This window comes from Apiospora kogelbergensis (genome assembly GCF_038363985.1).
Source record: "Apiospora kogelbergensis strain CBS 113332 chromosome Unknown utg000015l_segment0_segment0, whole genome shotgun sequence".
Lineage (NCBI taxonomy): Eukaryota > Fungi > Ascomycota > Sordariomycetes > Amphisphaeriales > Apiosporaceae > Apiospora > Apiospora kogelbergensis.
This window is the reverse complement of record NW_027117432.1, coordinates 122,919-261,958: the sequence shown is the minus strand read 5'-3', so window position 1 is coordinate 261,958 and position 139,040 is coordinate 122,919. Positions and strand designations below refer to the sequence as shown.

The window sequence follows — 139,040 nt, the reverse complement described above, 5'->3', positions numbered from 1 at the left end:
ATATATAAAATATAAATAAAATATTGTATTATTTTAAATGAAGAGAAAAGAATTATATTTAAATTAAATTTATATTTATTAAATTAAAGCTACTTATTACCTATTTCTATATTATCTCTTATATATAGGTATTATTCTTTAATATAATAGCTTTTATTAAATAAAAAATGAATTAGTTATTCTATTTATTCTATTAAAAATAAAAGAAATATATTTTATTTAATTTTATATTTATTAAAAAAGAAAAGTATAAAAAAGGTAATTTTTACTTTTCCTCTTATATATAGGTATTTATAATTTAATATAATACCTTTAAATATTAGAAAAGTAAATTAGCTATTTTATATATTAAAGTAAAATGAAAAGAAATATATTTAATTTAACTTTATATTTAATAAATTAAAGGTATTTAATAACTATTTTTATTTCCTCTCCTATATAGAGGTATTTATTCTTTAATATGAAAGCTTTTAATAATTAAAAAGTAAATTAGCTATTCTATTTATTCTATTTAAAATAAACTAAAAATAATTTATTTAATTTTATATCTATTAAATTAAAGGTATAATATAACTATTTTTACTTTTCCTCTCTTTTAAAGGTATTTATTCTTTAATATAATACCTTAAAATAATAAAAAACTAAATTAGCTATATTACTGTTTAAAGTGAAAGGTAAAGAAATATATTTAATTAATTTTTATAATTAATATATTAAAGGTATAATATAACTATTTTTACTTTTCCTCTCTTTTAAAGGTATTTATTCTTTATTATAATAGCTTTTAAAAATTAAAAAGTGAATTAACTATTCTATTTATTGTATTTAAAATAAAAGAAATATATTTTATTTAATTTTACATTTATTTAATTAAAAGTATTAAAGAACTATTTTTATATTTCCTATTATATTAAAGTATTTATTATATAATATAATAATATATTATATTAAAGTTATAAACTAGCTATGTTATTAATAATTTTTTAAATAAAAGAATTATATTCTATTTAATTTTATATTTATTAAATTAAAGGTATTTAATAACTATTTTTCTTTTTTCTTTTATATATAAGTATTTATTCTTTAATAAAATAACTTTTAATAAGTAAAAAGGTAAATTATCTATTTTATATATTAAATTAAAAATAAAGAGAATATATTTAATTGAATTTTATATTTATTAGATTAAAGGTATTTTATAACTATTTTTATAATCTTTTATATAATAAAGTATTTATCTTCTAATATAATACCTTTTAAGATTTTAAAAATAAATAAGCTATTCTATTTATTAATATAAAAGGAATAGAAATATATTTTATATACTTTTAAATTAAATATATTAAAGGTAATATATAACTATTTTTACTTTTCCTCCTATATATAGGTATTTATTCCTTAATATAATATTATAAATATTTAAAAAGTAAACTAGCTATTTTATATTTTAAATTAAAAAGGAAAGGAATATATTTATCTTAATTTTATATTTATTAAATTAAAGGTAGTAAATAACTATTTCTACTTTTCCTCTAATATATAGGTATTTATTCCTTAATATAATATTATAAATAATAGAAAAGTAACTTAGCTATTTTATTAATTATAATTTAAATAAAAGATATATATTTAATTTATTTTTAATATTAAAGATTTAAAGATATTAAATAACTATTTTCACTTTTCTACTATTATATAAGTATTTATTCTTTAATATAATAATATAAATATTAAAAAAGTATTATAGGGGACGGCTTGCCCGCCTCCGGAAATGGCGGCCCTCGACTGCCGTTTTGGGGACCTTCCACGTCGGGAAATCCTTGGCGCCGGGACCTCTTGCTGCTTTTCGCCCGCCCATAAATGGGCCCATCCCCCATGTACCTTTCAAGCCGCTCTTTGTACCTCTCGTTCCCTTTGTTCCTTCGTTTTCATACGACAACAGGCTGCATCCCTTTGGTCACGTCTCACTCGAGACGTCCGCCTGCCCACAACTCGCCCATCGGTGCGCATCAGTTTGCTTCCAGTATTTCGCCGGTTCCAGCACCTGCGCTGCGATTCGTCTCTTGGTCTCTCCCAATGGTCTTCGCCGCCGAGGTTGCGCAACCCAAAATTTACAGTGACCAGCTATTGCCCTGAGGCAGGCCCGCCCCATAGCGCACACCGTGTCTGGTAATTTGAGGCCTCAAGTCATGCATGTTATTGCATGGCCTTGATTCGGGCGCCACCTCATTACGGCTGTCGACAACCAACGCGTAGCGTTCCCCCCGGTCTACCAACTCCTTGCAGCACATAAGGCCAGGATCAATTTTCCTCCTCTGGTAATAATGGTTCCCATCATGGTAGATCCAACCGGGCAACGCCCGAGAGGCGCCTCGGCTCCCTTGAAATTGTCGTGGGACGACGCAGCGGCAAGGGAGTGGAGTGGAAGGCAACCGCCATCGAGCCGGGGAGTCTATCCGTGGGCGGATTTTTCATCCTATTCTTAGTATCGACATGACTTCCCTGCACGCTGAGTGATGCGACACATCACCTAATAATCACAACGACGTCAATGCCAAGCGAACGCCCTCTTTAGGGAACTCTGCGACGATCCTCGCGCCTCGCCTAGGGGAAGGACCGTGACCCTAAGGAGGGATCTGCATATGTGAGGTGGTGGCGTCTGATGATGCCTTCATGTCGCAAGGGTCTGCTATGGTATTTCTTGGAAGGTTCTACTGGGGACAGCTGGCCCCCTTTCGCACAATACTCTTCGACCTCGGCGAGGCGGTGTCACATCCAGTGGTACCCGAGCCAGCCGGTTCGTGGAGGCACTGGCTCATGACCCATATTGGCATGCGTCTCGTATACGTCCCTCTATCCTGTGCAGGGGTCGGGGTAACCGGTGGAAGGGATGGGTGTTCTGCCTGCCATTGGCGCACAGCTACCCCCTGGTACAGCCTCGAGCCTACAGCCATTACTACAATAGGAAGGTAGAAAACGCTCTAATATGTGAAATTCCCGCACTGGGGAATTTCCCATGGCTGAGCGGACCTCTAGGGCTCGCCTAGATGGTCACTAGGATAGGTGTAGCTATCTAGAGTATGGCTCCCACCGACTCCCGCCTTGTAAGGAAAGGTGTCGTGGTGTATTGCCTAGTAGCGACAGCAACCTTTCCAAAATTCCCTCTTTGGAAAATCCTCCTTTCGGCCTTGCCGTCAACCGCTTCTGCCGGCGGTGAGTTCGTCCGTCAGGGTGATGCATGACTGGGTAGAGCGCGCCAGACCACGCCACGCGAGCTGCAAGCCCGAACGCCGTGGATAGAGTGCCTTGAGCTATGCCATTCGCCTTGATGTGAGCACCTCGTCATACGTCTTGCGCCTATTACTCCTTAGACGAGACAAGTCTCATTGGCATGGCAGGCCACCCCTTTTCGACTTTACTCAAGGCAGCGAACAGACTGCCGCAGGAACCCCTGACGGGGCTTCCGATTGGTCCTGGCATTCTTCTCCTCCCCCTCTTCACTGTCGAATACAGTGGTGAGACGGCGAGCCGATTAGTGCTTCTGCCTACGCTTGCCACCCTGACATGGTTCGCCGCTACAGCACAGCCCCAATACCTACTGCAACGGGGCAGGTAGGATTCGGTCTTCGTTTTGAGGAAACTTCCTAATTCGGATAATATTCGAGTCTGAACTCGGTCATGAATTGGATTCCATGTGGCGAAAGTTAGGGATACAAACATCGATGCACGTCTCAGCGGTTTGTCGGTCTCGCCGAAGGCCACCTGAGTACGACATCGTTTTGGGATTCGCTGCTCGCCAGCTACGGTGATCATTTCGCCCAAATTTCCCTCGTTGAGAAGTTCATCTCAGTCTTGCTGACATCCGCTCCTGCCTGCGATGAGCTACGCCGCAGCCCAGGCTAGTACATGCTCGACGCGAGGCATTAGGCTATTATGCAAGTGCCCAGTTTGGAACTACTACATTTCTCGTGGCTAGGCCTCGCCGTTGTGATGACAGAGGCAGATGGAGTAGCGCATGACCCCTATCCGCGCCACTAGAGGCGGTCGTGTTAGCGTAATGAGCCCTAATGCTGCTACTATTTGACCTAAGCAGCAACCTTAAATGGGAGGCGGATCCCAGAGTCGATTTTCTTCGGCTCGACTCCTACTATTATACAAGGTTTCGTCATCGTATTGCCCAGGTGATACCAGCCCGTAGCCAGTCACCGAGCAGATAATAGTGGGAGTGTAACAATTCGGTGCAAGTGGTGATATTCTTGGCTGTCAGCAATGCGACGCATTTGGTTGGTAGACGTGGCATAAGGGGGTTGGACAGGGGCCGTTGCGTGACAGTATTGGGGATTCGGTACCTGAGGCTATGCTCGAGACTAGACTTGAGCTGCCGATGCTACGCTAGTTGGGTTGATGAACTGGCTGAGTTGTAAACCTGACTATATGAGGCCCGCGGTTCGCCATCAGCGTTCGCCATTCGTATGGTGCCAATGCTATCATTACTATTTCCTTCAGCTGACATTCCAAAATGCCTCCAGCAAAATTTCAGAAGATGGACAGTATCGATTCTATCAAGAGGCGATACGAGCAAATAGAAGAAAGGCGGGTGCAAAGAAAACTTGAACGCCAACAACGCGAGCAGCATCCACCCCTACCCCAGATAGCTGGAACTTCAGCAGCACCACAGCCTGGCTCGAGCCTCCCACGTATGTTGCCCCGCCCGCCACGTATGAGATATAGACTGAACAAGATAGATGCTTTTCCAGCGTCATGGAGCAATGACGGTGTCGACGACCCATGTGCTGGCTCTGAAGATCTTCCCGAAATAGTTGCACAGCAAAGCCAAGGCTATGAGCCTATAGCCTACGGCTTGGAGACACTTATATCGAATGCTGAGGTTGGAAACAATCCAAATTCAATGGGTCAGGCGCTCTACCCCCAACTCGAGACGAAAGACACGGAATTTGGCCCTTGTCACAACAGCCAGGTCGATTTGGATCCTCCATTTACACACATCACCCCCAGAGCGGATGTATCTCAAGAGTCTCAGCCGCCGGCCCCCCAGTTGACTGCGGCTTCCAGATTAAGTCGAATGGATGATGGTAACATAAGCTGCATCTCCACAGGTAAGCAAGAGAGGTGCAAACTAGGAAGAACACCTCACTAATGTGTAGAGTAAGGGACAGATCTTGAGGACGAGCAGGGTACTGGGGATTACGCTGATAGCAACACAGACATACCAGTCAGCAACCAAGAAAACACCGGTAAAGATGACGTAGACAGTCAAGTGCAGTCCATTCTCACCAAAACCGACAGCATGGCCTCGACAGCGCCTACTACTACATTTGTAGAGGAGCCAACCGCCCTCAGTAGCGCAGATACCAGCCAAGCAGGCAACCTTGATCGTTCTTCCTCGGCTTCAAGCCAGAAAGGCATACCGGCGTCAACTAGTCAAACGACGGCTGGTCGTGAAAAGCGCTGTCACGACGAAGTTGAGGGTGTCAACGGGATCGATGGACCTCGGCCTGCGAAACGGTCCTGGCAAGAAGACGCAGCAGCAAAGACTTTGCGTCCGTTACCATGTCGTGGCCCATCGGTACATCGCATTGGCCATTCCCTGGGTTCACCCCCAATGGAACCCATTCAGGCTTCTAAATATCACCGGGTTGCACCAAGAAGCTCCACATCCTTCAGATCCTTCAGATCACAGTCGGGCCACCAGTCGCATGAAGGACATCGCCTAGGACGGAACTCGGTTCAGCGTCTCAAACAGCCTTCTAGTTCCCAAAGTCGGTCTTCGATTCCGCTAGAGGGAACGGCCGTCCCAAACTCTATCTACGGCGGATTGAATTTCCCAAATGCTGAAAACTTTAGCGCAGGCTCCAATCGCCAGCCCCTACTACGGATGTCTACCTACTCGGCAGAGAAATCAGCACCGATTTGCCATGTTTGCGGGTTTTCTCCAGAACGCCTCCTTCAGCTAACGGACAGCGTGGAAATGTTGCTCGCAAGCCGTACCAGCTTGTCGGACGGCGAAACAAGCAGGGTAATGCTTCAGCTACTTATCGGTTCTGTTCGAGATTTTGTCGATCTCTCCCATCAAGAAAGGACCATCATCCAGAGCAGTGACTCCCTCAAGTTAGAACACGCCTACACGATGGATGCCACTGTCCAGCTAGGGGAGGAGATGGAAGTCTCATCAGATGATGAAAGTACCGAGGTTACGGATGATAGCAACAGTCAGAGTGATGGTGCCGCGTCGGACGGCACGAGTTCCTCTATTCTTGATAAAGACCAACGGTACAAACGCCGCCGCTGGTCGGAGTTGGAAGAGCGCCGGCTACGTGCATGGGTAAGGGAGGGCAAGGACTGGAATTGGATTGCCGATAAGCTACAACGAAGTGAGGCGGCGGTGTCACAACATTGGATAATCATGGCGCAGAAGCATGGCGGTGGTAAGAAGACGACATAGTTGAATCATCTACTATTGATCGCAATGGAGCCACTATCCTCTTGGTCGAGCCGAATGACCGGTTCTTTGGTGAGTCGCCATGTGGGCGATGCCCTTGGAGGCGTAGGCCAACCCGCCACTTGATTATGACTAAGGATTTGACCCACTAAGTACGTACCTTTTTCTGCCGGTTTTATTTTCTACGTGCACCCCGCCGCATCATTGCGGTGGCGGACCAATTTACAACAGCCTTGACTCCAATCCCCGACATGGCGCCCCCTTCTATTCTAGATGAAGACCAACAAGGCAAGCGGCGCCGATGATGAAAGTTGGATGAATTGCGCTTGGTTGCGTGGATAGAGGAGACAAAGGATGGCCTTGGATTGCTAAGAAGCTATCCCGGAGTGAGGCGGTAGAGTCATAGTTTTGGCTAGTTATGATGCAGAAAGAAGATAGTCAGAAAGCAGCATTAGAACATTGGTATCTTAGTACATATATATAGCTATTATGCCTAATGGGCGATGTGCCATCACTACAACGCTTCTCAGTCCTTTCCAATCCTGTGCTTTCTGGTCTCTTTTGTACCGGCCACCCACCCGTATCTTAACAATCACTTAAGACTGTGCAACGAGCTCTATCAGGGTCCAATAGAAACATTGGTAGAACGTACTGGGGTTTGTGTTGACAATGCGAGAGAGCGCCTAGTGCAACAGAAAGGCCTCTATTGATACAACGAACAATAGCAGTAACTCGTAATGAAAACTTGAAGTGCAATGATTGGGATGAAACTGATTCACAATAGGTTGTTAAGGCATGTGCCTCACCAATGGGTTAAATTGTTGCTCAAATTGACCACTGAAGTAGAGAGTGTCTATATGAAATACAAAGAAAACGTTCATCGTTATATATCCAATCTCTCCTTCAGTGACCATCCTGGATCTCGTGAAACTCGCGAGATCTCGCCGGTCTTTTTCCACGTCTTATTTCAAGTGATGATTGCATCAATATTAGCTCCCGAAGGTTATGACCTGGCTGGCTATTGATTCTCAAGATATGTGTAGCTTGGGGGCTGTAACTAAGAAAACCGAGCTTTGTGGCAAATGAAGATATTTCAGCACTCAGTCGGTGGCTCAGGAAGCTAATGCAACTCCGTCAGTGACTCAGGCAGCTCATTCAGAGGCTCAGTCAGCTCAGTTGATGGCTCAGTCAGCCCAGTCACTGGCTCAGGCAGCTTAGGCATGGGCTCAGTCATCCTATCCGGACCCAAAATATGATCCCGATCTCGCATTAGCTAATTAGTCCAGGAAATATCGTTCATTACCATCTCCTGAGACTAGAAATTGGATGTGATTCTACAGAACCCATTTTTGGGCAGCCACATAATCGGCATTTTCTCTCCTTTTGCTGGAATCACTGAGGGAAGCGCTAAAATTAGCTACCATCGGAACACATTGTGCTGCTGCGCCAACACCGCCTGAAATGAACCTCGCACTAGCCACATAGTGCCCTTGAATTGTTCCTATAAGCTTCATGGTTAGGTTCAGGCCCCTTGCGTATGGATTCCTTCAAGCTCTCGAACTCGCTCAGCCTGCTTCTATTCATGCGCTATACACATGGGGCCAGAAACAGACCTCCAGGGCCACCTCGTACTATTGGTATCGACCTCTCTGGACTGCACAATAATTTAAGTTCATCAAGAGGCTGATTGGAAGCTAGCCAGAAATCATTCTCCAGAATGGGTTCTGGAACCAGACCAGCAGCTGCCCAGCCGAAGGCATCTGCACCCGACGGTCACTTGGACTCACGCCCATGGTCTTGCGTAGCGTCAGAAACGATGCAGCCCCTACCATACAGATCACACATATGTATGATTCGAGCACCACTACACGCGTTGAGGCAAAAGGGACCGGCCGCATGCCGCTGCCAGAGGCCGCTCGAGCTCGTTCGCCCGTGCATATCGGCATCGGATGAATTGCGGCTGGTTCTGTAGCTTTGGAGCAGGCCGAAAAGCCGTTTAGACGTACACCAGAACTTGTCTACGAGGATGCAAAATCGGTTCCGATTCTAAGTCACGATGTCGCCGATCAAATTATGCAGCACCGTTCCAAATTGGCTAGCTAGAAGCAGCACCGAGTGGTCAAGAGCAGTTCGGGTGCGGCCAATCCATAACTTGATCCATACCCCGTTCGACCTTGTTTCTGCTGATCTGGCTCTCAAACGGACGGGACCTGACCAGGCGCAACGCTACACCTGCTAAATAATGGATCAGCGCCCCGAGTCAGAACTCACGCGGGGTTGGTGCATCCCACACAGTTGTCGGAAGTCCGGAACTGGCGGCGGGTGTAGATGAACCGTTTTCTCACGAGGGTCCAGACAAATTAAATTATACGCATTTATAGAAGCGCACATGAATAAATTAGCCCCACTACACCCGTTGAGACAAAAGATGTGGAGTATGACGTTTCCAGAGACCACTTGAGCTCATCGCCGGCACAGTATTTATTGCATTCAACTTGGCGTCAGATCGACTGCCTCTGATTCTGTAGTTTTGGAGCAGGTCGAAAAGCCGCTTGGATGTACAGCAGAACTTGTCCATGAGAATGCGAGATCGTTTCCGGCTCTAAGTCACAATGTCGCTGATCAAATTATGCAAAGCACCTGCACTGGCCCAGAAACATAGAGTCAGTAGGGCGTCGGAACAGCTTTAAGTTAGCTGGTTAAAAACAACGCCGAATGATCAAGGGCTTCGCGCTGCAGCGGAAGCGGCGCTGGGACAGTTCGAGTGCGAGGGAGCAGTTGTACCGACTCAAAACTTGATCCTTGCCTCATTCGATCTCTTTTCTGCGATATGACTTGTAAAAACGGACGAAAATTGACCCCAAGAGACAATACACCTGTTGGACAAAGGATCAGCGAACCGAATTTAGAATCCACGCCGCGGTGGTCCATTTCAACGTTGTAGAAAGCCCGGAACTGGCAGTAGCCGTAGATGAGCTGCTTGCCTATGAGGCCAGGCAAACCAAACTATGTACATCTAAAGAAGCGCTTATGAATTAGCTACTGCGGTAATAAGGCCAGATGTAGGTCGGTCCATAAGAGCAGATACGTCTCCTGTGTAGGCCGGGCTTTGCTGCTTCCGACGCTATCATAGGAGGTATAGGGGCAACCTTCAGCGTGCTGGACTCTATGGGCTAGAAATTGGCCTCGAATAAGGCAACTTCAAGAGTAGGAACGGACGTATAGACGCACAATGGGCCTCGGCCTGGGACAGTTCAGATGACTGGATCGAAATACTGTCAGCAGCGAACCAGCGTCCTCTCTCCACTCTTTGATAGTTTCCGTTTTAGGCCCTTTTTGCAGGGTAGCTGTTGACACCATGTACCCATATCAAAGAGTGGAAACAGGATGTAAGCAACGCCAACACCAGCTCATATTGAATTCTCCGGAGCTAAAAAAACTAGCCATGGACGAGGGTGCGCAAGCAGCCTTTGTCCAAGAGAGCAGAATAGCTGCCGGAGCATTCCGTTATGTCCAGTTCTTACTATGCTGTGCTAATATACCAATGGTTCCTGGAAGGTACGAATGGATCTCATGGCCCCGCTCTCCTTCTGGCTCTGTTGTAACTCCTTTAAAGTCTCTGGGTTGTGCCGACAATGGCACCAGGGCCGCTTCGGGAGCTTATGAGACGATCGAGGATCCGCTGTCCAAATCGGACTAAGGAGTATCGTGGACTATGACTGCACAGTGCATTTTTACCTTATTCTGAATGTCCAGAACTCTTCTTACGAGTCTGCAGCTCAATTGAAGCCCCTTTCATGAAATCGACAGCTCCTCTGGATGCAGCTTCTAGTTCTATTCCGGATATGTCCCAAACCCGAGCCGGTTTGAGAACTACACTTATTTCCGGTGCCCGCAGGGGTTTGGGCGCATAAATGCGTTTTTGGGTGAAGTGGGCCGCCATAGCATCCGAACCTGTCCTATACTTTTTGGCGCAGAATGCGAACGCCGATATGCAGCGCTCTTCAGCGACGACTAGCCTAGAACTTGCATGTATTTTTTGTGAATCAAGTTTATTGTCCGTATGCAGCTATCTAGCTATGCCAGACATGAAGTCGAACCTAGCCCTGATGAGGGCTTACTCCTCAACGCAGAGGAGAGTATAGAACCCTTAGTATATATGCCACCGCTCCGACGATAATGATCCTAAGTCATTATCAAGTAAATATTTTACGAGTAAATTTGTAGCCTTAGTACGGCTTAAGTCTCTTCGTTATGTGACGACAATCGCCGTCGAGTCGTTGCGTTGTTTTTGTGGAGAGTTATAGCGTCCACGAGCCACGTTATGGCTGTTATCGACTGCCATGAGCCGGGTCGGACCGCAGCAGGATTCGAACCTACTTGCATTCGTCGCCCACCAAGCTGTTCGAAAGCCGGTGTTTGACTGATGCACTGCCAGACGCTTGACCACTGCGCCATGCGGGCCTTGCATGTATTGTGGCGCCGAAGAACTCCCTATTCCGTAGCCAGAATGGATGGTTAGACCAATGACAAGAAAGCTGCTCTTTGCCATCGCGCAAAGCGCCGACTCTGATGGCATCTTAACACGAGGATGAACATTCATGCCAATCGTCCGTTTACAAACATTTGTTTGGGATGCGCTACTTTTAGCATCAAGACGATCTTGCGTTCAATGCGATTACAGTAGCCTTAACATATGGCTTTGATAGCAGCTAGCATCAAACTTACCTTTAAGTATGTACAGTAGTGAAAGTTTAGACAAGCTCCTCCAACGAATTCATTCCTCTATAAGCAACTAGATATCTTGATCGTATGTATTAAAAGTAGGTCAGCATTTTCCGTCCACAGAAAGCTGGGTTTACGCGCCCTCAAAATCTGATGTTAGAAGTATATAGACCATGGCTATAAACATAGGCAAGTTCCCAATGCCACAGGGAGTATTCGAATGACCTTGTTAGCCAGGAGAGGTTTTGTGCTGAAGCCGGCCCAGATTATTTGAACATTGTCCACAGCGCGATCTGGGACCAAAAATATAACGGCAAGTTGTCCCGAGAGATAGCCCATTACAGAAAGCGCATGGATGTACTTTTCCAACAGCGGGACAGTCTCCGCTCGTCTTGGTCAGAAATAATCACGGGTCACCTAGGCGGAAATGCGGACAGTTTAACTAAGCTACCAAATAAATTCTATGAGCAGCTATCGGTCCGCCTTTCTCTGCCAAGCTGCCAGATTCTAGATGTACCTGGTGGTTTTATAACTATGCTTCCTACATCTGACTTAATCTATCAAGGCACTGTCTGTTGTCAGCCTTCAGAAGTAGAAAGCGAAGGCGCTTTGACAGTGTACTCCTCAACAGGCCCCCTCCTTTTTTTCCGCGAGTAAAAAACATTGTGATCTCCTATCTTGGTAGCATTCGTAACTCAGAAAGTATGTGTATGTCGATGGAGGCTATGCGTATTGCGACTGCGAAGTCGTCGCGGTTTCCATGTCGAATTGTGATTGTCGATTCTCAAATCCTGATCCACCCACGTCGGAGTCTCTTGAAGGAGAGAGCCGCATTGGCTTGTTGTCGCGCCACAGCAAAGTGTGCCGTTATGGACCCCGACAGCAGTGTCTGGGGAAGTGATTAGCTACCGTGGCCGATCTGTTGGAGGAGTAAATTACTTAGGTCAATGAGGGCATCTATAGTCCTATTTTGAAGTAGGTTCGTGCGACAACCACACCCATAAAGCCGTTCGCCAGTGCACGAAGCCTTTGTGTAGCACCTCTCGCAGGACCTCACGTAGCTTCCACTGTAAATCGTCAGCAATCTATTCTGAGGCAGAGTGCGACGGTCACCCACTTATCACTCGGGGCCAGTGTCCCATTCAAATTAACAATACACAGCTGCAGATCTAGGACAGACCACTTCCAACGGCCTTGCCCATCGCTGCAGTTACCCGCAATGCGCTGACGGTCATCGAGGACTGTAGACCAGGCGCTACAGGCCGCTTCAAAATTCCTTGGCGGGGAACAGCTACGAGGCCTGTGCCGTGATCCATGTTCAATTGCTCTGATGGGTATAGTGGTTTGGGCGTCTGTGAAGAAAGCAAAGACAAACAGGTATATTGTCGCGACGAGCATGGTAGTACAATTCGGTCTCAACATGTAAGCGTATGGTAAAACCGTTTTATGGTGCTTGATTTGTAGCAGGTAGACGTATTACCATAAATATTCGTCATTACAGCGTTGATGTGTTGCAGTAGACCTAATCTGCTTTATATATATTATAGTAGTGTCCTGGAGCAGGAGTCAATTATGCACTTGCCACGAACTAGAATGAGCTGTCCGCCTAGAGGTAAACGGCGACTTTTGTCCGTTGCAGAACGGGCTATTCAAGCAAGCCCAGGGGGGACATTTACGTACTGCGAAAATCAGGTTCAGCGTCCGTATTCAAATCTGAGATTCCTCGTAACAAAGTGGTGCGGTACCTGTAGAACGCGTAGCGAACGTTTTTGGAGGGGCAGAACTTGGCCTTTATCCGCTGTACAGATACTCCGCTCTACTGCATTGACAAAAATCTTAGGGTTGGAATCTGGACGCCAGACCTGGATTTTACAGTACGTAAACTACTCCGAGAGAATAAATCCAAAGGTCGACCTTGATCAAAAACTGGCCATCAGCTCTTCCGGGTGCATGCCCAAGGGTCTCTTACTGCTACGCTCGGATGATTTTACTCCATTAGTCTTTGGGGAGTCTTACAGTAAGTACACACACACACACAGTTTATTAACGCCCGGGCGGCGGAGCCGAAAGGGCAACTGACGCTAATCTACCGTACATTCATGAATCGCTTCCTTATCACCCGAAGCCCTTGTATGTCCCATTTCCAGTTGGTCACTCCACTTCCGTCAGCACGTTCCTGTTCGGAATCCCGTGTGTTAGTAGTGTTTCCTGGCAGGCCAGCTTGAAGGCCTTTCTTCAAGTGTCCAGCATCCTATCCTCGGCAGCTGAAGCGGCGCCTGCAGTCTGAGGCACGGGTTGTTAGTAGTGGTCGCGTTAGTGAGAAGACTGGTTCCTATCCAGCCGACCTGTCGCCATGGCAAATCGTATCGTCGCTCGTACGGCCTCCATGTCTGGGGCCCAGAATTCATTGTCCGAGGGTGACTTGCCACCCAAGTAAAAGGACAAGTTGCTCCTGTGGGTGTCTGTGCACTGTAGCATCTCTGCTCGGTATACTGTCCATCTGTTGCATCGGAAGAGGAAGTGCTCTACCGTCTCTCTCGCTTGTCCGCAGTCGCACTGGTCGGTCGGTGCCGCTTTGATCTGATATAGGTATTCGTTCAACCTCGCTTTCCCTGTCCGGAGCTGGGCCAGAACGCTGGCTTCTTTCCACGAAAGTCGGTCGTACAGCTGCCTCGTATGTTTTCCTGGAAGAGCTGTGTCGACGCGCTTGGAGTGTTTCCCGACACCTTCCGGCAGCTTGGTTAAAGCACTCCGTTTGGCCCACGCGAGGCTCAGTGTTGTTGACTTCGCCCCCGGCATTTTGGTCCCTGGTTCGGTACCTAGCCTTGTCGTGGTCTTCGCTTCCTTTTTCGCCCGGCCCATAAGCCTGTCTTCCTCAAATGTCGGCAGCCAGGCGATCGTTACGTTATTTCCTTCCCTCCGCAGGCTCGAAATGGCCTGATAGGCTTGACGGATGTGTCGTTGCCCAGACTGTTGGCGTGGTTTCTTTAGCGTGAGGGCCGCTGCCCCGGAAAACCCACTCCTTTCGGGAAGCCACCCGGTCAGCCATGGCGATGCCATGACCCCGTAAGCCTTATGCTCCATTCGGAGACCTTCCCACAGGAGTGCAGCAGCCCCGGCCAAAAGGCTGCAACGGTGCCGCCCCGTATCTGGTACGAGCCATGCGGTCATGCTTTCCGAGTTTGCACCTTAAGCCGGCCGCAACGGGCAGTAAGCCCCCCCGTCTCGTAAGCCGACCGACATGCGCATCCGTCCTCTCCGGCTACTGCGATATCTCCGCAGGTCTCAGTGTTGTCTTGGAGCAGCGGCGACACCACGGCGCCCGCAAGCGCCGGCCCTAGTGCGAGTAGGGACCACTCCTCAAACTGCCCTCTAGTCATATCACAGCACCACGGCCCACCGGCAACCCTGGGCACGACCCCAGGTCCGGCTTCCCGTTACCATGTACCGTCTCCGGTACACGGCCGACCATGTCTTGCAGAATAGAGACGCAGAGTGACCACCACGCCGGCATGATCACCCGCACTCTATCTACTAACCAAACCAGCTTCTGCCATATGATGTTTAGATGCGGTGCGCTGTGTCCTCCGGGACGTATCGCCGGTAGCGGGCTTTGCTCCTCGCGCGCGCGTCCAACGTATACGCGGGTGGTTCGGTCTCTCTGTGGCAACTCGCTTAACAGATCCGGCAACCACCTGCTCCCTTCGGTCTTAACAACTTCCATTACATCGGAACAGAGCACGTAGGCTTCTCCTGAGCCCTCGAGGCGCCAGCGCTTCAACCCCTTTGGGCCACCTCACGCCGCGCCTTCCCAGAGCCAGACTGGTTCGAGGGTGTCCTGTCTCAGTCGCCAAAACGGCTCCGAGTCGGATGGTTTTCTTACGCCAGTATCCCTCTTGCAGCTTGTTGGCTTCGCTCACGATGTGTTTGAGCGCGTTGGTGGGGTACCCTGCAGTTGCTGAAAACTCTGCGCAACAGCCAAACCACCACCGCGCGACGTGCACCCATCGCAGCTACTGACGCCGGACACCACGAGAAGGTCTGCTGCTTCGTCCTATTGCCCTTTCGAGCAGCATCCAGTGTGCTCACCGGAGGCACAGTAAGTACAGTCACTAGCGGAACCTACGTTCTTTGACAGTTTCCGTTCTGGACCAATTTTGGAGGTGGCTGCTGACACCGTGTACCCCGCTATGCCCACAGGTACAGGGCCGAATTTTGGCTTTGTTCTCTTCTTATGCATCACAACTCGATCATAAGACTATTGAATTACTTCATGCTCGACGAGAGAAGCTGCTGACAGGTGATATACTGTATGCTCTACCTGGCGCTGCAATCATTCTTGTAAGCGTCTACAGACAGATCTTTTGACAGAGTTTGGTCTGCGTTACTGTAATAACTCAACGCCGAAAACGACGTTGACCGGATTTGTGGTCAAAACATCTGTTTACAAATCTGGCTGGAACAATTGCAGTGCTAAGGGGATTCAATATGATTATCTGACGTGTCTAGCTCTGGCTCTTTTCGAGTATAAATCCATTCAAGAATACATATTGCAATTGATTTATGAATGAAGAAGGGAAAGAGAAGCAAGGCAGAAATTGCTTCTGTACCTGCGAGCATAGCGGCGTACATGGTGTCGACGGAGACGCAGGTTTCGCTAGCGACAGTATTTGCGAAGCAGAGGTAGACTCTGTCGCGGAGGAAAGAGTTCATAGTGGCCACAGTCTGTCCTGACTGGTTGACCGTTGCGTCTTCTCACAATTCTGTGGTTCAAGTAAATGCAGTTCTTCCTTTTTGGAGAAATCCATGCACTACATACATGCAACGTGCTTGCTGGTTGGCAGGTAAGATGGTACTGAACAGTTGCTGAAACCATGTCTGCCGATGCATGTCAACTTCTTGAGCAAAAGAACGAACCGCAAGAAGACGTACAGTACAATATGCACGGTTGTATCAAGGATCGGCACTGTTTTTCAATATATCCTCAATATGTATATTCGTATCGCAGGAGTAATCTGTTCTGATATATAAGACATATCACCGGAGCCGGGGCTCAGAGATTACATCCCCAATACAGGCACTGAGTTGTGTGCACCACTGTGATTCGGATTATAATTCCAACCCAACTATTGCGATGTTCCTCACTGATATGTTTCTTCGATTCATTACCTCTTCAGTCATGCTCTTCTTCCCACTCTTGGCATCCCGCCAGGCACTCCATACAGCAGATCCAGCGCAACTGTCTCGATGGCTTCAATACTGGTGTATGCTCTCATGCATACTTCTAATTGAGTCATGCCTCATTCCAGTCTTAGCTTGCATACCGTTCTACTCAGCCACACGATTCCTCTTCTTGTTGTATCTGGTCAGCACACAGTCTCGAGCTGGTCGACAAGTACACGAGACCATTATACGTCTTTTCACGGCGAACCAAGGACAAGTCGATAACCTGGCGGACGGTTTCAAGAGCGTACTGGAAGGCATAGGAATGAGCCTTCTTAGGAAGGTGATCAGCTGGCTGATCACTCTGCGTGGTGTGCGCCGCCCGAATGGGTTACGTTAGTGCCAGGACGGTGTTCGAGGTACTTTTGCGACAGACGTAAACGGGACCATTACAACATGAGAAAGGGCTTATATCAGGTAGCCCCAGTTTTGCGACAGTGTATTTTGGAGTTGCCGCGGGACATTTCCAAATAGATTACCACTTTGGGCAATCATGAAAATAGACGTACATTATTAGCTCAAGGCAAAGTGCTGACCACGCCTTGATCACAAACTCATGCAATCATAACGAGTTTCCCTGCGGCCACATCAAACTGATAAGTGATGGAATTAAGAGCCCAAACCACATAGAATGTTGTCACTGCAAAGAATCATGCAAACTGGTGGAAAAGATCGACCTCGAAATACTGTAACTAAAGCACGAGTCTGAAAACCCTGAGGGCCAAATGGCTCAACCGGATCTGTTAGCGGCAATCACCTTTTTTGCTGTTAATGGCAGATTGGATAGCCATAAGCCTACGTAATTAGTAGGATTAGAATTGGTTTCTCAAGTGCAGAGGTCTCCAAGGTAGCTAAATCTGGTAATTGGGATGCCAGGGTTGCGCACTCTACAAAACGTAGAAGAAACTCCAGTGTGTCTAGCTGTACAGTACTGTACTAGCGCCGCCAATAGGGCATTGTATTACGTCCGCAAACGGAAACTTGCACATAAAGTACCGTAAGAGGTATGAGAGATCAATAATAGGTGGGTCAGTGCCCAAAACAGAGCCTGCACATGGATGTTCCCTATCAGGAAGTTGTATTTAAAGTACTAGCTGGGATCGGGACAGTGCTAGCGGGCCTATACCGGAGTTCTTTTATCATCCGTCGTTTTTGGAGCCTCTCATGGCCAGAATAGGCAGAGAATCGGGCTGCGATCTTTGTTTCCGCTAAATCTGCATCTTGATGTATGGCACACAGTGTATTCTCCATTCTAGGAACGGAAGTGCATATGTACAGTATTATACATAAGTCCAAAGGGACATCTGAGCTTTGTCGTGGTCAAAAGTAGATGCGCCAACCTATACAGCTCTCCATAATTCCCTCGAGAACGGATAACGGAGCTGGATTTAGAACAGAAATTGGGAAGGTGCGGTATGATATATGGAGCACGGCTCCGCGCATAATACTCGATTGTGCGTAATTTGGCAAGCTGCAAATAAAATCGTTCGACACTATGGTGTTTGTTTCGTACAGAAGGTTGGTGGACCTATGGAAAAGTACAGTAAACCCACCCGCCTGTCCAACAATGGTTACCCTTACAGGAAATGCATCGTCCGCTTATGATGAGCATGTTCGAGCCACTTCGTGTGAACACGGTAGGGTAAGCCGGAACCAACGTGCGAAGGCAGAATGGCTGATCCCACCGAGTAGAAACAGGCGGAAAACGACGGCTCGATAATATCACGCAACACCACGCTGCGACACCTGCTCGGCGCCAGGCATCACATATATCCATACAACCTCTGTCTTGCGAGGCTCGTCGTGTCCTACGGCGTACAAGGGAGACAGTTAGTAAAAACCGCATGATACCAAGGAGACGTAGTGAGAGTAACAACACAAGTGGAGTGGTGTACACCAAGTCTGGAAGACGAGTACGTCCGACTTGGAAAGTGTTAGAAGGAAACGCCGGAAGGCCATCCAGGAGTTTGAGGCGCAACAGATAGGATGGATCTTCAGCCAAAGGTTGCGTGATAGAAATGCAACAGCAAATAGTAACGCGACTAGAGGTAGTGAGGTCTTTGCGCCATCTAGAAACCCATAATACTGTCCCAAAACCATCCAGAACGTTATGGAAAGACTTCATTGGTCTATGTTGGGATTTATCACTGAACTTTCTGCAAGCCTATCGGGGTTAAGATGTATTTATAGCTATAATTTCACTTCTGGATTACTCTATAATGCCCTCGACTGTTTTTTTGAGTAGGGCGACGTCCCTTAGGTAGTATACCCCTTCACCCTTCCGGTATTTAAGAGATATATATAGGTCGGGCGTCGTGTTAAGACAAGATACTACATTTGTCGCTCTGTAAGCTCTTCAAGCATTCTGAAGACTTTGAGTGCCAGAGAGCTCCTCTCTTCCTTGAAGTGCTTAGGCCGTTTAGTAACTCTGAGAGCTGGGTAGACATATCGCTCTGCGCCACCCCAAAATGAATCTCCCGATACTGCTGTATCGTCACCGTCCAACAGTTGTGTGGCAAATGGATTGTTGTGAGAATCCGCCGCATCAGTCGAACAAGTCGGGATAGCAGTATCTGCCGAGCCCGGACTATAACGTGGCTCTGGCCGTCCCAGTAAAGCAGCTGTAGTTGCTTCGATTTCGGAATTGGTAATGGACTCTGCTATTTCTTTTGGAATTATCAATAATGTCTGTCCTTTCTGATATCTTTGTCTCTGACTGCATGACATACCAACATGATTGTCCAGCAATTCCTGGCTCTCCTGATCGCCCAGTTGGGCAGGGCTTGCTCTCATTTGATCTCTATCAGGGAGATTCCTATCAGCGCGTCGATGACGACGTGATTTATTTATGCGTGTTGAAAGGGTTCGTGCACTCGGGGCGTGCGCTGTGGTATCTTCCAAATCGCGGAACTAGGCCAGTCAATACAAAACGACAGACGGTACAGGAGAGATATTTACAAGCTGATTGAGGTCCGGTATTAGCTGGCCGTCTGGCAAATACATAACGGCCTCGAAAGCTTTGTGTGTCGGGTTCCAATAAATAACCGCGCTCAAGATATCGCAATATTTGCCTAGTTCTATTACTTTGCTTCTGAGAGACGCGCCCCGCTTTCGGGCTTTGTCCTTTTGCTTCTTGTTGTGTGTTGCGTTCATTGTCGGCTTCTATGCATATGAGGATGTTTTCCGGTCGTAACGAGTTGGAGGAGCGACGGTTTCTGGAGGCAAGCACCGGTTAATGAAGGTTTCTCCTTGTGCCTATTTGCGAGAAGAACTTATCGTACTGGCTCCATTGTTGGATTGAACACATTTCATGGACAGATTTGACGTAGCATGCCATAGATGCCGAAAATAGCCCCAAAAGTCCAGTACCTCCCCATGGGAGCGTTGAAAGCGGCAATTTCAGCCTCTACACTCCTTGCAGACCTTAACTGTCATATCCCATACTGCTATGTATCCGGCACTCTACATACCGTACAATATGTCCAACCCTCTTCAGCTCGAGCAAAGCGTCTCGTTTTATTACTGCAGTTCCAACAGACGGGTTTCTAGCTTTGTTATTACAACACCGAGAATATGGTAGAACCTGTGTTAGTCTTTGCCATATTGTGGTGTAGTTCGCTTTCTATCTTACTCGTCTTCAGGACACTTGTTCGGTTCAAGCGGGCATTAAGACGTGGTCACCTGTGCATCACGAAGTGGTTAGCTTATAGCTATCTCTGGAAAAGCCATCAGTATATCGATTCCGCCACAGTAGCACGCGTGGCGTTGACCTTGGCGTACATCGGCCTCAACATCTTCTGCTTGACCTTCCGGGTTGCCTCACTGCCAGCTGCGGCATTACGGGCTGGTGATTTGGCTCTGTTGAACCAATTTCCCCTCATACTCCATTTCACGCCAATCCTTTTTGCTGATTACCGAATTCTGGTCTTACGCATTCACAGCGCTGCTGGATTCATGTGTTTGAGCCACATATTATTACACATTATATCATTTATCGCGGGGCGAGGTGATTTCAACTTCAACGAACACCTATATGCATATTCTGTAAGACCCACCTCTATTTTCTTTCGGTAAATACTGAATCTAGCATAGGCTGCTGTCTCAGCATGTTTCGTAGTCCTGCTTTCTTTACCTTCGCTGCGTAGGGTAGCTTACGAGCTTTTCCTCTGGATCCATCGGCTTTTGGCGACTGTCTTTATTGTCGGGGTTTGTTTCCATCTGCTCAACTCGGGAAAGTTGCGATTCAGATATTTCGTTGCCTATCTAGGGCTACTGACTGCTTCGGTGCTGGTTCGCCTTTCCATGGCTGTGTACCGGAACGTGAAATGGGGCGAGCCATGCACCCGCGCTATCATTAGTGATGCTCACGGATTCGTTCATATAACCCTCAGTCTGCCACGGCCGTGCGAGATTGATGCTGGTCAATACGTGCTTCTTTGTGTTCCCCGCGTGAGCCTTCTATCCTTCGCTCAGTCGCATCCATTTGTCGTAGCCTCGTGGGCTGAGGTCGGCCAAAACTCGATAGAACTCATCATCCAGCCACGACGTGGTTTCACTGGAAAGCTTCTGCGCCACTGCAGGCGCCAAGGCGGCCAGAGCGTACAAAGGCGAGCATTTATCACCGGTCCTCATGGCACCAACGTTGCAGTCAATGACTATAGAACTGTTCTCCTGGTTGCAAGTGGCCCTGGCGTCATTGCCATGCTACCGTACCTGAGAAAAGTCATCCACGGCTACTACTACAGGAAAGGATGTACTCGACGAGTTCACCTCATATGGATGATCCAACAAATAGGTACGCTCAGTTCGCTTGTGCGAAATCGCAGCACTGACTTTCCCAAGAGCTGGTAGCAGCAGCACAACCTTTCCTGAACGAGTTTCTGGACGACGACACCCTCGGGGAAAGTTACGTGAGTTTTGCCAGAACGCCTGGCTAAGGTCCAAAGACTAATTGGTAGATCCTATCCATATCGATATACCACGAGAATGGGATGATGGAGGTGCCTTGGGGTCACCGCGCTACTCTTTTCCGAGGGTCGCCAGATTTCGAACATCTCCTCAGGCAAGAGTTTGAGGGGCATTTTACCCAAGTCAGGGAAGGAAACAATCTTACACGATCCGAGAGGGTCCTGTCAGAATTCAAACAAGAAACGGGAAATGTGCTTATTTTAGGTAAGGATAACAATACGCTCATGCGTCTGATAGCTGATTTTGGGATAGTTTCGGGCATCCGAAAGCTCAGAGATGATTTAAGACATGCCACCAGGCCGTATGTCGAACATGGTATCAGGATACAAGAGTTAGAATATCAACCAGAGTGAACCATCATGGGGAGCTATGACGCCGTGGGATGTGGGCAACTGTCGGGTCTACTTTAAGGACAACTAGATATAAAGCAGTAGAAGGCACGTTGGTCTTCTGCTAAATTGAGCATTCTAAACTGGACAACTTGCTATCTGGTAATTGTATGGCACACTGACTTGCGCTAGACGAATGAGATCTTTCAATGTTTCCTTCGGGCGTTGTCTGGCGAGGAATTGTTGCTACATCAGTTAGTTTTTGTAGATAGAATTTCGATGAACGCTATTACCTGCAGTAACTCCGTACTGGATTTCGCATCTTTCAAAGCTAAATAAAAGCCACTCGCCTCACAGTTCACTGACCAACGTGCATTGCTGGCATGGTGAGATTGGCTGGTTGTGGTCTTATACATCAGTCTGCTCGTGATAGTTCTGACCAATTGCGCATTTCGCAAGGTTCCTTCAGATACCGATATTCCCTGGGTAGGTTTATGAAGTCCTACGCGAAGTTAGGTACACGTCAACAACTTAGAAGATCTTAGCTTACCGATCTTCAAGTCTCCGGCATTGCTCAACAGAACCAAACTGCAATCAAGATTTATGAAAAAATGCTGCCGTTCCAGGAATGAAAGCCCGCCCAGGACCTGCCATCAGTCAGTTAAGCCCACTTAGACACACCAAACAAGGATCTGTACCATGCTTAGAATCACACTCAGTTGGTCAACATCAGGATACGCCGGACATCGAATTATACCTTCCAGAGTAACTGCCGTTTCTTCCAGTACAATGTAAAGGATCTCACCCACAGAGAAAGCTTCTTGGGCCTCGGCTAGGCTTTTGTGGCGAAGGTTCCGATACCAGTGAAGCACTTCAACTATTCGAGAAGCTGGAAACTCCTGGATATGGGCGCTAGTAAATGGCGGCTGCTTTCTAACCCCATATGTGATGAGACCACCGAGCTCCATTTTGAATGACATCTTGTAGTGGTGCAGTGGGGATTCGTATTTCAAGATCAGAGATTCGTCTTGCTTTTTAGGTGTAGCGATTTTTACAGCTCGTAAGCGACGGCTCGGGCGAACCTTTCGCTTAATAACCCTTGCATTTTTGCCAGTGCCTTGCGGCGCTTTCGAAAGACCAAGTTCTTGTGGTGTCAAATCCGTAATTTGAGTATGGCGCTTGCACGAATCATCCAGGGGTTCCATGGCAGCAGTGAACAAGCCGTAATATTGGTGTGCGTGATTTAGTCCTCTCACACAGTATTTATGACATCAACAATTCTGGCACTCGTCCTGATGCACGACGCAGAAGGGTTAGAGGCCACAGAAAACGGACGTTTCTTCGTGCCCCAGCCCAAAGATCTGTATTTAAGCAGAACAATAGCAACTAGGTAGCGCCGGGTATCTGTACAGCGCGTAACGGTCGTTTTTGGAGTACAACCGATGTTGCGACAGAATTTGGCCATTGTTTGCTGTGCCGATACTCCGCATTCCCTCATTGGCAAGAACCCTTAATTAAAATCCGGACACTGGACCTGGATTTGACAGTAATACAGACACACACAGACAAATTATTAACGCCCGGGCGGCGAAGCCAAAGGGCAACTGACGCTAACCTACGGTACATTTTTGAGTTGCTTCCTTGTCAATTAAAGCCCTGCGTGCCCCGTTTTAGCTGGTCACCATTACCATCAGCACGTTCCTGTTCGGGATCCCGTGTTGGTACTGTAGTGTTTCCGGACAGGCCAGCTTGAAGGCCCTTCTTCAAGTGTCCAGCATCCTATCCTCGGCAGCTGAAGCGGCGCATGCAGTCTGAGGCACGGCCAATAGCACAGTACTGTACAGTAACTCAATACAGTAGTAGCAGCTTCAGGTCGTTCGATATGGGTATTGGAGAAAGAAAGTCAGCCATGACGAGCTCGAGCTGGGCGAGCGTCGTCAGGGGAGCTGCTGATCTGGTTCCAGAACCCTTGTTGGCAAGATGGATCTCTGGCCCAGATTCTCCTCGGTGTGTCTTGAGGAGAAGTCCTTGCGCAGTTCAGGAGGAGTGTGCAGTTGGTCCTAAAATGACGCGAGCTTGCGAACCGGCTCTACGCTAATAACGGTGGGTTCTAGACCTGGCCCGCTGGTTGTCATTGCTACTCTTCCGACTCTGCACTCCAGTAGGCCAACAAGTCTGCAGGCTGTGAGCGCACGAGGATCTTCGAGCTCTCGGCGGATTCAGTGAAAGGAAAATACCCTGCTGGATGATTGGCTCTGAGGCCACCAGCGATCTAGTCAGAACGGTACAAGCGGAGCGGGGGCAACCTCAGGCTTTGGTCCTGTGCACCAGAACAGGTATGGGCTGCATCACAAGCTGTCCATTCCGTCTCTCAATGCCACTTTTCACAGTAAGGGTCAACATTATTCAGGCTGGGAACAGCCTGTGAGACTCTTCGAGCTTAAGCAGCAAAAAGGCAGTACCATATAATATTACTGGATAATTCTGGTTTCATTGCGAATAGATCAAAAATAGTATAATTGGAGATTACGAACAAGGCCTCTTTTGTCATGGTTCTGAATCATCGCAACTCCTAGTGCTCTCGTTTGCCGCGCCTTAGCCAGTTGCATGCCAATCCTGAACTGGGCTGCTAGCTTGAAATGATTCCATTGAAAGATACCATCATATCGTTTCAAGTCCTGTCCTAGGCGTGGTCTGCTTCTATTGAAGTCTACCTTACGACAGCAAGCATGAAAAACAAGTATTACCTAACTTGACTCAATTGCGCACAGAGTAACAAGCCACCTTACCACGGCCAACAACAGCAAAGGAATCGAGACGAGGGCATCATTCGGTTGGATATCCGCACGCCACAATAGGGTTCGTAACAACTGGACCGAGCCCTCGCATCATTAATACATCATTCCTTAGGCTAGGCCGGCCACAGACGAGAGGTAGCAGGTCATGGCACCCAACGCTCCGACAGAGGCTCGGCATTTTGATGTTTCGGCAGCACGCGGTGCCACCGAGATAGTATGTATGCTTTCCAGGCATCGGGTTACTTCAAAGCTAACGGCTATTCTGCCAGATTGGTCCAGACAATGGTCATAGAGAAGAGCACGGTGATGTACCTGATTTAGGTCCACTCATCCCTCCCACCGATTCAACCTCCGCGGCGCTGAGTTAGATCATGATGAAGACGAAAATGAAGGGTATACGCAGCATGTATCAAGTGTTGGCTTTAGACACCACTCAGTCTACTGGTCTCTAGGCAGGCAAGGCCCCCGCGTTCCAGAACATGCTAGGCCAGACAGCAGCGGGTATGCCATAAGAAGGTCACCGGAACTATTGGGCGCCATCAACGGGGTAGGTGTGATCCGTCGGAACGGTCCCCAGCCCATCCTTGGAGGGACCGGAGAGGGTGTAGCAGATCCGCAAGTCTGCACAGCCAGATTTCAGTCGGGACACTCTGGGGCGAGAAGCTTCACCATAATCAGTGGCAGCTGTCGGACATACCGACCTGGTGCCAATGCTGGCCTGCCAGATCATCCTTCTCAATCGTACGATACCTCTTCACGCTGCAATCCTGGATCTTAGGGTTACTTTGGTGTCTCACATCAACCTGTGCTGATAGAATCCACAGGGCCTTTGGAGATATATTCAGGCACGCGCCGTCTGTTCCCCCGGTCCCCAACCTTCCAATCACATGCTTGGGTACCCAAGAAGGACTTGACGAGCTGGGCTTCCCGGGTGGTATTAGCAGTCCAGGCAATGTTGGAATGGAGCTCTCTGCTATTCTACACCATCTGCTTTTGACAGTGCACAACCCGAATGCTGTCCATGGTGATGCAGTCCACTCCCTGGAGGCCTTGGATCGTATTATCACAAGTCTTATGGAGGATTATCCCCAGTCGAACGCTGCGCCTCCTGCGTCCCACGAGACGATATCCAGGATACCCAGGAAAAAACGGGAGGAGGGGATGATGGGACCTGAAGCCAAAGGGGAGTGAGGGGGAACAGGCAGGCCAGTCTCAGAGAAACGAGGCAGCATCGGGTTCGGAGGCAGGGCGATCTTGGACACCGCGTTCAAGTGCGAGACGACATAGGCCGAACTTGCGTCAAAGCCAGTGGGACCTACTGAAGTCCCTAGGCGACTTGCTTCGGATTGCCCGGGGCAGTTCTGATGAACGAGGTGGTTCGCAATGGCATAGCTTTATCTTTTCGTCTATGGACCTGCCTTTGCCACGGCCCTCAAGAGCCAGAGACCCTTCGCTTCCAAGTCGCTCGGCTTCCGGACCCCTAAGGGCTCCATTCGCTAACAGAGATAGTGGTGGTCCTCTGTACTGGATCAGAAACACGTTTGGTAGGAGCAATCGTTCCTGAATGTGAGACCGGCCGGCGGCGGACCGGACATACACGTTCATTGTACAAGTTTATACCGGATACATAAAGGCTAGCCGTTTTAGCCGCCGAAAAAGGAAGAAGGATAGGAAACGCATCAGCCGTGGGGGTCGTGAAGATACTCGTGACAATTACCATGCATTTAGTTAACTTAGATTTTACTAGTCATTGAAGCGTACATGAACGGGCGCTAACAACAAGCAAGTCCCAAGCCACATTGATTAGTGGACGCAGCAGTAGCGGCAAAGGATGCTTCGAAATTGATGCCAAACACGCTGATCCTGGTCGTCCGCGAAGGGGTCATCAACCTCTTTGGCACCTCTTTGCTGCTCTGCGAGAGCCACCGTACGCCCCCGCCGAAGTATTCTCACGGTATCGTAAAATGCCGCCTCGACGTTCATACCGTACTTTGCCGAAGTCTCGACAAATCCGCAGCCCAGCTCGCGCGCAAGAGCATGGCCCTCTTGAGTCGATACCACTCGCTCCGATTCGACATCACATTTGTTCCCAATAAGCAGTATGGGCCCGAGGTGATTTGGATTTAGTGATTCCTTCGTCTGTCGAATATTCGCGTAGAGATCTCGTACGTTTGAGAAAGACGATCTGGAAGTAATGCTATATACCAGAAAGAAGCTTTGACCGTGTTGTATCCATTGGTCACGCAGTACGGAATAGTCTTTTTGGCCAGCAGTGTCTAGGATTTGGACTGCACATGCCCGTCCATCGACAACGACTTGTTTTTGGTATGAATCTTCGATAGTGGGGTCATACTGTAGGACAGCAAAGTATTGATTAGTATGAGATGCAGGGGGAATTTAGGAGCAACTTACCGATGGGACAAAGTGGTGTATGTAGAACTGGATTACAAGTGCGGTTTTCCCGACACCTTCTTCTCCTAATAACACCAACCTATGGAGTGGTACTGCGGAAGACATCGCGAAACCGTAGCTTAGCTAACGACGAGAGTTGGCACCGACGAAATTGCTGCGAATCACGGTATAGATAGGAAAACATACGCGCATCGGTCCTGACGTGTGCCATTGTTGGTCATCGTCCACTTGCAGATTGATATGCATCCGTCCACCGAGTCTAAAATCCCAACGGTTCCCCTTGTACCATTTCCGACGTAGAGAGCCGATTCATACGGAGCCAGAATCATCCAGCATGACTTTATTTCTGCAGCATCTATCCAGAGCTCAAAGATTCGCACGTGCCTTGTCGGTCCCGGCTTCCGCCGCTTCTCGACGAGGAAGTGCTTCTTCTAGCCGGTAAATCATCAAGTTTAACTTCTGCATCCTGGGCGAGGGGAGCAATTTGTTGAAAAAGTTCTGGTTCGCGCGACCATAAAGCCTGGAATCCCCTGCCATCCGTTTGTACTGTTTCCGACCTAGAATCTCTTTCCGCTGCATCCCTCCAGAGCTCGAATATTTTCACGCTCTGTTTCTGGTCCTGGCCCCGTCGACCTCCACTGTACGGATGCAGAGCTAGAAGAGTAGCTATGGCGACTAGCGCGACCGGTAGCCTCCAGAACGCCCCAACAAGCGCGCAGAGCCGATTTGCGACCCCGCGCCATTAGGGCCAGCTCCCCAACTCTCTCTGTACCGCACAAGACTTCGTCTCAGAAGGCTCTGAAGAGAAGCTGGCCAAGAATCTTTCTTGCCAAAATGGATTCCATCACCAGATCAGCAACTGACCTGACAAGGACCTCTTCACTCGACTCGAGCTCATACCATTCATGTTTCATCTCGCCATCGAAGCTATTGTAGCTTAATCAACACCCTCAGGGAGACGCTCCGAAAAGTGTCAAGCAAATTACGCGAGTCGTTTAAATGGCTAAACCTCCGTCATGGCCCATAGCAAGAGGCAAGAGACAAGGCTCGCAAGGGCGGCTGATTGCTGCCGATCAACACAGAGGGCGCGGCGAGTTCTGCGATGTCTTCAGCGCGCTTGCGTGCTGAAACCCGACGCACGAGCGAATGGAAACGGCGATGCACATCCCGCGCGGGCAACAGGTGCCGGACCCTGAACAGAATTGTTATGCCCAGTCTGAGTTACATACGTTCCGTCGAGTTTCCCAACTCCATTGCCGACAGTCACTGTTCCGTCAATCAGTCGCCTGCCACGCGAGACCGAGCCACGGCCAAGCAACACGATCGCGTCACCAAGCCAAAGTCGTCCATTTCGAACCCAGCCGAACGCCAACGATGCCAATGCCGTTGAGGACGTAGATGGCGACACGGAGAACGAGTACGATACCGGTCTAGAGTATATTGCAGCAGCTCTCACTAGATCCAAGGCAGCTGCCTCCACCACAAACGCCGCAAGGTGAGTACAGCTTCTCGACTAGTGACCACGTTGCGCTAATCATAAAGCAGGCGCCCGAGCTCCCCGACAGAGAGTGGAGCGGCAGCCCGCCCGCACCGAGCCCAGCTCTACGACGAACGCTACGCCGACCGCTGTGACGAATGCAGGTGCTTCGTCAGCACCCACAAGATACCCGACTACAGCGCGATGGATGCATCGCTGCAGAGCGCTGTCTGTCAGAACAGCCGGGTGGCAGCTTAAAGGCCCTTTGCGACGAGGCGGATTGCTGGAAGACCTTTGGGCACGTCTCAGCGGTATCCATTTCGGTTGAAGACGGAGGCACATGTTGATACGTGAAAAACCACAAGCGCTAGCTCTACTGGTATGTAGATCGCTTCTGGTGGACCATGTTTAAGGAACTGCATTAGACTCTGGCATATCAGAGGCGCATCAGCCAGGCAAGGCTGCAGCATCGAATATGTGTGGCGTCCAAGCTACTACTCTGAGAGCTCTTCTTTAGCACAACCTTTGTTGCGTCGCGTGCGTGCTGATATGCGAAGTGCTCAATGGTAGGTTAAAGGCATCCTTAAATGACATTAGATATTGAGAGCCTCCTGGAGAGTTGGGCTGGCAGACGCATTGGCCTGAGAATGTATTTCTGCAACGTATGCCACAATTCGTTTAGTGAATCAGCAACTGAGCAGATTTGGTTCGCATTCTTTTATTCGGCTGGAGTTCCCGTCTAATTCTCGTCACTACATAACAGCTCCGAGACCGCCCTCCTCAGCTCATCGTCAATCCTTACATTATGAATATCCATTAACAGTACGACGTTCCTGCCACTCGACCTGGCCGCATTGTAGCACTCAGTCGCCAATATCGGTACTAGTAAGATTGAATATGGGAGCGCGCCAGACTCTATACAAGTCTTTGCTGTTTTTCCAACCTCGGATTGAGCGTTCGGCCCTAAAGGGACTTGAGATGCGACCCTCCACTGTGACTCGTAGTATGTTAGAAAGAGGACATGACGCCTGGCAAGGCCCAAGATCTCTCCTTTTGAAATGCGTTCCTCTCTGTATGAGATCTCTTGTTGCACCTCAGGAACCGGTACTTCTTGTGCTGATGGTGGATCGCCTGTCATATCTGGTAATCCGGGCGTTAAAGTTGCCGACCTCGTGGGACTTATGGGCCGGATCAAGTCCATTGCTCCCTCAGACAAAGCCATGCTGTCCCAATCAGACCCCTCCTCGACGCTGGGATATAGTTCACCTCTGTCCGTGACCCAAAACGCGCGGAAAACGCATCTGCGTACGAAAAATGAAGTAATTTCACCATTATGACTCATGTACTGAGCCGGGGCCTCTCCATACATGTTTTCGAGGTAAAGTAGTTTCCGATCAATCATGTGATGTTCCAGCTTTGGATATCCACATCGACGCTTAAAAGTCGTGGTCGTTGGGCATGGCAATCTTGAGGCAGACTGCCGCCTCTGGTGTGACATAGTTGTAGCCTCTAGGATTTCGTCCGACTCCTTCAAGACGGAATTGATAAAATCCCAGCATCTATTACGATCCGGCTTTAGCACCTCAACCATAACAGCTCGCAGTCTCTGTGCGCCATTCGACTTTAGAATTAGTGCTTCAATCTTCTTGTTCCTAACACCTAGACGGTGTGCCAATTCCGCGAACCTCAATAAGGTACCTTCTTTGGCTTTCTCACGGCCGGCTTTTGCCAGGAGGCCCTGCTTCTTCTGCAATGGCAGAGGCAGTCGTGAGTAGTCTCTCATGCAACAGAGCCAAAGCTGTTTTTCCACGAAACCAAACTGTTGCTCAGGCGGATATTCTTTCAAAGCGAAAATGCCTTGTCCTGTCTCGATCTCACACTGCCAAGGTCTTCCACTAGGCTGCGGAAAATTAGCGCTTAGGGAAGCTTTGATGGGAAGACACTGTTTGGGCTCTTCGATGATGGAGCGCATGCTCTCTGCGCAGGACTCCAAGTATTTCAGGTCTTCGAACAGAGTGAAAAAAGATGGAATCAGATAATCGATCTCAAGTAGGTCGCCCCAGATGCTTCCCCGTTCGCGAACGTCAAATTTGGAAAAGGCTTCCCCAGACTCCATCTCATATCGCAACAAGTCTGCATCAGCCTTTGAGTATTTTGGGCACCTGAGCTGCAGCTTGCGAACGGTCGCTGTGTCGACTTTTTGCAGCTTGGTGGCATCGTGATGCAGAATCCGTGACCATGTATGGTAGATGTGATCGAGATAATTATTAATCTCCTAGACAGCTGTTAGAAATGATTCGTAATTCTTGGCGACACTTACCTCCGGGCATTTCGAAAACAACGTTAGCAATTTATGTAGAGTGCTCAATCTCATGTCTATCCAAAGCCCGGTTATGATGAGGAGTCGGTCGAACTTTTCCCTCAAAGATTCGAAACGCTCGACCTGGCAAAATTTTGTCAAATACTTGCGCTTATGCGGTGATAATTTTGACATCCAGAGAATTTCAAGGTCGGCATTTGCGTCCATCTGAAATCGTCTGATATTCCGATAAAAGTCCCCATCGTTCATTGTGTTCCAAGGTGTGCTGTCCATGATCACTAACGTCAATGTAGAACGAGACAAAATGTATGGGTCTACTTTGAATTATATACGCATTCGTTGATTAGGGCTGTATTGCTTCTGTTAGTTGCTCCTAGGATATGTTAGTTGCTCCTAGGACTGTATGTTAGTTGCTCCTAGGGTGGTAGTTGCTCCTAGGACTTTAGTTGTTCCTAGGATATGTTAGTTGCTCCTAGGGTGGTAGTTGCTCCTAGGACTGTATGTTAGTTGCTCCTAGGACTGTAGTTGCTCCTAGGATATGTTAGTTGCTCCTAGGGTGGTAGTTGCTCCTAGGACTGTAGTTGCTCCTAGGATATGTTAGTTGCTCCTAGGGTGGTAGTTGCTCCTAGGACTGTAGTTGCTCCTAGGGTATGGTAGTTTTGCTCCTAGGACTGTATATGTTAGTTGCTCCTAGGATATGTTAGTTGCTCCTAGGACTGTTATTGCTCCTAGGATACTGTAGTCTATGATGCGGTAGTCCTAGCACGGACAGTAGTAGCGCTAGTGCTCCGGTTTCTATACGAGAAATAGTGCGTGAGGATCTTCAAGCTTTCGATAGATGCAGCAAAAAGAGAATATGCTGCTGGATGATTCAAGCTCTTGGATAGGTAGCCTTCTACGTCGGAATGGTACAAGTGGAGCGGTGGGAACATCAGGCTCCTGCGCACCAGAACAGGTATGGGACATCACAAGCTGTCCGTCAGGCGTTCATTCCCGTCTCAGTGCCACTTGAGCGACGATTCCGGTTCTGCACCACAGTAAGGGCCAACAGAATTAAGGTCCGCAAACAGCCCGTGAGCCTCTTCGAGCTGATGCAGCAAAAAGAGAGTACATTATGCCACTGAATCGTCGTACGCTGATAAGAGTACAATTGGATACTACGGTCGGACCAGAATGGTTGTTTCGGCTTTGCGGCGCCCGCTCGCTAGCTTTGCTCATTGGGAGCCAATACAGCCTAGAGAGCAAAATGCAGGAGCAAAGCTCCTCGTATAATGCATCCCTAGGACGAACAGGTCAAGGCAGAAATCCCCGCGAGACGTTTCGATTGTGAACGCGCAAGGTACTGTAACCTCCTATGTCCACTTTACACGCTATAGCTACCGCCATACTGCACATATGACCCATGCGACTGGTATATAACATTTGCCGTCTTCTTCCGCCGTAGGTTATGACCGGCGCAATTCCTGATCTTGTGTCTGCATTCCTCCGACGACACGCAATACGCCGCCTCCAATATGTATGTCATCCGTATGTATCCACCTGCCAATTAGAGACTCTCGATTAGGAAGTACTGATCCATCACTTACATTTCTAGCAGAGGCGAAGTTCTGGACGAAACAGAACTGGCAACATGCGTGTGAGGGCCAAATTGACAGCATCTAACTCAGCAGACGTGGCTTTGGCCTACGCGTGAGCAAGCGGCTCATCTGCGGCTGCCGTCAATTCTGGACTCTACGTGTGGGAAGTACCACGTGTTCTGGCATGGATTCTGACTAAGAGGCATTCTCAATCCTACGGTCCCCCGTTCGAGAGGCAGACCAGCAGAACGAGCGCGTGAGAATGTTCAAGACATTGAAGGAGGGCATCCGAGTATCTCAATGCGTCATCCAAGGTTTTATTCCCTCTCGAAAGGTAGGGTTGTCCAAGCCCGAATCGTGACTTTACAATTATTATGGAAAGGGGACCATTACAATATCATTGCGGCCGGATGGGCAATATCTCCGCATTTCTCTGCGAGCTTATAGTATTGTACAGTACGTACAGACTTCAGACCCATGTATCTACATTCCACCATAGCCACGATGTCCGCTTCTGAGCTTCTGACTCGGTCTATAAAAGTCCACCCGTTTTCAAGTTCCAGGTCACCAAGTTTCAGCAGTGGAATGCCAAGGTGCTTAGGCAACAAACCTCCTCTACACCACTCCTATGACCGAGTTCTGTCCCCAAGATTCCAATGCAGCTACCACAGGGGCCATAACTAGTCATGCCGCGTACAGTAACAAGTGCCGATATCGCAAAGTAGATATAGTGCGCCATTTCAGCATGATCTTCCGTAGAGCAATAACGTGGGTACATGGTAACGAATGAATCCATTCCGCGTTCCTATCAAGTTGCCAAGTTGGCATAGTCAATTGTAGCGCACTGTGGCTAGTGAGCATAGCCACCCCCTTGGCCCGCCGCTACCCGTCCAATACGCATACCTTTCCTTACATACTCCAGGGTGTAAGTATATTTCTAGATATACTGTAGATATGAATCACATATTCTAGCGCTAGAAGATGGAGCCGTCACTCATTTTTCCTGCTTGAGATAGCCTATAAATGACGTCCGCTTGCATTGGTGCATCACTACAGACCAACTCTTCAACAAATGTTGGTGACCGAGCCAAAGCGCACACGACGTTGACGCGGAAGTGCTGGGCGGGATGCTATCTCGGCATTGTGTCTTGCGACTGCTAGGTTTCGAAGCAGTTGTTCCTCGATTTCTTCCCGAGTGGTGTCCGCCTTCTTTGTCCCACCATACAATTGTATATTTTGGTGGCAGCCATCATGACGTGAGCGGGAATGAACAGCTCGAGATTCATTTCTTCCCTTCCTGGCTAGATAGTCGTATTTACCTCCAATATCTACGAGGACATACCGAATCGAGCTATGTCGATGGTGCGGGTACATCCTGCGGGTGCGGTGTTCCCGCGAGTGTTCTCGTCTGGGCCGGCGCGAGTTCGGATTTCTTGGCATGGACTTGTAATAGCTTCTTTTTGCGTATCTCTTGTCTGCGGTAATGCGCGGTCTAAGCACGAGGCAGCTTGAGAAGTTCCCCATCGATTCTGTGCTGGTTGGTCCTGTGCCTAAAAGTCTCACGAAACCTGTGAGCCGACGGCCTTTACATAGATTTATCGACGATCAACGAAAGACCACAGGAAGTGGCTACTCCAGCTCCTCCATGAACGGCTCCGGAGGCCAATATGAGCGGGAGTGGGCCTGCAGGTAAGAGAGGGCTATCTCTGGATGCTTGGCGAATCCTGTATACGATGTCCTCGAGCCACTGCTAACTTTAGCAGGCTAGGTCACAAGGGTCGGAATGAGTTCCGCTAGCCAAGCTGAGAGAATTGCCTATACTGGCAGCCGATGCGGCAGAAAGCGAGTATGTTGCTGGACGGCTGGCTTAAGATCATGGTATAGCCTGTGATAATGGTGCTTTTTGGAGCATCCCAGTAGTTATGGAACAAGTGTACACAGGGCGACACTACAAGCCTAATTAGCAAGACTTTGAGTTTTGTTTCCACTTGGATCCAACTACGGTAAAGTACTGTATAGCATAAACGGCCGGAAAACGCTTTCGTTCTGGTCATATTAATACACACACCCACACACAAACACAGGCCCTGCTCATGCACAAGACAACATTCAAGATAAAAAAGAATCATGGCATCCAGTCAGATCACTCGAGAAATGGCACACCTGGTGCCGTTTGGTGTGTTTAGTGCAGCTATGCACCAGTTCTCAGTCCACCTCTACAATGGCCAAGTTCAGGTCCAAAAGCTAGGCGCGGAGAATGTCCAGCTGCAAATGAAGGTAGCGGCGCTTTTGGAGCAAATCAGTGAGATGCAGGCATCTCGCGATCTCCAGGAGCAGGTGTTGACAACCCAGGCGGATCTCATTAGTGTTCTCGAGAGTGAACAGCCCGGCTATAGTCCGCTTCTCCGGTCACCTACAGTCTACCTACCCCAACCTCTATCGCCAATACTTGAGTCGAACGGGTCGACACCGGCATGCGGGGCCGAGCCTACCTTGTGTGATGTGGCTGAGGGGGATGTGTCGGTCTTGGCCCAATATGGCGGGGAGCCAACCCGTCCCGAGACGGCGAAGCGGCCAGCAAATGACGACGCCACTGGGGCGGCGAAGCGAAGAGTCCCGGTGGAAAACTGGCCCTTACCTGGGTAGCTTCCGTGTCGGGAGAGGCATGTGGACGAGGCACGACTGACCGAATCCCAAACCGGAAGTGCACGCCGCCCCTTCTAGATGGCTTGGATGATGGGAATCCAATGGCTGCCCTTTTCATGATGGCTCTACCTAGTCGTCCAACAATTGGAATGAAGTACATGTCACGGCATGGGCGGCGACGGTATTTCCAGCCTAGGCCTTGTGTATGGATTTATCAGGTTACAGAGTCATCCTGTTTGTCGTATACAGTAATATAGATACACCTACTTCACGGAATAGTGACGCGGTATACCCACGCCGCAGCCGTTTGAGATTGTGTATACCACGTAATCGGAAGCTTCTCAATCACCATCCACCTGTCCACCTGTCTCCTGATCTGCGCATTCGCTTTCCTTTATTTGCCACAGCAACATACCGGGCCTCGCAGAGACTCATGCTATAGTTTGCGGCGAGGTCTGGAAAAACACAGTTGGCTGCCACGAATCTGTTCGTTACAAAGCAAGACACCTTAACCAACAGTGCTGTACGAAGCCTATAGAGGCTGAGTTCAGAGGATGTCTCCCAGTAATGCGTTAGGATATGTTTCGAGGCCTCCCTTGGCAACAGAGCTTCAGGGGGATTGTTCGAGGAGTTCGCCAAAATGGTCCAAAAAACTCAGTGACCTGCTTAGCTGCGACTGCGAACTGCTATTTGTGGGGACATCCTCCGCGGACTTGGACCCAGATGCCTTGAAATTCGACTGCCTTCCGTACTCCCAGGCGTGTCGGCAAGTCCATATTGGACGGCGAGGCGGCCTACCCTGCCTACTCAGAACCCCTAATGTCTTCTGCTAACACACTCCTTTCCAACGCTCACGTTCCCGCAAGCCATCTCCACGTCGCCGGGTTTGGTTCCTTTGGCAATGGCTCGTGTGTGACAAGGGCAGTAAGGGCTTGGTTCTGATTCAACTAATAATTGACTGTGGCACTTCTAGGGGCTCTAATCTTCTGTCTTTCCTCTCCATCCGGGAGGGTGATTCGTCAAGCTTATATACACCTAGTCTGACATCCTTCGGACGTCTTTTATCTCCTTAGCCGCCATATCCTTCAGGAATGTTGTTATCCGTTGGGTCGATATGCATGCCTTCGTTGGCATGCGTGTGACATCGTGATACTCTTTACAACATTTACAACAGCACGTATTAGGCAGGTTACTTCCCACTGAAGACCATTCGTGATTGCGGGATTTTGATTCTGATTTTGCTTGTACATCTGTGTTTATCCCCGTTCCCCCATTCAAATCCGACTCCACCCACAGAGTAGATAACAGTAAATCGCAAAACGGCAAGCTTCCCGCGGGCACAAGCCTCCGACTTGGTCACTCGCTTGGACAAGTCACGCCGCTCCTAGCTGAGCTCTTTCTTTCTCGCTGTCAGATTACACCTTCCACCAGCTGCTGCTTTTTCAATGGAAGTTTCCGGGGCTTGATTTTGCTCCTCTCTTCCTTGTACTTCAAGACCGCCCCAAAATAATAGTTCGTCCGCGCCGCGGGGCGGTTAGGCTCCGTGTGGAGCCTCAGGTGCTGCATCCAATTGTCTTTCCGGTTAAATGTCTTACCACAGAAGTCGCACTCCGCCTCTGACCCAAGGCCGTGTTTCCTACAGTAGGCTGTCAGCAGCGGGCATTACGGGAGAGGGCAGACGAAGTCGTACGTGTTCTGATGTCTCTGAAGGTGCTCGCGCCTCTTGTAAGCCGTCCTATTCTTACATCCCGGAAAGCTACACACGTGAACTGATTTCGGGATTTTGGCTACGGAGATTTGGGTGTCATCCATGTAGCCTGCCTCCTTCACGTTGCTTCGTAGGTCAAAAGCCGGCGAATCCGCCTTCACATCTCTGTGGACACGTATGGACCATGGATCGGCTATACCGTGAACGTCCATGGCGTGGCCGTCGGCCATTCCTGGCCGTAGTGAAAGTCGCTCATAGCCTTGGGCGGCCACCCTGGGTGATAGCGTTCGAATAAGAAACAGCTGTGCCACGGGATCAGGTAACGGGTATTGTTGCCAATCATAGGGGCCTCTAGGCTCGAGAAGGGCGGCGGGCTGGTGTACAGGCCCGCCGAATACATGGGTGAAATCGAAATCTTTGTCGCAAACCATTGGAGAAGAATATTCAGATTTCACATCAACAGGAAAGTATCCATTGAGGTTTTCTGAACAAAACACATCATAGCTCATGGGTGCGGAACCCGTGACGGTGTCCAACTCTTCCATGGTGATCAACTTGAATGGGGAGTCGATCCACTGAATGGCGGTTTTTACAGGCCGCGGTAGAGCGTTTTCGAGGAACTCCTCGCGGAAGAAGCACAAGAGCGCCGTCGATTTTCATCAGTATGCCGTTCAGCAAGCCAACAACAACGATTCGGTGGTTGCTAAGTTGACTGCGTTGGGCCAGGGTTGCTTAGCTCTGTACCTCCAATCTTGCTCCTCTGGATCGTACCTATCCGTAACCCTACGCAATGAAGCATACTTTTTGCGTCTATTTCTGACCGTGCTAGCTGAAGCTACTCTGGCTCTATTGACTTTGTTAATCCTACTACGTCCACTTTGCGAGTGTCATTTGCTGGCTAACAGAAATGGCAGATGCACAGGCTACGATATGGTAGATGTGGATCTCAGGAGGCAGAGTTGCTGATTCGCCGCTCCAAATAACGAAAGCCAGCGAACAACGGCGGATGTGAAGCCAGATGGGGACTCCTCCACCAGGCGCCGGTACTGTTTTACTTTAGTCGCCCGCCTCCTTCGACTCCCACCGAGAGCGACAAAAGTAGACCGCCGAACATATGGCTTCTGCGGCACAGTCCATGCCTGCTTATCCTGGTACACGCAAACACACCCACAACAGCACAACCGAAGCAAAAGGACGACATCGACCGCTTCCGGGCTTATGGGGCCGCGTCACAACTGGCTGTCGGTAGTGCGGTCGCCGCAGAATGCGACCGTGTGATAGCCGTACAACTGGTGCGTGGCGGACACGTGACGCAGGTGAGTCATCTATTAAAGATATTTCCATCCAAACCCACCATCATCCCTTTCCAGTTCGCAGTAGCCGTTCACAGACTCTTACTTCCTGATCTCCGTTTTACCTTCAAAGCCGCGAAACAGTATATGCCACAATGATGGATAACCACACCCTCTCCCTTCTCTCTACAGCCCCTTTCGGTGTCTCCATAACTTCGGCACACGATGCAAAGACACGACGTCAGGTCTGCGCATGCGCCATGGATTTGAGCGAAGAGATCCGTATACTTCATGCCATTGTCGCAGAGCTCTCGGCGCGCCTTACGAACATGCAGACGACGTATGCACTGCAATCCCATGCAATACATACGCAACAAGAGCTCATCAACGCCCTCGGAAAGAAGACGACTGTTGCAGGCCGGGTTGCGCCACTGCCGCCAACATATGAATTGCCACCCTACGACGGTACCATTTCAGCCCACAGATGCTCGTTGGTGCACGCATGGCAGTCGACTCCCGTTGTTCCCCGGATCAGTCCGTTGATGGTGTTGGCAGAGTCGGCCGTGATGGACAGTCGCGAAGGAAGTCATGGCAAGCGAGAGGCAAGCCAGGCCTTGTATGGTGAGGACAAACGGCAGAGATATGCATGACCACTGCAGCACTTGGATCTCGACAAGCTACCAGTGCTAGCCTAGCACGGACGTTCTACATTGGTATGGGGAGAAACCGTAGGACCTGCCGTAGAGTTGTTGGTAGAATATCGAAAATAAAAGTATACTACCTGCATTGACGGTTGATCTTCACGAGTGTGACCAGAAGCTATTTGGCTCAGGTGCCAAAAGGGCATGAATGTTAGACGGTGGAAGAAGCGAGTTAAGGGGGTGGCTCCTACGTCAGCCGCGGAGAAAGTGGCTGTGCTACGTGGGTGCGTGGGGCCGGGCTTCTGGTTCAATTGCATGCAGAGCGGCACATGCTTTGGCTAGAAAATGACGCGTGTAGCATACGCTTGGTGATTGACAACATGACCGCCATCCGACACAGCATGGCAGCAAGCACAAATAGTGCGGGGACAAGCTCATGACAACTATTACCAAGAATACCCGTGGAGGTGACCGTCGCTTATGTGTTGCAAGAGAGACGACAGCATAGCGACACGGTTAGCGACACGGTGGTTATTCACTGTTTCGAATGCTCAAAGAACCCCGAAGCACGCCGGCACACAATGACTCCTTAGGCCAGCGAGACCCAGTCCCCACGGGACCAGCGTGATAGACATGGCCAGACCGACCTGCATGCATCGTGCGATAGACGCACCCCACCGACGATCCTCCAACCGACAGCCGAGCAGGATTGCATGATCCATAGCGAAAAGAGTCAACGAGGCTACAAAAGGCCAGCGCATTGGCAGAGGCAGAGGAATGGAGCACCGGCGGTCGGCAGGTACGGGGCCAGTGAGGCAACACGATTCCGCGCCATCGGCCGTCGTGTCTGCGAATGGCCTAACCCACTCCGACATACAATATCCTCTTGCGAAGCCTTACACCTGATCGAAAAAGGTGTCGTCCAAGGGATCGGCGTCGGCCACGGGGACGAATCGCTCCAACAGGGCTTTCGCCTGCGACAACCATCCCGTGAGCCTTTGGATTTGCTGCAGGAGCCTGTATTCGATGTCAGTTGACGATCTGCGCCAGACTGAACACACGGTGACGTACAGCTGTTCGACCTTCTGTGTGCTGTCCGGGCACTGTGGTCAGATAAGCGCATCGTTGCGACGGCGGTGGAGACCTACAAAGTCGTAAATCTGGCGAGACGTGGGCGTGCGTGAGTAGGAGAGCTCGGCCGTACGAGGGCGGGGATAGGCTTACTTTTCGTTGTGGAAGGCCAGCTCGGACTGGACGGCGTTGGCCTTTTCCAGCAGCTCATTCACCTTGTGCAGCAGTTCTTGGGTATCGCCCGACCTTCTTCGTTTTCAGTACAACGCGCGGACTGGATGTGGAGGGACCTACGGTGGCGGGGAGCTGAAGGGGCCCGAGTCGTAGCCTTCTTGGTCGTCGAAGAAGTTGGGGACGTCTGGAAAGAACAGTCGAGGTTGGTTCTGAGGCTGGAGCTGCGTGGCAGAAGGGCGACGATCTTGGGCGCAGACGCAGGAGCGGGTGCAGGCACGGCGCGGTGGTGGCGTGGCCTGCTGACGGTCGGCCCTGTGTGGCTGGCGTGGACGCTGCGAAAGGAACATTCCGGCGTGGATGGAAGTGTCGGTGAATAGAGGAAGTTATAGGGGAAGAGAGCATAACGGACGAAGGGTAATGGGATATGTAACTAACTGAGAGAGCCTCGACCCCATAACTGGTATGTCTGTGGCCAAATTCGTGCGGTGCTCTAATGAAGCAGCAAACATGGATGCCAGCCCAGCATGATTGGTAGGCTGGGCTGTCAGGGGCGGAAATGGGCTTGCCAGTTGGGAAGTACTGATTCATAGCTTAGACTTCTGGCAGAGGCGAAGTTCTGGACGGGGCTATCTAACAGGCAGCACGTGAATGGGATGAATACAGGCAAGTGATTCGGTATGCGATTTTCATCACCAGGTCATTGGTGCTCCAATTGAATTTTATACCCTGCCCAACTGTCTAATGCGCGAAGCTGCTATCCATAATAATCCAAGAATCCAAACTCAAAAGCCAAATCTATAAGGTCTCAGCACCTGCAGGCCTCCTGCATCAGACCAAAGTAGACAGATGTAAGTCCTACATAACCCCCTACTGGTTTGATCGTCTTTGGTAAGCGGTCCAAGCACCATCACGGTACCGTGCAGCCTCTGCCTGGGGATCTCCCGCCTTGATGATATCGCGTCCGACCATGATAATGTCCGTGCCACAGAGACCAACAAGTTTGGTAGGTGTGTTGTAGTTCTGGCCCAGTCCATCGCCCTCGACAGTTTCATTCTCTTCCTCGCCCTCAGGAGGCAACTGGCAGCCCGGCGTCATGTGAATGAAGGAGTCTGCTGGGGCTGAGTTGAGACTCTCGTGTGAAACGAACCCCATGACGAAGGACTTGTGTTCTCTCGCGGTCTCTATACACGCTTGCGTGTACTCTTCGCTCATAAAGTTGCCCGTACCCGCCATTTGGGCCAGAATCAACAGACCCCGCTCGGAAGGAGGCTCCTCGAATTTAGTATGAAGAAGCTCGTCTCCTTCATCTATCTGGCTTCCGAATCGCGGCGAGTCGACAGGCTCAAAAGACTGCGTAACGGTAGTAACGGATACGATGCTGCCTTTCCTACCATCGTTATCACGGCTATAGGGGCCTAGTGTAAGCATATCCCCCATAATGAGATGTTCGCTAGCCTCGTTGCTCTCAGTCTCATCCTCCTCGTCGAAGACATTGGATACGGGGATACCGACGGAAATGGACGTCTTGACTTCATAGTTAACGCGTGACCGCCACTTGGTCGCGGCTTCGGCGAGCGCCTGTACCGTAGCTTTGCCAGGTATCATGTTGGCGTTGACAATGTGGGCCCAGTCAACGATACGGGCGCTGCCGGCGGTGTACTGCATTTGCACCGTGTGTCCAATGTCGCCAAACTTGCGGTCTTCGAAAATGAGGAAGCCATGCTTCCTGGCTAAGGAGCCCAGCTTGGCACCGGTGCCGGTTTGAGGATCATAGTCCCATCCAGCCAAGGTATCATAGTGTGTCTTGAGGATAACGATCGAGGGGCCAACTTTGTCAACCAAGTGCAACAATTCGCGGGCGGACGTGACATCGGCGCTGAGGCACAGATTGGACTGCTTTAGTTCCATCAAGCGCAGGAGGTAGTTGGATAGAGGGTGCGAGGTGCTATTCGCTCTTTCGACAAAGGACGCTTTTAGAATTGGGTGTTTAGGACGATCGGCGCACATGGCGACGAGTTCGATCGTGTTGGGGTTGTTTTGATGCGACAAAGAGCAGCTGAAGATTGGAAGTTTAGTCGTGCGAGCAACAGTTATGGTGGTAAAGGAGTTCGAAGTAAGCAGGACAGGACGGTCTCACCAACAACCTATGGCCTCGTATGTGGTGCTTCTTTGGTTTTAATAAGTACATGTTATTATTGGGGACCATGGAAATATAATTCTTAATTTTCTGAGGCGGACGGGCCTAGGAACAAAGTTGCAGGGAGCTGGAGTGTAGTGTGATGCTAATGGGCTATATGCCAATGCGATTAATCAATTGGATTAGAGCAGGGATGGGCCACAGGGGAGCCAGTACAGCAATGCTAATGGATAATATAGAATAAGAGGAAAGGAGTAGGAAATGGGGTGTCGCCTGGCGGTGGGAATCCAGGGTTGAAAAAGGACAAGAGAGAGAGTCCGACGAAGTCGCATCATGCCCTGCAGCAGGCAGACCCGTTGCACCTGCCTACTGCACCTGCAAACAGAGGCGAGTAGGGCAGAGATAAGTGGGCCTCGGGTTGTATGCGAGGCGCATGCATATGTAGCAAACGCCTCTAAGCTATTCAAGGGATTCATCCATTCTTGGCAATGGGGTAAAGCGGGAACCCAACTTCACTCAACATCGTGGTCGGAGGGTAATTAGGTAAATAAATGTTCTAGTGGTAACTTATTCTATAGAAGTAGGTGCCGGATCTCAACAGGATTGTCTGTCTCATCTCCCAATCACCGTTGCGTCGAGTTTATCCAACACCATTGCTGACAGCAGTAGTTTCATCAAGCAGTCGCCTACCATGCGAGACCGAGCCACGGCCAAGCGACACGATCGAGCCGAGTCGAAGCCATCGGTTTTGAGACTCCGCCAGGCAGCGGCGACGATGCGAATGCCGTTGCTGACATAGATAGCGACGCGGATGCCGAGTACGAAATCGACCCAGAGGATATTTCAGCATTTCCCACGGTCGCGGCAGGGTCTCTGTCAACGACATCATCCCCGAAGACGACGACGATGCTGCCAATACCAATAGTTCCACGAGACAAAAGGGTGCGAGTCAGCTGCCTTTGCCGCGAAGGCCGCAAGGTAAGCATGATTCTCGTCTATTGACTACATGGTCGACTGACCGTTGACGCTCATCATACAGCAGGCACTCCAGGTTCCCAACCGACGGGAGATAGTTGGATTTTCGGGTAGGAACCGGAGGCTGCACCGCTCCTGGCGCAGATGGGCGTGATTTCAGATGCCAGTTGGGTGAAGATGGTTCGACTGGATAGCTACTGTTCTGATACTACAACGTATGTTAGCGAGAATGATTTCTGGCCCAGCTTGCCTTCGGCGCGTCTTTGACGAGGATAAATTCTTGCGCCGTCCAGAGAGGCCGTGGAGTTGGCCCCCTAATCGCGCTAGTGCGCCATTGCTATTCTTCCGACACTGCACTCCGACGGTAGGGCCAACAGGTCTGCAGCAAATACGAAGCCAGAACCGGAAACAGCGCGCGAGGGTCTTTGAGCTCTCGACGGATGCGGCGATAGAGAATACGCTGCTGAATGATTCAGGCTCCGAGGCGACCGACCTTTGCCAGAACGGTACAAGCAGAGCGGTGGGAACGTCAGGCTCTGTCCTGCGCACCAGAACATGAGCTGCATCACAAATTGTCCGTCCGGCGTCCATTCCGTCTCTGAGTGCCACTTGAGGACGGTTCCGATTCTGCATTAGAATCAGGCCAACCAAACTCAGGACTGAAACCAGCCCGTGAGACTCTTCGAGCTTACGCAGCAAAAGACAGTATTGTATGTTACTGGATGATTCGCGCTCCATTCGAATCGGCGCACCACGTCGATAATGGTACAATTGAATAATCCGATCGGGCGGAGCAGAATGGTAGTTGGGCCTCTCAGTACCATTTCTGCATACTACTCGGTGGGAATTGGAGGGACCTGAAAGTGCCTCGTGTGAGCCAGCAAGTGCGACACGGCCAACAACGGAGCACAACAATATCGGCGCTGCTGTTCGCTGGCTTTGCTCCTTTGGACCGGCGGCGCCACCAGCAGCTCTGCGTCCTGAGGTCGACATCTGCCCTACCGCCGCAGAGCTGGAGAGATAACTTTCGACCGACTACGAAAAGGCATTTCCTGATCGAGAGTCTAGCTTCGCAAGATGAACTGCACGTAAGTCACACCGTCAGTACTGCACCGGCCTCTTTTGACGACTGTACCTTGAGGTACGAAGCTAATAGGACCGGAAGTAGTTTTGGGTAGCATGGCCAAAAACAGGTGCAGATAGCTGAGCTATGATACTGGTAGGTATGAACCAGAAGAGCTGCAGTGAGGCTTTCGGGTACAAGGAGCGCATGCTACTATTTGAGTACCTGGGAGAACAACCAGATGCGTTTCTGCTACCTCTCGTGAACGGACCGAACTAGCCCAAAGCAACGAGCCACAGAAGCACTTCGGCAGCTACGAGGGGCCCATACACATTGGAAGCGGCGGAATTGAGTCGTCGGCGAAGTCCAGCCATGCGGTCAGAACTTGTGCTAGCCGTGCCAGCCAAAAGCTACCACGAAGTGGACAGCAAGGGTCACCAGCCATATAGGCCGTATGGGCCGTATGGGCCGTATGAGCAGTATGGCGGTCGCTACGCGTGGCAAGCAGGCACCGATGACATCTCACATGTTGACCAAGTATCCAATCTGGAGTAGGCCGTGGCAAAGGACTTCACAAGCGTAGATGACCAGCACGACCGCGAAAGCGCACTTCTACCGCCCCCAGCACTGGAAGCATTTGGTACTCTGGGATGGGCCACGTCCGTTTTCAGACGTCCGCTGGCAACCAGCATGTCAATGGGCGCCGGCAAGCGGTACAAACGTTGCGAGGGCCGTTTCTTCTGCATACTGTAATACGGCAGGTCGTCTACGGTACGTCCGTACGGGACCATAGCTACGCCAGCATCGAATTTGACGCAACATGGTTAGACCGGCTGCCAAGAAGCACTTCCTAATCGAGAAAGCGGTAGCTTCGCAACATGATCAACCCATAAATGGCAGGTTGGGTACTGTACTGTATTGCGCTGGTCACTTCTGGTTACTGGACCTCGAGGTACGAAGCCTGGAATATCGGAGTAGCTTCCGGTAGCATCATCAGGAAATGGTGCAAAACGAGTGTGCTTTGCCCAGAGATACGGGGAAGTACGAACCAGAACAGCAGCACGGGGGATTCGGCGTACAGTGACCCCGAGCTACTCCGGGACTGCGTACGAGTACGGCCAGATGCATTTCGGCTGCCCTCGAACGCTGGGTATGTCGTAAGGACTGAACTAGCTTACACCAGAAAAATCCTCTGTCAAACTCTTGCGACTGTCGGCTCCCGTTCAGCTTGTCTGGCCGAGTGGGCGGATTCAACCCTCAGGCTCTTCGCGACATAGGTCGCTCCTAGCTGCCACGGTAGACACTGACTTCCAGGAAGGCCCGCTGTTCCTGGAATGGCAGGTAGAGAAGACCCCGACGCTGAGATGGTGCGAAGCAGTGAGAAGCACAGGTCGGGCACGGCACTGTACAGTCATCTTGAAGGGGCTTGCGTTTTTGCTCATGGTGGCTCGGTCACAACTACGAGGAGACTACAGACTACACAGACTACAGAGACTACAGACTACAGAGACTACAGAGACTACAGAGACTACAGAGACTACAGAGACTACAGAGACTACAGAGACAGCTGTCGTCTCCCAAGTCTAACCTCCGCCAAGGTCATTAGATTCAGATAGACCGCTCCGGACGACTTCGAGTGTGACGGCCCTGACAGTGGCAGTCAATCAACTTGAGCATCGTAAACACGAAAGCTGGAAAAAGTCGACATGACATACAGGCGCAGCATGAGCAAAATCCAATGTCTATTGGGTGACAGACAATCAAAAGGCGGTCCGCGCACTGGCACGAGGCCCAAAGCAGCTACGACCTACACAGCTCGACTGCTTGGCCGGCACAGGCCGAACACCCATTGGCCCGTTGGGTGGGGTTAGCACCAGCTGATCTCGAATTAGCGCCATGCGCTGCCCATTTTGTTGGACCTGTCCTGCTGTTATAAAGACCACTTGCCTCCCTTGCCTCCCTTTCTCTAGTGACCCAATCTGTCGGGACACATTCCTCCCTTCGGAATGCCCGAGCAACCGACAATCCCCGACAATTACCGACAATCGAGCAGTAACGTGCATCACCGAGACGAGATGCAGCGGCGTGGTCAATCCACTCCATCCGATGGCTGAAAGTTGCGACACGGGTCATGGAGCGAGGTCATATCGAAAGGACTACATTATCGAACCGATTTCAGTGTGACGAAGTGGTGGCCCATGGTGGACATGTCTGTCGCAACTCTTCCAACCTGCTTTTCACAGGCCTGCGCGTTCCCAGTCCTCATCCTGGCACGGAACCTCGCGCCGATTGCCAGCGCTCGCCGGGCGGCTTGACGAGGATGCTATGGCGAACTGCTGGCCAAGGGTGAGCGGCGATCCAGCTTCAGCTCGGTCCGAAGGAAGGCGTGTTCGAGGGGTTTGGGTTACCCCTCTTCTACCGAACGTGGTGCGATTTCCAATAGTGTGTCAGCGCTTATGCTGCGCTAGCAGAGATTGCGCTTATTTAGGAAGATTTGGGAAGTTGTTTCGCAAAATCAAGGACAAGATGTACAACAATCAGTAGGTCGCTGGTGATGTCGGGCTTTCATAGCGGGCTCATATCCGGTCTTGCCCAGGGTGCTTTACCAGGGTGCTTTACCAGTACGGCAGATGTGCTCTAGGAGTGTTGACGAGACGCGGTGCGTCGGGACTTTCGTGACGTAGGTGCGTCGCAGAAGTTCAATTGTATATTTTGCCCACTTACCTGTGTCTTTGCCCGTGATTCGGCGCCTCTAAGAGATCGAGACGTTTAATCTTCTTGTTCTACATTCGCTTGTACTGGCGTTCCCAGGGCCAGGCCTCGCTTAGGTGTCCCTTGGACGCTGGATCCGCCTTGCATGCGTCACCAGGGCGTGCCAGTCACATACCTGGACTAGGAGCGGGGAAGGCCTCCGCATCCTTGGCGTTCATGGAACACCCGAATGCGCATGAACGTCTCCACATTGTAGCTCCCACATTGGGTGTAGGATCCGATCAGGTGAGCAAAATCCGATGCGGCAGGTCGGCGGCTGGCGATTGGCGATAGTATCCAGGCAAGACGCTGTGCAGCAGGTGTTGGCCAGTACAATGCCACCTTGTTGCGCCTCAAGATGTGGTGAAGGCAAAGATGCTAAACGAGCTAGGACGGGACAGAGCATGGCCACTGCACCGTTTTCGTGTGGTGCTCACCTTGTCTCGCGCGGGCGTAAACTCGTCTACGTTGAAGATTGTATGCGGAGAACTCAGCTTGGAGATTCGGTATGACGCCTGGTTTGGCATGACATGGCACTGCTATTGGTAGGCGGCTCAGGTAGAACTGCGCTTGACGTCTGATAGCTCGTTTCTTGACACAGATGTTCCCCGTCACCTCCCAACTGGCCGTCAGCCAACAGTCATCACGCAGCACCGCTACAGAAAATGGCATGACTGGAATGAGTGCAAGCATACTCGGCATGCCGAACCGGTAGGGAAACACGTCCTTGGAGCATGGGTCGTTCGGCTTGTGGGACAGCCGCAGAGGTGGTATGTAGTTGGGCAGTTGCTCTGTGTCTTGCATCTGGCTACAGCACGCTCAGGCTCTTTGTCGGCCCAGTTCGTTTCCTATCTTGATTGCATCTTGCGAACGGCGTATCTGCGTCCCTTGTCTGGTCCGAGTGCTCCGACATTGGCTGCGCTGGGAGAAAGCCTGCAGTTATTAGGCCGCATCGGTAGGCAAGCGCTGGGTAGGCCATAGCAACCTGGCGGCATTCCGGTTGTCTCCTTTGCATGACTCGTGCCGAGTCCTGTTCTCTCCCGACCGTAGGCAGCCAACCAACAGCAGAGGCGGCATGGTTCGTTGCGCCAAGCGTAAGCTGGAATGCTGCCACGCCGAGCCTAGCCGGATAGTGGCATTCTGCTGAACGCGAAATTGCGGTCCGTGTAGTCGGAACCCAATCAGCGGCCATCACGGTCATGTCTGCATCCGGGGACGGTCAATCGTCGCTGCTGCGGGGTATGGCACTGCACGGGAAGAGAAAACCAACGAAGAGACTTTAAGCGTCACCGCCCCGTGTTCGATTGTTCACCATTCGCGCCTGTTACTGTCGTGCTTCCGTCCATTCCTGGTGAGACGGGGGAATGGAAGTTGCATTAGAGTTAACTGGGCCGGCTTCTGCTCTGACCGACCCATTTGGGTGTGGAGCGACTGGTCTTACTGCAGGGCTCTCGTATGGGTCGCGACAAGTCTCACTAGCGAGCCATGGCCGGGGTAAATGGAGCACACAGAAGCCCCATCGTACTTATAGCCACTGTCAATCAATGCAGGCGCTCGGATACTCTAGGAAACAAATCGCAAGAAGTCGGCCATGGTGCATTCGTTGGGAAGTAGAAGGAGCCTACGAACATCGGAGCCAGTCTCCGCCATTCCGTCCAGCCAGCCATTTGTCCACTTGCCGTAACTACGCCAGAACAGCCGAGCAAACTGATAGGAGTTATGCGACGTCTTCGTCGGGCGCTGCCAGTAGGCCAAAGCCGACCGCCGGTTGGTATTGGGAGCAATTGCGTGGGTGGGCCAAATGCTAAAGTGGAACTCTTCCGTGGCTCGCAGTCTCCTGCGTTGGTCCTGTTGCATGAATAGCCGGACCATGGTAGCCACTGGCCTTGCGTCCTCCGATCGAATCCTCCGCGTAGTATTATAGGCAATCCCCACTGCCTGCGTCTTGGAGGTACAAACGCCGATCGGGTGCTTCCTGGCCATGCACGACCAGGTACGTTTCCTATGACGGCCGTTCCGTTGTGGCCTCCGTTGTGGCCTCGAAATGGCGGCGGTCGCGCCTCGAGGTTGTAGGGATTGCGGCCGGATACTGTTGGGAGATTCGAGTTACGCAGTCGACGTTGAGCGCATCGTGCGGCGGCGGGCATACTCGCTGACTGGCAATGTGACGGTGGAGCAGTCTACTTATGGAAGACGAGTGAGGGGGTATCAGACAATGAGCGTAAAGTAGGTAAGCGTAGTGGCAGCAAGAGGAGATGGGAAGCGAAGGAGGGGAAAAGAGAGAGGCGGAACGAGGGGAAGTGGAAGGAGGGGGAAGTGGAAGGAGGGGAAGTGGAAGGAGGGGAAGTGGAAGGAGAGTGAGAGGGAGAGACCGAGAGGGAGAGAACGAGGGAACAAGAGAGGGGACGAGAGAGGGGCGAGAGGGCGACGGGACGAGGGAACGAGAGAGACGAGAGAGACGAGGGAACGAGAGAGACGAGGGAACGAGAGAGACGAGGGAACGAGAGAGGGCGAAGGAATGGGCAAGGGCGAAGGAATGGGCGAGAGGGGCGAGCGGAGCAAGAAAGGGAGCGAGAGGGAGCAAGGGAGAAAAAGAGGAAAAAGAGAGGGAGGGACAAACATGGCCCAGGAGGCGAAGAGGGACATAGATGCAGGAATAGACCCTGGAGCCGTGACACTGGCAGAAGGGACCAGAAAACACTCCCCGAGAGGCGCATAGCCAGCTTTGGAGGAGAGTCACTCATGTCGCCGGTTGTGCCGTAGCGGTGGCTGGGATGGCAGTGGACGTCTGTAGAGGAGCCGAAACGCCAGACGGAAGACATGGGCAGGAACCACACACAGCATGTACGTAGGGGCCCACCTTGACAGACCTTAGCCGTCGACACGATTATATAAAGGCGACCTTCTCCAGCGCAGTCAAGGTTTCTTTTCTTCTTTCTTTCCTTGTGCATCCTTTTGGATCACCCCCTTCCCTCCAGTGACTTACTACCTCCTGGGGTTGGGTTTGCCTTTCAAAGACTTACTACCTCCTGGGGTTGGCTCTGCCTTTCAGCGACTTATTACCTCCTGGGGCATCCTTCCTTTCAGCGACTTATTACCTCCTGGGGCATCCTTCCTTTCAGCGACTTATTACCTCCTGGGGCACCCTTCCTTTCAGCGACTTACTACCTCCTGGGGTTGGGTTTGCCTTTCAGAGACTTACTACCTCCTGGGGTTGGCTCTGCCTTTCAGCGACTTACTACCTCCTGGGGCATCCTTCCTTTCAGCGACTTATTACCTCCTGGGGCACCCTTCCTTTCAGCGACTTACTACCTCCTGGGGTTGGGTTTTTTTCTTTCTTCTGCCTTTCAGAGTCTGGGGTTGGCTCTGCCTTTCAGCGACTTATTACCTCCTGAGGCACCCTTCCTTTCAGCGACTTATTACCTCCTGGGGCACCCTTCCTTTCAGCGACTTACTACCTCCTGGGGTTGGGTTTTTTTCTTTCTTCTGCCTTTCAGAGTCTGGGGTTGGCTCTGCCTTTCAGCGACTTATTACCTCCTGGGGCATCCTTCCTTTCAGCGACTTATTACCTCCTGGGGCAGCCCTCCCTTCAACGACTTTCCTCTTGGGGTTGGGTTTTTCGTTGGGCTCCGGCAGTCCGAGTCATCTCCTGCCGGATAATCCAACGGGCTCTGCCACCCATCCAGTCGAGCATCTCCTGCGGAGTGGTATCGAGCCTGGCTCTGGCGTCCGCAGTTCGAGTCATCTCCTGCCCGCCTTGGCCACCCGGGTTTTCCTCCTACATTCGAGCATCTCATGTACCGAGGTTTTTCCCTGCACCTGCTAGTGGCAGTGCGGCCAGCGAAGCCGGCCTCTGCGCCTGTACGTGGTGCTGGCTACGAACCTGTTCGCGCGGATCGGGCAGTCCCGACCCCGTGAGCAGAGCCAATGCAGAGACGCGAATAGAATAGATGAATATAATGTATTGGTGCATACTTACGTACATACATGGCACTTTACCCTTTCCCTCGCCGTGCTTCTTGAATGGCAAATCGTCGCCGCCGCCCGTAGTTTTCCATGACCCTGCGCCCTGATTCCGCGCTCGTGCGGTCACTCGCTCTCGTATTGTAGCACGGACTGCATAGATCCATGTGGTTTGGCAACACGTACTCGTCAAGGCGTACTGCGGTGGACATGCCGCCGCCGGAACCGCTCGTGCTGGGCTTGCATCCATGCTTGCTGCTTCATTACAGCACCGCACGAATCGGGCCACAGAAATACCAGTTTTGGGGCCAAGGCTCTCAGTGAGTTGCATATTCCATTATCCTTCGCCCACCTTGCTCTCCTTCACCTGTAACTTCCTATATTCATCCGTCACTTCCATCCACGCCGACATGCTCCCTTCGCAGCGATACGGTGCACAGCGTCCGCGCCACCCACGACAGGGCCGACCATCGGCAGTTCACGCCGCCACGGCGCCCGCGCCTGCACCCGCTCCTGCCCCTGCGCCCAAGACTGTCGCTCCTTCTGCCACGCAGCTCCAGCCTCCGAACCAACAACCACTGTCCTTTCCAGACGTTCCCAACTTCTTCGATGACCAAGAAGGCTACGACTCGGGCCCCTTCAGCTCCCCGCCACTGTAGGTCCCTCCACATCCAGTCCGCGTGTTGTACTGAAAACGAAGAACGTCGGGCGACGCCCAAGAACTGCTGCACAAAGTGAATGAGCTGCTGGACAAGGTCAACGCCGTCCAGTCCGAGCTGGCCCACCACAACGAATAGTAAGTCTATCCCCGCCCTCGTACGGCAGCTCTCCTACTCACGCACGCCCACGTCTTGCCAGCTTCACGACTTTGTAGGTCTCCACCGCCGTCGCAACGACGCGCTTATCTGACCACAGTGCCCGGACAGCACACAGAAGGTCGAACAGCTGTAAGTCACCGTGTGTTCAGTCTGGCGCAGATCGTCAACTGACATCGAGTACAGGTTCCTGCAGGAAACCCAGAGGGTCACCGGCTGGTTGTCGCAGATGAAAGCCTTGTTTGAGCGATTCGTCCCCGTGGCCGACGCCGACCCCTTGGGCGACACCTTTTTCGATCAGGTGTAAGGCTTCGCAAGAGGATATTGGATGTCGGAGTGGGTTAGGCCATTCGCAGACACGACGGCCCATGGCGCGGAATCGCGTTGCCTCTCCTGGCATAGTATGCGCTGACCGCCGGTGCTCCATTCCTCTGCCTCTGCCAATGCACTGGCCTTTTGTAGCCTCGTCGACTCTTTTCGCTATGGGTCATGCAATCCTGCTCGGCTGTGGGTTGGAGAATCGTCGGTGGGATGCGTCTATCGCACGATGCATGCAGGTCGGTCTGGCAATGTCTATCATGCTGGTCCCGTGGGGACTAGGTCTCGTTGGCCTAAGGAGTCATTGTGTGCCGGCGTGTTTCGGGGTTCTTTGAGCATTCGAAACAGTGAATAACAACCGTGTCGCTATGCTGTCGTCTCTCTTGCAACACAGAAGTGACGGTCAACTCAACTGGTATTCTTGGTAGTAACTGTCGTCATGCTGGCGTGCTCCAGTCGCCAGCTTATCCCCGCTCCTGTTGTGCTCGCCGCCATGCTGTGTCGAATTTCGACTCATATTGTCGGTCGCCGGTCGTTGGCGTACGTTATGCGGCGCGTTGCCTTTTCGTGCCTACTCAATTACGTCGTTATGTCGGATAAGAAGTTGATCATGGCATGTGTCGCCGTTTCGAGCCTGCTTGCAATCGAACTAGTAGCCCGCCCCATGTAGCACAGCCGCTTCGCCCTGTGGCTGACGAGACCAGCCACCCCCTTAACCCGCTTCTTCCACCTCTCTTCAATATTCATACTCTTTTTGCACGTGAGCCGAACAATAGCTTCGATGCAATGGTCAATCACGACAGTCAACCTTGAATACAGGTAGTAAACCTTCATTTTCTATATTCCAGAAATTTTACCGCCAAGCCGTGAGGTTTCTCTCCTGTACGCAAAAGTATTGCCATGCGTACCTCGGCCGTTTGTCCTAGTGGCGAGGAGGACAAATGCGTCAAAAGCACTAACACGAAATGTGTAATGAGTGCCGGGACCGGCTGCTTCTCGAGGCAAGCGATGAGGTTGGTGGGCGCCCAGGTGAACCACCTCTGTGGCTCGTTCCTCAGCTTCAGCATCGAACTGCACCATACAGCAAGACAGACTATATCACAAACATGACTGGCCCATATCAATAGAGTCCAATCACCCTTCCCTCTAAAGTCTTGCTCCAGCTCCGCCTGTTCGACGAGCACGGTCCGGTCGGTCTGGTGGCCTATCTCAGCAAGCTTGCGCCAGCGCGTAAGGTCCCCCTTGTTGCGTTTATCGCCGTGGGCTGCGACGGGGTTCTCCCAGTGGCCCTGGGAAAAGCCGATCATAGTAGAAATACGGCGTTCGCGAATGTCGAAGACCATACTGACGATGGTGCCCGTCTCCTCAAGCCAATTGATCTGCCACAGCTCCCCAGGCCGTACGCACTGGTACGTGGCCGCCTGATAGTTCTTACGGCCTGCCATAGGACCCCCGTGAATCGCGTAAACGACACGATCCTCGCAAAAGAACCATATCTCGTATCGCCAAGTCTCATCCTCACCAGACTCTGTCTGGGCTCCAGACACAGCATAAGAATGGATCAAGTGCCGGTCCAGGATATCAGTATTGAAGGAAGCTATCGATACGGTTCCAGCTAACGGCATTGTGTTTCGGTGCTTCTGTGCTTAGAGAGATGATAGGTAGCCTGCCGTGATGAGAGATGATGTTTTCTTCTAGATGTGCGCTCCCGAAGATATCTGCAATCGAGATTTGCTGCCATATGCTCTGACAACCAAGTCTCTTAAATGTTGGTATGCCAGGCCTTACACGCCCATTGACGGCTGAATGATGTAATTGTCACTCACTAACCGCTCGTGCATATGGTGTGGCTAACATGTTGCAAAAATTAACAAGACATAAGCCTAACAGCCAACCAGTGTGCCTCACTTGGCGTATGTCACTCTTAACTTCCTGTTAAGGCTGCAAGGCCCAGTGTGAAATTTCGATGATGACACGGCAGGTTCGTCAATGGTTGCTACGTGAAGCATGTCCACTATTACGTGTGATCTGAGTCAGCGCCATGGAGTGTGAAAGAACGAATTATTACGTTATTATTCTAAGAAGCTAGGTTACGGCGGTTAGTATGCGCCGTAAATTATGCGGGGCAGTCAACATCGGGCGTCATTGCGTCCGTCAAAAGACAATGAGAAGACAGCGAAAGGCAATAGTCAATGAAGGCCCAGAAACCATTCTACGTTGTCAAGATAATTTTAATTGTATTATACAAAATAACCGCAATCACCTCCCGAATAGTGTTACTCAGTAAAAACAAAACCGCCAAGATGCTCTCTAGATCGGCGGTCCCTCACTGCATCGCTGGAATTTAGCTCGCCTTCCGACCCCGATTCCGTGTTTACTATCCAACTTGATTCTCTGAGACTCGAAAGACCTCATAGACTAAATCGCCGATTCGGCTCAGACCGATTCATGGAGATCGTTATCCCAACTCTTGATGCGAAAAACCTCCCCAGCCACATCAAGAGTATCGATGGAGCTGAATCGACACTCCGTCACTGGGCGAGTCAAAGGCTACACTACTTCATGGGCCGAATTTGGGCGGGATTTTTTATCCGTCCTTATCGCAACACCAACACCAAAGAAGCAGCGAAGGATCCAAAGGATATGTTTAACCCGGTGCAGCATGTGTCTATGAAACATCGATTTTACTTGTTTGCGGAGGATGGCGATGATTTCTTGCCGTCAAAGCCGAGCCAGCTTCCACCTAAAGGTGAGCCCGTTACCGCTCACACAAGGGTAACCAAGTGGGACATGATTGAGTGGCTTCTTCAAGTATCGAAGAACATGGGACAGCCGGTGACCAAGCTATTTTCGTGCATCGCCTTAGGCCTGAGCCGCACCGACGCCACCGTTGTACTTGAGCAAAGCCAGATCAAGATTAGGAAGCGTGATCGGCTATCACCCACTGGGAAGGTCCGCCCTCGCAGGGGTCGCGGAGTCGCAGCTGTCTCCTCCGGGCTTTTTCGGTCGGAACTTGGTGCAGAGCGCGTGTATTCGGGTGCCGAGCCACCATTGTAGTCGTCCGCATCGGGCTGTCGTCGTTGCCGTTTCTTCGGGCTCGGGCTGCGGGGGGAGACGGCATGGTCGCAGTATGTCACCGTTACCATTAGGCGAAGTTGTAGGGCGCCCCCGCGACTCCCTCCCTCTGCATCACCTACAAGCCAAATACGTTGCCTTGCACTAAGGAAACTCTATGACCTAGGAAAAGCAGTATCCGCCACCTACTGTAAGGGTTAGTGGTGGGGAGTAAGGTGGACTAAATCAAAGATGCAGTTCCAGAAACTGTTACTCACAGGTGTTAGTCCCCATTGTCCCTACAACAGCGGTCACAGCAAACATACGTTGATGATCCCCCACCGGTGGTAGTCGTGGCAGACGAGATGGAGCCCCGGGGCGGGGGTTGGGGGTTGTTAAGTGCGGGGTCACCATCGTCGGCAGTGGGTCAAGCAGCGCGTAGGTGATACCCCATTCTTCTAGCTACAGTAAGCCTTTGATCTACCCATCTACCCACTAATTGAACTTCTTCAACACCGCTCGAGTGCGTTTCCCCCTACCCATAGTCTTCTGTATAGGCGTGTCGATGCACATCGTACCAGCGCGGTTTTGTAACCTGCCTCTTCTAGATCAGCTCATCCCTACGATGGACGCCGATGACGACGTGATATATCTGGGTACGATCGCTAGAACGTGTCCAAAGGTACTGACCCCGTCCACTGCTAGGAGCAGACGGCAACGGGAGCCTCGACCTCATCCAAACCCGCGGCCAGTCCCGATTGTCTGTCCCTACCTCCCAGCTACCGTTCCGTCGAGTGTATGCAACCCCGTTGCTGACAGCCGCAGTTTCACCAATCAGTCGCCTATCATGCGAGACCGAGCCACGGCGAGCGACACGATCGCGCCGCCATGCTGGAGCCGTCGATTTCGAGGTCCAGCCAGCCGCCAGTGACGACGCGAACGCCGGTGTCGATGTGGATATCGATGCGGATGCCGAGTATGAAACCGACCTCGAATATACTGTAGCAGCTCCTGTTGGCGCGGCAGAGTCTCTCTGTCTACGACATCATCCCTGACGAGGACGGCGGGACTGTCATTCCTAACAGTCCCATGAGACAGGTGGGCCCGAGGCAGCTGCCTTCACCACAAAAGCCGCAAGGTAAGCATGATTCTCGTCTATTGACTGCATAATAAATACTAAGCTTGCTGCAGGCGGCCGAGGCGCCCGATCGACGGGGAGCGGCAGCCCGCCCGTACCGAGCCTAGCTCCACGACGAACTCTACGCCGACCGCTACGCCGACCGCTGCGACGAATGCAGATGCCCGGCCAGCACCCACAAGACACCCCGACCACGGCGCGATGGATGCGTCGCTGCAAAAAGCTGTACGTTGGAACAGCCGGGTGGCGGCCAGAAGGCCCTTGGCGCCGATTATGACGGCACAACCACGACAATGCCCTGCTAGAATGGGGGAAACGGTGTTAAGCTGTCGCAGGCAGGCCGTCCAAGAGGATCTGTGCAACATCACTGAGTTTATTACACCCATCGTCGAGTCACAACCGTGACTGTCCTACTCATGCATCCATACTGGATTCTGCCTCCGAGCATACACCACCATGTTTCCATTCCACCACAGCCCCCGAAGATGCAGACGGCCGCATCGACGAGCAATGAAAGGAGTGCGTCATACAACCAAAGGCCTTGACATGAATGTCCATACGGCCTCTTCGCAGGCGCCCTTACCCGATTTCGCCGCGGCGCCTCAAGTAGGCGTGCCCACCGTTGCCAGCTTTTCTAACCATGCAGGTGCATTCGACTCCAGCCTATTAGGTGTGATGGCTAAGTAAAGACCCTGTTTCTCAAGCCTTGATGCTTGCCTGGACGTACTGATTGATATCGGCCAGAACTACAGGAACAACGAAAGAACTACAACAGGAGGTCAATGGGCCGCTACTAAAGGGGTTAATAACTTCCAATCACATTCTGCAGGATTTTGTTCCAAGAAGCATAGCATGTCGTCCAATATAGGGTTCTCAAAATTTCTTCCATCGAAGCATTCAGATAATAAATGGTGTTATAGGGGCAACGGCCTTGCTGGAGAAAAGGTATGCTGCCTGATCCTCTGTCCACAGCGGGAGAATAGAAAGGATACCCCCACTGCCTAGCCGTTCAAGCTCGAGTGATAGACCATGATAGGAGAAGTTGAAGCACGAGGAATAATAATCTTCCTCTAATTGATGAGCTGGGTCGTTGGTCCGCGGCAATGCCATGATGGGTAGGTCGTGTGTTTCATGAACAGTGTCGATGGAGATGTTTTCAGCGGTGCACATCGTTGTGGAGGTCTTGTGGTTGAGGAAAGTGAAGAAAGAAAAGGAAAGAGTAATTCTATCTGATGAAGGATGTACGGGTTTATATAGTACCTGGTTGTGCCGAGCTGGTCGATCATAGAGTGCTGCAGAGGACTGCGGGAATTCACATCTGACGGTGAAGTCGTTTTCCGCTGGCCGACTTGAAAGCCTGTTTCTGGTTGCACACCATCATATTTCTCGTATTGAGGCCTCCCTCGATATCGTGTGTCACTCAATGGATGATGCGGCTACGATGCTACACCGTCAGCGCCGGTGTTTTCAGGCCTCCAGGGCTGTTCCATACCAGGCCGCCTGGGTAGGGAATCGCACAGAATATAAATACCCAAAGCCACCGCACTTCTTCATTTATTCTCGTGCACCCGCCACTATCGATGGGAGTAGAGCAAGCAGGCACTCGTCCATTTGTGCAAAAGGGGCAAGATCGGCACAGAGACGACGTAGACAAGGATGATTCACTTCCTCGCCAGGACTATGTGCCATCCTACAACGATCAGGAAACATTATCCCTCTCTAAAGATAGGCTCGCTGGGATAGGGTGAACGGAGGCAACCAGAACCAATGCCATGAAAATGACAATAACCGTGGCAACGGTATGAAGCTCGAAACTCTTTTTATCCATCGAGCAGGGGCGAGCTTTGGATTCTATGAGTACGAGAAGCTCACTGATGTGCACGTGGACAAGAAAGGAACGCTGGCAACGGTCAAGGTTCACTGGAGACCTTCGGGTGTCTCGCTACAAGACCTGCCACGAACCGCTCTACCAGAGGTCCGTGAAACCTTTCTCAATATGCACTCAGAGCAAGAGTGGGATGAACAAATGGAACTTCTCCAAGGCTCAAGCAGGTAGTCGAAAAGGCAAAGATTAGGGGCTAGCTAATTCTCTTCTGCTGCTGATTTTAATTCCTTTTATAAGCTCGGCCCCCGTGTTTATGTCAACCATCAGTCGGAAAGCTGTGCCTAAGAGTCAGTGATACTCTCCTATTACTAGTTAATCATATGATATAAACAACATGAACCGTGCCACTGCAACTGTAAACTGGGATTGGGACTTGCTGCTCGGTCCCCAGCTCATTCCACGTCTGCGGTAAAGGTGCTTCGAATTGTTGCTAATATGATGAGTTAGCAGTCCAACTTTCCTAAGCTGCTTGCTCGGAAGCATAGAGAGAAACGTAGTCGCGGCTACGTTTAGTATCCCGCGGCCCCTCGTCTTAAATAGTCAGGCGTACGACGTCCACTATTCGTAGGACTAAGCGGCGTGAGTCTAGGTTCGCTTTCGTCCTTGGACTCTGCTAACAAAGGATTTCTTAAAGCTCTCGTCGCAGTCTGTTTCCCGGGAAGTGAGCCATCTTCACAGTCGACCATAGTCGGTCGCATGGACGATGAGTGGATCGAGTGGCATGGACAGGCACTACATTAAAATGAGGGACTTGAACAGGGTTGCCTAGTGACGATTGATCAACAATGGCGTAGAATGCCTTTAGGAGCTGTGTGTAGATGATGTCGTCAATGACGTAACCAGGAGTACGTTTCATGGCCTCCTCGTCAGCCAAACCTCGGGAGGATCATTGCCGTTGGTCAATTGTTCTTGTCATAAGACGTTTCCAAGCGGCGGCCTCTTTACAGGGGCCTGTCTCTTCGCCCTTCCACAACCCGTGGAAACTAAAGCCTCGCGGGTATAAATACCAGCTATCTGGCTAGTTCTTTCCAATCCTGGATTTCCCTGTATCCTTCCATTGTGACCAAAGTCTTTACCTGAACTATACTACCATCCGCTCTAGCCATGCCTACACAAAATCATCCCTTCAACATCTCGGAGCACCCAGAACTGATGGGTATGGTCACTCAATGTTACAATTTAGCCTATGATCTGAAGGAAAGCGCCAAAAGGTTCCGAAATATACTCAGAAGCCTACCTGACTGCAACTGCGACTACGACTGCGACTGCGACTGCAAATACTTGGAGGAGGAATGGATTTACAGAATCCAGGATACCAGCGAGTTTGTCAGCGAGCTTGAATTCAAAATCGGCAATAAGGAACCCGCGCCGGTAGAAACCAAGGATAACGATCCAGTGGACTGGCCTCTTTCGGCATTTGCCTTCGGTTTTTTCTGGGTTTTATAGTGGCATACGCTGAGAACTACTACTAGCTGGAGCTACATCGAGGCGTAGATGGCGCCTAGCACTAGCATCGGTGGCCCTGGCGAAGTAGCCGCCGATGTGCAACCAAGGCGGGAATGACATTCTGTATGGTGGTCACGAGGCAGAGCCAGGTAAAGCTTGAGCGAATATCTGCGGCTGGGTGAAGCGCACTTGCGAATCGCGACGGGTTGAAGCGGCCAAACATCACGATTGTCTCCTGGATGATTCGCCAAGGAAGGACATGCCTCGTCAGGATGTGCCGTACCACATGCACAAGACCATACGCGGGGTCAGGGGCGCGTTCGCGAACGAGATTCTCACCGAGCACAGGACCTACGGCCCCCTCGACGACTTCGTCATGATCGGGAAGGTCACCCCGACGCGATTTCGATCCAGCGCATTTGGTGATTTAGCCCCAAATACCTAACACGAGTTCGCCAACGAGCACTTACTACATCAATTACCTTACCTACTTCACTCCTTCGCTGTTCCGCTGTTTTACTTGATGATACAGGAGACTCTTCTTCCTATGTATTCCGAGATCAACAAGTCTGTCTATGACGACTCGATGTGGGAGTGGGAGTGGGAGCGGGAGTAGGAGGGCTTGAGACATCGGGCCATGATAATGCCCATAAGCAGAATAGGGGTTTCCACCCCTGCGAGATGTGGGAGAACCTCAATCAATACAGCGAGATATTAACGATGGCAACATCTCCATGTTCATCAATCGCCTTCGAGACAGCTATGGTGATTCAACCTACAATGTTTCAGAAAGGAATCGACTGCCATAAGCCGGGCCGGACCTTGGCGACTGCATTACCGACAGCCAGTCGTGATGCGGTCCCATAAACACGGAAGGGGTCGATATCGTCCTTTTGCTTCGACTGTGCTACCTGGACTGTGCTTGTTCTCATCACAGAATTGCCTTGCATATGAAGTTGGCAGCATCAAGTACCACGCCGATCTCTGTTTTATGGACGTATCTTCAGATACAAAGCAAATCGAGTCAGTGTAGCTTCGGGTAGCATTGCCAGAAATACATCCAAAAAGTATGCTTTGTTGCATAGAGATACGGGTTGGTACGAACCAGAAGAGAAATACTGGAGGTACAGAGCTTCAATGCTTCTCTATGAGTGGCTAAGAGTATTACCAGATGCATTTCGGCGTTACGCCACGTCCCGGTCTGGACTTTTGCTACCAGTGACTGATCTAGCCACCTCGGCGACAAGCCTCGTCCAGCTGCTCTGTGGTAGCGCGAGATGATGAATGGTCTCTACATCATGCGAGGGTCATGTCAGTTAATACATCGTATTACTGTGGCTCAATTTAGACTCCTGCAGAATGCGATCGGTCACCATGTGGTTTGAGACCCAGAACTGAAGTCTTCAGTTAGTAAAGGAAGGCCTTTATCATGTCACTCAATCAGGATAAAGAACTCGATGATCTCCAAGGACGACGAAGCACTTCTTAACCGAGAATCGTGGACCTAAATAAGTTGCTACGCACTTTTGAGTACTGCGTCAGTCATCTTTTGACGTCTCTAGCGTGAGATACGATGCCCAGGTTGCTACGAGGTACTATGATCAGGCGTATACGGAAACAGGGCTGCCTTGAATACGGACGGGTACGAACCAAAAGACCAGCACTGAAGCATCGGGGTACCGTGAGCCTACGCTACTTCATGGATACGTGAGAGAACTACTCGATGTATTTCGGGTGCCGGGAGGGGGACTAAACTACTCCGATCCAGAAGAAATACGAGCGTTCGTTCTGCTGCTCAGGCAAGGGGGAAGTGGTGCATCGATGCTGCCCTTCTATCTCCACATTTCCTTTCGGACCGGAAGAGGAGACTAGGCCCTCTGCTCGAAACCTCTTTGCACTCCTGTAGGCGTCCACCAGCTTTCCTGGGGCCCTTCGGCTGCATGCAGAATTCTCTTAGGACCATTTGCGGCTCACTGCCAAGCCAGCGAAGATAGATGGGGCTGATGGCTATTGGGTAACGCCATTGCCCCTTTGATCTTCACAGTATCGAGATACGTCACTGCGGGATACTCCGATGGCGTACTTAGACTCGGTGCTTATGTCGCCCACTATTGCGCTAGTGCGCCATTGCTACTCTTCCCCTACACCAGCAGGGACCAACAGTAAACCAGAATGGTAGTTTGGCCTCCCAGATGCATACTACTCGGTAGGAATTGGAGGGAACTCCGGAGTGCCTCTTGTGAGCAGCAAGTGCCCCACGCCCAGTAATGGGCACAACTATATCGGCGTCTGCTTGGGGTCCCCATTCGCTCTAAGTTTGCTGGCTTTGCTCATTTTTGGGCCGGCGGCGCCATCAGCAGCTCTACGTCCTGAGGCCTACATCTGCCCTACCGCAGCTCAACCAGTCTTTGAGCCGGCTGCGAAAAAGCGCTTCCTAATCGAGAGCCTCTAGCATCGCAAAATGGCAAAGCCACACCGTCGAGTACTGCACCGGTCTCTTTTGGACGAATGTACCTTGGGGTACGAAGCCAATTGGACCGGACGTAGCTTTAGGTAGCATTGTCAGGAATAGATGCAAACGACTGAGTTGTCATCTTATGATAAGTACGGACCAGAAGCCTCTTCTTATATAGTCGAGGAAGTATTGATAGGTCAGCTGCTGTGGGGTTCGGCACTTGCACTTCTAGCGCTGCGGGACTGGTTTGACTCTGTACTTATGTTGTGGTTGTGACATTTGAACCTAATGCATTCACCGATTGATATGCTCTCACTTTGGTCTATGTGGGTCAGCTAGCAAGTTAAAACCATCTTGCAGCTTATATTACCCCAACTCCGCAACCTCTTCTGCTGTTCTCTATCTCTTTTGCTGTACTCTCTTTCGACCCATCTCTCTCCACTGCCATGGCAACGAGCAGCAAAGCAAGAACTTCCACGATGTCCTTGGGACATTCGTGGAAGATACGTCCTCTCTTCAGAAGATCGCCCGCGAGGAGCATATGCTATTTTGGGGTCTACCTGTTATCTCCATCTTCTGCCCAACACAACGTCCGATACAGTCATTTGAGGTATTTCTTCGATCTGGAAGGGATCGGCTCTGGGATCTCTTGCAACGGGAGGGATACGAACTGGAAACTTCGAGCCCAGAGCAGCGGAAACATATTTTTTTCCACGGCAAGAACAAAATCCAAGTGCACGTCGTTCAAGATCAAGAGATGGATTTCTTGGGGCTTACGTCGCTCGAATCCTATGTTCTTGCCACAACCATGACGACTTACGGACAACACTTCATGACGTGGAGGCACGCAGTCTGTGTGTGTCCGATGCTGTTGGACGCTAAGACATCGATTGCTTTGAAGATCATCCTGAAGCATGGCCGCCCGGGTCCATCTATATCAATAAGCGAAGTGAAATTTGCGCATCAGCAGGGATACAGATTGCCCACAGCAGAGGGTGGTGCTTGGGAAAACGACGAGGTGTGTCGAGAGCGAACCCTTGGCGACCAGTATTCGCGTGTGGTACCAGTCGATGGAGATACGGTACCTGATGCACAAGATGTTAGTTTTGATACAACCTGGAAATTTTCGTTGGTTGAGCGTGTTCGTCATGATGCATTTCGAATACTACGAGATGGACGCGAGCAAATCATTGTTCCAGCAGTGTGAGCTTTCCCTGACAGGTTCTAGATCGTAGGGGAGGTCTAGTTGTTGATAATTCGAACTACTGGCGGTTGAATTCAGAGTTCTGGGCAGTGTACATTTAGTTGGACCATAATTCCCAATGCCAGGTCATCCCGCGTTCTCCTCGGAAGTCAGCAACTACATTCTCCTGCCGGAAAAGTCTGTCCACACAAATTGGCGAGCCAGAAGCAGTGCCGAAAAGGCTGGTTCAGGCGCGGGGTGGAGAATGGATGGACCATAGGCCGGATAATGCCTCTGAATTGGGTTCCGCGCCAGAACACGCTGCTACCTCCCCCAGATACTGTAAGGCATCGCAAAGCGAAAGACAAGGTGACGACGAGAGTGGTGTTTGCCTTTCACCACGGTGAGCCGGTTTCCCCCGCATATGCTTAGGTGCTAATTAGCGCTGCAAAACAGAGCCATCAACGCAACTGGGGACCTGGCCACTTGGTACTGGGCCGCAATAGCTGCACCACTGTTTCTTTATCCAAAGGAATTTGCATCCACTTTTTTGTCTGTGGGCCACTACATACAGTATATAGCTAGGAAAGACCGCAAAGACAAGTGCCGCACCGATGATGGCTTCCTATGAGAACTGGAACAGTACAGTACAAATTTAATATTTACAGTGCTAAAAGAACAAGAGGAACTAATCATTTTGAGCTCTCCAGGGTCACAATGGCCGTTACTAGGGGATTAAGTCAAGGGAGCCGATTTCGACTCAGCGCTTCCTAAGCTACTGTAGCGCTGAGGCCCGGCGGCCAAGGCCAGCCAACCACACAGCAGATTTCGCGGAGTCCAAACTGTCTCGGCCTACAACTTCTCCAAAGCATCGCCCGCCTAAGCAATGCAGACAGAGATGCAGTACGTGCGTCCAGTTACGAAGCATGGCAATTGCGCTGCCGGCGCTCAAAGCGGCTCAACTGATTTTAGGATGGAGTCGATTATGAGTTGGCATGTGTGCCGGCAATGCCCTCCTGCACTGGGTCTACTTTGCGCAGATTATAAAGCCCAAACGCAGGGCCTTGTCCGATTCCAAGGCGATCAGACCCATCGCCCTGTTGGACACACCCGACATCGCCCTCCAGAAAGCGAGTAGATGCACGACATGACAGTCTACGGCATGACCGACAGCAGTTACGAATACGATGCTAGCGAGGAAGAGGGGTCTTACAGTCCCGAGCCTCGGACGCCACGGCCGCGACTTGCGCCCCATGAGGAAGCCCAATGCGTTGTCGACGCCACCGAGGAAATCAGCGCGATCTTGATACAAAAGCTCGAGCGCTTTCAAGGAGACTTGAGGCTATACCAGCGGGAGAAGAGCCGGAGCCGGGACGAGCTGGAGAAGACGAAGAACGAGATGATGCAGGAACTGTGCATGGCCAAGGAGCGGCTGCTGGAAGAGCTCGCGTCGTCCACGATGGCGAGGATCGAGGGAGTCGAGCCGTGCCCGCCGCTGCCGCAATCGGAACCTCGACCTCGACCGCCATCTCCGCGAAAGCCAGAATCTCACGCGGCACAGGAAAACGGGGTCGGGGAAGTAGCCGAGGCTTCACCAAAGACGCAACCGCTGCAGGTGGAGTTGCTGCCAAACGCCAAGTTAGCGTCCCAAATCGCGCCGAGCCGACCTTACATGCACGACAAGCGGGAGAAGGATAAAATCCGCAAGTCCGGAGTCTCTGCAGCGAAAGGCGCTGGCGCTTGGGGAGATATGCAATGTATTCAGCTTGACAATGTACCGGAACACTGTCCATGGCCGGATGGACGTGGCCATGTACGTTCCCGAAGGCCAGAAAATCCCTGATCTCGGCCAAGTGGTGAGTGCGCCCGCCATCTGGCGTGAAGTCCCCCGGCCTAAGTACCCCCTCAGTCTCTGACGTCTTCGTCGAAAGCGAAGCTCCCTGAAGCCGTAAAGGATAAGTAAAGACGAATATGACTGGACGTATAGGTACAACAAGGAGTCAACTTGAGCTCGTTAATGCTGGGCACCCTACAGCCTCTTTCACACCGAAGCCTTCCTTCTAATCTACCAATGGGATTAGTGGGGACGAGTCAGAGGTCGATTCAAGGCCTGATCCAACATCTCGGCTTATACCTTAATGGAAATCAAGGTATCTCGTCCAAGTAGGCATTATCCTCGAGGTTTACTGCCAAGGCGCTTTTCGTATATGCATATGTGCCTTGGGGGTTTAGATCCAGGGACACCCCACCCAACCTTCCACAACGCAACTCCATCTCGGAAAGAGGCAACCGTTTTGATCGACATTCATCCTTGCTTACCAAGCTCCCACTTGTTTGTTGAAAGATTAGTGCTGGGATGCCCTGCATTTTCGATCACACCCAACTTGACGAAATATTGGTCTGCAGATACGGTAAGGCAATCTAACGTTGAGTCCAGCGCTTGGTGTCGTACCGGATCATCACTCACACTATCCCATCTGGGTATAACACTGATGAAAAGGTTATGTTGTCGACACCTGTAGCCTAAGTACAGAACAGAAGGCCTCACCGAGCAATGGCCGTGAATCGGTAGTCCATAGGAGCGACCTTGGCGAATATCACACCTTTCAGATGCACCCCGACTTGTGCATATAAGGATACTTTCTTTGAAGGATGTCCCGCTTCACGCTAGGTGTTTCTGACGCCTACCTCTTTTGGTACCCAGGCTTAGTCTCTTACAGCTAACAAATCAAAATTGTCCAAAACTTGGTGCAGAGCGACTTTTTGCACGTCTTGACGTTATGTTCACTGCTCCTTACACCATTCTGTATCGTTACTCTCGTTGAGGGTGACTGCCAACGGATCGTTTCTCCCTTTTTCTAATCGTTTTTGGTTTGCACACAATGGTCCAGGCGACGTTCACCAGCCGTCTTGCTCCGTTTTAGAGCCCCACTGGGCCAACTTGCATTCTGGACGCTTGTGCGATAGATAAATGCACATCGCCCACCCACGACCTTTAGCTTCGAACTCGACCAGCCTCGTTGCACATTCTTTTATCTCGCATAACGTCAAAGCCTTATCACTTGCTCATTAGAGATGAATGGTCAAGTTGTCGTATCACGTTGCTGCGGCCTTGCTACTGTCGATACCAAGAAAGCCACCGCGGCTTTCTTGCCTTTACCACCCGAGCTCCTAAATATGGTCTACAGCTACTTTGAGGATCGAGCGACACTGAGTAGTCTCACTCAGGTCTCCCAGTCTTTTCGTGCTGAATGGTTGCCTAGACTATATCGTCACAGAATCAATGCTGAATCTGTTAACGACCTGCCCAAGCTCTTTTGCTCCTTCGGGCCACTACTCAGCTCTTATGTGAAGAAGCGACTCGAAAAGGGCTTGAACCTTAAGCAATTCCGCGCCACGCGCTCCTCCGTCAGCTCTGACGAAGATAAGAAGAAGCCAACAGCTGCTTATCACGTGCAGAATTTAAGGTTGCACGTTGCGCCTCGCGCCTCCATACGTAGCACAGCCACCTTCTCCCGTGGCTGACACCAGCCACCCCCTTAACCCGCTTCTTCCACCGTCCAATATTCATGCTGCAGTCTCTGTAGTCTTTGTTGCAAAAAGATGTTTATTGATTGGACCCCAAAATTTGTGGTCAGAACACATTCCTCATCGTAGCTTTTCATCCACCCAGCACCCATTCATCGCCCCTTTCATAGAATGGCTACTTTGAAAATTTCTTACGAAACCAAGTTTCAGTCTCCCTCTACCTGTCGTTGAGGCTTCGGAGCTCTCGTGCACGGAGGATGTTTATTTCGACGTCCACACCAGCACCCACACCACTCCGCAAAATTCTCAGCGTAATGTGATAGCCTGGTCCAAAGATGGGATGTCTCGCCATATCGGCTGGAATCCTCGATATTCGGTATATCTTTATCGCCTTTCTCGGCTTTGCCCATTGCCTTGTTGCCGGCTAAATATGGGACAAGCGTGGACGCTCGTGACAGGTTGAGCTCGGAGACCATGCCGATTTCGGTATTAACACTCATGATATTGATACCCTGTTCGAATCGAGAAGGGACAGAAAACTGGTGAGATTTGTCGTCATAAAGCAGCCACTTGCCATGCCGCGCAATAGAAATGCCGAGCCAAAGAACCCTTTCCTTTCGCTCATCTGTCATAGAGGCGACCTCGAAATACTTCTCGTCGTCGTCAATCTTGTTATTGGAGAACCAATCGGGCGGGAAGTACTTGTCGGCCCAAACTAAACCCCGGAGGGCGAAGTCTTCTGGGAGTGGTCTGGGTGATTGTTTGACCGGCCTCGGGAACTCGTCACTTTGAATTCTCTCATATTCGTGGTACGAATGCAGAAAAGAATTGAGAAGCGCTGATACCAGTTTCCAAGGGAACGTTTCGTCGAGCAGACTCATAGCTGATGGGAAAAGAATCAGATAGCGATGGAATACGAGTATGGTATGTAGGTAAGGCAAAATATTAGGATCGGCAAATCTGGAGAAAACCTTGTTGTACGTCCCTTCGGCAAGACAACGAGCTTGTTCCAGGGCCTTTGCGTTGTCAGGGTGGTTGGGGTCGGGGATCTCCCTGTTCTTGTATTGCTCGTCATCTTCCTTGCGGGAGCCTGATTTTCTTCTGGTCCGGATGGTCTCGTAGATGGAACTGCTACTCTCCTTGCCCCAACATAACAAGGCGCAGCAATTGGAGATTCCAATGTAGTAACTGTTCACTGTCAACTATTGCACGGCATCCGAAGTGCGTGAATAACTTACCCGCTTTTCATCCAGTTTCGAGTAGTTCTGCTAATGTGGTTATCAAGGTTGCCGAGGAACTCTGTCACTGAAGTTTGGTATTCATCACTACGTTTTCCGCTGAATATAATACCCTGAGCCTTAACAAAAGCGAAGTCGATAGGTAGGAGACGCGAGCGTTGACTACCAGAGCCAAGCAACGGATCAAACAAAGTCATGATCGATTCCCAGGCCGATTCAAAGGGCTCCGAAGCGGAAAGGGCCTTTGAATAGTAAAATAGCTGCTGGAGCGCGTTCGGGCGTGCCAGAATGGCTAGGTGATGATATAACCGACCAGTCCCTGAAACGACATCGGAGGCTTTCGAGTACCAACGTCGTGATACGGAAGTCCAGACCTCTCGGACTCGTAAATCATCATCTTCGATCGCCATCCTGTACCGACCCAGGTCGCCCAGGCATTCCATCCATGTCGCTTCAAAGGCAGTCACCGTTTCATACAACAGTGCCATCATGGAGTAGGCGAGATAGATGAATGTCAACATGTGCTCTAGAGAGTTGGGTAGATGATGTCTCAGCACGTCAAGAAAGGTATGGATTCCGTGCTTCCACATCCTCCCTGGCATATAATATTTGGCCCCAAGTCTTCGTAACGATGAGCTCGCTGTCGGGTGCTTAGAGGCCAAAAAGAAATCATAGTGCTCATGAAGTAAGGTGCGGTGCAAAGCGATAAGAGCCTGCCACTGCTCGTTGTTCAGCTTGGTATTATTTCTGGTCTTTTGCGCCTCGTCCACTTCGATGCACTTGGATTCCACCATAACCAAGCCAGCGTAGATACCCTTCACCTCGGCCACCAGCTGAAGGTGGTCGATGGGACGGGTCTTGAGCTGTGGGACGTAAGTCTCATTCTCGTCAGAAAGCTCTAGGTCATCTTGAATAGGCGCAGGCCGCGAGCGGGTTGGAGGTTGCGGCTCGGCTTTTTTTCTTTCCACGGGTGCGTAGTGAGCTATGAGACGGGACATGAGGGGTCCATATCTTCCCGACGTGCAGCGGCCTGTTAGAGTCGGTATCATGTCTATGTTTCACAGCTCTTGAGCGTAGAGCGGTGCTGGAGTCTCTCCCACCCGACTTGCCAGATGTACCTTTCTCTTTCTGGATGAGAGGCTGCGTAGATGGCTCCTTGGTCGCGGCTTGCTTTAGGGGTTGGGCGTCCTGCACCCCTGAGTCATGAGAAGGTGGTACCTGGCTGCAAATAAGAGATCAGTACAGGTCGGTTCGGGAACAGTTGGTTAGGGGTCGCACGTTTTTGAGGGCGGCGAGGGCAGCTTTCTCCATTTCCGCAATACCTCGGACATACTGATATTTGCTAGCGGCCCAGGATAGTTCTCTGATATGTGGTTTTCAAGCTGTTTCTCCTCGAGCTCAATGTTTTCATCGCTCCCAGGATCAGGGCGACGCAACTTGGCCGCCTTGCGGAACTTCTCTTGATCAGGCATATGGTATTGGGTCGATAATAGAAGCTCCAAGGGTTGACCACGGTAGCGCTGTGACGTTTCCGCAGGATGGTTCATGATTGTAAACACGGAAGGAGTGAAATCTCTGGTCGGAGCAAGGCGAGAAGGAATACCTTTAAGGAGTTGGATGCGGCTCTTGCAGTCGATGGTTCGCCTCCCCTGGGGCGACTTGGCTAAGTAGGCATCCACGAGGCAAACGCACTAGTGCGGCTGAGGTGTTGCCTACAGCGCTTGGGAGAGTGGGAGGGAGGCGGGAGGCGGACCACCAGAGAGTACCTAGTGTTACAAATAGGTACATGGACAGGTCATACTGGTAATAAAAGGCCGTGACAGCAACGAATATCAGATTGTTATCAGGTGCTGACTGAGCTATCCGACACCGAAAAGTGAAGAAAGTTCACCAGGTGAGGGGGCAAAGGGTCGAGGAAAGTACTTGGGTTTGTAGAAGATCGCCAAGCCGGTGGGGTCTTGGTAAATACAGATTAAACAAGAAGATCTAGAAGTTTTACGCAACGTAAAAAACATCATGACTGGCTATAATCGCCGTGTGGAAAGCCACCCTAACCGAGTCGCCTTGAACGCAATACCGTCAGAACTGCTTCCACATACCGTAACCATACGCCAGTTGTACGGCTGCTAGTAACTAGAATTCAGTGGCAGTGTTTCTCCTTTCACTGCTTAACTCGCCGTGTGGAAAGCCACCCTAACCGAGTCGCCTTGAACGCAATACCGTCAGAACTGCTTCCACATACCGTAACCATACGCCAGTTGTACGGCTGCTAGTAACTAGAATTCAGTGGCAGTGTTTCTCCTTTCACTGCTTAACTCGCCGTCTTGAATAACATGTGTAGGAATTGGAGGGACCCGAAAATGCCTCGTGTGAGTCAGCAAGCGCGCCACGGCCAACAACGGGACGCAACAGTACCGGCGCCCGTTTGTGTTTGCCCCGAGCGTGCTGCAGTTCGCTGGCTTTCCTCATTCGGAGCGGCGGCGCCATTAGCAACTCTACACCCTGAGGTCTACCTCTGCCCTTCCGTAGCTTCACCGTTTTACACTCCTGTACGTTAGAAAAGGTGCACATCACAATGTCCATAATCAGAACGCAGAGCTTAGATATATGCTTTTTTTTGAACCAAGTTTATTGTCCGTATGCAGCTTTCTAATTACGTAGTAGCAAAAAGCGGCACATAACTCTTCAACGTCTAGTACTTGGGATCTCTACTATGGCAAGGAATCCATTCATGCGCAGGCCGGTTGTAACAGGCACCTTCGTGCTGTTCCTGCTATTCCTGTTCATACCAGGCAGACTGAAGCCGGTCGTGTACAATCCTCTCGCGAGCCCCTACCTTCCATCCCAGGCTTCCCGACTTTGATGACGAGATTCGGCCACTCGTGCCTCCCCCGTCTCTCCCAACAATCAACTCATCCAGATAAGGGCCAGTTTTCCACCGGGGTTCTTCGTTTCGCCGTTCCAGCCGCATCGTCGTTTGCTGGCCGCTTCGCCGTCTCGGGGTTGGTTGGCTCCTCGCCGTATTGTGCCAAGACTGACACATTTCCCATAGCCACATCGCACACGGCAGTCTCTGTCATGCATACCGGTGTCGGTAGGTTGGACTCGAGTATTGGCGATAGTGACTGGGGCAGGTAGTCTGTAGGTGACTGAAGCGGGCTATAACCGCGCTGTTCTCTCGCTAGAGCACTGATGAGATCGGTCTGGGTTTCCAACACTTGCTCCTGAAGATCACGAGATGCCTGCATCTCAGCTCTTTGCTTCAAAAGCTCCGCTAACTTGATCTGCAGCTGAACATTCTCCGCGGCTAGCCTTTGGGCCTGAGCCTGGCCATTATGGAGGTGGACTGCGAACTCGTGCATGGCTGCACTGAGAACTCCTAACGGCGCCCATTGTGTCGCTTCTCGAGGGGTCTGACTTGATGCCATCATTATATTTTTTAGATCTTGGTTCCCGGCTTATCGATGAGCTAGGTTAATGTATATAAATATATATGGGCATGACGAAGACCAATTCCCGCCGTTAGTATTGTACTAGCTAGATCCAATGATCCTTTATTTTAATAGCATTAACGACGTAAGCATACTGTAACCCAAAACCATGAAAGCTCTAAGACAACAATACGATTGTACCAGAGGCTGTATCGTGATCTCCCACGTGTTTCTATTGATTTCGTTACCGGTGGCACTCATGCTCCGTTATGGCTCTCTCAGATCACAGACCCATCTGCCCGCTTGTAAAGAAACACTTTAGGGTTCCTTCCCCATGTCTATTCTAGTTCCCCTGCTCATAAGAGCCAGAATCCCCAACTGTTACGCTTGTACCGTTCCGGCGTAAACGGCCGATTCACATCGGAACCAGAACTATCCAGTATTCTTGTTCTGCTGCATCCGATAAGAGCTCGCAGATGCTTAAGGCTCGCTTCGTTAGATGCGAAACTGGCAACAACATTAGATGAAGGGAGCGCCTCAGGTGAAGCGCAAAGATGCCAAACTATTGCGAGACCTAGTCTGGAGCTGGTCGAATCTGGCCCGAGTCAGAATGTCTGTGGCTACCACAGGAGTGCTTTCTTTCCACGTGGTCAACTGGATTGGTCCCATAATGGTCCTGTAATGGTCCTACGGTGTGCCGTCTCACGCGAATACCTACCTAGAGCGGTTAATGGCGTAATAGTAAAAGACCTTTAAATGCTACCCTGTTGTTTGTTTACATAGATATCGTTGGCTCAAAACTTCATTCGGATATGTATACGCAAACCGGTTAGCATAGGATCGATGGGGATTGTATCAAGCTGCCTTGGGATGAGTCCTCGCCCTGCAATAGACGAGAAATACGCAGTTAGCAACCGTTACAAGGCCATGCCAAGAACTCGGAGCTCTAGTCGACCCAAGCGAAAACATTACTCGGAACGTCGGATCCGCAGAATGTACCCGTACCATCGACGCAGTTCTATTCGTTATGTTCTTGTAGATATTCCACCTAGGAATGAGAGACAATCATCTCGAGATGTTTGTTCTCGCTCGCGTAATCATGTCTGCCAGGAATACGTACAACTGTATGACGGAGCGGACAGCAAAGAACTCACTCGGCAAGACATAGAGGAACAACTGCATCGAAACTTGGCAGTTGCGCGACATAATGCCGAGATAGCATCCCGGCCAACACTCGAACGTCAACGGCATGTGCATTTTGGGTCGGTTACCAACATTTGTTGAAGACTTGGCTGTCACGTCCGCGTATATCCAACTACGAACAGGCATAGGAAACATGGCAGCTTACTTGCAAGTGCGCCACGGCCAACAACGGAACACAACAATATCGACGCTACTGTTCGCTGGCTTTGCTCCTTTGGACCGGCGGCGCCATCAGCAGCTCTGCATCCTGAGGCCTACATCTGCCCCACCGCAGATTAGCCAGTCTAGACTCTATAGTCAGAAAGAATGCCGCTTCGCAAGTTGAGCTGCGTCTAAATCGCGTCCATACTGTACTACACCGGTCTCGTGTTGACGACTGTACATTAAGGTACGAGGCCACCAGGGCAGGAAGTCGCTTTAAGGGGCATGGTCAGAAACAGATGCAAAGGCCTGATGTACGATAAATGACGCTCAAATGGCCGCAGCGTAGGAGGGACGGCCATTTTCGGATCTACTTTGGTTGAATGTGATGACTATAAAACCTCAAGCTATATCATCAGCATTAGCATTACGAGCTATAAGAAGATTCAACACCAACAGTACAACAGCAACATATGCTATGGCTGATAACGCAATGGACTATTTCTCCGCTCTTCTGGAGCCTGGAGATTTGTTTACATTAAAGCAAGCCTTTCAAGGACAGGGAAATGCTATACTGATTGGCTACGATCTTCCCCGGCTCGATTGTACAGCTCTAAGCACCCCAGCAGACGAATCGTCCCCGATACACCTTATCTTGACTTGGTACGGAGAGGGGCACAGCCTCTTCCTGAATCCCAACCTGGAATATAGGAAGGTCATGTCATTTCGCAACGTTCGCGTAGTGCTATGGATAGCTCCGCCATCCGACCTCTTTATCTTCAATGTTGACAAGTACTCCAATTACGTCAGGAACGACCGCTCGACAAACTTGGTTTACTTATTTGACGAGGCGCCCGGGCTTCGCGATATCAAAGTGACGCATGTGGAGGATTGTTGGCTGGGTCGGTTTAACCTCCTTTTCAAAGTGGGCAACTTACGTATGCCTAAATTTGAAAGCACTTGGTGGACGCTCTCATCCCCTTAACCGCACAGGAATGGTGCATAGTAGAGGATTGGGTGATGGAAGTTTAGCAGCTAGATATTGCGTTGTACGTTAGAAAATCTTCGTATTTACTATTTACTCGCTGCGGCGCATCCAACCCGATACTTGACTTGTCCAATTACAGCCGACATCAATCCGTAAGAAGCTGGCATTCCACTAATCGCGAATTTTGATGAGAATTTGGGAAAGATCCGGCCGACGCAGCTATTTATTGGTCTCTGACCTCACCGCGTACCAAGCATTCGTTATGCCGGCCTGGTCTGATTAGATTCGCCATAGTCGCCACTGCCCACTACAGCAAGGCAGATACGATTTCCTACCTATCAGTGTATCCATATACCACCTTGCTTCCCAAGCAATATGGTCAATCCATAATGCGTGCCCAAGCCTAGCTAGCAGTCGGCGTTTTCCTTATGTCTGTCCAATATAAATACAGCATCTCGAAGCTCTCGTCAATCTTTCCCGACCACGTTTCCCCCGCGTTCAATGACAACAAAGCAAAAAGCATGGCCAACATGGAGCTAGGAACACAGGGCAGCCAACCAATTTTCGACCAATATCACGAAACCTATGGAGTAAGCGTTGCCCTGCCCTGCTTTCTCGAGTGAAGTTAACTAACTTTATAATCGGTGGAGGCAGTTTTGATAGGATTTCCAGCGAAAGATATCGGAAAGCAGTACAAGTCGCAAACCTCTCACACCAGTATTGAGCCTGATAACGGAAGTTTCAGCCAAGACGACACAGGAGCTGTTAACTTCAACCTGGAACCATTCCAGTTGCATGATGGGGTTCGTACCTCCTCGGACGATGTGGACGAATCTATCGAGACAGAATCTGTTTTTGAAAACCCGCGAGACGATCCTATGCTCCCTACGTTGCAAACACAACCAAACTGTAGGTCTGGAAGGTTGCGAGTCTCGCCAGAGCCAGCTACCAAACCTCGCCACTCACGGAGCTCATACTCTCTAGAAGTTGATCATGATCCCCAGGCAAGCCTCGTAAGGTACGAGGGCCAGGACTCGGATTTAGACTTAGATTGGGCAAACACCTTCCGGTACCGTCGCCTAGCAAAGCGCAGACAGGAGCGAGCCGCTGCATCGTTGCGACGCATCACATTTCCTCGGCCCACTGCCAAAAGTCAAAAGTATACTAAAGCACTGCTGGCAGATCGTGCAAAGGCCAAAATACAAAATTGTACGAGTAAGCGTCAAAAGCAAACCTATGGCAAAATCAGTGCCAACGACAACGGGAAAGGGGCATTTGGGATTGTTCAGGGCAGCCTGAACAAGAGCGAAGATTGGAACACTCCTGGCCCATCAGCTGGCGAAGATCGGACGCCGGAAACCGATGCGCAAAACCCTTACAGCTATACAGACTCACAGACGGCAACTCCGGACTCACTACTTAGCACTGAGGGTAGTAACAAAAGCAAAGAGCGAATCTCTGGGACAGCTTCTTCTGGCACTCCACAGGCACCCAGACGACAGAGCCCGTCCGACCAGTCGGTCAGAGCCGCATCAAGGCATAGGACGCACCAATGGACAGAAGATCAAGACCCAATCACCATGGTGGAGAGCTACCTGCCCCCTGTGGGTGACGGCACGGGAAATGGTACTGACACGAGGACACCGCGGAGCTCTATACCCAAACTGGCCAACAAGCGAACACGCAGTTTGCGGTCGGCTCAACCTGTCAAAGGTCCTCTCGGAGGCGTTTCTGCGTCTTCAGGTCTCTTCAAGGGCATGGTCTTTGCTCTATCCTTCAACTCCGAGGACGAAGCGGCAAAGCAGCTCACCAAGTCCCTCATCCAACGAGCGAGTGGAAAGATACTCGTAACTGGGTTTGACGAACTGTTTGAGCCTGCGTGTCTTGGTCTGCCACTGGAGCTATCTCCATCCACTGAAACAAGGAGCCTAGCAATAAAGTCCGATTTCCAAGCTACTAGCTTTACGGCACTGATTGCCGACAGCCACTCTCGCAAGGCCAAGTATATGCAGGCCCTTGCATTAGGGTTCCCTTGCCTGTCTGCTAAGTGGATCTCCAGATGCATTTCTAGAGGAAAGGTGGTGGACTGGTCTTCATATGTGCTTTGTGCTGGCTCCAGCAGAGTACTTGGTGGCGCAATACGCTCTCGCAACATACCTATCTACGAAGCCAGTAACAAAACGCTTCCGGAAACCTTGGAAGAGAGGCCAGCGTTTCTGCGGAACATGTTTATCCTTGTTGTTCGTGAGGAGGGTAGTGAGCGGAACCATATGCCATATTTAATTCTCCTGCGGGTGTTAGGTGCAACTGTAGTCGGCGCAAGGAGTCTTGAACAGGTCAGGGCAAAAATAGAAAGCAGCACTCATGCGTTCGACTTCATCTACATCACAGGCCAAGATGCAAGTGCAGAACAAAGCAGACCGATCACAAACAACAACTACCGATTATATGGAATCAGGGTACTCACAGGCGAGACGCTCGTGCAGAGTATCATACTGGGAAGGATTGTGGAAGAGGATGAGATGGAAGGGTAGTTGAAGCAATGTTACGCATATCACCCCATATTGATTCAATATTTTCCATTTTGTAACCTCCTCCAGTGCCTAACTCACTACTTCTCTCTATACAGGTATGGGGCTGGCTCCTTATTCGAATCATTTGACTGGGGTTCCACCCTTTAAACAGCCTTTGAGCAGTGACAAAGCTCGCCAATGTAGGCAACAATAGATCTCAACATCCTAGTTTTAGGTGCCCCTTTAGCTTGCACAAGAAATCCCGGGGCGTCGTGTGATCCCAAAACTCGTAACTTTCTTCACTGTGGACATGCTATTCCGTTTCTGGCTTGCTCCAACGAATAATTGTACCATTCTCACACCAAACAAATTCTTGATCTTTTTCGGTTACTTGCGTATGAGTGAACTTTGCTCGGCCCTTCCGGAAGGGGCTGTCGGGATCAATGTGAGATGGATCCCTCGTCGCCTCATATGAGATTGGTGGATGTAATTTAAAGCCAGGCCAATTCCCCCATGCGAACTTCTTACATCCATCTATTTCATGTTCCTGGACGGCGCAATTCTTCTCCCAGTACTTGCTCCAAAATCTAGAAAGTAAGGGGGCGTGGCTGTTTGTACCATTTCTGCACTCTCCCAAGTTGTGTCTGTCGGTCGGTACCCTACCCATTGAACCTCATACATTGTTTTCTCGAAGTCATAGCCAAGTACATCAAATACGTGATACTTCAGAGAGCAAATGCCACTCTTTCTCAAGCATTTATCTCGGCCGCCTCTTTCATCCTCTCTGTCTGACGCCCCTGTATCATCCATCAATTCCAAGCACCTATACAAAGGACGAAGAAAGATACGCATGACTTGCCGGTAGTGAAGACACAACCTTGCGGTTAGCTTCGGTACTAATCTTGGCAGCAGTCATTTGGTGGAATTAACAGCCTTTTCGACTTCTCTAGCTGGGAACCCGATTTTACTTGCAGTAGCCCAGTATGTGCCACACAATCTGACTTATTGTGATTTAGAGTTCCCCAGCCACCCCTACCATAGATGTTTCTCCTATGCTTCCTTGTGCCCGACTGGACACCGAAACGAAGGCATGGGATGAAGTGATATTCGGGCAGCCACCATCTCTTCCAGAAAAAGTTCACCAGGAGACACCGTTTCCCTTAAGAAACGTTGGGATAGAGTAGCTGAAGGCGCTTCCTCTTTCGACATTGAAGCCTGGGTGCAACGTTCCACGGTGGTACGACGGCAAGAGCAGCCGCAGACCTCGAACGGTGGCAGGGTTAAGAGGCCTCAGAACGCGTTCATGCTGTGGCGCAATGCTTATCGTAACTCGATCAAAGCCTTGTATTTCGATAGGGAGTCTAAGCCGAATTACTCCAAGGTCTGCGGTGAGCTTTGGCTGCTCGAGCCAGCATAAACCCGTTATTAACAGAAAGGAAGTAAAAGAATGGATAAGAAATTCGGGCCGCCGTGTGTCCAGATAGTCCTCATGGCACCGCTATTTACCATCCTGGGAGGATTCAAATACCTCTGCATCAAGACTTTCGACGATGATCAGTGTTTCTATAGTAAGAGGGGTAAAAAGGTAAGCGATGATGCAATGATGGAGAAACGAAACGACGAAAGTGTGGACGTTCGGTTTGAACACCCCGCTCTCTACAGCAAGTTGATGTTCCAATGGTAAGCACCATGGTGCCAGGGCATACTCGACAAGCTAGCACGGGACGTGCTACGGAGTATGGGGAGAAACCGTACGACCTGCCGTAGATTTGTTGGTAGATTATTGAAAATGAAGGTTTACTGCCTGTATTGAAGGTTGACCTATTGTGACTGACCGTTATTGTCGCGTCCCACCTGCCAAAAGAGTACAAATATTAGATAGAGGTGAAAGAAGCGGGTTAAGGAGGTGGCTGGTATCATCAGCCACAGGAAAAAGCGGCTGTGCTACGTGGGGGCGGGCTTCTAGGTTCAATTGCAGGCAGCTCGAAACTAATTGAGCTAGGAAAGGGCAATTCTTCGGAAACGCGCCGACGACATGCACAGCGTACGCCAGACGACCGACAACATGAGCCGGAATCCGACACACATGGCAGCGAGCACAACAGGTGCGGGGACAAGCTCCCGACTTGGTCATGGCAGCATGACGACCGATGGCTACCAAAATACAAGTCCAAGGCAACCGTCACTCCTGCGTATCAAGAGAGACGACAGCATAGCGACCACGGTTGTTATTCACTGTTTCGAATGCTCAAAGAACCCCGAAGCACGCCGGCACACAATGACTCCTTAGGCCAGCGAGACCCAGTCCCCACGGGGACCAGCGTGATAGACATTGCCAGACCGACCTGCATGCATCGTGCGATAGACGCATCCCACCGACGATCCTCCAACCGACAGCCGAGCAGGATTGCATGATCCATAGCGAAAAGAGTCGGCGAGGCTACAAAAGGCCAGTGCATTGGCAGAGGCAGAGGAATGGAGCACCGGCGGTCAGCGCATACTATGCCGGAGGAGGCAACGCGATTCCGCGCCATAGGCCGTCGTGTCTGCGAATGGCCTAGCCCACTCCGATATCCAATATCCTCTTACGAAGCCTTACACCTGATCGAAAAAGGTGTCGCCCAAGGGATCGGCGTCGGCCACGGGGACGAATCGCTCAAACAGGGCTTTCACCTGCGACAACCAGCCCGTGAGCCTTTGCGTTTGCTGCAGGAACCTGTACTTATGCCAGTTGACAGTTTGCGTCAGACTGAATACACGGTGACTTACAGCTGTTCGACCTTCTGTGTGCTGTTCGGACGCCTGTGGTTAGATGTATACCTCGGTGCGACGGCGGTGGAGACCTACAAAGTCGTGAACCTGGCAAGACGTGGGCGTGCGTGAGTAGGCGAACTCTGCTGTACGAGGGCGGCGATAGACTTACTTTTTCGCTGTGGTGGGCCAGCTGAGACTGGACGGCGTTGACCTTGTCCAGCAGCTCACCCACCTTGTCCAGCAGTTCTTGGGTGTCGCCCGACGTTCTTCGTTTTCAGTACAACGCGCGGACTGGATGTGGAGGGACCTACGGTAGCGGCGAGCTGAAAGGGCTCGACTCGAGGCCTTCTTGGTCGAAGAAGTTAGGAACGTCTGGAAAGGACAGTGGTTGTTGGCTCTGAGGCTGGAGCTGCGTCGCAGAAGGGGCGACGGTCTTGGGGGCAGGTGCGGGTGCAGTGGCAGGCGCGGGCGCAGTGGTGGGATGGCCTGCTGATGGCCGGCCCTGCCGTGGCTGGCGCGGACGCTGCACACCGTATCGCTGCGAAGGGAGCATATCGGCGTGGATGGAAGCGGGGGATGAATAGAGCTTACAGGTGGAGGAGAGCAAGGCGGACGAAGGTAATGGAATATGCAAATCACTGAGAGAGCCTCGACCCCACAACGGGTATTTATGTGACCAAATTCGTGCGGTGTGTAATGAAGCAGCAAACATGGATGCCAGCCCAGCACGATTGGTAGGTTGGGCTGTCGGGCGGAAATGGGCTTGCCAGTTGGGAAGTACTGATCCATAGCCTGCACTGCACTTATGGGCAGAGCGAATCTCTGGACGAAGCACGACTTGTGAAGCATAACCATGCGAGAGCCGATTGGCAGCATTCGACCCAGCAGACGTGGCGAGGGCCGAAGTGAGAATCTTCTGGATCGATCACGGCCACTTCTCAAAGATCCCAGTGAGCGTTTTGGGGCACCTCCGTGAGACAAGGTTACGTACTATTCCGGAGCGTGAGCGGCGGAGATTCCGCTCCAAATCAGGTCAGCTATTACAAGTCAAACAGCAATATACTGAGCAGTTTCGGTCTCAGCTTTACACATGAAAGGCCGGATAATAAGGGGCTACCGCATTTTCATCATTGGCAAACCCCCCGAGCATAAAGGAAACACGGGACGTTAGGGTTCGGTCCGTCATCGCTCCCACTGCAGGCGGGCTTTAAGAGCTGTATTCTTTCTTTTTCGGTTAGATTTCGAGCTGTTAACCCAATAGAGCTATAAGATTTATTGGCAATAGATTAGGATCGCGTCGAGATGACAGACATGCCTTTGACCACGGCACCCTCGCTATCGAGATGATCGAGGCCTGTCGAGCATCCTCGGCTGTTGCGAAATGGTTCGCTAGACGCTGTACTTTCTGATACGAAGGAGTGTGTATCTCGAGGTAAACACTCAGGTCCAACGGTAAAGTGCGAAAAGATGTATATAATCGGTCAATATCACGGACTCTACCACTTCTCCATGGTTTCCAACGAAATAAGGCGCCGGCTGACTGCGAGTCAGGCAACGGTAAACCTGATCAAATATATTGGCTAGACGTCTCGAAGTAGCGCGGTGACCAGCAGCATTCAATTCTGGAGCCGGTCTACAGTCGGTGTTTCCGCACAGGGGGAAAGCTCTTCTGGTCCAGTGATTACAGTGCTCAGCGCAGATAGGAGCAAGCTCACCAGGAGGTACTATGAAGGAAGTGTCATAATGAACATCTCGAAAACCAACGTCTTCTAGTGCTCGGGTGTCAGCCACTAACGTATATATTAAGACCATTTATGAAGCCTAGCAATATCAAGAAAGCTCACGAAAGAGGCAAAGTAGACGAGTCAGCCAGTGACAATATCAAATAGTCATAACGCCCAATATCAATTCAACTCTTTGCTACTGCAGCTAGTAAAACAACACAAGATCATAATGCCTAAAATGTATCCCAAAAATATTAAACCGAACGTTGACATGAGCAAAATCATTGTCACAGTTTCGAAAGAAGAAGAAAAAACACGCATTCAGTTACATGAGAAAGAAACCATGTTAGATGCCAGAGTCTCCCTGCTTGACGGCCTTTACAGTCTGGTGGGCGTTCCATGCCTTGCAGGTGTCCTCGAGCCTTTTGTTGTCCAGGGTGGCCGGGATCTTGGCCTGGGCCTCCACGAACTGGAGGGCGAAGCCCTGGCTGGTGTGCCAGCCGATGTGGCAGTGCATGAGCCAGGCGCCCGGGTTGTCGGTCTTGAAGGCGAGCACCAGGTGGCCGGCCTGGGGCAGCATGGCGGTATCGCGGCGGACCGGGTTGTTAAGGTTCAGCGGGGTGACGCCCTCTTGGTAGAGACCCGCGCCCTGGGACAGGACGTAGAAGTCGTGGCCGTGCAGGTGGATGGGGTGAGCGAGGGCGAGCGCGGTCTGGACCACGACGTAGGCCCAGTCGTCGTCCTTGGGGTTGTCGGCCGTGGCCAGCTGCACGATGGCGTTGGATTTCTCGAATGGCTTCTTGTCGTGCACCTGCAGCAACGTTGGGTTGCCCCAGTGGACGACCATTGTGGTTGAGTTGATGTACCACCGGAACACCTTTTCGTTGTTCATGCCGATTGCGACAGTGTTCTCGGAGCTCCAGGCCTTGGAGCCGACCTGGTGACTTATGTGAGGTACTAGCGACGCCGCCGGCATGTCTACACAGCTGTCCTTGATGCTGTGGCCCTTGGTCGTGGGCTCAGCGCCACCAGGGTTGGCGGCGCCGTAGGTGACAATGCCCTTGACGTTGGCGGGGTTTGCAATATTAGTGCAGGCGGACTGAGGAGTGGCGCGCATCCAGAAGCTGCTGGCCACGGCTTCCTGGTTGGCAGTGACGATGACATCGTAGCGCTGACCGATACCGAGGCTCACGACGTCGGTGGTGAAGGGCTTGATAGGAACCAAATCCATCGCAATGACCTGGAGGGTGTGGTTGTCGATAGAAAACTTGAAATGCGCGTCGAGAGCGCCGTTGACCAGCCGAAGGCGGTGCGATTTGCCCTTCTCCAGGGCCACGATGTTACGCTTACCAGTTATGACGCCCGAGTTGTTGAAGGTGTTGGTGCCGTTGAGGAGAGCGTTGTCGAGCTTAGGGGGCCTTTGGCCTGGGCCTCGTCCCACAACTCATCTACGGTGCGGTGGCTCCAGTTGTTAAGGAAGAGCATACCCAGGTCGGTATCGTAGTTGGCAGTCGCGGGGCCGTTGATGACGATGCCGCCGAAGACGCCCTGCCATGCCTGCAGCGCAAAGTGCGAGTGATACCAGGTAGAACCGTACTGAGTGGCCCTCCACTTGTAGGTGAAGGTGGTCCCGGGCGGCGAAGGGCACTGGGTAATGGAGGCAACGCCATCGTTGTCGTTGGTATGGTTCTGGCGAATGCCGTGGAAGTGAAGGCTGGTGCCGTTGGTCGAAGTCTTCAGCGAGTTTCGCAGGTGAACCACGACGGTGTCACCCCAGCCGGCGTGCAGTGTCGGCCCTGGTATGGTGCCGTTGATGGCCATGGCATAGCGGCTGATGCCGTCAGGTGCTATCTGGACCTCAGTCAAGTCGAGATAGTACTCGCGGGTAACTCCGGTGTCGGGAGCTTCAATGCTGTAGTCGGTGTTGATGTTGAAGTTGCACCAGGACGAGCGAGTCTGGGGTGTGTTGCCTTGACAAGCGGCGCGCGGTGTAAATTGCGATGTAAAGGGGTTGATGGCATGTCTGGAAACGAGGGGAACAGCCACCAAGGGCAGAAGGAGGGACGAAGCGAATGCGAACATGATAGCGAATGATTGTTCACTTGCCTCAAGGCAACTGAAGAGGAAGAAGCTGAAGGGAGGGAATGTATTGAGTTGAGGATGCTCGTCTTCTTTTTCCCCACATATCGACGCCGTCTTCCCTCGACTTCTTATACTCCAAAGAAGAGCCTCACTCCCTGCCCTAGCTATCATCCTCTTCGCGCCAAAGTTGTCGCATCGTCGGCCGAGGAGGCCATGGATTGATGCCTTCGGGATGCAAGCGTGGTGAATCCTCTCTGTATGCAGGTGCGTTACATCTGTGAATACGACTATGATGAACCAGGTTTCGGTTCACGCATCCGTAGGCCAATAACACAACACGCTTTCTCAGCAGGACAGCGTAGTATCCCGAAGCGTCTGCACGAGCACAGCATGAGTATAGATAGTATCCGTAGTTTCAGGGTGGGGAGCGTGCTCGGGCGCCTGAGCAGGGGTCTTCCTTGGTCTTCCCTTCTCTCCAGTCAGATGCGATATGATAGTATTTCCACTTTCCACGGACCAAGCCACTTATGCAATAGACGCACAGAGCGCCCTTCGGTGTCTTTTTGGTGCGGTTTTTGTTGCCTCCCCGGTGCGGTAGCCGCTTTGCATATACGAAGTCATCCACCCAATAGGAGCACCAAGCACGCCGAATCCGTTACTCAAAGCGGCAAAGCGGTTGACTTAAACATCCTTGCTGTGACTATGCAACACAACGTGCTTTTAGTTGTTTGTTTTGTCGTCCCATCTGACAAGCCATCATTCTTGCAGCAACCTTCTTTTAAGCCTAATTAGATGGATATCGTCTGATTTGCGTTTCTTTTCCATTTCACCGTCTTCTCCATATGTCACGGTATAGGTTTTCCGACAACGATATTCGTTTCTGCAGATCGACCTGGCAGGGAAGTATGCTTATTCTGCATTAAGCAGGCAATCTGCCTTCCTTCCTTCGAGAACCGCCATAAAAAGCGCTACGTAATCCCCCCATCGGGGTCGACCCGATGTTTTGGGGGTCGTGCAGAAAGTTGTGAGCCTCTCCATCCCCTTGCTGATCGTAATTGCCGACCTGTAACCTCGAGATCTGTGGTGTTCAGGGTGCTGTCAAGGGTGATATTTGCGGATCGACAGGGGTAGCTTGAAATATGGGTCGCGGTAGATCTGCTGTAATACCACGGACCCCCTGCTATAGTAGCACCCGCAGTGTCCGTTCGAGAAGAGATAGACGCAAAAAGACTCGCGTCGCCAAGTTTGCTGTCGTCTCCTGAACTGCAACCTGCCAAGACTTTTGTAGAACAACAATACCCCGCACCGATGTGACATACCCACGCCAAGAATGTGGCTGATATCCGCTCCAAGTCGAGCGGCGATGAGATGACTGCGGCATATGTAATCGCCTATGCGCACTCCTCGGAGTCCGGTTCGGGGCCAGGTTCGGAATCCATCCCTGTTCTTTGCATATGCCTACCGCCGTCTTTGGCAAACTGACGCCCTGTCCCGTCCTCTTTCTGGAAAAGATTAGTAATGACATGCACCTTGTTCAGTTGATAAGTATCACCCATCTGTCCGCCCGTTTCCTACTCACACCCTGAGTCACCTGCTAACCTGACCGTCTCATCTCTTACACACAAACCATACTTTCGTTCATCCACTCTTTCAAGATGCTCTTCAAGCCCCTCGCTCTTTCCGCTGTTGCACTCGGCGTTTCTGCCAAGCCCTCAGGACACCTTGATGTGTCTGACTCGGCCATATATGCCTACGGCAACGACATTAGTGGCCTGCCCATCGTCAGAATCAAAGGTACGTCGCCACTCTCCAGGAACACATGTATGCCTAAGGTCTATGTGGCTAACTAAGAGAATCTAGACAGCGCTTACTTGACCAACATCACGTCGGTTCCTTCGGGCCCCTCTATTCAAAATCTGACCTGTACGTTCAACCGATCAGTGCATCCCCGAGAAACTCCACGATTCTGACCCATCATCTGTCATGCCAATAGTCACCTGCGTCTCCAAACGCCGAACCTTGGCGGCCTCGTCGACACCGCAAGGTAACACAGCCGCTCGCACCAGCTTCTTCGCCTTCAAGAAGGACACGGGCTTGACCACGTTCACTGAGGCCGTAGATGATGCCTTAGCCATGACAACTGGCTACTTCTTCTTTGGAAATACGCTTTTCGTGGACATGAACGAGAAGCACATGGAGGCGGAGTGGGTGGCGATCCCTGTGGAAGTGGATGGCCAGCCCCTATTCCAAGTCGGCTGGAACGTGACCACGGCGGGCACAATTCCGATCCTGCTTAACACCCAGGCGCCCATGCACGAATAAGACGACCTGGGTCATTCATTTGTGGATTGCTGGAGGGGGAATAGGGGGTGCGTGGTAAAGCAGCCAGACAGGATGCAGTCGGCGAGTGGTTGATACCGGGGGGGACGATAAGATACGATTTTTCAATTCATAGTACACTCAGAACATTGTTAGCGATCCTTCCACAAGTTTTGTTTCTATATCAGATTCTAGTCTTTCTACCATTAAAAAGGGATCTGCAATACCTCGTTTGACTCTCTTGCTTTGCAACTCGGAAATGACTATGTTTCTAGCTCTTTGTGAAAAGATACACGATACAAGTATTGTCCTCATACAACGTCAGATGGAAGGACTTCTTCCCGCTACGTAAAGTGACGCTTCGTTGCCAGTCATGATGGTAAAAGCTTAATTCAAAGTGGTTTGCTATAGAGTTATTAAGATTGGAATATAGGGCTTAGTATAGTCCCACTTAAGATCTGATGTGATCAGCTGTATTTTCTGGCTATGTCATGTACATATTCTCCGAGCTGGTCCGATAGTCGCTACTATGGTGCTTCACTATTTTGGCTTCGATAGAACCGGAGTTGCGCGAAATAATGCTGCGCATTCTATTTCAGGGGGATTCGGCTACGTGGTTCCGCTGTCGGTGTGTCGTTCCCATGACGGGAATAATACTCTCTGGGGTGTTCGGGCCTCACTGCCCATGCAGAAAACGGAGGAATAAACGAAGGCCCGTGTCCAAGTGAGGCAACGACTCTAGGACCCCGGCGTTCTGGAACCCGAGTAGCGCAAAAGTACTTTCATGCCACCTAACCCGCCAAGGACCAGCGACGACTTCGATTGAATGTCAAAGAGCAACAAGCCACTGCATGCAACTGATTTATTAGCAACAACATCAACCTCATAATCTACCTGCAGGAGTGCGGGTAGGGTCAAAGAGTGCATACAATTGTTGGACAAATCGGTTGCTTGTCGGCTTCCTTGCTATGATAAAGATGATGGATCTGAGCCGTGCCTGTCCGCCTCCCCGCGGCCTTCCCTGCAAGAAGTGAGATCCGGGCATGGCCTCCGCAGAGCCTCACGAACTCTAATGACTTGAATCGATCGGTACCGAGAAGCGCTCGGGAACTTCTTGAATGCTAACGTTCGCCGAGGATGATCCGAACCAAGATTACGGTGAATATACCGCCCCGCACAACGGTGGATCCAGCTCAAGGCTCGGAGGCCTGTCCCACCCTGTCTTCATGTGGATAACCCTGTCCCCATCGCCCCCATTTCTGCCCTCTCCCCCTGCGCACGGATATGCAAGACACAGCCCCCGCATTGTAGACCTACATTGTTTCCTCCCTATTCCGGGTACGAACCTTACCGTAATATAGTGATAGTTTCGTTCCGTATCGGCCCACTAGTCCCCCTTCCTTCAACGAAAGGGGCTCTGAACCAAGCCTTGCTCCACGTGGGAATGGTGCGTGGTATAGGCTCTCATGCTGCATGTGTATAGCCCGCCCTTACAGCGGCTGACGCTTTTCGGGCGTATAGTTGTTTCGTCTTACCTACCACGCTATGGGCAGCCGTGACAGCGGTCTAATGTGGATTGACCATAGTCAATTTTACAAGCGGATCGGGCCGGCGGCCAATCATGTCTGCGCGATTATCAAGAAGAGCCGCTTTTAGTGTGACGTGACGTCCATTGAAGCTCTACTGCCGGTGTCTCGGTGCCCGAAAACGCATCTTCCGAACAAAACCCAGGGGGAGCGCTTCGTAATTGGGAAATCCTGGTGGTCGTAACGAGGATGGACCATCTACGCCAAACAGATTGGAAGCACGATATGTGATGTTCTAGTTTAGTAAACAGAGTGCCTTATTTGATTTTCGCAATCATGACAACTACCCGAGCCGCCCAGGGAGCGCCCCCCAAAAAGGTGATTAGACTGAGATGCAGTCTGTGTGCGTGTTTCCTACTGCTTTGGTTTGCATTTGTGTAGGAGAAACTTCTTCGACACCGTAGTGCTCGTAACGATGGCAACCTTGCAAGGAATGGGCCTATCGTAGTGGACGAGAAATTCGCTCATGATCCCCTATTCCAGAGTTGCTCAACTGTACCTTGATGGGTGGAACATGAGCTATCTGATCAATACCTTATTCACGCGTCCAGATTTCCAGTAATCTTTGAGCCCGCCTTGTAGTCAGGGTTGCCGTAAACTCAATTCAACCACACCAGACCGCTTCGTGGATATAGTTTGAAAATAGTATGGAATCCTGCCGTGGGTTTAATACACCGGACGTCACCGTGGATTTGGTGTAAACCGGTGTACACTAGACCCCCGCAGCGTTCATTCAGAGTAATGGCGGGTTAAGTATTTATTCGTCAGCCCTATCTCGATTCAGCCATGAGGTAACATGCTGTGTAGCCTCAACCTCGGCCATTTGAGCTAATTGTTGGCCTTCTGATTCTTCCGCGATAGATAAGAAGAGCGGATTAATAGTGCTGACAAGCCGCGTGCGATACCATAATCGTAGTACCATACAGATGGCTACGATTGCAACGTCCAGTCTATTGCGTTGTGGTGTTATCATGTTCTTAGCCACTGAAAACAGGCGCTCACACTCTGCCGACATTGCTTGTACAGTGAGGAATTCCAACGCCATCATGAAGAGCCTAGGAAACTTTGGTCGCCGCTCGTGCCCGTAACCAATAGGGTCATCAACAAGGTCGTCTCCGGCCTCGGGCGTAGCCATCCATAACACGTATTCGTCAGCCGAATTCACTGTTGGCCGTTTTGACCGTGACTTCGCTTCTTCGCAGAACTGCTCGAATTCGTTAAGCAAGGCTCGCCAACCATCCATCCATCCACTAGAAGGCTCAAGTGGGTGGGTGGATTAGTAATGAAGCCAATTGTAAGTGGGTGTACATCCACTAAACCATTTTGTCAGTGGATGTACACGTGGGTGAATATAGTATACAAGCAAAATGAAGCTATTTACAACCTCGCCTGCGCAATACCGCTTAGTCAGAATCCGAACCTAAACTAGGAGGCTCTACGTCCTCACACTAGAGGCTTCAGAGTAGACCTCGCCGTCGCTTATCTCTCGATCTAGTTGCCAAGCTATATTCATCGCCGATTACAGCTATCGTACGAGGCAGCTTTGCCGCTCGATCTGTAGCCTCGAATGGGTTAAAGAAACGCGGCCTTTTAGCGGGAGGTTCGTCGTCGCTCCTGGCACTCTCACGGCTAATAGCCCTGATATCGAGATGGGCATAGTCAGCAACCCATACCTCATGGACTAGGGCCTTCGCTTTTTCGATCCACTCCGGCTTTAACTGCCATACCTCATTAAACCAATCCCATCGATAGGCTGGATGAAGCGCTAAAGCTGTATAGTAGATCGGGGTCCCGTCAAGCCGTTGATAATATATATCTAGCTTCTCCCACGCTAGGTTAACGCCGATTCTGAAGTGTTCAGGGTCGAGAAGGCCTTCGGCTAGCAGCTTGAATTCCTCTAGCTTACTTAATAGAAGCTCAAAGCCGAGGACGACGCCCCATACGTTGCCATAGGACCCTGACCATCCTCGGCGATCCCGGACCTTGCCGTCGCCCTCGAGGGTCTTTACAACAGTCTCGAATATCGTTAGGATACTCTCAAGGTGCCGAAGGACTTCCCAGTCGTTATCCGAGAGGTGGTTCTCCTCTCGCAGGTATCGCGGAAGCTTTATAAGCTTTGCCGAGGGCACCCTACCGGTCCGTTTTGACCGATTTTTCAAATGCTTCAGGATGGTGGCCGAATAATAAGGCCTTCGCAGCTAGGTTGATAGTATGGCCGATACAACGGCCGCGCCGGAGACGGCCATTAAAGCCCAGTTCGGCGCCGATAACTTCCATAGCAGTGCTGTTACTCTCGGCGTTATCAAGAGTGACGTAACCGATCTTCTTTTTATCGATCCCGAAGGCGTGGAGGACATCGAGAACTTCGCCGGCGATAGTAGCACCGAAATGACGGTGGGCTTCACGCACTCCGAGGAGTAGCTTACAAGGCTTGCCAGCTGCATTGCGATAAAAGCACACAATCCCATATAATGCGAACTGGTTAGGCGACGTCCAGCCGTCAAAAGAGATACGTATCTTGCCAGGGCAGTTATGGAGGACGTCGACGACCTTCTGGCAATGGGCTTTATATTCCTGAAGGATGAGGCGCCGGATTGATGAGCTAGATGGGATAGCTCTCCGTAGTGCCACAGAAGGGTTTAGGTATTCGAGAAGCTCACGGAAGCGAGGGTTATCGATGAAGCTGAACGGGAGGTTGCTACCGACGATAAGTTCGACTAGTATTCGTTGTAGATGGCGTCGATCGAAGCTACGGACAAGGCTATTCGCAAATTGCTGTTGCTGTGGCTGCTGCGGATCGAGCTTAAAGATGGATGTTATAGACTTATGATCGCCGGTAATACCCTCATCTTGCAGCTGCGCATTACACTTCTTCTCGCTTTCCGGTGCGCCTATCCGATGGCTTCGCCATAGGTGGGTTCGGGCATTTTGTAGGCCTGCGGCTGTGAAGCTCGAGATCGGAGGTCGGTTTAGATGGACGCACGTTTTACAGACCCAGCGGCGGATAGAGTCCTTCTGAATATCGTAGCCCTCGTCCCATAGCCATGAACTGGTATCACGACCGCGCTCTGACCAAATCCAGCCTCTGAAGTGACTAAAGAGGCGGTTTTCGAGTAGCTGTTGGCTTGATTCGGTAGCCATGGCGAGGGTATTCGTAAAGCTAAGATGTTTTGAAGGCACCTGAGGGGCGACGCATTAAAAGCGCGCATGGCCTGGTAATTATGGGTATGTGGGTAGCGTTGACAAGGGCCTGGCGGTGGTACATCCGTGGCCATATAATTTGTATGGGTAGGGAGGTAGTGTGGGCAGGGGTCGGGAGGTGGGAGGGGGAGGTGTCTAGCTCCACCACGAATTTACTAAATACACGCATATGGACCACTGGGAATAGCCTCAGTGGATGGATGGATTACATAATTAAATGCCCTTTTAGTACGTGTATTTACTAGTGGTCCATATATGGGTGGCTCACATGTATTTGCCGTGGATGGATGGCGAGCCTTGTGCAGGATTACCAAGACTTGCCATTTTCGATGCAATGCAATGCGCACAACCTGAATGCATGTAATAATATTGGGATGGAATTGTATGGGCTTGCCCTAGACCTGTTGTTTCCAGTCCTTCAATGTCCACCTCCTCATATACGCGGACTGACTATACTATGCGACTTTAAACCGGTATTTGATATTTTCAAATCGGCTCTCGGGAAAGACGTAGAGCCATTTGAGCGTTTCGTCTGGGCCGCAGAAGACGCCATGCATTGTGTTTCCGGGAATCCAAAGCACGCTGCCCTTAGTGACATAATATCTGACATCATCGATCTCCACTTGGCCGGACCCCGCAAGCACGTAGTACATCTCGGCCTGAGTGTGCTGATGAAGGGCGAGCATGCCGTCGGGCGGACAGGTTGCGATGCCCGCGCACATGGAATCTGAGGAAGTATCCGGACTGGAAAACAACGTCCGCCAAACGACATTGCCGTAGCTCGTGTCAGGAAATGAGTCCAATGCCATCTGGTTGACTTCCTCGCCATTCATTATTAAGGGTGATCGCTCGTCCATTATGGCAACGTTGCTGTGAAGTTGAAATCCAAGTCAGTTCTCTGGGCTCGGATATTTGCGCTTGTAAGACTCGTATGGCTTCACGAGGCCTTGGAAGGAGAGGAGACCCCGTGTCGCCTAGCAAGGGCTACAAACTTGGAGAATTATATCGTGGTAATCTTGGGAGTTCCCGTCTCGCCAGCTGATGGTCCTCTTGGTCGGGGACAATGAAATCACAATTTAACAGGTCTGTGAGGGAACGAAATTGGAGGGAACATGAATTATCTAGGTGCAAGGTGTATCGCCGTCCCTCCTCTTCTTTTTCTATTACACAAGCCACTGTGTGTATGACGAGCTAGGGTAATCTTCTTACGGAAGCAAAATACAGGGTTGGCTTGTGGACTGAGGTCTCGAACCTGAGGGGATGTGAACTGGGGTGGATCCGGTCCGGCCAAAGCTACATCAGTAGCAACTCCACTGGGTTGTAAGGTAAACTCGCCCCCACCGAGGCTATCTCCCTATGTCTAGGCCTGTAACGGACATTTTACATGGTGCGCGGGGAGGGTCTGTCGAGTCCTCGGACCAAGGCTACTGGTCTGTCTCAGTCGAGCCCTGCGTATGGCCCCGACTGCGTCAAGCATCCGTGTCATTTCCTGCTTGCGATGGGGAGCAGAGTCGAAGGCTACTTTCCGGTGCAGCGCATCGCCCAGGCATGCCTGCAATGTCGGTACGCAATTTGGATCCCCTCTCGTGGCTGTGGCCGGTATGTACTGATCCGAGAAGGCGGAAAAATGCCGGTGTACCGGCGACCGACCTGTCTGCGGACAATGTCAAAGGCTCAGCATCGGTAAGTGATACCTGGCATACCAAACTTAGTGGTAATGAACGTAATGAACGTAACAGGACAAGACTGTGTGTATCCCGTCGAGTCCAGGATAAGAAACAAAGTATACTAAAGACTATGTAGGTAGCTAAAGACAGTGGCTTATGCTCTATCATGGCCTATGTGCGGGCCACATGCTGCACAAATATTGTGATGCTTTTGGCGCACAGCAAGCATTTAAATGTTGACCGCTCTACTAGCCCATACCCCGCATCCCGCATTTAGCTTAACTTAGCATAACAGGGGAAAGCTCCGAGCATGCTTGAAATCCGGACTAAAAGCTCCAGCTTGTAGCCAAACCGAGGCTACCTAATTTTTTCTTTTCTTTTCTAAACCCGCATAGCGTTCATCACATTTCCTTGCTTGAGTGTATGACTGGCGCAGAACTTGACACATGCCCTGTCTAATTCAAATGTCGATATGCAATGCCCATTTGTTGTTCAACCAAAATCCAACAGCCCTTGAAGAGGGGGAAAGGCCGGGTTTACCCTCCCTCCATATCCAGAAACGCTAGACATCCTTCCTCTCCTCGGGGATTTATTCTTGTTTATATCTATACCAAGACGTAAAGTCTGTATGAATAGAAGAAAATCATGATCCGGTACCTGAGCGCCATGGCAGTATTTGGCATTTGTGATGTCTGCGGTTAAACTAGGCACAGTCGAGTCGGACAGGGGATTAGGGCTGCCAAAACCATGGCCGTTCTCCCGGGCCCCTCCCGCAGATCCATTTCTACTCGGGGGCCGCGCCTTGGGTGAGGGGGGGAGGGGGTCTACCACTATGTACATGTTGTGAGACCTAACCTTATGGTGGGGTTGAATCTCACACGTTTATTAAGCTGCACTTCTCTGCAACCTCGCCATGGTAGCATCATTTCCGTAACCTCTACTTCCGACGTGCACGGCGCCAACTCATACTTACCTGGCTGCGTTACCTTAAAGATAAATGAACCCACAAGTCGTACGTGGGATCTCCAAGTCAAATTTCTCAGCAATTCAGCCTATGAAATATTAGGTGAATAAAGAGTTTCCTACGAGCTTAGGACGTCCTCACTCCAAGCGACTACTGCTGCGGCGGGCAAGTAGGCAGTGCTGGTTGCACATCTTTGGCCAACCACCTACTTTGCTCAAAGGCCTAATCCAAAATGGCCACCGGGAAATGCGACGCTTTACCCCGCCAGCATTATTGTCCTACTCTAAAATGCGATCATCATAGCTCGAAACCCGCCGATTCGTCGATAAAAGCCCAATCTCTACCAAGAAAAACGAAGCAACACTGGCTTGTATGGCGCTAGAAAATATGGGCCGGGCCCAGTCTGCTGATGGAAAATGGACTTGGAATACGCTCCTTTTGAAGGGTTCGGTCCTCAAGATACCAATGATGGAATTGAATTTTACTGGGAGGATAGTGAACCTCTACCATGGCGGAAATGCTTGATTCCTCCATTTCTTAGATGATACACAACATGTCTGCTATTATGTCTAGTCGCACACCGAGAGCCCTGAGAAGTCAATTACTACTCTTTACTTGTTAAGGGCCGGCCGCGAAGAACACAGCATTCCCTTGCTTCAAAGCCGATGTCCACTCAAGGTCTCTCGCTGAGTCACAAGGCGGCTAGCCTAACAAATTGCCGCACAGCGAGCGAAACTAAACATTTCGAGATGGTCTTCTCCTCTTATAAGTAGATAGTCATCTTTGCTAATACTGTCTATAAGAGTCTGTATACAGAGCTGCGTTGACGGTATTGGTGCATTCAGTAAGTCTCGCGTTTTGAGTAGGTAGTTTTGCTTGGGTTAATGTAACGTCGGGGTTCTAGTTATGGTAACTTTTAAAATGCTTCATATCTACCTTGGAGTAATGGTTACATCAACGGAATTTTGGTACACCTATTCCCAGTTAACACCTGATATATTAAATGAGGACTACGGGGCCGCCTCCATCGTCGTAGCTCAGCTCGATGGGGGCGGCCCTGTGGAGCTTGTGAACGACATGTACATGTACATGTGGTTACGTTGGCAGTGCCGCAGCGGTATGCAGGTGTTTACCCCGCACACATCCTGGCGCTGGCAGACTGGCTTGCCTCTTTCGTGTTTCCCCATTTGTGCATCGAGCATATATTTTGACTCTTATGTAGAGTGACCTCATGGTAGGGTGCCGCAATACAATCCTCCTTGTGACCTATCGGATCCTCACTCAGTATATGCATTGCTGTTTAAATAACTGGAGCACGTGAAACGAACCTTTACATAGGCCGGAAAGCCGGAGCTTTGGGTCCGGCCAGGTTGCCACTAGGTAGCAACAAGGCATGCATGCCTCTTGAACGAGATACTGGAATAACCCTAGAGCCCTTTTTCAACCAATCAACCAGCGTATCTTCGGCTTAAATAGGTCATGAACAGCTACCGGCACACGTCAAGCGAATGAATGTGTAGCCAATCAATTCACACAGATCCTAGCTAAAGACTGTTGGGGGATTTCGCACTTCAGGGAATAGCAAATGTATTAAGATTGCTTGCTTCACCAGCGATCCATAATACATATCTGTTGCAACGACAACCCATTGACTCTCCGACCTGGTAGTACTGAATGCTTGCAAACATGGAACCCCACCATCAAATGTTAAGCCACCTGGCTTACGAGCTTCCACAAGACCCAATTCGCGCTAGTTGCGAGAAGCTAATAGACCCATGCCTCATAGCTTCCTGCGAAGACGAACCACAGCACGTCTTCGACTGGCCCACTAAACAACAAGATACTGTCATCAAGTTGGAAGATATCACGCAACCCCAACCATGGCAGACCTTCTCTTTCGTAAGCCTCCGTACACCTGCTAGATATTCCGATAATCAACAATCGTGGCTAACCTGCTCTTCACAGACTTCCGAGTCGCACAGTAGTGACACCCTTGAGGCCGTAGGGCCAACGCCAACGTCGGACCCGTCTAGAAAACAACAGCCTGTCAAGAGGCCCCGGCGGAACAGAGCTCGGGTGGGCTCCTCCGGGTGCTCCACCGATACTAAGAGAGAGAAGAATCGCATCGCCGCCAGTAAATGTCGGAGGAAGAAGAAGGAAGAGGAATGAATTATCGAAGAGCGATGTCGAATGCTGCAGGTGCAGAATCGCTTATTTATGAATTCGGTGGCATCTTTACAATCTGAAATCCTATCGTTAAAACATGAGATCCTCCGCCATGGATCGTGCAACTTCCCACCAATCAACACTTACATCGCAACTGCCGCGGCGCGTATAAGATGAAACATAGTCCCGATGGAATTGAACCAAATTGAATGACAATTCGCGTCGAGTCTTACTTTTGTGTGTCATTCTGGATACCTTAGGGCGTACGCCAAATTGTGACGGTTGTTAATTGCCACGAGCCTGGTCGGTCGCAGCAGGATTCAGGGTAGCACGACGCCATGCGGGCTGCGATTGGCTTGTTAGCAAGTGAACAAATACCACGGGGCGCACCCTGAAACCCAGAATATCTACGCGATCTCCCATTTGGGTCAAGTAGAGGGAGGAGGTTAAGGCTTGGTTGCCAGATGAGAAAGAGGGGTACGCGTCTAGTTCCGTACGTCCTCGGGATAAAACGAGCAAAAGTGTCTACCGTCCAGAATCAGCCCGCCATGGAGATATTTAAGGGACGCCAATGCGTACAAAACATCCAAACCCAAAGGTTCTTTGGGGCCTAGTCAAAATGATATTGATCATCCCCATTTTGACAACTCTCCTCGCGGGTGTCTTAAGTTTGGACGTGTCCCCTGGGGACACTGTCAGATTCGAGCTCCAGATTGGAACGCTCACAGCCATTGGCTCTCTCGAATTCGAGCTCGATTACTGCTCCCACACAGCAAGCTCGTTGCAGCAGACGACCACAGCCATTGAGCAAAGCAATAAGAATCCCTTGAATCCCCCGTCAGCCAACGTTTACACCGGTGAACCAAGCAAGACGCAACGTCTCACGAGAACTGTGATAGAAACCGTGTTGGTCACCGTCACAAAATCTGTTACCAGGCCAGCTACAGCCCCATCCTCAACAACGGCTGGTTCGCGCGGGGCTGTGAGCGCCAATTGTACAAGTAGCTCAAATAGAACAGTCCGCACTGTGGTTGATACCATCGGTACGCTGACCGGCCTTATGCCAACGAACAGCTCACTCGGTAATGTCTCTTTTATTCGCTCGCCAACCCCCACGGCGGGACTCACTGCCACTTCAGATGGATATACACTAAGCCAGCGAGCATGGTACTATTTTACGATGCTGGTAATTGCAAGCAGTGTTCCATATATTTAAGTAGTGAAAACACAGCATCCGTACCGTGAAGGGTAGAGGGAATGAGTGTCGGCACTCTCTAGGTAGGTAGGTCGTCAGATCTTACCAGAACGCGGCCTTTCAACTAATACAGTTCATGACGAATCAATACTTTCCTCTGCACTTGATCCATTGGAAAAGACCCAACAAACATCTTTTTTGCAACAGAGACTACAGAGACTGCAGCATGAATATTGGACGGTGGAAGAAGCGGGTTAAGGGGGTGGCTGGTGTCAGCCACGGGAAAGGTGGCTGAGCTACGTGGGGCCGGGCTTCCAGTTCAATTGCAGTCAGAGCTCTTAACAGCAACAAATCTCATCTAAACAACGGAACATGCACCTGGTTGGGATCGAGCAAAGCGGAAAGCGGATACAATTCCATCGAAACGGATGTATGCTGCAACCATTACAGCCACATGAAAAATCTGGTGACTTGCGCCGCAGATGTCGAAAAGCCGAGGTGCCCATCTCTCAGGAATTCTAGCCGCGTAGATGGCAGCGCCCACGAGATTTGACGTCGCCATCCAGCCCATCCAAACCAACGACATGCGCGATTTTTGCACAGCCCAGCCGTAAACCAGAAGTCCGTGCACGAAGAAAATAATAGAGCTCAGTCCAAAGCCAGCGTAGAAACAAGCCCGCCAGCTGCGGAACCTTGGCAAAGCAAGGTGCGGATCAAGCGTAAGAGTAGCACAAGTCAGTGCAGTACCACTGGTAGAGGACCAATAAAGCAAGCGCAGGCTTTCGTTACAGAAGAATCCATAGTAGATAGTCGGGATTCCAGCTCCCCACATCAATATGAGAATCCCTAGATAGTCGAGCTTATTGCAGAACGACGTTAGGGGATGGCTGTGGTTCCATAGGATATGAAAGGTTGCAGAAAAAAGAAAGCAAACCGCCACTCCCAGGCAGTACGTAGACACAACGACCAAGTCGACTACCTGCCTATTGGCCTGGAATTTGTAAACGACTTGGCGAAAATATACAGACAGTGCAATGAAAACGACTGCACCGATAAGGTGCGAATAAGCGTTGACTGTCTGGTTATGGAGGTAGAAGAGGCTTGTGAGTGACCTCCAAACAGAGCCGGAAGTGGGCCTGTAGCCCGATAGAATATATTCGTTGTCTTGTTGCCACGAAGGAATCTCGTGGAAGAACAGCAGCCGGGACGGCGTGTACCATAGCTGAGATCCCTCACTATTGCTGTTGGTGGGATCTCCGATGCGAGATACCGATTGCTCTGATCCGAGAGATCGGGATCGTGAGGGTGAGTGGGGGTATGGGCGGCGATACATTGAATCTATAAGCTACAGTAAAGAAACGATAAAGAAGTCGTACAGCCGGCGTTGGGAGCCTTTGTCCGCTGTACAGATACCCCGTTCTACCTCATTGGCAAGAATCCTAGATTGAAATCCGGACGCTGAACCTGGATTTTACAGTAATTATAACATATTTTTCGTTGTTGGTCACTAGCGTAGAGCCGGTTCGCGAGCCCGCATTATTTTAGAACAAACTGCCCAATCCTCCTAAACTGCGCAAGAATAACTGCGCAAGAACAACCGCAGCATTTGGGCAGCATTCCGTATTAGAAGCCATATACGGCACATCAGGAGCGGCGAATATCGGTCACTGTCGGTTATGGCGCCACGAGAAGGCGTTTGTACTGCCGCTGACCAACATTGGACAACATGAGGAAAGAACACTTATTGTATCAGCGAGGTCTAGATCTTGGATAGAACCAGCTGCGCTCCTTGTCACTATATCATCGACTTGTTCGTAAAAAGGATGTCGCTAAGACGTAGGTCAAAACTTCATTAGGGAGACAACCTGAGCTCGAGCGAGAGTAAACATCCCTGGTCCAGCGCAGTTCACCCTCGCAACTACCGAAGCATTTTTCAGCTTTATGAACGAGACATCGATGAAAGCCGACCGCTCTCCGGTTATTATTTCCCTAAGAGTTCTTCGAACACGTCTTCCTGTGACCTGCAAGACGCCTAGTCAATCACCTCCTTTTCTTCTTTTGCATCGAGGGTACCTTCCTAATTCAGTAATTTCTACCACTATCACGGGCGCTTTCCAGCCTCACCAGCGACGGTGATGCCGCCAGTTCGTAACAGAGCTGCTCGGTCGTCACCATGGCCGACAACTCCAAGAAGGAGTACGCGGTCACGAACACCAGACCATTTAATAGACGAAGGCCCAACCATCGTCGTCCGTGCGGACTGCAGCAACCTGCCCACACCTAGCCCCACCGAACCGTCCAGAAAGAACACGATCGAAAACAGACCCGCCGAACAGAAGGCCAAAGCATGCTATCTACTCCAAGAAGCCCTCCGGCTCGTACAAGAGGCCAAGGAGTCCTACTCCGGCTTTGATTACAGCGCGGCGACCCAGAACTTGGAAGCACTAGCCACAGACAATACGCCGACCCAGGACCCACAAAGCCCCAACAGAACAACCGACTGCTGCAACGCGCTCCAAGAACTTGCCAGCCTTCGAAAGGAGGTACACGAGCTAAAGGAGCTGCTGACCCTGACCACCAAGTCAACCAGCCCAACCCAAAAAGAAAACACCTACAGCGAAGTCCTCAAAAAGGGAGAAGCTACCACGGTGAAGGACCAAGTCACACCCAAACCCCAGTACGCCTCTGCACCTGGACAACAGAAAGCAAATGACCGAAAGGAACACACTCTTGTTCTTATCAAAGACAAAGACCAAGCTCTTCCTAGTTTCGACCCCGTCCAGATTCGGGACCGGATCAACGCCAAACTCCAGTGCAATGCAATCAAGGGCGTACACGCCTCCCCGAAAGGGAACGTCGTCCTGACCTCGCTCTCTCTCACGGCCTCGCAACTGCTGCAAGAGCAACAGAGATGGCAAGAGGTCTTCCAGGGCTGGCCGATCACGGCAGCCGAAAAGCCAGATACCTGGCCTAAGCTGGTGGCCCACTTCGTCCCGACATCGCTAAGTCCGACCTCCTTCGCCGAGGAGGTGAAGCGGTTCAACGACATCGAAATTCAGGGGAATGTCCGATGGTTGTCCAAACCGGAAGGCAAAGCTCACTCGTCCATGGTCTTCGCCGTCCAGGAGGGAGACGGAACCGAATGCCTGAAGAACGGAATCTGGATCCAAGGCCAGCACCTCCAGGTCGTCCGCTTCAAGTCATTCACACCAAAGACACAGTGCCGCAGATGCCTAAAGCTGGGCCACGACCCTGTGCTTTGTAGGGGACGGTACGTGTGCGGCTACTGCGCTGGGAAACATCCGACCAAGGAGCACAGCTGCAAGGACTGCAATAGCAAGGTCCCTTGCACACACGCGCCTGCAAAATGCGCCAATTGCAGCCAGACTGGACACACGGCCTTTGACAAAGAGAAGTGCGAAGTGTACAAAGCGCTATGCTAGAGGCGATCTTGCTGGTACAGAACAACCTGAATCGAGGCCGCCATAGCCTTCGAACGGCCGCCATCGAGGTTCCAACCCCCTCTTGAGGCCTAACAGGCACGCCTACGAGCTAGGCGCCGACTGGAGCGTTTCATCTTCCTTGGAGCTGCTATGCGATGGGCCGCTTTTCCGCTTTTCCACCATCAGTTTAAATTTGGTTCTTTCGTTCTCTTACTTATTATGTTAATCAACAACAAAAAGAATCGTCAGGGTATCTGTAGTCTGTCTCATATTCGACAAAGATTAAGTATCAAATGCACGCTTAGTGTTTTGCTTTCTTTTCCTATGAATCGTCGTTATGCTCGTTGATTCGGCGGCACACTATCCAGCGGACTCCGAGGACTGATCCTCGGCGCCCCCTCTACCATATCCTTGGACGACTTATGCGTAAGCCGCTCTTCATTATCGTCGAAGTGATTATACATATCACTACCTGGTTTGTGAGCGAGCTCATTCTTGACCGTGACCGTCGTCGTGGTGAAGATGCCCGCCTTGGCGTTGTTGTGTCTGCTTTTACTGTCGTCGTTATCGCCTTCAGCGTTGGGAACTCCGCTCTTGCTTTCGTCACCGCCGCCTCGGTGGTTGCCCTCCAGGTCAAGGCAATCCTCCTGGCTGTCCTCAGACACTCGCTGGAACGTCGACAGGGTGAAGTTTCCGTTGTCGCGTGTGGCGCCGGCGCGCGCCAGCTTCCGCCGGTCCATGCTGCCGATTGTGGGTGGAGGCATGCCGGATCCTGAGGCCCCGAGGCCCATGTCACTCCAGAGACCGACCGACTGCGCCGTGCGTTTGATTAAGGGTTGCAGAGTCGCCAGGCAGCCGGCACAAATGGCTAGGCCTTGCTCGACGTCGGACCATATTGCGATATCCACGGTTGCCCCTAAAGACGAATGTTAGTAACGTACTCAAACAAATGCGCCATAACAGACACTCCAACGGGGTGAGGATTTTTGATGACGTACACAAAAAGTCGGGTTCCTCAAAGGTGTGAACGAAGACGAAGCGTACGACGACGGCAACGCTGGCCCTAAACAAGCGGTGGGGTCAGTATTCAATGTTCAGCAGTCGGATGGTGAAGGGAATATCAATCATACACGCAGGCCATGCCCAAAATGGGGATAAGCGAAAGCTTGATACTTTTACGCATCTGCAGCCCCGTGATCATGTGGAGCGGGAGCAGCGCAAAGGTGAAGTCGCAGAGCACGCTGAACGCGCTATAAAGGTAGGTGAGGGCGGCGATGATGGACGGCGAAATGCAAGTCCCTTCGCCGTCCTTGACCCAAAAATAGTAGAGTGGTTGACACTGCAGTAGCGTGACGAAGAAAAAGACGATGCCGGTGATGACCGAGAGGAAGAGGACGACGTAGATGATCCATTTATGGGACTTGATGACGGTGATGCGTAAGAGGAAGACGCCAATCGATAATTTCGAGGCAATCATGGTCACGCAGTACCAAATATAACAGAACCACCAAAACTAGAAGTTCGAATAAGGCTTTGGCTTGAATTTGTAAGGAAGCTTATATGACAGCGCGCCGTGTCATATCCAGGGCTGTACAAACCTTCATAGCCTCCTGCGTGTCCTCCTTTCTCAGGTCCGTGTTGTGCCGTCCTGTTCCATAATGAACTCCCGTAAGTGCAGAAGAAGTGAATAATATAAAGGTTATCTGCTCGTAGCGTCCTTGTCAGCGGTATGTCCTTCAGGCTTATTACGAGAATGTCATCGAAAGCCTTGTCTTACCGTTGCAAAGACCATGATTGCATCATCTAACCCAAACGCTTTCAGGATGACGACTCGAGTGTAGCATCGAAGGACGGTTGCGGTGACAGCCAACGTCAACAGTGCAATGCAGACGGCCCGCAGCTCAGGGCCGCGATTCGGAATGTCGACGCCATCGGCCATGGCGGTGGACTGGCAGGATGCTGGTTCGAAGGCTGTTAGTCTTCAATATCAAGATCGCCTGCTTTCATAACTCAAGAACCACATACTCGGGATTACAAAAAGAACGTCAAAAAGAAGCAGCGAGTCAGTCAAGACCCTCCTATAAGGCTTGCTCAAAGTTGAAGAAAACCCCGAGATGCAAGGGGTCTCCACAACATTTTGTGAGGACACCAGTGTCCTAGCCCCAGACCCATACCAGGCAATGAGGGTCTTAGCATTGATCACTGCACTACATTTGCGGATTAACGGATCCAGTGTAATGAGAAGCTCCTCTAGCAGCTGGACCGACCAGACCAGGTTTTGGTAGGTGCTTTGATGTCAGTACCTTGCGTCACTCGCAGCTGAATATTAGCGTCGAGCCCAGACCGGTGCTATTGCTGTTTCTGGGGATATCGTCAGGTCACTAGAATACTCCTCTGCTCGTCTTATATCCGTCCAATCGAGCCAAACGGAGATACCTCCGGCGAATGAGACCGCGGGACCCCACTCGATATGGTGGACCGCTCTCGAGCTCTTGTCTGGGACCAGCACTGGGACCAGGACTGTGGCAGGTTGTGCCCCTGAAATACTGTAGGCCTGTAACGATCTCCGGCAATGAAGGCACATTTCCGGGAGTTCTTGGTAAGAGATTTCCTAAGCGGTTCCGCTTAGAGCCGCATACAGAATGGCCAGCCCATGGTCTGGTCTGGTCCATTGTCAGTACACACTGACAGCTGTTTGACCTGCCAGTCTTCTGACCTACCTACACAGACGAAAACAACCCATAATCGGCACTTCAGGTGTTCATAAATAAGTGCGCATCACATCTACATAAAGCCAGTGGTCCCAGCAAGGACGGCTCGGGGATTCAGTAGAATAGCGCAGGTAGTTGTGGCTTAAATAACACATTGCAACCCTAGATGCCTGTTCATATCGAATCGAAAAAAGATCCGCACATCTATCAAGATGCATTGTTTATGGCCCATGGCAGCAAATGAGACAATTGATCTGGCTGAGGGGTTGTAGGGGTAGCAAGAGGGGCCCGGAGCCGCTAAGTCGATAGGTTCCGCTCGCCTCGACGACACGGATAAGTAGCCCCGGCAGTAGCTCAACGCATACCGGACTAGTGCCGAGGTCTGTTGCTGCGGTTCGGCGAGAAGATGGATGCGGATACCTACGGTGGGATATCCAACTCCTTCTGGAAGACTAGCACACACATGAATGCAGGTTTCTTCGATTGTGCTATGTGCATCAAGGATGTCAAAAGTCTAAAGGGTTCTTCTTCATCTGTCGAAGAATCGGTGTGTTGGGCAGCAGCGATGTTCATACTTTGAAACTATTCCAGACCATTGAACGATATTATTAGTCGCCGATCAGGTATCGACGGGTGACCCTTTCGATACCGATAATATCGAACTGGCACTGCGATGTGCGAAGATGTCGAAGCGAGATCCACCAATACGCGTTGTCCCCCCCCTTTCAGCCTCTTCGTCCGTATGAGGAAAAGCAGATATTTTGAATGGGGACGTTGTGGGTTTGTTGCGAAACCGCAACCCGGGTTTAGCTGATGACAATCATTCCACGAGCCCTCATTTTCCCACAAAACACATCAGGTTGAACCATGACAGGTCTTAGGAAGTCGGAGCTTGGAGAGAAACCACCCGAAATTTGAAAGTTTAACTGGTTTCACGACTAACTTTAGCTCTTAGCAAGTTCAACGGCAGCCCCAACGGTAGTGGTAGTGGTAGCGATAATGCCAACGAAGCTCTTACCGAAACGGTAATTCGCGTCTCGCGTCTCGCCAGATCAAGACTCATAGCGAGAAGAGGACAATCCAAAATGGCACTCTGGGTAGCTGGGGTTCGTTCGTTGTCTTTCAACAATATATTTGGTAAGAGGAGGTTGTTGGTACGTGAGCTGTCACAAACACAGACGCAAACTACAATAGCCGCTATGACCACGTTCATACAGGCCACCCCACCCAGACCTGCCAGCAGTGCTTATTAGGCCCTCACCTTCCAGTAATGCGCATTGCCAGATCATTGCACGGAATTGCCGAATACCAGTTTTTCTTCCTTTTCTTTTTGTCCTCTCCTTTGATACGGCTAAACGGCTGCCCCTAGTAGAAGTAAGAAAACTCGATCTAACACAGCGGATGGCCAAGAAATTCAAATCACATGTAAACGATCGGGTTTCAAAAGCTTGGGAAACACCAACGGAGAATGCGATGAGGTCAATCTCAACCGACCGAGGAAGAGAAACCGAATTGACTGATTGCTCTTCATTCGGATCAGGGCTTTCCTTTGCGGCCTGTGCACGTTTTGCGCGTTTTACTGAGGAAGCGAGATTCCGACGTTACATTTAAAAGCACGCTGCAATACGTGGTGGTGCACTAACCTCGAGATACCTCCGCCTACGTAGCACTGGTTCTGAACGAAACTAGAACATATCGCCAAAGCAACAAAACCGTTAGATCGTGCAAGACGAACATGATAATAAATGAGGTGTCGGTAATGTTTCATGTTAATTAGCCCCAGTGAGGACATGTTCCATTGTTCCTGAAATATGGTCATCATTGACGGCTCGCCAATTGTGGCAGACAGCCCTCGAAGCCACACAAATGACGCGCTACTGTGTCTACTTAAATATTATCGGGGTGCTTCATCTAAGAAACGGAGGTGTCAAGTATTTCCACCATGGCAGGGGTTCACTATCCTCCCAGTAAAATCATATTCCATCCTGGGTGTCTTGCGGACCAAATCCTTCAAAAGCAGCGTATTCCAAATCCACGTCCCATTCAACGGACTGTTCCTGGTCCATGCTGCTGACACCCTGATGCATCCTACTCCAGCCGGCCCATCCCCGGATGGGTTGTTGTCGGCCACTTCCGGAGCTTTCACTCCATGTATTCCTGCACGCCTCATGAATACACTCCGTCGTGGTATCATCAGCTTTCTTGTCTCCTACGCAATTCAGAACGCTCAATAGAGTAGTTTGGTTGTGGAAGCTTATAATCGTAGTGATTACAGAGGAATTGCAGCACTTTCCAGCCCCAACGCAGCACTGATAAGTGCATAGGTGGATGCATTGGTAGATGGTTGGTACTGTAGTCTTGTGTTACGAGATGGCATTGCCCCAGCACCTGCTGGAAATCTTTCAGCGTGTAATCGCCCGGGGGACCGGTTGGTCTAGGCCTATTAGTGCCTAAAATGAACTAACCCCGACCGCTCAGCCCTCCAAACCGGATGGATGATTGATGTTTTTCCATTCATTCACTTTCTCTATTACTTTCTCATTTCAATTATAGCTTCCGACAACACACGCTACGACTCTCGCTTTTTATATCTTCCTCGATTGCACTCGCGGCAGGTCTAGGATCAGGATCCCGTCGTGGGACGTTCTTCGTTCGTCGGCTACTTGAGCCCAGCGATAACCCAAGTCCGTTTGATTTATCAATGGTATCCTGTGCCTGGCTACGTTCAAGTCTGCCCCCGACGCCCTGGTGACTACTGGTTCTATCGCTGGAGGCCACGAGCCTTTCGAGGCGACCTCTATCTGATCCGGTTCTGGATTAGCACTACTTACCAGCCCTGACCTGCCCCAGCAACGCTTCCGCCCTCGCGGGTAAACAGCCCTCTCGGTGCTGCTTCTGGGCCGCCCATTTAGACGCTGGATGGTTCCGACGCGCCACTGGCAGTCCCGTTCCTGAGCCTGTCTAGGTGCCTGCAGACTGGGCGACATTGTGACCAAGGACCGGAAAAGGCGCGTGAGGATGTTCAAGACCTTGAAGGAGGGGCGAAGCAGCAAGGTCGCACATGCTCGTGGGCCGGTTCTGGGGTGCGTCCATTTTAATGAACTCCGTCCAGGTGAACGTCCATTCATGCGAACGTCCATTCTAGTGTCGCCAATTCTAGTGTTATCAATACGACTTTTTGGCCTGCGCAACACCAATCGCAGTCATTTCGACCCCATATGCACGCCGGTAGATATTGCACTGGCCAATGAGCACGAGCGGTTTCGGCGGCGGCATGGGTCCAGCGCATTACGCCTTGACGAGCCCGTGTTGCCAAATCACATGGGGAATCTATAGTCGATGCTACAGCACGAGGGCGAGTGGCTGCATAAGCGCAGAATCAAGGCGCAGGATGAGGAAAGCTACGGGCGGGGGCGACAATCTGCCATTCAAGGAGCACGAAAGAGAGGGCGCGGAGTGCTATGTATGTACGTAAGTATCCGCCAATATATTATATTCATCTATCCTAGTCGCCTCTCTGCATTGGCTCGTCTCACGGGGTCGGGACTGCCCGATCCGCACCAACAGGTTCGTAGCCAGCACCACGTACAGGCGGAAGGAAAAACCTCGGTACATGAGATGCTCGAATGTAGGAGGAAAACCCGGGTGGCAAAGGCGGGCAGGAAATGACTCGATCGCGTGAGGGATGCCGAGCAAAAAGACCACAGCCAGCCCGACAGGAGTCAGTTCAAGCTCTTGGACAACACAGGCGGGAGTCAGCCAAGCTGCAAGCACTCGTAAGCAGGGAACGGTTCAAGCTGTAGGACTCGTAATGGAGCCGATAGCAGTAGCTTGCTCGTGGCTCCTGGTGTGGATGGAGCCAGGAGTGACTGAACTCGATGTGATTAGGGTTGGGGCAGGGACGAGGGTACTTGCTCATGAGCACGTCGCTGCGCAGCTTTGTTAACTGCTTTTCAAAAAAGGTCTCAATCCCAAGGATATTCACAAAGAAGGCTTCGAGGTCTTCGTAAAGAGGTTGGACAACGAGTATCGCCCTGATTCTGGTGGGACTGGACCACAAGCACTGCGTCGTCGTGTACCACTTGCCTACTTCGCCGCCATATACGAGCTTCTCCCTGGTAAAAGCCGCTCTGGTGTGTTGCTTAGCTATTGTCGCTCCAAATTTGCCAACGTACATAGGGTGCTTACCGTAGTCTTCCTCTGGAAACGGGGCCCAGGTTTAAAGAATAAAGAAATTTGTACAGTCTATGTACAGCATCCAAATCGCCGTGTTCGACAGACTTGAGGGCTTTGATTTTGTCGACGACGTTTTCCCAAGTGCACTTTCGTTGGATCCCTAGTGTATCCAAGAAGAAGCCATCAAGCTGAGCAGCTTCACTTCGGAAATGATGAGAGTATAGATGTGATAGCGAGTATAGGGTGATTGTGCTGGCGCCGGTAGGAGCCTGCCAGACGCATTTGTCTGGGTCGGCCCATCTCGCGAACCTTGAACCGTATTGTGGTACCTTGCTGGATTTCGTGCTCGGGCTCGAAGGATGCGTCCTCCTTCGGCTGACCTACCCACTTGACCAAAATCTCAATGCTACCATCAGACACCTGACGATGCTCCAACAGCTTCTCAACCTCCATCTCGATGTCCTCGGTGGAATTGGAAGCGTTATTTTGGTGTCCCGCGTTTTCAGTCATTCGCTTGGTGTTGTTGTCGACGGGCCTCCCCAATGTAGCAGAATCCGGCGTGGTACGCGTGTTACCGTTACTTTGGAGTAGCTCTAGGCGAAACAGTTAGGGAGCACTCTACAGGCGCAAGGGTGGCAACGGAACGGTACTGCCCATATTGGCGACGAGCACCTTGGAGACGTCGCATGACCCCTTTATGTATTGTTGAGCCGGGGTTTCAGGTCGGGTTTCGGATGGTTTGGGCGGAGCAGAAGTATGCTCGATAGCTCTCCGGCCTATCGACCGGCTGTGACGCGCTAGTGAAAGGGTGGTCAACTTTATTCACAAACTAGACGATCAGCATAATGGCGACTTACTGACCTTAGCAGCCGGAGGACGCGCTTCGAAATCAGGCGCCGGTGCTTCAATGGAGTGTTGCGAACGAACGTGCCGCTGTCTTGCGGGCGATAATAGCCCGGTTGCAATATCTATCATGCGCTTCGATAAGTATAGCGCGCGACGAATGATTACCAAAACAAAACGCGACTGGGAGCAGCACGTAAATCATTGGTATCAACATTGGAGTGTTCAGCTTTCCGTTTAACACCACGATTCATTTGGTCTAGATGAATAGTCTGGTTATTGCCGGTAGGGAACGAGGGTTTTAAGGGCAAGATGACACTTTTCAAGCTGATAATGATACTGGACATCATCAAAGGGTCAGTCCAGATATCTCATGTTGGGCTGGGTAACGGATTGAGTTGCAGGGTGGGTGTCGCTAGATCGAGAAACGAAAAAGAATGAGTGGATGTACGGTCGTTTTCTTGGCGGATCAGTATTTGATATGAAGCTACGGCATAGTGGTAGGGATGCATTATAACAGTAGCTATGGCGCGCTAGCACGGACAGTAGTTGCTGTCCCACAGAACCTGAATCCCATCACGGACACTCGGAAGTGACCCCTGCTCCTCCCCGCTTGTCGTTAGCCTTGGTATCCGATTGCCCACGCTCCCCGTATCTTTGTACTTGTATGCTCCTTGAGGTCGTGTCGCGCAAAAGCGAATGCCTTCATGATGGTGAAATACGGGAGTAAGTCAACGCCTCTTGGAACAATGCCATGCACATAAGTATCCGTTATGGCTAATGGTACCTTCCTTTCCTAGACACCAAGCGCAAGGCAAGCGAAGAACCTCCATCGCCAACTGCATCCGGTAAACCGGTCCCGCCGTCCAGTGCCTACATTCGTGCATCCAAACGTTCGACGCGTAGTCCACCACCGGCGCCACTGTCGACGTGAACAGCTGTCGCGCAGTGGCAGGGGAGAGCCCTTTAAGCCGTCGCAGTTCGAGGACAGCGATGGAAAGCCGAAACCATACTCCAGAAAACCGAAGTCAATTGCCCTTTTCAATTCACACGAACGGGTAAATAGATTTCGGTGCTTCATCAATACATACGTAGTGAATCCACATAGTCTTTTTTATATTTAAATTGGTAGGTTTAAAGGTAATAAAGGTCGTATAAGAGAATAATGCTAAGTCTAAAACGACCCATTGCTGAATCGGGATGACTTGGAGCTGATGGCCCCTTTTGGGCTCAGATCGTCCATCCGGACCAGGCTGGCCTCGTCGTTATCCTTCTGGTATTCGACTGTGTAAGACTGGGAGTACATTATGTCGCCGTCTCCTCGGCTCTGCGACTGGGTCACGTTCTTGGTCCCACTCTTAGGGTTGGTGCGGTTGTATTCAGCGTTGCTCGCATAGTACTGACTTTTCCCGCTGGTGGATCCACCAAGGACCTTGGGGAAGAGCCTGACGAGCAGCAGGCGGATTGAGGGCATGCAAGCACATATGATACCTTTTTATTTGTGAAACCAGTCAGTAATGATTAATAGAGAAAGGGGAAGGTAGAGGGGTTTTCGTTAGGAGTCGTCCGTACCTGTGTTGATCTCAATCGTCGACCAGTTGGCCACGTCGAACTGATCCCAGGTAGGGTTGCGGGATTCGGCGAAGTGGACGAGCGATCGGAGACGAAGGATGCTGACGATGGTGACACTTTGCGAAATGATGTGTTAGTTCCCCCTTTCACAAGATAGAGCATTCGAAAGAGGATCCGGTGGTGAAACAACTTACAAGGTGCCGACGCTGAACATGACAGCGACGCCAATTTTCTTCTTCCAGTGAAGTTTTAGCGACCTCAGCTGCCATAGAGGGATCGCGAGCATCCAAATGTCGAGGGAGATGGAGATGGCGGCGTTGGACCACCCCATGGCGTTGATGTCGAAGCACGTGCCCTGATGGAGCCCGTCCCATTTCTCCCAGTAGAAGGGGATGGGCGAACACTGGAAGACTGCGACGAGGGAGAAAGACATGCCGAAAAGGCAGTTGAACACCACGGTGGCCCAGAGAAGCCGGCGGGTCTCCCGCCCGGGGAAGATGCGCATGTAGAAGAACAAGAGCGAGAGTTTCACCAGCGAGACCTGGAAGAAGTACAGGATCTCCAAGATGTAGAAGAACTTGCCGAAGTTGGTGATCTGGTCGTCGCGGAGCGTCCAGACGTCCTTGCCCAGCCCGTTTGACACGACGCCGTGCGTGTTGATGACAGAGCTCGGGATGCCAGCCATGACGGTGGCCAGGACGGCCCAGTCGTCCATACCAATGTCGGTCTTGAGGACAAACAGCTTGAAGGCCAGCCGTACCAGGACGAAGAAGCCGGACAGCGACCCGAAGGTGATGGAGATGGTGTTGTACATTTCGCTCTTGTCACGGACCGGCGCGTGGCAGTTGGTCGCCGTCAGGTTCTTAGTGAACAGGGCCTCCTCGATGGTACAGCTAATCGTCACACAGGCCTCGACGTTGCTTTGCAGCGGCACGTTGGTGCAGAGACATGTCTGATTCCCAGGAGCGCATGTTGATTGCACAATGGCGGCGCGAAGGCAGTTTTGCTAGGGAGTCGTGTATAAGCGAGACTTCATCGCACACTGACAGCCCAACCTTTGACGTAGGTATCGAGAGAATCAAGACTTACAGCACAAAGCGGCAACGCTGCCAGGGGATTGGCGGTGCCTGACGAGCCAGTAGCTTGCTGTGCCTGGGTGGCGGCACACGCGAGGCCCACGAGCAGGGCGATTCCAGTAGACAACCTCATGTTGCAGATCCCATTAAAAGGCAAGGGAGGGTCGAGTTGAACCAAATGTTTTCGGAGAGAAACAAACACTTTTAGACCCTTCTCTTCCAAGAGTGAGGCCCACAGCAGGGAGGGATCGAGATATACTTCAGATCTACGCCGGCGTAGGAATTTTCAACTTTTATCTCAGGCGATCTTCTAGACTGAACGGTGCAGGTTTGCATTTGGATACAACATCGTCTGCAGGGGGAATGAGAAGGGATATCTGATTGTTGAGTAGCATTATTACGCCGCTATTAACATAAGAATGCTACTAACTCTCCGTCCTTGATAGTGTTGTGGCACCTGGGTTCCATGCTGTTAGGGCGACTGGAGATGGATCTCCCTCCACCTGGAGGAGAGCTATCCATTTATTAGGTAGCATGGACCCCTAGCACGCCACATAGAGGGGCAGGGGAAAAAGGGAATGGATTACAGAAGGTGGAGGCCTTGACTGGCCAGATCCCTGTGTGCATCGCGGATATTGCACACGTGGTGGAGATTCGCGTGTGTGTGCCATGCCCGATGCAGGTGTTTCGCTCGTTCGGTGCGAACGACTGGTGACGAGTGAGGGCTAACGCTGAAGAAGTGCCGACATTCATGGCGTGCATAAATAGTGGACGTCCAAAAGACTCGACGGGGCTAATGAAGGTTGCAGTGGTCGGACACCGTCCGGTCGCCCGAAGGGTCGCCCGAATGTTTGGGGAGGGTTGGTTTCGTATTTCATTGACCAATTCCAAGAAGGCGAGGGAGGTTGGAAGCGCGAAAGAGAGGGAAAGAAAAACTAAGAAGCAATGTAAACCACGGAGGAGTTCCACCGGGATCGTCAACATGAATTAAGTGGTGAGCGGGCTGTTTAAGTGCCGAGTCATGAGATGTTGAACAAGCTGGAGAAACTAGTTGCCGGTTCCTGGCTGCTGGCTCGATTTGAAGAGGCTCCGAGGGGATCAAGAGCGAAAGCAAATAGTAGTAGGCCGCCTCCGCTCGATTCGAAAGTTGACAGATAGGACAGGTAGGACAGGTAGCGTTAACATGTCTTGGCGCGCCATGATGAATGGAGTTGGTGGGAGGAAGGATTCGAGGATTCCGCGTTGACTAGGACAAGGTCTCCTTAGTTTTGAGGGCGGCTTCCTTGGACAGAGGGGCAGGATGGCCTTAAGGCTTATGTGACAGGGACTATCGTGACATCGTCAACGAGGTCCAAACGTCTGACGCCCAAAAGTCCAAACATGAGACTGCGCTCGACAGGGAAACACGCTTGGCCATACAAACTGTGGATGATTCGACTATCAATAAAGACATACAGTGGCCGCAATTGGATGGATTATTAAAAGCCTCCCCCCCACCAATTTTACACCTTGACTCCCCTCCCCTTCACCTCGTATCATGTCTGCAGTTCCTGATATTAAACATTGCGGAGGCGAACCGACAATTATTGAGATGTGGATGGAGTCAAGTTGGGAGCGAATCTAAGTTTTTTTCTTCTTTTTCTCTGTTGCTGCATGCAGGCACGATGGCTTAGATCTTCCGGGAAGCGGAAGATCTTTCCGTTCACCTCTCTTCTCTGGGCGAGCACTACTTCGCTTCCTTGTTCCCGTCAGAGGGCCAATGCGTTAGAGGCTGCTCTAGTGTAGCCACCTGCCAGCTGCAATCACCAATGAAGAGTCAGTATATTGCCAAGGAAGCACCAACCATGCCGTAGCTCGAGCCTATTTTAGACTGAGTGGGTATGGCAGTGATTTAGCCCCAAACACCTAACACGAGTTCGCCAACGAGCACTTATTACATTGTAACGAACGCTATCAGGGGTCCAATAGAAACCTTGGTAGAACGTACGGGGGTTTATGTTGGCAATACGAGAGAGTATCTGGACGTGCAACGGGTAGGCGCCTGTTGATACAATGAACAATAACCGTGACTGAATCGTAACTGAGTGTAGAATTTGAGGGTATTCACAATAGAGTCGTTAAGGCAATGTGCCTCACCAATGGGTTAAGATTGATGCTTATATTGATCACTGAAGTAGAGAGTGTCTATATGAAATACATAGGAAACGTTCGTGGTTATATATCCAATCCCTCCTTCACTGATTCCTTTGGATCTCGTGGATCTTGCGAGATCCCCGAGATCTGGATCTTGGGATCTCGGCGCGATCCCGAGATCCGTCACGTGACCTCCGCCCTTGGTTTTCCCTTGCGAGGATGTTCATCCGTCCCATGGCCGTCTGGGGCGGCATCGCGTCAGGCGGTGGTCGGTCGCGGAGTATGGGTGCGCTCATGTTGGTGTAGCTGGCGGTCTTGTGGGTGTCGGTGGTATCGTAGCCTGGTCGGGGCATAGTAGTTCCGTGCCGGTGAATTGTGGGTCTTGGGCCGCATGATTAGGCTAGGTCGTAACATACATTTACCCTACCTACTTCGCTTCTTCGCGGCTTCGCTGTTCCGCTGTTTGACTAAATAATACAGAAGGCTCTTCTTCCTATGTATTCCGAAATCAACAATTATGTCTATGACGACCCGATGTGGGAGTGGGAGGGCTTGACACATCGGGCCATGATTCCATGGTGGGAAGGTATGTTTTTAGGCGTATCTTCCCAATCTGCTGGCCCGCCCAGCTGTGGCTACACCGTCAAACGGAAGACGGGGGCCCTTTCGGCCTCTCCCCGAAGGGTTGTTGATCTGCCGCTACGAACTTGGAGCATGGATCAATTGTCCGATGCAAGGACCGTCTCCTCTTGTGTCTTCTTGTAACGGTCGATTGTACAGTAAGCTACGCCTTGGTAGAGGTATCCTCTAATCTCACTAGCCAAACCGAGCTGGCCCTATCGATCTTACTTCTCTCTGCCCCCTCCCCCTGGACCCTCAATTCTCAAGTAGGATTGCGGCACACTTGAGTTCGGTATTGGTTCCAGATTGGGATAAACAATTCGGTGCTCAATCTTACCTGTGCGCTGTGCCTCGCTGTCGCTGTCGGGGCAGATGTCAACTGCAATGACAACTCTTCCCTCCACGCTCCTCCGCACGCTCCCCGTCGTTTGGCTGCTTGTAGGTATCGCGATAATATGACGATAATATCACACCAGATCGAATCTGAGCTGTCACTGCCTAACGTTAGCTGCGGATAAAGTTTATTTTGACCATCGTCCAGTCTGCCTGAGGTTGCACCTCCGTTCTGTGCCGTTGGCTATCGTCGTTCCGAGTCCCAAGCACATGGTTTGGTGGATCTTCCGGATGGCGGTGCCATCACAGATGGGCAGGGATCGTCGTCTTAGCTAGTCTTTTCACGATGCCTAATCTCGAGTCATTCATGCGATTTTCAGCTAGTAGTAGTATTCCTTTGGTATGGGCAAGGAGAAGGACCCTCATGTGAGAGTCCTGGGGGACATATATTAATTATTGATTCGCAAGGTCCAGCATTGGATGATTCCTCTCTTTCCTTTCGTCCCACCCAGCAGCAGCAGTCTTATTATAGACAACTTACCCGAGTCATTCTTTTTGCACGCTTTGCTGCCGCGTCCACCCTGTCACGTTCGATTAGTGCCAATCAACAGGTTGTTAACATGAGGTTCTGGTCTTTATTGTTAGCTACTTGGCACTCGGCCATTCTAGCTGCCGCTGCTGTCACACCCACGATTACAGGCCGCACCAATGCTGCCCCCGGCTGCTACTGCATGCCGGGTGACACATGCTGGCCTTCTGCCGACACATGGTCGACCCTCAACTCGACCGTCAGCGGCCGACTGGTGGCGACCGTCCCGATCGGCACGCCCTGCCACGACCCCACCTACGATGCCGAGGCCTGCGCCGCTCTGCAGAGCGGTTGGTCCATGCCGCAAATCCAGTAAGTCTCGGACGATCCGAGGAGCCTAATTGAGTAATTGTCAAGATGGGAGACTAATGTCAGCTGTAGCATTCCATCGTCGTCCTCGGTGATGCACCCTTACTTCGCCAACCAAAGTTGTGATCCGTTCACCCCCAGAACTCAGCCCTGCCTGCTGGGTAACTATGCAGCATATGCGGTCAATGTCACCAGCAAGGGAGACATCCAGGCTGCCCTCATGTTTGCTAAGACCAACAATATCCGCCTCGTGATCCGCAACACTGGCCATGAGTAAGTGCTTCTATACTTAGCCCGGAAAACAGAAGGAAGAATGCCCTTGACCCGACCTAATCTGATAAATAGTTTCCTGGGACGTTCTACTGGTGCCGGCTCCCTTGCTATCTGGACCCAGCACCTCAAGAACATTGAGTTTGCAGACTGGTCCGACAGGTTCTACCAAGGACCCGCTGTCAAGCTCGGCGCCGGCGTCCTTGGCTACGAAGCCACTGAGGCTGTCCACGCCAAGGGTCTCGTGGTCGTGGGCGGCGAGTGCCCGACTGTCGGCATCGCCGGCGGCTACACCCAAGGCGGCGGCCACTCGGCCTTGACGACCACTTTCGGCCTGGCCGCGGACCAGACCCTCGAGTTCGAAGTGGTGACGGCTTCGGGCGAACTCGTCACGGCATCCCGCCACGAAAACGAGGATTTGTACTTCGCCCTGAGCGGTGGCGGCCCGGGCACCTTCGGCATTGTCACCTCCATGACGGTGCGCGCGCACCCGGACGTGAACGTGGGCGGCGCCACGCTACAGATGGGCGCTGCCGCCACGACGCAGGACAAGTTCTACGAGGCCGTGTCGCGCTTCCACGCGCTAGTCCCCAACATGACGGACCAGGGCGCCATGGTGGTCTACTACGTCGCCAGCAGCGTGTTGATGGTGAACCCCGTGACCGTTTACAACGCGACGGGTGACTACGTCCGGGACACGGTGCTGGCCCCCTTCATCGCCGTCCTTACGGAGCTGGGCATCCCGCACAAGGTCAGCTACTCAACCCTGAGCTACCGTGACCACTACGACCTCTACATGGGCCCCCTGCCCTACGGCCACGTGGCAGTCGAAGAGTACAACTTTGGCAGCCGCATGATCCCGCGCGACGTGCTGCTGAACGACAACGACGCCCTGCAGGCCGTGCTGAAGAACCTGACGCTGCACGGTGTGCTGGCAGTCGGCGACGCGCTCAACGCGACAGCGCCCTTCCCCGTGGCCAACGCGGTGAACCCGGCGTGGCGCCGGGCGGGCGTGCACATGCAGTTGACGACGGCGTGGGACGACGCGGCGCCATGGGCGGACATGGTGGCGGCGCAGAAGCGTATCACGGACGAGTTCGTGCCGCAGATGGAGGCGGTGACGCCCGGGTCGGGCGCCTACGTCAACGAGGCCGACTTCCGCCAGCCCAACTGGCAGCAGGACTTCTTCGGGCCCAACTACGACCGCCTGCTGCAGATCAAGCGCAAGTGGGACCCCGAGGACCGCTTCTACGCCATCCGCACCGTCGGCAGCGATGCTTGGGACGTGGCGGCGGATGGGCGCATGTGCCGAACTTCGTAGAGATGAATGCCGCCAAGTGGGCAGGTGTAGAGAAACGGGGGTTTGACGAGGCGGATGATACCCATTGACCAACGGATGACAGCTGGGACGAAGGCGGATCTCGGTCGCGCGATCATGGCATCCTTCCGAAACGACGTAGGCGTCCATGGCTGTCTTCGTCATCAATTACTTGCTAATGAACCTTCGAATTCTATTAAATTTCTTTTGGCAGACTGGGCCCCTAGTCTCGATCCTGACTCGTGCATATTCCATGCCTGTTTCGCGGTGGAGATCGTCAGTAGATGTTGATTGGCTCCCTCCTCCCGGCTATCCAGAGTCCTCGAGCAAGCATTTTACAGGACACTATGGACCCATCAACTCACACCACATTGGCTTCTTCGAGGTTAGCACGGCGCAGGCTAATGTGTCACACCGACATCTCAGTCGCAGTCGCTGGGCTCCAAAATGAGCAAAGCCAGGGGACAGCAGCGCCGATATTGTTGTGTTCCATTGTTGGCCGTGTCGCACTTGCTGGCTCACACGAGGCACTCTGGGGGTCCTCCAATTCCCACCGAGTAGTATGCAGAAATGATACTGGGAGGCCCAACTACCATCCTGGTCCGCACGACCGTAGTCTCTTATTGAACCTTCCCGAAGTGCGCCGATTTCAAATGGAACCAGAGCCTGATGTTCCCCCGCTCCGCTTGTACTGTTCCGGCCCAGGGAGGCAGGTGACCTTGGAGCCAGTGTCATCCAGCGGCTGCTCTCTTTCTGCTGCTTTCTTTCTGCTGCGTTCCGTCGAAATTCGAATACCCTCCTGGGCTGTTTCCGGTCCTGGCTTTCCTCGTTGCCCGCACCTGTTGGCGTACTATTGGGGTGCAGAGCCGGAAGAGTAGCAATGGCGCACTAGTGCGACTAGCGGGTCAGGTCCCTTGAACACACCATCATTAGCGTGGCGCCGTTTCGCGACCCCGCGCCTTCAGGGCCAACTGCCCAATCTTCCTGCTGCGCAAGAACTTCTCAAGACACGCCGAAGAGAAGTTGGCTCGGGATCCTCTCGCCAACATGGGTTCGGAACCGGAATAGCAGCTCCCCTGGCGGCGTTCGCCCAACTCGAGCCCATCATGCCATCCCCATTTGACACCCGCAAGCCAAGCGTAACTATATCTACCGTTACGCGGGACGCTATTGTAGCTCTATGGACACGCCACGAATATACCCCAAGAGGGTCCAGCAAGTTGCCCGAACCGTAGTAGTAGCTAGGCCTTCGCCATGGCCCACACCAAGGCGCAGAAAGACAAGGTCCGCAAGAGCGGCTTGTCGCTGCAGAACAAGACAAAAGACCTCGGGCGGTACTGCGACGTCTTCAGCGCGCTTGCGTACTGGAACCCGACACACGAGCGGATGGAGACGGCGATGCACGTCCCGCGCGGGCAGCGCGTGCCGGACCTCAACAGGATTGTCCGTCCCCATGTCCCGGTTACCGTTCCGTCGAGTGTACCCAGCTCTGTTACTGACAGCCGCAGTTTCGACGATCAGCCGCGTGCCACGCGAGGCCGAGCCACGGCCGAGCGACACGATCGAGCGGCCAAGTCGAAGTCATCCATCTCGAGGCCCAGGCGGACGCCAGCGATGACGCGAATGCCGTTGCTGGCATAGACAGCGACGCGGATGCCGAGTACGAAACCGATCCCGAGTATGTTGCAGCAGTTCCCGCTGCCGCGGCGGAGCCTCTGTCTGTCTACGACGTCATCCCCGATGAGGATGGCGGGACTGTCATTCCCAACAGTCCCATGAGACAGAAGGGTCCGAGGCAGCTGTCTTCGCCGCGAAGACCGCAAGGTAAGCATGATTCTCGTCTATTGACTACATAGTCGACTGACCGTTGACGCTCACAGCAGGCACTCCAGGTTCCCAACCGACGGTGGAGCGGCAGCCCGGCCGTACCGAGCCTAGCTCTACGACGAACACTGCACCAACCGCGGCGATAAATGCAGGCGCCCGGCCAGCACCCACAAGATACCCCGACCACGGCGCGATGGATGCGTCGCTGCAGAGAGCTGTGCGTTTGGACAGCCGGGTGCCAGCTAGAAGACCCTTGGCGCCGATTATGACGGCACAACCACGACAATGCTCTCCCAGAATGGTGGGAAACTGTGCAAAGCTGTCGCAGGCAGGCCGTCCAAGAGGATCTGTGCAGAATGGGGCGAGTCACGCGCCAGACTACTACAAGGACTATAGACGCAAGTTGCAGCGGGACACATTGGCAAAGAAGATGGTGGGAATGCTGGAGGACCTTCGGACGAGTCTCAGCGGCATGCAGTTCGGATGAAGACGTGGCACATGTTAATGCGTCAAATATCACACGGCAACTCTGTGTATGCTTATGTGGAAGCATGTTTTCAGCTCTAGTTCAGTACAGTAACCAACAATCTAACGCTACTGTCGTCCCTTCTGCGCTCCCGTGATCCCTTGGTCCTAGCCTCCACGGTGATTCTGGTGGGAAGAGATTGCACACGACGTACGGCCGGCGCACTTCCCATTCAACTCGGGGGAGTTGGGAACATCCCTGCAGCGGATGGCAAAAAGGCATTCCCAAGTATCCTCCAGATAGCTGTCCTTAGTGTCTACTGACTTGAAGTTAATTACTTTGTTTTCTGGGGTAGTTCCTCCTATCACGTTCTTGCGATGGATCTAGATGCGAGGTGTGGGCTGGATTCATCGATCGTTCCAGTCCTAATTTCAACACCGACCCCAACATTCCTACATTAAAATGTACTCGAGGCTCGTCTTTTCATGACCCCGTCCCCATGCATCCATGGAGGCCTCGTGCGGCCCCCAGCTCTTGGCTAAATTCATGGCCGGCCCTTGGGAAAAGCTCAAAGCAAGAGACGCTGTCTGAGCAGGATATCCAGCGGAGGGGCTCCCACATCGAGGCTGAGAGCCCCGAGGTCCTTCTATAGCGGGGCCGCCTGCATCCGTTCTTTGTGCCAAGATCGTCGTGGGCATATTCGGCATCTCTGCTGAGGAATCCCTAGCGTCCCCGTCTTGGCCATGCAGCCCCTCCATTTCCTGGTGCAAGCCGATGGCATGCCCATTGCCCAAGCCAGGCCACTCCATAAACTCCATTCGTGTAATTCATTGAGTTGACCGGAACCCTGTTATCCAGTGCTCAAGACAAGTGTTCTGCATTAAGAATGACCATCTCAGTTCTGTATCATCCAGTTTTGTACAGTACAACAAATAGACACTTTTGACGTGTCTCGCCGCTCTAGCCGGCCGACCGCTAAGCAAGCGTACCCTACTAAGCCTCGCCATCGTCAAGAAACGGTCCAAACTTCGTTTCCAAGCGGCTGAGAACCGCAGCTTTCACACCCTCTTGCGAGTATCCCTGAAACAATGGATGATACTCGACGAAACGGTGTGAGATTCGCTTAGGCGCAAGAAGTCGGCCGATTTGGTGGTAGAATCGACTGTGTCGATTAAAATAGGCGTACACTTTTTGGCGAATGCCGGTGGAGTCCTTGACATGACCGACCTCTACCAATTTAGATCTCGCTTCAGTAGGTACGACTACTCGTGTGCGTCCTGGTTGGCGCCGCGTGCAGCTCAATTTGTTGGAGCTCTGGGCACGCTGGAGGCGCTTGGATGGGACTGGCCGCGGGTTTGGATGAGGTCGAGGCTCCCGTTGCCGTCTGCTCCTAGCAGTGGACGGGGTCAGTACCTTTTGACGCGTCCTAGCGATCGTACCCAGATATATCACGTCGTCATCGGCGACCATCGTAGGGATGAGCTGATCTAGAAGAGGCATGTTACAAAACCGCGCTGGTATCATGTGCATTGACACGCCTATACAGAAGGCTATGGGTAGGGGGAAACGCACTCGAGCGGTGTTGAAGAAGTTCAATTAGTGGGTAGATGGGTAGATCAAAGGCTTACTGTAGCTAGAAGAATGGGGTATCACCTACGCGCTGCTTGACCCACTGCCGACGATGGTGACCCCGCACTTAACAACCCCCAACCCCCAACCCCCGCCCCGGGGCTCCATCTCGTCTGCCACGACTACCACCGGTGGGGGATCATCAACCTATGTTTGCTGTGACCGCTGTTGTAGGGACAATGGGGGACTAACACCTGTGAGTAACAGTTTCTGGAACTGCATCTTTGATTTAGTCCACCTTACTACTCCCCACCACTAACCTTACAGTAGGTGGCGGATACTGCTTTTCCTAGGTCATAGAGTTTCCTTAGTGCAAGGCAACGTATTTGGCTTGTAGGTGATGCAGAGGGAGGGAGTCGCGGGGGCGCCCTACAACTTCGCCTAATGCTAACGGTGACATACTGTGATCATGCCGTCTCCCCCCGCAGCCCGAGCCCGAAGAAACGACAACGACGACAGCCCGATGCGGACGACTACAATGGTGGCTCGGCACCCGAATACACGCGCTCTGCACCAAGTTCCGACCGAAAAAGCCCGGAGGAGACAGCTGCGACTCCGCGACCCCTGCGAGGGCGCACCATCACAATTCACACCACTACTGGCCGCATCGCCATCATCCCAATCAGTTTGAAATCAGAGAAAGCGAGTGCGGCCCTCAGTGCCGTGGAGACAGGCGATCAGCACGAATTGCGGCTAGGAGCTAATGAAACTATGAGCACCGCTGGCTACTCCACGGATATCGTAGCACTCGAAGAAACTACAGACTGAGGCACAGTAGGAAAAATACCATAACGACGTAATTTGACCATATTTATGGGTTGTTCATCTTCCTGACAGGCAGACTGGTTCCGGGGTATTAGCGAGCTCTGAGTATCAGGAGAAAATATGCCACCTTCGAGTGTATTGCTTCTATCTGGCACAGGGCTCAAGATATCAGAACGTAAAACAGGGGCTGGACCCATGGGTTGTGGGTGAAACTTAAACATAGATGTTCGAGGCAGCTCGTTCAAAGTAGCTCCATGCGCTTGATGAGGTAGATCGAAACCATTCGCCATTTGAGGATAAGCTTGAGGCGGACTACCTTGGCGAAGCGGATGAGGGGCGCTGCTCACGGGAGGGTCATCGACACTAGATGGTCTAGACGTGTGAGGGCAATTGTTGCCAATCAAGGGAATACGAAGATTGGTGTTCGGTTCCAGAAGCGTCAATGAAGTGGCCATATTTCCCGTTGTTTCAGAGTCATTATGCCGCATTTCTGCCGTTCCCCCTTCATTTACCGAGGCGGCGACACGATTGAGTACATAGCTGAGGCCCGTCTTGAGGCTGGAGAGGGTAGATGGTTCCGGTTGAGCTGACACCCTCTGCAGCACTGCCGCAGCAGTGTGCGCCAAGTGAGACCTTGGTGCGCACCACTGGTATTCGCTGTTAGTCATAGTGTCCACATCCGGGCGGTCAGGATGATTAGAGGCGACAGTCCTTCCATTTGAGGATACAATAGGATCGATTGGGGAACCGCCAGTCGAACGCAATTCCTTCATACTTTTTACGAAGCCTGACACCAGGCCCGGTGATTGGTGGATTCCTATCGAGGGAGCCGCGGCAGTTGATGGCACGCCATGAGGCAGCGTTTCCTGAGATGTGCTGACTGAAGCTTCTGCACTTTCATGAGAGCCCTCTGGGTTCCCCAAGTTAGCGTCCAATGGTGTTATCCCTTCTGTGTCGTTGAAGAGCTCGGGCCCATGGTAGCTATGGTTGGAATACAACATATCATGCCGGGCTACGACTGTTTGCTCTTTTGCTGGTGGCAGCTACAGGGTTAGTGTCAATGTGGCCTTTGGTTGATTATGCGTGTGGAGTGGCCGTACCAATGGAGCTGTCACTGTTTCTACCACACGACAGCAAGTAGCCAGAAAGGGTCGCTCTCGTTGGTTCGTCGGCTGTGCAACCATCAGTGCCGTCGAGCGGTATGCCCTCATCCCCGGCACCACATCTGGGATGGAAGTCGGAGACGTCAATAGGGCGTACGGTTATGCTAGGTCGACGGGTACGACACGAGTCCAATTCAAAGCCCTCCACATCGTGGCTTTGACTGCTGTCTCTGGAAGCCTCAATATCAATATCGAATACATCAACAAGACCGCGTTTTGTGCTAGTGCCGTCATCAACTGACTCGAGGTGTTGGTTTTCGTGCTCTTCGTCGGCAGCATTTCCGGCAACGCTGATGTAACCCTGTGCCGGGGACAATCCTACCCATCGAATTTGGCGTCAGCGACAGTACGACAGATTGCTTGGGTCAGGGGTAGTACACAAACCCGTGGAAGCCATCAGGCTGTCATTGGATTCAACGTTACATCGAGGCCCGGCCACCTTGAGTCTTTTGCGTTGGTTGGCATATTCAAGTGCGCCGTAATGACCGCGAGCTAGCTTGCTCCCTTCAGTTTCGCAAATAGGGCTGAATGGCCGAAGATCTGAAGCTGCCAGCCAGTTGTACCACGCTGGGGTTGGCATCATCATATCCTTGCGCAGGGGAAGGTTTGGTCGTCAAGAAACCACATAACCGGAAACCTGCGCTTCGCGACGAGACGTTCTCCATCACGGTATCCCTCGGCCCATTGGAGATCAGTAGCGCTTTGGCGATCGTAGCATGCGGGTATGGACTTTGCCAATTCTGTCTCGAGAAGACTGCCATGCAGCCCAATCGCATCGAAACGCCCAAGCGGTAGTACGACGAGTGCGTGCCAACCTTGTCCGCGCGAGCCAGAACGCCAGTATCCAAGATACGGCTTCCCCTCGAGAGGATGTGTAATAAGTTCACCGCCATTCTCTTCAGACCACTCTGGTTCAGTACTCAGCCTGGATGCATCGCCTAGCACCTCTTGTTCTCGTGGCGCTGGCTGTGGCTGAGAAATGATCTGGGATGGGGCGGGCTTTTTGTTCGAGTCGGGTTTGATAGGTTTATAACCAGCGTCCAACGCTTGGGTAAACGCTGTGTTGTTCTGCTGCGCCTTCGTCGCGTCGCAATTTGATACGCGGAGTCCCATTGTCTGGATGGCCAAAGACCACGAATCGGCATCCTTCAAAGTGTTGATGTCTAGGTGTCTCTTGGGGCCCCGGTGTTCTGCCGCCCGCATATGTCTCGCAGCCCCATGAAGCGGATTTTGATTGAAATGCAGCCCGTGGTCGTCACACCGTAACAAGTACCATCGATCGCTTTCTGGCGGGTATTGTATGATCATATGCTTGTGCAGTGCGAGTCCATTCTGGAACACTTCATCAAAATCGACGTCGTATGGTTCTTCAGTCGCCGCCGCCGTCTTTGTCTTCTTCCGTGCGTGCCCAGAGGCGGCCCCAGGACTTTCCTCATAACATTGCCGATCCCGTTTCGCGCGGTTGTTAGGTGGAGCATCGTTTGTAACGGTCCCGTGACCAGGCTGGGATGATGACCCTCTCGCAGCCGCCCTTGTATTCTTCGTAGACGAGTCGGGCGAAGGGCGAGTCGGGCTGGTCGTCGCGGGAATGGAAGAGTAACGACGCGGGGGTCTGCTGATGCGACCAGTACGTGTTGCACCAGGCTGACTGTTTGTAGGTCTTGGCGCATCCACCTCTACCACGCTGGACTGCGACAAGTTGAGTTGGCATGATGCCACCTGCACATTTTCAATCAATGTGTCATTCGATGTTGGTAAAGGATTCGGTAAGGATGGCGAATCTGGAGTGACGGCAATATCGCAAAGCTTGTGGTTGTTAACGTCAGATTCACCTGTATGTATATTGGAACGTTTACTTACCATGTGTCGCAAAGAGTGGCTCAAACCAGTCTTGTCAGCTTCATACCCCGCGCTGAGTTGCGCGAGTTCTGCCTGTAGAGCTTTGTACTTGGTGTCGACCATGTGTAGCTCTTGGGCGATCCTATCCTTCTCTTCCTGAAGCGCTTCGGCTTCTTTTGCGAATCTATCCTTCTTCTCCTCGTATGTCGCCTTGAGAACACGCCGTCGGTTATAGTTCTCCAACAGGGCTGCAGTCTCAGGCGAGTCTTCGCGGTCGCAGTAGGGCATCTTTGCTGAAGGATCGAGTTTGCGAGGATTGAAGGCTGCTGCCGGCTAAACAACGAGCGCGGGGTACTTGAAAGGCTTCATCCAGTCAGGGACGAACTTCAATGCGGTGCACAATCAAGGTAAGATTATATATGCGGTCGTCGGTGAAAAGTGCACCCAACAATTAACCTAGCAAAGGTATGTGCTGAATTAAAGCATGCATTACTCGAGCTATTGAACACTACCACAAATCGGGTAGGACTTCACAGAGGCCAAGAATATACATGCTAGTTTCAGCGCTTAACAGGAATAGCAATGTTTGCTAGCAGTCAGCTTCGCCGAAATGCATCTAGCCCTACTGGTACGTAGTCCCGGAGTAGCATGGGGTCACTGTACGCTGGATCTCCCGTGCTGATATCCTGTTTCGTACTTTCTCGTATCTCTAGGCATTCGACGTAGCGTACCTAGACTGTCGGGTGTAATACGATTGATTCGTGATGTCTTGCTGCCACAACCAGCTAAAATCCTTGCCAGCTTCTGCTCTTCAGAAATTCTTTGCAAAGCGGCCCATACATGGTACAGAATGCCCTACGTAGCTCGCACCATATGTCATTCTTCAATTCATGATTATATAATTCCGCTTGTAGTTGTCCTGGTAACAGTTCATCCTTTGCTATTACGTGAATCAAAACGACGTTTTGGGTTGTTTCCACTAAGTTGTTTTCTTTGCACATGGTCTTCGGGTCATACTCCGCTGCCCCGAATCAATAGCCCAAGATGGGCTGCGGGATGCCAGGACGGGAAACTGGACAACCTTGGGATGCAGTCAGATCGCATTAGCTTCGCATTAGGGATGCATCATGTGGCTCTCTTATGCGCGCGTCAATACGTTTGCGTCGATGGTTTCTAACTAAACTACACGACTGGGTATCGACTCAGAGCGGCATCGTCTGATAGCTCGCTGATCGAAGGTCAGATCACCATCAGTGGGGCCCCGTACAGCGGTTCAGGGCACTGCTGATCCGGTTCCAGAACCCATGTTGGCAGGAAGGATTTCGGGCCCAGCTTCTCTTCAGCCGGTTTGACGAAAAGTCCTTGCGCGGACCGGGGAGGTTGTGCAGTTGGCCCTAATGGGGAGGGGTCGCGAATTGACTCGGTGCTTATGTTGCAAACAATTGCGCTAGTCCATTGCTACTCTTCCGGCCCTGCGCCCCTACAGCAGCAGGGACCAACAGTCGTCAGGACCGGAAACAACCCGTGGGTGTATTCGAGCTGATGCAGCAGAAAGCAATACTGTATGATACTGGATGATTCTCGCTCCATTCGAATCGGCGCACCACGTCAAAAAGGGTGAAATTGGAGACTACGGTCGTGCGGACCAGAATGATTGTTTCGGCCCCCACCATCACTTAAGAATTGGAGGGACCCGAAAGTGAGCATCGGCCCATCTACGCTAACAGCGGTGGGTTCTAGGCCTGACCCGCTGGTTGCGCTAGTGCTCTGCTACTCTTCCGACACTGCACTCCAACAGTATGTAGGGCCAACAGGTCTGCAGGCAACTAGGAAGTCGAGACCGGAAACAGCTCGCGAGAATCTTCGAGCTCTCGATGGATGCGGCGAAAGAGACTACGCTGCTGGATGGTTCTGGCTCTGAGGCGACCGGTCTCTACCAGAACGGTATAAGCGGAGCGGGGGAACATCAGGCTCTGGCCCTGCGCATCAGAACAGGTATGGGTGTCACAAGCTGCCCGTCCGGCGTCCATTCCGTCTCCCAGTGCCACTTGCGCGACGATCCCGATTCTGAATCACAATCAGCCAACAGAATCCAAGACCGAAAACAGCCCGTGAGACTCTTCGAGCTAACGCAGCAAAAAGACAGTACTGTATGTTACAGGATAACTCTGGTTCCATTCGGAATCGGCGCACTTCGAAAAGGGTACAATGGGACACTCGGGCGGACCGGAATGGTAGCTTGGCCTCTTGTTGACGACTGTACCTTGAGGTACAGGGCAAGAAGTCGCTTTAAGTAGCATGGTCAGAAACAGATGCAAAGGACTGATGTACAATACTGGTAGGTACGAACCAGAAGAGCTGCATCGAAGACGACGGCAAGAGTCACCACTCGTGAGTAGTGAGCAGTAGGGAAGTAGCTATGGCGCCGCAGGCGGACAGCGAGAACGCCTCACGTCCATAATGTATGTACATACCGTACTTTCAAGGAAGCCATAGTATCCCGATGAGTATGAAAATTCAAATCCCTGCAACGCCTTCAGAGTAACTCGATACCTGAGCGGGTGACCAAGCATTTGCGACAAACCGGCCACGCACCATACATTCGTTGAGGTCGACGCAGAATCAGATGGCGATCAATCTGATGGGGGAAGGGCACAACATATCGCTTATCAAATGGTTTCTATACGGCTCGATACCCCGCAATATATATTCGAGGACCGTGGAAACCTCCGGGCAGGCTCCTTCGCGCCTCCATTTGAAGCAGTCGCGAGCCACCGAATTGAACGCCGGCTGAACACCAACCTACCGATGACTGTTGATACAGTCCAATGTTCTTCGATAGAAGAAGCAGCCTCTTGTGTTCCGAGTGACTCAGGATCGAACACAACTGGTCAGATGCAACACTACGACTGGTATGAACCAACAGTGGTCTCTAGTCGCCAGCAGCATACTAGCGGTAACATAACAACGCAACGATCACACGGGCACCAAGTCGTCGTACCTGGCGGCACTACACGCTGCGGCACCTGGAATAATGTTCGACAATGCGAAGCAAGCGATGCTCAACTAGAGGTCCGCCCTCTCAGCAGATTTTACCGCGCCGTTAACAGCGCCGAGCTAGCCAAGTACCAAAACGAGCTTGGCGATATCGAATACTTAGTCGCGATCTTGGGCCGAGAAGTTGAAATCTGGGAAAGCGAGTGCGGGTCTCCATGCGGTAGACACAGGCGATCAGCACGAATTGCGGCTAGGAGCTAATGAAACTATGAGCACCGCTGGCTACTCCACGGCGCCCCACGGCATCCTTGCTGGATGTTGTAGTTTGCTTCCATCAGGCATGCTTCCGTCCTCGATTTTGGCATCTGCGAGACATGAACCAAGTGAATACTCTTGCTCCGACAGCTTCAACTCTATTTCTCCCATCGAACGCTCATACTCTTTGGTGTCAATGCTCTGGTCATAGGCCTCTACGGCCCGTTCAATAAGAGCGTCCCTCTGAAGCATCAAGCCCTTGTATGATTGAAGGCTACGAGCGACAGAAAGCCACACAGCTTGTTGTTGGAGTAAATGGCGCTTTTCTTTCTTCAAATTCTCTCTTTCCATAACATTTCTGCGTTGGAGAGCCTGGTAAAATGCATCTCGATTATGCTTTAGTTCTTGTTGCAAGACAAGTAGATGTCTCTGGGCCATTGATGGGTCTGTCAAAATACGGTCGACTGCCGTTTTCTTCATGTGATTCTTGCCACCAGGTATACACTCCGTCGCAGCAAGGCGATATATGCTATGCGCGCTGAAGCTCGGTAAGTAATAAGGTGGAGAGGGTATTTCAGAAATACTGGAGACGGGGTCTGTACGACTTTCCGACCCAAGAAGCGCGCATGCGGTTGTAAGAGACGCAGTCTCCGGAGAGCTCATTGAGCCGGCAGCAAAGCTTGAATATCTGCAATCTCGAGAGCGCTGCAACAAATTGATTTCGGGCCCATGGAGGCCCACGGGTCTATCGTTGGGATTGGCCACATCTTTAGCAGACGAGGGGAGCATCTCCGAGGGTGGTGGTTCGAGGGTTTCGTTTTGAGAGAGCTTCTTATGAAATGGTGTTGTAAGAGCATCTCGTATCTCAAGCTTCCGTTTCTTGGGGATATTGGGTGTACTTTCCACCGAAACATACTCTTCAGCCGAGAATTTACTGTCCTGGGCAGAGTAGTGGCTAAGTCGACCAAGTTCGCATCCGTCGTGGCGCTTTTTCTTGATTCGGTTATATTAGTGAAACGTCCTATTCTAGAGTTCATACACTCACTGCGGCTTCGGGGCTACCAGTGATGGGAATTGATACGGAGTCGTCATAGCCAGTCAGATCAATGACTTGTAGAGAATCGTAATCTTCTGTAGGATTTTTCCAATGGCTAGTGGCATCCGAAGACTCGGTAGATCTCGAGCCAGTGCTTTCCCCTTGTGTTTGCTTCGTCGAAGTCAATGCCGGCCGGCTATGGTGTACATTTCCTTGCACTAGCACTAAAGATCTTCTTTTCGATGTTGAACTTGGTACTAAGCGACCCATCGTCCCAATTGACGTTTTCGATTCCGTTTTTAGCCGGATTTCCGTAAATGTGTTATAGAGATTGCCGATGCGTCTGCGTCCTCGCTTGGTTTGTACGATCGTCATTGCAGGCGACGAGTAAATGGAAGGCGATTATTTACTGGGTACATCACAAACCACTAGGGCGTAACACTAGTAAGTCATGTGACTAATTTGCTACTGGGTAGCTTCTGGGCGCCCGATGTATACTGAGTATCTATTATCAAGCCATTGAAAAACGTTTTAGTTAACATTGATGCTTATTTTGACGTCTGATAGATAATGAAGATGAATAATAGTAAAAAGGGTCAACCATTTACTAGTGGTCTCGGTTGTCGGGTGGCGAATTGTCGGCGAGAATTGGAACAATAAAAATTCGAAATCCCAACGCTAAAAGAACATAAGGAGCCCGACCTCTCCAGGATCACAACAGCCGCTAACATGTATTGAGTCAAGGGAGCCGATTTCGACTCAGCGCCTCCTATGCTAGCGCTGAGGCGATGGCCGCCAATGCCAACCAACCCCACAACAGATTCCCAGAGTCCCAACTGTCTCACGCAGTGCCGGGGAAAGTGACGGAAGAGGTGACGGAGGATGTGATGGAGGATGTAACGGAGGCTGCACCAGAGACGGAGCTGCTGCAGGTATGTGCAATGTGTTCAGCGTGACAATGTACTGGAATATTGTCCGTGGCCGGATGGAAATGGCCATGTACGTTCCCGGCGGCCAGAAAATCCCCGATCTTGACCAGGTGGTAAGTGTATTCGCTCCTTGGGGCGTCCCGCGCTGACTGAGCATACTAGGTTCAAAGCCTGCGCGGCCGCCAGGCTCGCGTGACACAACAGGCTCGAGTCTTCCGCCCGTCGAGGCCAGTGCAGAAGCCATCTTTCAACGTAAGCCAGGCCAGAAATACGAGGCAAGGCTCGGCGGGCAGACTGCTGCGATCCCAGAGGCAACGCAGTGAAGGAGCAGGCCATCCAAGCCCGCAACCCATGGCAAGTTTGACGGGTCGCCCACCGTCGACACAGGACGATATTGATGGATCCTCTGCCGTGCAACAGGGAGCGCAGACCACTCATCCGCCCCGCGATGGAGTTTGCCGAAGGATCGGCGACAGAGTTGTCGATGGGGTGCAATGAGCGTCTCGACTCTCCAATGTGCGATGCGGTGGCTGGTGACGCCAATGGCTTCGAAGTTGCAGACACAGCGATAGGAACTGGCATGGTAGCAACGGCCGGTGCCTCGCAGCCCACGGCACTGGAACCCGATCGGTGCCAGCCAGGCGGCGGAGAGGAGGGTATGAGCGACATGAGTGCAGAGTTCTCCCTATATCCTGAATCCGATGCGTCTGGCTTGAGCAAGGGCGATACCATCAGCTCGCACCAGGAAATGGAGGGGTTGCATGACCGAGACGGGCACGCTGGGGATTCCTCAGCAGAGATGCCAAATATGCCCCCGACGATCCTGGCACAGGAAACGGATGCAGACGGCCCCGCTACAGAACGACCTCGAGGTCCTCAGCCTCGATGTGGGAGTCCTTTCGTCGGTTATCCTGCTCGGGCAGCGTCTCTTGCTCGAAGCTTCGCCCAAGGGCCGACCGTTGAATCAGGCAAGGGCCGGGGGCCGCACGAGGTCTCCTTGGATGTATGGGGGATACAAAGTCGGGCAAAGACGAGCCTGGATTACATCTTAGCGTAGAAATGCTAGCGTCGGTGTTAAAGTTAGGACTGAAACGATCAAATGAATCCAGCTCACACCTTGCATCTAGATCCATCGCAAGAACATGATAGGAAAACCACCCCAGAAAAACAAGTAGTTGGCTTCGAGTCAGTGTAGATACTAAGAAAAGCTATCTGGAGTGATCCTTGGGGATGTCCTTCTGCCATCTATCGCAAGGATGTTCTTCTAGTCATCCGACTTGAATGGGAGTGGGCTGTACGTCGCACACTATTTCTTCACACTAGAATCATCGTGGAGGCCAGAACCAGGGGGTTACGGGAGCGCAGAGGGACGAGTGTAACGTTTGGTTGTTTATTACTGAACTAGAGCTGAAAACATGCTTCCACATAAGCATAGACAGGGCTGCCTTGTGGTATTTGACGTATTAGCATGTGCCACGTCTTCACCCAAACGGCATGCCGCTGAGACTCGTTTGAAGGTCCTCCAGCATTCCTACCATCTTCTTCGCCAGGGTGTCCCGCTGCAATTTGCGTCTGTCGTCCTTGTAGTAGTCTGGCGTGCGCCTCGCCGCATTCTGCACAGACCCTCTTGGACGGCCTGCCTGTGACAGCTTTACACCGTTTCCCACCATTCTGGGAGGGAACTGCCGTGGTTGAGTCGACATGACCGGCGCCAAGGGTCTTCTGGCCGTCACCCGGCTATTCCAACGGACAGCTCTCTGCAGCGACGCATCCATCGCGCCGTGGTCGGGGTATCTTGTGGGTGCTGGCCGGGCGCCTGCATTCGTCGCGGCATTTGGTGCAGTGTTCGTCGTGGAGCTGGGCTCGGTGCGGGCGGGCTGCCGCTCCACTGTCGGTTGGGAACCTGGAGTGCCTACTGTATGATGAGCGTCAATGGCCAGTCGGCTATGTAGTCAATAGACGAGAATCATGCTTACCTTGCGGCTTTCGCGGCAAAGGCAGCTGCCTCGGACCCTTCTGTCTCATCAGACTATTGGGAATGACAGTCCCGCCGTCCTCGTCGGGGATGACGTCGGGGATGACGTCGTAGACAGGCAGAGGCTCCGCCGCGGCAGCGGGAACTGCTGCAATATACTTGGGGTCGGTTCCGTACTCGGCATCCGCATCGCTGTCTATGCCAGCAACGGCATTCGCGTCGTCGTTGGCATCCGCCTGGGCCTCGAAATGGATGGCTTCGACTTGGCCGCTCGATCGCGTCGTTCGGCCGTGGTTCGGTCTCGCATGGCACGCGGCTGATCGTCGAAACTGCGGCTGTTAGTAACAGAGCTGAATACACTCGATGGAACGGTAAGTGGGACTGGGGACGGACAATCCTGTTGAGGTCCGGCACCTGCTGCCCGCGCGGGACGTGCATCGCCGTCTCCATCCGCTCGTGCGTCGGGTTCCAGTACGCAAGCGCGCTGAAGACATCGCAGAACCGCCCGAGGTCTTGTGTCTTGTTCTGCAGCGACAAGCCGCTCTTGCGAACCTTGTCTTTCTGCCCCTTGGTATGGACCATGACGGAGGCCTAGCTACTAATACGGTTCGGGTAACTTGCTGGACTCTCTTGGAGCATATTCCGGGTGTCCATGGAGCTTCAATAGCGTCCCGCGTAACGGTAGATATACTGTAGTCACGCTTGGCTTGCGGGTGTCAAATGGGGATGACATGATGAGCTCGAGTTGGGCGAACGTCGCCAATGCAGCTGCTGATCCGGTTCCGAGCCCATGTTGGCGAGAGGACCCCGAGCCAACTTCTCTTCGGCGTGTCTTGAGGAGAAGTTCTTGCGTAGCAGGAAGATTGGACAGTTGGCCCTGAAGGCGCGGGGTCGCGAAACGGCGCCACACTAACGATAGTGTGTTCAGGGAACCTGACCCGCTAGTCGCACTAATGCGCCATTGCTACTTCCGACTCTGCACCCCAATAGTACGCCAACAGGTGCGGGCAACGATGGAAGCCAGGACCGGAAACAGCCTAGGAGACTATTCGAAGCTCGACGGAATGCAGCAGAAAGAAAGCAGCCGCTGGACTATACTGGTTCTAAGGTAACCTGCCTCCCTGCGCCGGAACAGTACAAACGGAGCGGTGGGAACATCAGGCTCTGGGTCCATTTGAAATCGGCACACTTCGGGAAGGTACAATAAGAGACTACGGTCCCGCGGACCAGAATGGCAGTTTCGGCCTCCAGTATCCTTTCTGCAACTACTCGGTGGGAAGTGGAGAGACCCCGAGGTGGCTTGTGTGAGCCAACACAAGTACGCCACGACCAACAACGGGACGCGGCAGTATCCAGCCCGGTTCCGTCCCCATTCGCTCTACATCTGCTGCAGCGTTGGCTTTGCTCCTTTGGACCGGCGGCGCCATCAGTAGCTCTGCATCCTGAGGTCTACATCTGCCCTACCGCAGCTCAACCAGTCTTTGAGCCGGCTGCGAAAAAGCGCTTCCTAATCGAGAGCCTCTAGCATCGCACAATGGCAAAGCCACACCGTCGAGTACTGCACCGGTCTCTATTGGACGAATGTACCTTGGGGTACGAACCCAATTGGACCGGACGTAGCTTCAGGTAGCATGGTCAGGAAGTGATGCAAATGACTGAGTTGTCGTCTTATGATACTAGTAGGTACGGACCAGAAGAGCAGTATCGAAGAGTTGGGGTACTGTACAATGAGCACATGCTGTATGAGTACCCGAGAGAACAATTAGATGCGTTTCGGCTGCCTGTCGTGAACGGGACGAACTAGTCCAAAGCAAAGAGCCCTAGAAACGTTTCGGCAGCTACTAGGACGATATACACATTGGGAGCTGGAATGCGTGTCGTCGGCGAAGTCCAGGCATAGAATCAGAACTCGTGCCAGCCAGAACGGACGGCGGAAGAAGATAGCAAGTGTTACCAGTTGTATGGGTCGTATGAGTAGTACATATGATAGTAGCTATGGCGTCGCAAGCGGGCAGCGAGAACGTCTCACACGTCCACAATGTACATAACGTACTCTCAAAGAAGCCGTGACTCGGTCTACTATAGTCGGAGACCTAGTTTGAGGAAGGATACAACGTTTCGCTGATCAGATGGTTTCTAGTACAGCTCGATACCCCAAGACGCCTTGCAAAACAAAGACCGCAATCTCCGATCAGATCCTTCCGTGCCTCCCGTCAAAGCAGTCGCGAAACACCGACCTACATGCCGCCTGAATACTGGACCACGGGTGTCTGTTGATGCAGTTCATAATTCTTTGATTAAAGAAATGGCCTTTGGTACTTCGAGTGACACACGCTCAACCACGCAGGGTCAGATACAATGTTACGAGTGGTATGAGTCAACTGTGGACTCTAGCCGCCAGCAGCATGCTGCTAGTAATGTAACGACTCGGCGAGATGACAGACCTCAAGTCATCGCCGTTGGCGGTGCTACAAGCTGCTACACCTGGCATTTTGTCGGACAAAGTGGAGTAAGCCATGCGCAAGTAAGAGTCCGCCCTCTAAGCTGCTTTTACCACGAGGTTGGCAGCGCCGAGCAGGCTCAGTACCAAAGCGAGCTTGATGACATTGACGACTTGATCGATATTTTGGGCCGGGATTTCGAAATCGAGGAAAGCGGGTGCAGGCTTCAACAAAATAGGAGACAACGGCGGTCTGCGCGAATCGCGGCTAGGGGCTACTGAAGCTAATGCGAATTGACGGAATGGTTACCATTCAGCCAACCAGAGGCCTTCAGGGAATTGGTAGAATGGACAACCTACGGGCTTTCAGATATCAAGAGACCATACCACAGTACTGGTCACCAGAGTATAGTGGCGTGCTTGTAGAAGGAGAGCTGGATTGCATACATAGTAAGAGAGGGATTCACTAGCAAGGCAGTGACTGATCATGTTGGACACTGTCGCACATCGATGGAGAAGAGCGCAAAGAGCACAATGAATTAGGAAACTGAACTGAATTATGTAGCAACTGCTAAAAACGCGTCTCGTCAACGCTGGCCTGAGTGCTGCCCACAATCTCCCGGCTGGCTCTGGCTGTTTCGTCGAAAAGGAAATACCTCCTATGGCGTCCATATCTCACTCTTCGTACCAATGAACCCCCTTTTACATGATCTCTATGGTGCGTAGTTGGCTTTGGAAGCGTCACTTCCATCCCAATATTTCACATGCGGCAAATGCGACGAGGGTGTCGAAGGGGCAGATCACGCCACTCAGTCTGGCATGTTGGACATGCAGCCGAGTACATACGGTTCAGTACCACGCATCGACAGCAAAATGTGTGTCCTTTCCCATGTTAGCTACGTCCGATATGGGGAAAATACAGCATACCACACGGCAGCATGTCCGGAGCCTTCATCCACTGCCGGCATATCTCACACGTCCCGAGCCGGAATGTCTTCAAGGGTCTTTGAGGCCCACAAAGTCCTTGATGGGAGATCTGCGGACGCCCAAAATGACCCCACAACGTCACACCGCTATTTTCATATATCCTTTTCTTTCTCGCCCAAATCCTCATCGATTCCGCCCAAATTTTATTGGCATATTTAACAAGCACGAATGGCTCAGTATACTGAAGACGATGTAGCTGCTGCCATTCAAGACGTCAGGAATGGCAAGCCAATCCGTCGAGCCGCCAAGGATTGGGGGTCCCGAAGACCACCCTTATCGACAGACTGAGCGGGCGTGAGTCCAGCCGGGAAGCTGCCATTAGCCAGCAGAGGCTCTCTCCAGTGCAAGAGAAACACCTTACCGACTGGGTTCTGACCCAAGAGGCTCTCGGTCTGGCCCCAACGCACGCGCAAATCAAGGAACTAGCCGAGCGCGTATTGGCCCTGAAAGGGGACCATACACCACTGGGAAAGAACTGGATAGCCGCTTTCTTTCGAAGGAACCCAATTCTCCGGACGAAAAGGCAACGGCGAATCGATTCTCAGCGTATCAATGGTGCATCAACGGAGGTAATTCGTTCCTGGTTTCCAAAGCTACGAATTCCAGCGATCCAGGCTATTAAACCTGAAAACAGGTATAATATGGACGAGCACGGTATCATGGAAGGTCAGGGAGGTAATGGACTTGTCGTCGGAAGCGCAGCGATACGCGCAATCCACCAGAAACAGCCTGGGTCAAGGGCATGGACCTCCATTCTGGAGTGTATATCCGCGACTGGCCGAGCCATCCCTCCCCTCGTTATTTACAAAGGCAAAACCATCCAACAACAATGGTTCCCTTCCGACTTACGTCAATTCAAGGAATGGCACTTCGCGGCAACCAAAAAAGGCTGGACAGAAGACTCTATCGCAGTAGAGTGGCTGGAGAAGGTGTTCCTCCCCTATACTGATACAACAGAGCCACGTTTGCTTATCCTTGACGGCCACGGCAGTTACGACTACGGATTTCATGAGCCTATGCCACCAGAATAACGTACACTTGCTATTTCTACCACCTCATTCCTCACACGTCCTACAACCTCTCGATGTCGGGGTCTTTGCGGCTATGAAAGCGTACTATCGAAAAGAGATCGGATTCCTTGCGCTTCTGACTGATTCTGCTCCTATTGGGAAACGAAACTTCTTAATAAATTATCAGAGAGCAAGAGGCAAAGCTCTATCAAGCCAGAATATCCAATCTGGTTGGCGGAGTAGCGGTCTCTGGCCAGTATGTGTCGCTCGACCGCTCACCAGTCCTCTCTTACTCGAAAACAGCAACCAGACACCGAAACAACCAGCAGAAGAGGTCAATCATGATATGACAGGGCCTTCTGACATCGAAACGCCTCCCTAATGCCTCTATGGCTGGTATATTTGTATGGTCGACACCCAAAAAGAGCATTGATTTACAACGCCAGCTACGTGGCTTTCACCAGCTTCAACAAACCGACCTCCCTACGCAGCGTCAACTGTTCAGGAAGATCCAAAAGGGATTTGATGAGAAAGACTACCTTCTTATGGATGCAGAACTCCGGATTCAAGCATTAGAAACGAAGCTTGATCTTGCAAAGCCGCGGAAAAGGAAGAGGGTCGAATTGAGCCCAAATTCAAAGTTCGCTACAATTGAGGATATCCAGAAAACGGAGGAAACCATTAATGAATCTCTAATTGGAGAATCTGATTCTGATAAAAGCAGTGTATCTACACAGTCACGTTGGATTGTATTATAGTTCAAGAATAAAAGTGTAGTGGCTCTAAGAAGATAGGGGGCTGTTTATTACTTACATAATTTTAGGCGGTCGACATGGGGGGTGCTCGACATGGGGGTGACGCACGTTAGTACGTACGACCGTGTGCATTGTACAATATATGTTGTAAGCACAGTGAAGCATCATCAAGAGAGCAAGTGACTTGCCACGTGAGTGTGCTGGTGCCTGTATGATCTCCACCATCCACGGGTCTGCTGCTGTTTGCCAATATGGAGTGGCGGCGTCATCAACACTTCTATACCTCTATCCATTCTGGGGTCTATATCTAGCCTATTGTAACATATGTATCTTATCGTCCTGTACGCCATAAACGCGCGATCATACAGCCCGGTGGCCATAACCCGAATGCAGTTGGGAACAAGATTCATGTGAGTCGGCTACAAAAAAGCGCTTCCTCCTCGAGGAATCGCTAGCTTCGCAACATGGCCTACTAGCAGCTGATACCTCTGAAGAACCGGCGCCTGTGTAGTGCTATCGTCCGTCGCGGTTCTGCTGCTATGAACGACGGATCAGCAACTCTCCACATCCTGAGGTCTATATCTACCCTACTGTAGCTTATGCATCTTGCAATCCTGTATCTATGCAAAGGGCACCCGGTGCTAATGTAGGATCCGCCTCTTCTGGAACAGGATTACGGTCCCTGACTGAATCACCTTCATGTTCTTGATGCCTACTGTATCAATCCTTCTACAATGTAAGCAGCTAAAAAGCGAAAAGAGCAAGAAGCTGAACGATTATGACACTGCACTTTCATTTTGGCCGTACATAGAGTTCGGCTTCAGTATATATGTCTAGTAAAGTAATGATTGTAGTATAGTAGAACTTCAAGGCTTCCATCACTCCACCTTTCCTTACTACCTGAGCTTTTTTTACTCATCCAAAACATCTTTGCAAACGAAATTGGTATATATAGACAGCATATCGAGAAGAACAGCCACGGCAATGTCAGCTCACTGCAACATATTCCTTGATGATTCGGAAGCGGAAGACGACGACATAGGTAAGTCGATGGTTAAGCAAAAGATGGCTTTTCATTAACTAATTGATGTAGGAACGAACAGTAATTTATCTAGTGATGTGCCAGACAGCCCAGGCAGTCTCAAGGACTTCATCGAAGACTCGGCCTCAAACGATAGCAGTTTCGCTATATCAGAGCAGCACAGCCCCTCGACCGGTGACGAGGGTGAGTCCAGCACATCGAGATCCCCCCAGAGGAGCGATCGTCCTCCGATGTTGGACATCTCTACAGGCTACTTGCAAACCTACATAAAGCACTTGTCCTGCTTCAGAAGTCGGTGGGGGTCGTGGAAGAGCTAGTACTCCAGCAGACAGCGTCGCCAATTTTGGCGGAGGATAAGAGCAGGTAAAGCATACGAAGCGCATAGAGGGCCATGCAGGTCTGGATATTCCTTTCACCACAGACGAATCCTGCGTTTTCGTTATTTCTAAGAGAGCGAGACACTATAGATTCATCAATGGAACAGCTTAGCTTGTCGAGAGCAGTGGTCATGCGCATCTCTGTCTTTGTGCCTCGTAGAGATATGGAACCCCCTCCCCGCTGATTTCGTATGCATCTACCCACACTGGCTTTCAAGTGGCGTCAAACTTGATGGCATTCTCGAACACGATGGGGTTGGAAATGGTGGTAGGTAGGTGGCGTTCCTTGCTGCGAGCGCAACAGAGTCTATTGATTTTGCTGAATCCGGTATCGATAGACTGAGAAGCCGAAATAGTCGTATTGATGGTTGACATGGTGCGTAGTAGCTAGAGAAACTAGAGTAAAGGTATGATTTGAGGTTGTTTGTATGCAGGGAAGCTGTTGAATGGAATAGAGCAAACGGCAGTAAGAGATCACTGGGAGATAACAGGAGTAGAGTAGGTATTTATAGTGTGATACTCCCCTAACACCCTTGTAATTGTTATGCTAACAAGACAGCGTCAAGACAAAAAGCTTCCTTCCACGCCTTCCATTCGAGTTTAACGCCAAAACCTCACTCATGATGACCGGTATGCGAAACGAAAAGCTTGATTCCCCTGCCTTACGAGAAATTGCGTGGAATCTTTCTTGCTGAAGAACCTATCAACATTGTATGGGCACAGGACCTGGATTCGTGTAGTTTGTAGGTACCGGCCACCACAAGTTCACATGGATACCGGGGTCATTCTCCTGCAAGCACGTTAGGTATCACGATATGCTACCAATTTTCTTCTGCTTACTGAATAGGCACCAGGAAGATGGACTCCAGGGAACTCCCTAGTGCCCGACCCAGACACAGACAGCTGAGCGCATGCTTGGAAGAACTGTCTCATAGTTATAAGCAGAGGCCACCGCAAGATAAAGACAATGTTCTTATGCTGAGAGGAATCAAAATCCAATGCAGGACCCGATCCGGCCCCTAGTCAGGATCCTTCCTGCTGACCTGGCTCTCGTACAACCAGGATGTAAGGTTGGAGCCAGTTGCGGAACTGATGGCTGTCTCAGATGGGCTACGTTTTTGGTAGGAGGCCGCAAGCAGCGAATTGGTTGCGGCTGAGCGTGAAGGTAGTTAAGATGCGATATTTCCTAGTCAATGAGCCAGAAGCAATACTCAGAGCCCATGCTCAAACAGGTACCCGCAAAGACAAGCGTCAAGCGAAGCCAATAAGGTCTTCCGTATATGCAGTTCAGCGCTGGATTGTGATGAGCAAGGGTTTTCTCCAAAGTGTGGTCACCAAAACGTACTCTTTAATAGATACTGACAGAGATATACGAAACTCGGCATTCCGTGGCTGCACTCACCAGTAATCGAGCTCTATAATATAGCTGGACGCGCTTCCCCTGGGTTTCCGCATGCGATGCATCCAGTACACAAAGCTATGCAATCAGTCTTTTCAGCTATCGTCGGTCTTCGTGTACAGCGTCCAGATGGCGCCCGTCTCTAAATGCCTTCTTCAGGCCTCATACTTCCTGTATTGCCTAGGCTGCCTTACTGAGATGTTCATGCTTCTTGCCATCCTGTTGGCCATCCCGGGGGCAGCCGCTTACTTTGCATGGTTTACACAGAACAGACTTCGGCCAGTTTTTGAGACAAACGACGCCTACCGTCATGTTGACGAATCCCTTGCACACCTTGCTTTTATCACAGTTTACTTTACCATCGTCATCTGGGGGATGGTTCCATTCCTGAGCCTCGAGCCACGGTTAACTAGACGAGCTAAAGAACGCATCTCACGTATCGTGAAACTGCTTACAGTGATTTGGGCAGCATCCTCTATTCGAACCATCTTCTTGGCCTGGAACTGGTCTCTTCAGCTAGATGCGGCCGGGTACACCCACCTCTCTGGTGCATGCCAAGTGATGGCAATTTATCTAGGTATCGTCCTTTGTGCAGGCTTGGTATGTCTCGGCCATCCACCTCATCTAGTCGATTCTCAGAGCTCCCTAACCATAGAGCAGGTACTTGCTGATACGATGGGAATGATAGATATAATGGGTGGTGTAGCTGGCATATGGGCTTAGATGGGCACCTAGCCTTTCAAAACAGTGAGCAGGTACAGAATATGTTGTCCCTCGTCCGAAGAGCCGCCTTGTACAAGCTAAGGCTGGGCCCTTTTAAGGGCCCTTGTCGATCTATGTCGTTCACATTGGTTGTAAGGTTGTTGAATGCCGTGGAGATGTAAATCAGGAAGCTGGGTTTCCCTAAGAAATTTACGTCGTTACTATATGAAACATGCTTCGTCCCACAAAACCTCCCATTCCACTCTATCCTTGTTGGGAGATACCTCTCCTCCCTTCTCTGCAAGTCTACCAGACTCCAGATGTATCTAGATTATTCTATAGACACTCT

At 51.3% G+C, this 139,040-nt stretch overlaps 30 protein-coding genes across 30 annotated transcripts; 13 read left to right on the top strand and 17 right to left on the bottom strand.

The window, feature by feature from the left end:
- Positions 1-4,519: 4,519 nt before the first annotated feature.
- On the top strand, positions 4,520-6,463 carry PG998_014831 (uncharacterized protein; the record flags this gene model as incomplete). Its single annotated transcript, XM_066881647.1, has 3 exons — positions 4,520-4,697; positions 4,746-5,117; positions 5,178-6,463. 3 exons carry the CDS (start codon positions 4,520-4,522, stop codon positions 6,461-6,463), a joined length of 1,836 nt encoding a protein of 611 aa, XP_066723368.1.
- A 14,403-nt stretch (positions 6,464-20,866) lies between these two features.
- Positions 20,867-22,910, bottom strand: PG998_014830 (uncharacterized protein; the record flags this gene model as incomplete). The annotated part of the gene is made up of 4 exons (XM_066881646.1): positions 20,867-21,063; positions 21,889-21,951; positions 22,256-22,352; positions 22,404-22,910. The coding sequence occupies 4 exons, from the start codon at positions 22,908-22,910 to the stop codon at positions 20,867-20,869; spliced, it is 864 nt and encodes a 287-aa protein (XP_066723367.1).
- Positions 22,911-26,306: 3,396 nt separating this feature from the next.
- PG998_014829 (uncharacterized protein) lies at positions 26,307-27,069 on the bottom strand (the record flags this gene model as incomplete). Its single annotated transcript, XM_066881645.1, has 2 exons — positions 26,916-27,069; positions 26,307-26,855 (listed from the first exon to the last, which is right to left on the bottom strand). The coding sequence occupies exons 1-2, from the start codon at positions 27,018-27,020 to the stop codon at positions 26,307-26,309; spliced, it is 654 nt and encodes a 217-aa protein (XP_066723366.1). The 5' UTR covers positions 27,021-27,069.
- A 2,139-nt stretch (positions 27,070-29,208) lies between these two features.
- On the bottom strand, positions 29,209-30,961 carry PG998_014828 (uncharacterized protein; the record flags this gene model as incomplete). The annotated part of the gene is made up of 3 exons (XM_066881644.1): positions 29,209-29,237; positions 29,314-30,667; positions 30,713-30,961. 3 exons carry the CDS (start codon positions 30,959-30,961, stop codon positions 29,209-29,211), a joined length of 1,632 nt encoding a protein of 543 aa, XP_066723365.1.
- Positions 30,962-36,345: 5,384 nt separating this feature from the next.
- PG998_014827 (uncharacterized protein) lies at positions 36,346-37,188 on the bottom strand (the record flags this gene model as incomplete). Its single annotated transcript, XM_066881643.1, has 2 exons — positions 36,346-36,571; positions 36,626-37,188. 2 exons carry the CDS (start codon positions 37,186-37,188, stop codon positions 36,346-36,348), a joined length of 789 nt encoding a protein of 262 aa, XP_066723364.1.
- A 3,500-nt stretch (positions 37,189-40,688) lies between these two features.
- On the bottom strand, positions 40,689-41,828 carry PG998_014826 (orotidine 5'-phosphate decarboxylase; the record flags this gene model as incomplete). The annotated part of the gene is made up of 1 exon (XM_066881642.1): positions 40,689-41,828. The coding sequence occupies one exon, from the start codon at positions 41,826-41,828 to the stop codon at positions 40,689-40,691; it is 1,140 nt and encodes a 379-aa protein (XP_066723363.1).
- An 11,075-nt stretch (positions 41,829-52,903) lies between these two features.
- On the bottom strand, positions 52,904-53,468 carry PG998_014825 (uncharacterized protein; the record flags this gene model as incomplete). The annotated part of the gene is made up of 2 exons (XM_066881641.1): positions 52,904-52,914; positions 52,982-53,468. 2 exons carry the CDS (start codon positions 53,466-53,468, stop codon positions 52,904-52,906), a joined length of 498 nt encoding a protein of 165 aa, XP_066723362.1.
- Positions 53,469-54,291: 823 nt separating this feature from the next.
- On the top strand, positions 54,292-54,900 carry PG998_014824 (uncharacterized protein; the record flags this gene model as incomplete). Its single annotated transcript, XM_066881640.1, has 1 exon — positions 54,292-54,900. One exon carries the CDS (start codon positions 54,292-54,294, stop codon positions 54,898-54,900), a length of 609 nt encoding a protein of 202 aa, XP_066723361.1.
- Positions 54,901-59,024: 4,124 nt separating this feature from the next.
- On the top strand, positions 59,025-59,366 carry PG998_014823 (uncharacterized protein; the record flags this gene model as incomplete). The annotated part of the gene is made up of 1 exon (XM_066881639.1): positions 59,025-59,366. The coding sequence occupies one exon, from the start codon at positions 59,025-59,027 to the stop codon at positions 59,364-59,366; it is 342 nt and encodes a 113-aa protein (XP_066723360.1).
- A 2,761-nt stretch (positions 59,367-62,127) lies between these two features.
- PG998_014822 (uncharacterized protein) lies at positions 62,128-63,028 on the top strand (the record flags this gene model as incomplete). Its single annotated transcript, XM_066881638.1, has 2 exons — positions 62,128-62,141; positions 62,182-63,028. 2 exons carry the CDS (start codon positions 62,128-62,130, stop codon positions 63,026-63,028), a joined length of 861 nt encoding a protein of 286 aa, XP_066723359.1.
- Positions 63,029-66,738: 3,710 nt separating this feature from the next.
- On the bottom strand, positions 66,739-68,768 carry PG998_014821 (uncharacterized protein; the record flags this gene model as incomplete). The annotated part of the gene is made up of 2 exons (XM_066881637.1): positions 66,739-67,720; positions 67,771-68,768. The coding sequence occupies 2 exons, from the start codon at positions 68,766-68,768 to the stop codon at positions 66,739-66,741; spliced, it is 1,980 nt and encodes a 659-aa protein (XP_066723358.1).
- Positions 68,769-69,035: 267 nt separating this feature from the next.
- Positions 69,036-69,317, bottom strand: PG998_014820 (uncharacterized protein; the record flags this gene model as incomplete). The annotated part of the gene is made up of 1 exon (XM_066881636.1): positions 69,036-69,317. The coding sequence occupies one exon, from the start codon at positions 69,315-69,317 to the stop codon at positions 69,036-69,038; it is 282 nt and encodes a 93-aa protein (XP_066723357.1).
- A 3,721-nt stretch (positions 69,318-73,038) lies between these two features.
- PG998_014819 (uncharacterized protein) lies at positions 73,039-75,076 on the top strand (the record flags this gene model as incomplete). Its single annotated transcript, XM_066881635.1, has 4 exons — positions 73,039-73,483; positions 74,074-74,123; positions 74,184-74,967; positions 75,021-75,076. 4 exons carry the CDS (start codon positions 73,039-73,041, stop codon positions 75,074-75,076), a joined length of 1,335 nt encoding a protein of 444 aa, XP_066723356.1.
- A 37-nt stretch (positions 75,077-75,113) lies between these two features.
- PG998_014818 (uncharacterized protein) lies at positions 75,114-76,067 on the top strand (the record flags this gene model as incomplete). Its single annotated transcript, XM_066881634.1, has 1 exon — positions 75,114-76,067. The coding sequence occupies one exon, from the start codon at positions 75,114-75,116 to the stop codon at positions 76,065-76,067; it is 954 nt and encodes a 317-aa protein (XP_066723355.1).
- Positions 76,068-80,870: 4,803 nt separating this feature from the next.
- PG998_014817 (laccase-1 precursor) lies at positions 80,871-82,606 on the bottom strand (the record flags this gene model as incomplete). Its single annotated transcript, XM_066881633.1, has 2 exons — positions 80,871-81,949; positions 82,012-82,606. The coding sequence occupies 2 exons, from the start codon at positions 82,604-82,606 to the stop codon at positions 80,871-80,873; spliced, it is 1,674 nt and encodes a 557-aa protein (XP_066723354.1).
- Positions 82,607-84,261: 1,655 nt separating this feature from the next.
- PG998_014816 (uncharacterized protein) lies at positions 84,262-84,928 on the top strand (the record flags this gene model as incomplete). Its single annotated transcript, XM_066881632.1, has 3 exons — positions 84,262-84,400; positions 84,467-84,529; positions 84,600-84,928. 3 exons carry the CDS (start codon positions 84,262-84,264, stop codon positions 84,926-84,928), a joined length of 531 nt encoding a protein of 176 aa, XP_066723353.1.
- Positions 84,929-88,641: 3,713 nt separating this feature from the next.
- Positions 88,642-89,652, bottom strand: PG998_014815 (Ribonuclease H-like protein; the record flags this gene model as incomplete). The annotated part of the gene is made up of 1 exon (XM_066881631.1): positions 88,642-89,652. One exon carries the CDS (start codon positions 89,650-89,652, stop codon positions 88,642-88,644), a length of 1,011 nt encoding a protein of 336 aa, XP_066723352.1.
- A 515-nt stretch (positions 89,653-90,167) lies between these two features.
- Positions 90,168-90,545, bottom strand: PG998_014814 (uncharacterized protein; the record flags this gene model as incomplete). The annotated part of the gene is made up of 1 exon (XM_066881630.1): positions 90,168-90,545. The coding sequence occupies one exon, from the start codon at positions 90,543-90,545 to the stop codon at positions 90,168-90,170; it is 378 nt and encodes a 125-aa protein (XP_066723351.1).
- Positions 90,546-94,029: 3,484 nt separating this feature from the next.
- On the top strand, positions 94,030-94,512 carry PG998_014813 (uncharacterized protein; the record flags this gene model as incomplete). Its single annotated transcript, XM_066881629.1, has 2 exons — positions 94,030-94,242; positions 94,309-94,512. 2 exons carry the CDS (start codon positions 94,030-94,032, stop codon positions 94,510-94,512), a joined length of 417 nt encoding a protein of 138 aa, XP_066723350.1.
- Positions 94,513-95,128: 616 nt separating this feature from the next.
- PG998_014812 (uncharacterized protein) lies at positions 95,129-95,725 on the top strand (the record flags this gene model as incomplete). Its single annotated transcript, XM_066881628.1, has 1 exon — positions 95,129-95,725. The coding sequence occupies one exon, from the start codon at positions 95,129-95,131 to the stop codon at positions 95,723-95,725; it is 597 nt and encodes a 198-aa protein (XP_066723349.1).
- A 2,152-nt stretch (positions 95,726-97,877) lies between these two features.
- On the top strand, positions 97,878-99,110 carry PG998_014811 (uncharacterized protein; the record flags this gene model as incomplete). The annotated part of the gene is made up of 3 exons (XM_066881627.1): positions 97,878-97,900; positions 97,989-99,045; positions 99,087-99,110. 3 exons carry the CDS (start codon positions 97,878-97,880, stop codon positions 99,108-99,110), a joined length of 1,104 nt encoding a protein of 367 aa, XP_066723348.1.
- Positions 99,111-99,482: 372 nt separating this feature from the next.
- On the bottom strand, positions 99,483-101,086 carry PG998_014810 (uncharacterized protein; the record flags this gene model as incomplete). Its single annotated transcript, XM_066881626.1, has 5 exons — positions 99,483-100,063; positions 100,146-100,210; positions 100,278-100,660; positions 100,746-100,850; positions 100,925-101,086. The coding sequence occupies 5 exons, from the start codon at positions 101,084-101,086 to the stop codon at positions 99,483-99,485; spliced, it is 1,296 nt and encodes a 431-aa protein (XP_066723347.1).
- Positions 101,087-106,232: 5,146 nt separating this feature from the next.
- Positions 106,233-106,691, bottom strand: PG998_014809 (uncharacterized protein; the record flags this gene model as incomplete). The annotated part of the gene is made up of 2 exons (XM_066881625.1): positions 106,233-106,627; positions 106,685-106,691. 2 exons carry the CDS (start codon positions 106,689-106,691, stop codon positions 106,233-106,235), a joined length of 402 nt encoding a protein of 133 aa, XP_066723346.1.
- Positions 106,692-111,759: 5,068 nt separating this feature from the next.
- On the bottom strand, positions 111,760-112,011 carry PG998_014808 (uncharacterized protein; the record flags this gene model as incomplete). Its single annotated transcript, XM_066881624.1, has 1 exon — positions 111,760-112,011. One exon carries the CDS (start codon positions 112,009-112,011, stop codon positions 111,760-111,762), a length of 252 nt encoding a protein of 83 aa, XP_066723345.1.
- A 1,221-nt stretch (positions 112,012-113,232) lies between these two features.
- PG998_014807 (uncharacterized protein) lies at positions 113,233-114,051 on the top strand (the record flags this gene model as incomplete). Its single annotated transcript, XM_066881623.1, has 3 exons — positions 113,233-113,513; positions 113,583-113,783; positions 113,856-114,051. Coding segments are annotated over 3 exons (678 nt in total), but the record flags the coding sequence as incomplete, so codon positions are not given.
- A 4,333-nt stretch (positions 114,052-118,384) lies between these two features.
- Positions 118,385-118,891, bottom strand: PG998_014806 (uncharacterized protein; the record flags this gene model as incomplete). Its single annotated transcript, XM_066881622.1, has 1 exon — positions 118,385-118,891. One exon carries the CDS (start codon positions 118,889-118,891, stop codon positions 118,385-118,387), a length of 507 nt encoding a protein of 168 aa, XP_066723343.1.
- Positions 118,892-119,745: 854 nt separating this feature from the next.
- PG998_014805 (uncharacterized protein) lies at positions 119,746-123,075 on the bottom strand (the record flags this gene model as incomplete). Its single annotated transcript, XM_066881621.1, has 5 exons — positions 119,746-120,818; positions 120,886-121,266; positions 121,333-121,537; positions 121,579-122,754; positions 122,809-123,075. 5 exons carry the CDS (start codon positions 123,073-123,075, stop codon positions 119,746-119,748), a joined length of 3,102 nt encoding a protein of 1,033 aa, XP_066723342.1.
- A 2,385-nt stretch (positions 123,076-125,460) lies between these two features.
- Positions 125,461-126,045, top strand: PG998_014804 (uncharacterized protein; the record flags this gene model as incomplete). Its single annotated transcript, XM_066881620.1, has 1 exon — positions 125,461-126,045. The coding sequence occupies one exon, from the start codon at positions 125,461-125,463 to the stop codon at positions 126,043-126,045; it is 585 nt and encodes a 194-aa protein (XP_066723341.1).
- Positions 126,046-126,066: 21 nt separating this feature from the next.
- PG998_014803 (uncharacterized protein) lies at positions 126,067-127,345 on the bottom strand (the record flags this gene model as incomplete). Its single annotated transcript, XM_066881619.1, has 2 exons — positions 126,067-127,032; positions 127,085-127,345. The coding sequence occupies 2 exons, from the start codon at positions 127,343-127,345 to the stop codon at positions 126,067-126,069; spliced, it is 1,227 nt and encodes a 408-aa protein (XP_066723340.1).
- Positions 127,346-133,574: 6,229 nt separating this feature from the next.
- On the top strand, positions 133,575-134,437 carry PG998_014802 (uncharacterized protein; the record flags this gene model as incomplete). The annotated part of the gene is made up of 2 exons (XM_066881618.1): positions 133,575-133,663; positions 133,711-134,437. 2 exons carry the CDS (start codon positions 133,575-133,577, stop codon positions 134,435-134,437), a joined length of 816 nt encoding a protein of 271 aa, XP_066723339.1.
- Positions 134,438-139,040: the final 4,603 nt, after the last annotated feature.